Source organism: Phaseolus vulgaris, chromosome 5 (assembly GCF_000499845.2).
Source record: "Phaseolus vulgaris cultivar G19833 chromosome 5, P. vulgaris v2.0, whole genome shotgun sequence".
NCBI lineage: Eukaryota > Viridiplantae > Streptophyta > Magnoliopsida > Fabales > Fabaceae > Phaseolus > Phaseolus vulgaris.
Window position 1 is genome coordinate 34278681 of NC_023755.2, and position 143068 is coordinate 34421748.

A 143068-nucleotide genomic window follows, 5' to 3' on the forward strand; every position below is an offset into this window, starting at 1 on the left:
ATTAATTAAATTAGATATTATTTTAAATATTAAAAAATTATTGATATTTAAAGTTATTTATATTATTAATAAATTTATAAATTAATTTTTAAGTTGATATTTATTTAGTTATTAAAATTTTAACTATTAATTTTAAGATTTAAAATAATTAATGTCTAAAATAATATCTAATTTAATAAATATGAAAGTTTTTTTTATTTAAAGATTTTTTGTGACTAAAAAAACTTACTAAAATTTTATAATTCTTCTTAGAAAATATGCAATTAAAAAGCATTAAAACAATATTGCAACCTTGGAATAACTATATCTAGCTATTTAACTTTTGAAGTGTGAACAAATATATATGAGTAATGATATATTAATAACTTAACTTTTTATATCATCACTTACACTTTTTAATACTATTATTTTAATATTATTTTACATCATTAAATTATAAATTTATCTTTTATTATATATATATATATATATTTTTAAATCTATCGCATCAAAAAAATTATATACAACTCTAAAAATATAAACAATCATTTTTCAATTTACAATGACTGAAGAATGATGTAAAAAGGTTTAACAATCCTTAATGTTTTATTTTAATTTTTTTTCTGATAAAAAAAACTTAGTTATTTATATGCTATCGTACTGATGTATGTATAAAATATCTCATAAATGGCATCAAATTGCATTGTTGGTGTTGAACCTATAGACTTTTATGTTGTTTATCTTCCAAAAGCACTTCCCATTTTATTTGTTTTTCCATTTTCTTTTTCCAAGCTTAGATTGAATCCAATAATTCATTCATACAACTTCAATTAGCATATATGGATGTTTAAACTCTAGATTTAAAACTCCCTTACACCGTCTATTGCCTTCTGCAAACTCCTAGCATTTGTTATATAGTAAAAGATTTTTTATTTTTTTTATCGCCAATAACAATAAATAAATAGGAAGGGGTAGTAAAAGATTTTATATAAACTTTCTGTCAATTCATATAAATCAGTTCTTCATAATTGCATTCTCTGATTGCAATTTCCATCAAGTTACCAGCATTAGAGGGCAACACATCACAACAGTGCCGTCTTGAAGTCTGCAGTTTAATACAAAAGAACATTTTATAAGTAATATTATATATTACGATCAATTAATATTAAATCATGCTCCTAATTTTATTAAATACAAATTGTCCAATATAGATTACCTGTTTGTTGTCGTTTAACTTATTTGTCACCACTTTGATCACTTCCAATTTACTCATCGATGCCTTGTATGAACAATTTTGAAAATCTCTCTTGTAACTGCTTATGATACCATCTCTCCCAGAAGACACTTTATCTAGATAGAAGATGGTGCCTCTTTTACATGGATCAGGGTGAATTTCTCTTGTATTGAAATTATATATTCCTCTCAAAAAATTTCCTCGCAACCATTGTCTGAATGTTCTTCCCACTCTCAGAACCTCTGGCAAAAACATATTGTGCTGAAACACTTCAACAGCATAGCCCCATGACACTGAAATTGTCCATGACAACTGCTTTTCGTAACAAACTGTTTGTTGTAGGATCCTCTCGGAATCAGCATGAACAGCTTCAAATAAATGTTGCATCGATGTTATGCTTGACATGTTAGGAAAGATAGGATCAAAGATATCTGGGTGATGTAGGGACAATAAGGGAGTTAACGGATGAGCAGCCAATAGGCCAAAGATATTTCCCCGCAGATCAACCTATCAAATTCCATAATCACATAAATAGAGGAGTAATTAGAAGCACGATGAAGGAAAGAAAATCACCAACAATATTTATCATTTCAATCTAGATTTCAATATACCCTTTCAACCTAATTGTTACCTGATGAAAACCTGGTTCATGTGTTAATCCCACACCTAGTTCAGTTATGCAAGAGTACACCCTTGAATCACTTGCTAACAGATGCGGATACCTTTGTATGCATGAATCAAGAACCTTGGCTAGGACTTGTGCTAGGGAGGAACTGATGGCAAAACCACCTCCACCAAAAGCCATTCCAAAACCAAAAACCTTGTTGCCTTCATACATCTCTGTGTTGGACCCAACATAGTACCAAAGCCTATGATCATATTTGGAAAGAGTTTTGAGCAGATTGTGAGGGAAGAAAATGGTGTCATCATCCCCAAACACATACCATCTAACACCAGAATGGTTCAATGCCACAGTCTCTTTCACAACACGTGCCACACGGATTGCTGAGCGATGACCAGTCTTGTAAGTGTAGGGAAACTGTGAAGTGTCTTGAGAGACACAAAGAGGAGGAAGAGAATCATCATTGTTGACATTTTCTTCATGTGGGAGGGCATCTACGAAAACACATCCTCTCATTGTTATATTGGGTATGCTGTTCCACCAAAGCTTGGTGTATTGCTTCCTCCAAGGCCATAAAGTTCCGCTTGAGGCAATTCCAAATACAAGATGATCAACAGTGGTCTGATCAGACCGTGACACATCATGTTGTGGTGAATAAAGACTATTCAATGTTACCTTTGTTTTGGCTAGGAGTAGCACTGATACACAGAGAGAAATGACACAAAATAAAGACGAGACTAAAATGAATTTCATCAGAGTAGGTTTGGTTTTGATGGGACTGTGAAGTGTCGTTTTCATGATTAACAAGGGAGCTCGACGAAGTTTTGCAGATGCAGATTTCTCTACGTTATAGAAAAGTTGCACTATTGCATATATAAAAGTTTGAATTATTTCATATTGAACTACACAAAGCATCACCATAATCAGTGGAATATTATAAGAAAACTTGAAAAATGAAAATATAGTTTTGATACCTATTTCTCTCCATGTGCATTCCACCGGTTGGTGTGTGAGAAGGTCATTAGAATGAAGTCAACCATTGGGGATTGCACCATTTCAATCCTTGCTCCGTAATCCTTAATATTAAAGGGGCCAAAAGCTCCATTTGTTGGAGTAATTCTAGTATGTTAGAATTATTATAAGCATATATAGAAATAATATTGAACGAATTTGTAACTTTTTTTTTATATTGTAATATATGTAGCTGGTTATGTTATTGTCTTCTTCTGAACTTTCAGCACATTACTTGCACATTGGAAATGCCAGCTTTTCTGCAAATTGGAAAGATATGGTTGCTGATGTTGCAATCCTAAGCAACTATTTGACTACTGACTATTCATGTATTTTTTATAGGACTCCAGATATCTAAGTTGGTTATGAAATTTTAAATCCGTAAGTGCTAGAACAAAACTGATACAATTTGTGATGAGAAAAGACAAAGTTTGAATAACAACAAGAATAATAATAGTAAACTATAATACAATTTTTATTTTAAAAAATATTATAATAAAGATATACTAAATATTAATATCATTATTTGTTTTTCATCTATTAAATCCATACTCATAATCTTTACATCTTTGTTGTCAAGAGAATTTTATAGATTGTCAAATTTACTAAGGATTAGACTAAGAAAATTACTTTCTTTACCCAATATTTTTTATCTGCACCGACGGTTTCATATAAAATGACAAAAATATTTTTTTTTAGTTTTTTAATAAGAGGGGTTAAGGATTAAAATAAATTTTGGATTTGGTATTTTGTACTATGTTTTTGGATTTGATTTCTAGAACGAGTGATATTTTGACACCCCATTTGCGTTGCTCCAGAATACATCCGTCTGACGTGACACTTTTAATATTAAACAAATAGTGTGGGGGTCCCAGTTGCTGAGGTGGAAAAATTGAAAAGAAAATTGCATTTGAAGGGTGCTTCTGGAATGAAAAACGTTTGAAATGTGCGTTTGAAAGGTAGGACCCGGAAGGAAGAACATTTTGTTTGAGGGTCGTGGATTGGGAAGGGAGATCGTTTGTGTTTGAGGGTTGTTGGTTGCGAACGAAGATGTGCGATTTTGTGTGTGTCGTTTAGCGAAAGCAGTAGCGGGATTTGGAAGGATTAGGGTTTTTGATTGGGGCGTTTTCGATTGTGGCGGTTTTTGAAGGGAGAATGAAGCATATGAGAGGTGTGTTGCCATCTTGAGGTGTTTAGGGCTTTCGTTTAAGAGTGCGATTTCGATTGAGGTATGTATTTTGCTTCATTTTGCACGGGGTTATTTGTTTAATTGTTTTGCTTTTCGTTTTTTAGCGTCGAGTGTAGTGTAATTTCGTTTGTTTGTTTGGTGTGTGGTTTTTGAGTTTTGAAGTTTGAATGCATTTGGATTTCATTGTTTTGTGCTCTGCGAATTTGGGATTGGTTTTGAAGTTAATGTTTATCCACAAGGTTAGGGACAAAGTTACTAGTGATAGAATTCAATGTGAATGTTAATGTCCTGAATTAGTGACACTGACATGGGGAAGTGGGGACCCCTTCCTTTTTATGTGGGGACCTATGAAACAGTTTTTGCACTGTCTTGTTGTCTTACCGGTGTTATGTTTGCATGTCCTGTTTTGGTTTTTTCTTTTTTATTTTTCTAGTGAGATAGAGATGTTACTATGTTAGATGTATGAACATGTGGGATTGTATGGCATATGAATATTGAATTGGATTAAATTTGAACTTGAAACCATTATTGTTGCATTATGTATGTTTCTGCAGAGTATAAAATGGCATAGAGTTGTGAAGAACTTTGCAGTGAATTTGTTCAAGAAGTTTTTCACCAAATTGGTTGTGAAATTAGGAAGAAGAAACCAACAAAGGATGAATTAAACTGATGTGTAAATCTGAGGATTCGAAAGTATTAATCACGAGTATGGAGAAAGATGTCAAGGACATACTTCAGTTAACTGGAAGCAGAACTTTTGTTTCTGATGATACTCGGTCGGAAGTAGTTGAAGTTGAACCTCTTTCAGTGGATCGCACATACTTCAAAAAGTCAGAAGGTAACCATGAAGATATAGATGAAGAGAAAGACTTACATGGAGATGCAGATCAGCCAAATGAAGAAGTCAACATGTTTCCTAAAATGGAACGTGAACCCAGGAAACGTTTCAATACTGCTGTTTTGAAAACACCTTGGACAACATATTGAAGAAGGAAGGGAAAAAACCCAAAAATTGATGCTTAAGTAGTTGATTAATGGATATGTTTTTAGGTTTTTGTGGTTTTAAGTTAGTTGATGTATGGTTTATTGACATTGTTCAAACGAGTGTAATTTGTGATATTGTACAATTTATGTTGTTATGAAATTGTTGTAACAAATATTTTTGTTCATGATTAATTTATTGTGGAAATTGTCAATGTGTGAGTGGATTTATTTTGTTATTCATTAAGAATTGTTTATTAACTTGGTCAACTTTGCAACTATATTTGTGATTGTTGTGTATTTTTTAGATGTCTTTGTTAAAGTTTGTAGTGAATGTGGTCAATTGAGTTCAATCCAGGTTATGCAATTCAACAGTCTAGACCTGTGAAGTGGGAACCCATTTGATTTTAAGTGGGGACCTGTGTAGAACTTTATGCACTGTCATGTCATCCTCCAACTTAATGTTTCCATGTGGGTTTTTTGGTGTTGTGAGGGTTCAGATGAGACTCTAGTGAGCTCAATTGAGGTTAGAGAATTGGATAGTGCAAGACTAGCTTCAGTTCTTGTGTGTCAATGTATTTAGGAACCCCTTTGATTTTAAGTGGGGACCTACGTAAAACTTTATGCACTATCATGTCATCCTCCAACTTAATGTTTCAAAGTTGTTTTTTTTGGTGTATTGAGGGTTGACATGGGACTCTAGTGAGCTCAATTGAGGTTAGGGAATTGGATAAAGCAAGAGTAACTTGAATTCTGTTGTGTGAATGTATGTGTGGACCCATTTGATTTTAAGTGGGGATCTGTGTAGAACTTTATACACTGTCATGTCATCCTCTAACTTAATGTTTGGAAGTTTTTTTTTTTTTGGTGTTGTGAGGGTTCAGATGGGACTCTAGTGACCTCAATTGAGGTTAGAGAATTGGATAGTGCAAAACTAGCTTTAGTTCTGGTGTGTCAATGTATTTTGGGACCCCTTTGATTTTAAGTAGGGACATGTGTAGAACATATGCACTGTCATGTCATCCTCCAAGTTAATGTTTGTAAATTGTTTTTTTTTTTGTGTTGTGAGGGTTCAGATGAGACTCTAGTGAGCATATTGGAGGTTAGGCAATTGGATACTGCAAGACTAGCTTCAATTCTGGTGTGTTAATGTATGTGGGAACCCCAAAAAGCAAGTGTTGAATACCAAAAAACAAGATAAAAAAAAAAAGACCATGCAAAAACTTAGTCATGGGTCTCCACTTGTTAACACATAGGTCCCCACTTACAGTACAAGGGTTCTTATGACCATCACAACATGCCTTTACCCACCCAATTGACGTTCATACCTTACAACTACGTCCCTTGAAACACATCCTGCACTGCCAAGTTTTGAATCCCAAAAACCAACATGCAAAAACCTTGTGATGGGTCCCCACTTACAGTACAGTGGTTCCTATGACCACTATAACATGCCTCTACCCACCCAATTCACGTTCATACCTTTCAACTACGTCCATTGAAACACATCATGATGAGAATCAAATAAAGGAGGCTTTTATTAATGAAGGAAGAGGTCATTCACCTTCACATTTGAAGTTCTTCCTTCTAGTCATCTCAAAATTAAAAGAAGACATAAAATAAAGAGAGGATTAAAGCCTAAAGCCAAAGAAGTCTACAAGCTTTCAAGAATAGACTTCATTTAAATACCTCTCTTTATAGTTTCTTTTATAAATTTGTAAATAATATAGAATGTTTAAATACATAGTTTTTAAGAAAGGTGCTTAGAGGGAAACCTTAGATACCTCTTTTGTAAAAGCATCTTTAGGCATTAATTTAGAATTTTCTAGAAGAATACTCTTCATGCTTCATTTAGGCTCTATTAGTAAGTAACATATGAAGAGTCTTTTGGTTAGCTTATGTTGTAAGCTTCTTGACCAGCCCTTGCTCCTATATAAGGAGGGCTTAGGTCCTTCACAATAGAGATTGGAAATTAGCAATAGAGAAACTCTACTCAATTTGAGAGAGAATTTGTAAGAGCTTGTCTTCTCCTACACCTTGTCTTATTTTGAGTGCATTTGGTTCTCTCAAGTGGCGGCACTAGCTCACTCATCTTGGAGCCTTCATCCTCTAAGTGGCGTGATCATCAAACCAAAGCATCCATCTCCATAAGTTCTTCTTTCTTTCATCTCCATTTTATATGAAGCTTAAAACATGTCTTAGTTTCTTTTGTTCGATTCATCTTCCTTTCCTTGCACTTTTGTTCGGCTGTTTTCATTTGATTATGTTGTAATCCAGTTCAATAGCTTATTTTCATAATTCTGTTTGGTTCATTTGCTTTCTTAAGAGTTTTAATCGGTGCCTTTGCCTTTTTACACAATTTGTTCGGTTCAATTGACAATAGATGGCTCTTCCATATGAGTTTGGTGTTTGGTGCAAGTCTTGGTGAGTTCTTGAAACATAGAACCTTGATCCAATTCTATTATAAGTGCCTAAGCTATCTCAATTGATTGTGCCTAAACTTGATACACAGGCCACGTCAGTGCCTGTGTTCCCGCTAGTATATATAAAGATAATTGGATATAATATAAGGTATATCTAATTATGTTATATATATAATCAATTATATATTATAATACAATATATAATTATATATAATAAAAAAATATTTTTTAAAAATTAAATATTAAATAAATTTGTGTTATAAAAATAATTATTAATATTAACAAGACTAAATAATTACAATGATAAAATTATAATTGTAAACTAATAATAATAATAATAATAAATATTATTATTTATAATAAAATGATGATTTATATAATAATAGTATTAATTATAAAAAAATATAAAAATAGTAATATTAATTAAAATAGAAATATTGTTATTAAATTTTTGTAATTGTAAATATTAAATATTATTTATTTTTGTAAAAAATTACTTTTAATAAATATTTATAATTTGATAATTTATATTTTTTTTATCTGAAATATTTCAATAATAATATTTTAAAATAGATTTTATATATAAATAAATAATCTTTGAGCCTGAGAAGCAAGTGTACCGATTGAATCTGCATGACTAAGACCAATGGTTCGAACAACCGGACTACACCTTGAGACCTGGTCAAGTACGAACCTAGGTCATGATAGAGGTTATGTCTTAATAAAGATTAACGAAGATAATCAACAATCAACTCCTGAACGTGACTCACTCCCTAATCAATAAAGAAATGCTTATAATAATCATATAAATAGACACAAATTTAAAGAATCATAACATGTTAAAAGAGATAGTGTCGACACTATTCTCACTTGAGTTAAAAAGATTTTATATGTACTTCTTCTATCAGTTCATATAAATTAGTTCTTCAAAATTGCACTCTCTGATTGCAATTTCCATCAAGTTACCAGCATTAGAGGGCAACACATCACAACAGTGCCGTCTTGGAGTCTGCAGTTTAGTACAAAAGAACATTTTATAAGTAATATTATATATTACGAATTAATATAAAATCATGCTCCTATTTATTAAATACAAATTGTCCAATTTAGATTACCTGTTTGTTGTCGTTTAACTTATTTGTCACCACTTTGATCACTTCCAATTTACTCATCGATGCCTCGTATGAACAATTTTGAAAATCTCTCTTGTAACTGCTCATGATACCATCTTTCCCAGAAGACACTTTATCTAGATAGAAGATGGTGCCTCTTTTACACGGATCAGGGTGAACTTCTCTTGTATTGAAATTATATATTCCTCTCAAAACATTTCCTGGCAACCATTGTCTGAATGTTCTTCCCACTCTCAGAACCTCTGGCAAAAACATATTGTGCTGAAACACTTCAACAGCATAGCCCCATGACACTGAAATTGTCCATGACAACTGCTTTTCGTAACAAACTGTTTGTTGTAGGATCCTCTCGGGATCAACATGAACAGCTTCAAATAAATGTTGCAGCGATGTTATGCTTGACATGTTAGGAAAGATAGGATCAGTGTGATCTGGGTGATGTAGGGACAATAAGGAAGTTAACGGATGAGCAGCCAATAGGCCAAAGATATTTCCCCGCAAATCAACCTATCAAATTCCATAATCAAATAAATGGAGGACTAATTAGAAGCACACTGAAGGGAAGAAAATCATCAACAATATTTATCATTTCAATCCAGAGTTCAATATACCATTTCAACCTAATTGTTACCTGATGAAAACCTGGTTCATGTGTTAATCCCACGCCTAATTCAGTTATGCAAGAGTACACCCTTGAATCACTTCCATACAGATGCGGATACCTTTGTATGCATGAATCAAGAACCTTGGCTAGGACTTGCGCTAGGGAGAAACTGATGGCAAAACCACCTCCACCAAAAGCCATTCCAAAACCAAAAACCTGGGTGCCCTCATAAATCTCTGAGTTGGACCCCACATAGTACCAAAGCCTATGATCATATTTGGAAAGAGTTTTGAGCAGATTTTGAGGGAAGAAAATGGTGTCATCATCCCCAAACACATACCATCTAACACCAGAATGGTTCAGTGCCACAGTCTCTTTCACAACTCGTGCCACACGGATTGCTGAGGGTAGACCATGCTTGTAAGTGTAGAGAAACTGGGAAGTGTTTTGAGAGACACAAAGAGGAGGAAGAGAACCATCATTGCTGACATTTTCTTCATGTGGGAGGGCATCTACGAAAACACATCCTCTCATTGTTATATTTGGTATGCTGTTCCACCAAAGCTTGGTGTATTGCTTCCTCCAAGGCCATGAAGTTCCGGTTGAGGCAATTCCAAATACAAGATGATCAACAGTGGTAGGATCAGACTGTGACACATCATGTTGTGGTGAATAAAGACTATTCATGATTACCTTTGTTTTGGCTAGGAGTAGCACTGATACACAGAGAGAAATGACACAAAATAAAGACGAGACCAAAATGAATTTCATCAGAGTAGGTTTGGTTTTGATAAGACGGTGAAGTGTCGTTTTCATGATTAACTAGGGAGCTCGACGAAGTTTTCCAGATGCAGATTTCTTATAGAAAAGTTGCACTATTGCATATATAAAAGCTTGAACTATTTCATATTGAACGACACAAAGCATCACCATAATCAGTGGAATATTATAAGAAAACTTGAAAAATGGAAATATAGTGTTGATACCTATTTATCTCCATGTGCATTTCACGGGGTTGGTTTGTGAGAAGGTCATTAGATTCAAGTCAACCATTGGGGATTGCACCATTTCAATCCTTCCTCCGTAATCCTCCTCAAATTGGTCAATTAATGCATTTCAATGCACATAAATACCGTGATTGAACAAATTTGTAACTTTTTTTTGATACTGTAATATATGTAGCTGGTTATGTTATTGTCTTCTTCTGAACTTTCAGCACATTACTTGCAAATTGGGAATGCCAGCTTTTCTGCAAATGGGAAAGACGCAAATGTCACACATAAAAATATGGTTGCTGATCTTGCAATCCTAAGCAAGTGTTTGACTACGGAACTGCACATATCTAAGTTGTCTTATGAAATTTTAAATCCTTAAAAGCTAGAACAAAACTCATACAATTTGTGATAAGAAAAGAAAAAGTTTGAATAATGACAAGAATAATAATAGTAAACTATAATACAATATTTATTAAAAAATATTATAATAAAGGTACATTAAATGTTAATATCATTATTTGTTTTTTTTTTCTATTAAATCCATATTCATAATCTTTACATCTTTGTAGCAAGAGAATTTTATAGATAGTCAAATTTAGTATGGATTAGACTAAGGCAATTACTTTCTGCATCCGGTGCTTTATATAAAATGACAAAAATGTTTTTGTTTAGTTTTAAATAAGGGGTGTGTGGATGAAAATATATATTGAATTGGATATTTTATAATATATTTTTGGATTTTATTTCTAGAACACTTATCTGAATTTTAATTTTTTTTCTATAATTTCATTTTAGGATTTTTTTTAATAGATTTTGTTTTCTAAAATACATTTTTCTTTATTTTAATAAAATGAGATTTTGGTTTTTCAATTTTATTATGAAATTTCATTTTCAGAACGCAAAAATCTATTCCAATTTTTTTTCTGAAATATATATTTTAATTCTTGGATTTTCAATTTAAAATAAATGACAATTTTTGAAATTAAAAAGTCTATTGTGTGTAGATAAAAAAATCATCACATATAGGAAGCAATTGCCCTAGATTAATATTGTGAGACCTTGAGGGAGATCCATATTCCTCCACTTCTTTCTTTTTTTTTCTTCTTCGTTTTTCACAATACCTTGTCTTTTTTTTCTCCTTTCCATTGTCTTTAATCTTCACTCCATTTCTTATTTTATTCAGTAATTCAATAAAAAAAACTCTAGCTTTGGCCAAATTTATGAAAACCTAATTTTAAAAAAAATCAGAATTTTTTTAATTAAATAAATATATATGTTAATGTTGACTTAATCGATATTATTAGAGTCCACTTAACACTACAAGAAAAATTACATTTATCTACAAAAAACAAAAATGACGGCAGCACTATGGACACTAAATAGTGTCAACAAAGCTTTCACGATTAAAAAAATTCAAATACAGTGTAGGAAAGCATGGGTTATACTCACGTAAACTTTTTAAAAAATTAAAAAAATGGTTGCGTTGATCAAATATAAATAATAATAAAATTTAAAATTTTGAAGGTTAAGGTCACGTTATACTACTTAAAATTTCGAAGGTTAAGCCTACGTTATGCATTTTCAAATTAAATTTAAATAAATAATAAAATTGTGAACACTAGTCTACGCAAATAATTAATTTTGTTTTATTTGAAAACTGTGCGTGAAAACTGAGAGCTCTAGCATTTTCGACTGAGAGCTCCAACATTGTTTAGTGCGAGCTTGAGCATTTTCGAGTGCGAGCAGCGCATAAGCAGGTTATTCAGCAGTGCGATCGTGAGAACCTTCGTACTCAACAATGGAGTAGTCGTGCGATCGTGGAACATGACTGTGAAACCGTGAGTTTTGCATTTGCTTTTTTTATCAATCTTTGTGTGTTGAATACTCAATCATAGGTTCTCGATTTCTTTCTTTTTGTGTTATATTAGTTTAAGGTTTAATTTTATTTTTGAAGTTCTAGCCCTAACACGATGTTCTTGATTCCTAGTGGTTTCAGTTTGAAGGTCTAACTCTAACACCTTATTTCCTTCTAAGTGGTTGGTTATTATGTTCGAGGTGAAGGGGTACTTATTTCCTTGTTCATTTACTTCTCTTGTTTGTTCTTTTCATTCAAGTTAACTGTAATTGTGCTTTGAATGAAATTTTTGTGTGTTAATTTTGTTTAGCTATTGTTATGCTGCTGAAAAGTTCGAATTATGGTTCTACATGTAAAATTAAAATTAAGAAGTTGGTTGTGCTTTTATTTGGTGAAGAAAATAAACTCTTATCTTATTACTCTTTCGTTGTTTTGTTGGTTGAATTAGTATTCTGATCAATGCTTTTGGCTTGATGTTAAGTGTTGGGGATTGAGCATCGACTAGAGACAAGATTTTCTGGTTTTGTACCCCTGGTTGTCTGTGTTGTGTGTTGTCGGTGCATGCTATAATTTGTTTAGCAACAAAGTTTATCTTTGAAAGAGTGTATAGGTTATATTAGAGGGTGAGTGCAGAGGAAGTTTGTGTTGACATCAATTGTTTGACCACATGCGATAAGTATTTATAGCCTATGTTGTGGAGATAAAAGGTTGAATATGACAAGGGTGGGGGAGGTTTATGATGAAGCAACAAGGGCTGAACAGGGGCCTAGAAGCAGAATTACTCAAGTTGTTAGTGTGTTGTGTGCTTTGCTAAAGGCAGATACTGAATATGGTGCAAATCCTTATTTGGGGTCCTGGATCTATTATTGTAATAATAGTAAGGAGAAGTCCTCTGGTAGTTGTGTTGAATGCTAAGTGTTGATTTGGGATCATACACATTTTGTCAAGTAGAAAACAGTGTATGAGTGGTTTGTGTACAGCAGACACTACAAATAAAAGTGTATATTGTGGCGGTTATTTTCGTATAAACTGACGTTTATAACCGCCACAATATACGCTTGTGGCGGTTTTCCAAACAGCCATAGAACTGACCGCTACAAAATTTAATGTGGCGGTTTTACGTTACTCGCTGCAACACCCGCCACTTTAAACATAGTGTAAGTAGTGACAGTTTTTATATGTAATTAGTGGCGATTTTATATGTAAGTAGTGACGATTTTTATGTGTAAGTAGTGACAGTTTTTATATGTAAGTAGTGTCATTTATAACTATCGCAATTTAATTCATTGAAGAAGATTGTAGCGCCATAATGTAAGTAAGTAGTGGCATTTTTAACTGACGTAATTTTAATTATGAATAAATAAAATTTAATCACCATTTTTTTTATAATTTTTTTTATACAATTAACCTAAATATAATATGTTTTCATAATAAAATAAAATAATGTATAAAGTTATAATCATACATTCATTTCATTGAAAGTTAAAGCACACATAATATTGTTCAAAAGTTTATACATAATTGAAAATTAAAACACATAAAAAGTTCATACATCCCTAATCAAGTTTAAAATTACATCACATAATTGTTTAAAAGTGCATACTTCCCTAATCAAGTTTAAAATTAAAAAATACATCTATAATCAGTTTTTCTTCCAGCACTTATCCTATTACTTGATTAGGTGATGGAGCACCACTTCCAACATCTCATACCAGAAATAAATATTTTTAAGTTAATGATTTTTTAATGTTTATAATTATAAAATAAAAGATAACAATAAATATTTAAATATATTAAATATTGCAACTTCAAGACACTAAAACTTAAAAATATTATACCATTTTGAAAGTTCTTAACATCCAAAGTACAAACAAAAGTCTAAATTAAGTATTACATAGGCCGAAGTTTTAACAATACAAAATAATATTAAAAATGGTAAATTTTCATCTAGAAACACAAATATGACAAATACTTCACATTGATTATTCATTTCTTTAAGAGAAATCAAAATGATATCTAGCCTTTTTTATTAACCCATTATGAACTCTAGTTTTTTTGCCGATTTTTCTGTTCTTTGAACTATTTTTTAAGCCTTGCTTTGTAGTTTATTTTATTCGGACCAGACTAAAGTCCTGTCTTCAAATTAGTTTTCCAATCGGACCAGCTAGTCCCTATTTTTGAAATAGGGATTAATACAACTTAAATTAATAATGTGATTAGGATAGTGCTTATTTTATTTCACCAAAACATGAATCCCACCTATAGTGCATTTTATTGACTATCTTCTTATTCTATACTGTTTGATAAGCTCCTTTCTAAAAACAATAGAATACCTATAAATTTCAACCACAAGGAAAGAAAACACGAACCTGAATATATTGCATTGGACTTGAACCAAGTAGAACAAATTGTCCTCCTAACTCCAATGTTAGATATATTGCATGTCTAGTAAGATGACAATCTTTATCTAACACAACTCCAGATCCAAACATAAGATTAGTGCAGCACACAACAACAACTATATATGGCTAAAAACTTAAACTGTTGTTTTGATGAAAACATTAATGGATAAGCAGTTATGGAGAGAGTGTGGATCATATTCCCAAGTTGATCAGGCCTCAAGTCCCTCCCGGCTGCAAATTGGACCTCAAAGCATCGACGCATCGATGCAAATGATCCAACTTTCCTTGGATTATTCCTGCCACTACAAGAAAACAGCCAAATAGCTTCCAAATTTCTGTATGGGCCATTTTCGGACGCTACTATCGTCGGCCAAAATGGCGAGAAACCCACGCAAAAATGACAATGGACGCACTTATGGATATAATGTTTTTTTTTAAAACAGTCCAGTTTGCGTCGGCCCAGGCCCACGCATATGCGTCTTCTGCATGCGTCGGCTGCGTCCCACGCATATGCGTCGACCACAGCCCACGCATATGCGTCCGCCACAACCCACGCAAAGCCCACGCATGTTTATATTTTAGGATTTTAAAATTATTAATTTAAATTTATTTAATGTATAACAAATATTTTAATATTTAATTCTTTATTGTATTTATTTTAAAATTATTTCTTTAATATTATAATAAATTATTTAATTTATCAAATTTTAATATAAATTAGTTAAATTAAAATTATTAAATTAATTAAGTGTTTGATTTAAAATTAATTTAGTAAAAGAAAAGATCTATTTAAATTATTTAAATGTTATATAAAATATTTTATTATTTTAAAAATTATAAATTATAAATTTATTTTATTTATATATTGTCATAAATATTTTTTTTTAAATTATGATCTAAATTAGTTAAATTAAATTTATTAGATTGAGGAAGTTTTTAATTTTGAAATTATTTAAATGAATTATCTTAAAAAGTTTATAAAGATTTGAAAACATGTAGAAAAATAATAATTAATTAAAAAATAGTAAAAGAAAAGTAAAAAAAAAATGTGTATTTAAATTTTGTAAATATTATATAAAATGTACATAAATTTAAGAATACAAATTCAAGATGAAGTAATTAATTAGTGCAAATGGTAATGGATGTATTTAAAAATAGAGAATAAATTTTATCTAAAAATGTTTTATTTGGTTTAAGAAAAAAAAAGTTAGATAAAACTTTTAATTAGTAACTTAAATAAATTTAAATCTTATATGTGTGCAATGGCTAAATGAACTAGGATTTTTGTTTTGATATCCATTATAATTTTAAAGATCGTATTTCTCATAAATGAAGCATAAGATCATCTTAAAGAATTAGCGAAAATGTATATGATACAAACATATTAAGACTAAGTGCGTGAGTAAGTAACTTATTCTTAATTTTTAAATTAATACAATATGCGTGTTGCATCCTTTATGCGTGGGCTTGGCCCACGCAAGATGCGTGTCCACGCTAATTTGTATTTGCTTCCATGCTTTTTTCGTCGGATGCGGAACGGACGATACTCCAACGCATAAGCGTCCGTTTTTTCACTTTTGCGTCAGTTTTTGGCCCACGCAAAATGGTTGTTTTCTTGTAGTGTGCATACATGCATTCATTAATAAGAAAATCTTCAAGTTCACGAACATTTGCCACATCTAACTCCTGCATCAATTGGTCATAGGGCATCTAATAATAAAACTTCCTCGTCTATCATCTCAGTTTTCAAAGATTTTAATGCATTATATACTTCAAGCTCAATTGATTTAAATCCTAATTAGTTCATCTATTAACCAAATCCTAACATATATTATCTATACTAGAAGACAATCCAGCAATAGATTTTGAACCTGAACAAACGATGGCAGACAGAAATTTGAAATCCTTGCGAGGAGGCGGCAATGGCGAATAAAAGAAACGAATCGCAGACAGTGGAGGTTAGGTTTAGGTTTCGCAAAGGCAAGAGTGAAGACGTGTGAAGGCGAGGGTGAAGAACTAACTTAGGTTTCGCGAAGAAAGTGAAGGCGAGAGTGAAAAGAGGCTTTGTGAAGAGTATTTTACAAAGAGAGAGAGGGAAGAGAGGTAGGGTTTTGTGAGTGTTTAATGAGAAGTGTTTTGCGGGGTGAGAGGGAAAAGAGGTTTCGGTTTCCAAAGAGTTAAAGGAGGCTTTCAAAAATGGAAGGAGAATTCTGACAGTTCAAAATGACATATTTTAAAGGATAATTGTGACGGTTATTAAAATGTCGTATTATACGGATATTTGTGGCGGTTATTAATAACCGCCATATTAAAACCGCCACTTTATACATGATTTTTTGTAGTGAGGTTAGCATAAATGAGATTTAAGCAGTCAAAGGTTTTTTGGGGTAAGGGAGTTACCCCTTATCACATGTTTTGTGATTATCTTGCTGGACGGTAAGGCTTTATGATGGAAGAGAGTCTTTGGTGAGAGGCAGGAGCCAATAATACCTTTTTGGTCTTTATGGTCCTTCACCTTCCATTTGTGATCAGCCTTATATATGGTGTTGTGTCAGTGTGTTTGTTTGGGTAAAACAAGGGTTGTGGAGTTTTTCAAGGGTACAAGTTTCTCAATTTTTTGGTGGGTCACTTTGTTGAAACTGTTGAATTCCTTATTCTTGTCAGCAAGACACATGTGATTAGTGGAAACAAAACGGGAGCCGCAAACCTTGGAGGTATATTAATGCCGCGAACAGATTATGGTTTAGCAAGCAGCAAAGCATAGAGGTATAGAGTGACACTTTTGCTAGTCTTAATACCAAGGATTTTAAAAAATGATCCGTGCACAAGGTGACACCATTGGTTTATGTTTAAAATTGATGCAAATTTGCTGCATAACTACTGCTTAAGTGATGCAGATTTGTTGAATTCTAGCTGCATAATTTATGGTGCAGATTTGATGAATACTAGTTGCATATTTTATGGTACAAAGCTTAATTTTGGTCATTTTATATTTGTTGGTTAGGATTAGAAACTAATCTCAAGATAGATACTGTAAGAATGGGCATTTCTATAAAATAAACTAATGTAAATATATAAGACCATTTACATTTGTTTATAAGACAATAAATCACTTCATATTAATTGAGTTCATCTACATCTACACTGGATGAGAAACATATTACTTATAGTTAGTATTTGAAAGAAAAATAAGTTCTTACAAGAGTGATTGTTTTGGAGTTCTTGGTGTATAGGTCAGAGTTGATTTGATTTGAATGAAAAAGTTTATTGTTGGGATGTGCTAGTTGGTGTTTTCAAAGATGGATGATTTTAAGTAAGTTCTGCAACTCTTGATTCAGAAGTAGAGGATGGGGTGTTCGGCCAAGGAATTCAGAGCAGGTTTTGGCATGGCAGATTTTGGTGTTGTAACAGAGGTGCTGCATGTGGTAATATAATAATATATTATTATATTCTTATAAACTATACATTGTATTGTAAAAGTATAAAAAAACAATTTTTTTTGAGAGAACATAATTTTAATATGAAAATAAATAAATAACTATAAAATATATGATTATAAATTTATTAACTTGTTATTGTTGTATGGTTTTAATATAAATATAAATCTGTACTGTTCCACTATTTTTATATTTATTTTTATACAGAATATATATATTTACATGTTTTAAATATTTAAGTTCCCTTCTAATGCTATGTTATATTTGGTTAAGTCGTATTTTTTAAGGATAAAAACTTACTCTTGAGATTAAAATTAAAAAAATAAAGTAAAATATTAACTTAAAAAAGATTATACCGATTCTAAAAAATATTAACTTAGAAGTCATATAAATTACAATAATTTATATAACTTTAAACTCTTGACTTTCTTCCTCATAAATCTCACATTGAATTCTCAACCCCTACGGACAACTAACTCCTTATAAACAGATTCTTAGTATTTCCTTTCTTGCAAGGTAAGCCAACTATTTCTATCACATTAATCATATGTAACATAATTAATTATGAGTCTCTCAACCACTTTTATATGAGGTCTAAAAACTGTAATTGGGTCTAAAATATTAGCTAGATGGTGAATTTTTTTATTTTTTTTATCAGCAATAAAAAATAAATAAATGGGAACCACTTCAGGGGTGGTCTAACCCTTATACATAAAGAGCTAGTGTCTTACCAACCTCCAACCAAGGAACACTGATGGAAACCAAGTAGAGGATGCTCAAGCCCATGAAGCCCAAGCCCAACAAGGGGCCCAAGCCCAACGAATCACTAGGAGCATGGCAAAAGCTTTGGGACAAGAGTATAATAAGATGGCTCTTCTTATTTCTTTTATAGAATAGGGGTGCGGATGTAATAAATAGGTGTAAGTAGTAAGGGAGGCTAGGGGGAGTGTAGATAGGAGTTAGGAGGTGCCAAACTAGGAAGGAAAGTCACACTTCCTTCATGCACTAGTTGGTGCCGAATTTGAGTCTCATTTGAGGCACATTTGGCTTTGCATTTCAGCACCTTATAGGCTATAAATAAAGGTGTTGCCCTTGTACAAATCAGATTTGGAATTTAAAGTAGAGAGACTATACTCAAATTTAGAGAGAAATTGTGAGTCTTGAGTCTTCTTCTTCCTTTGCCTTATCTTGTGAGCAATGGTGAGCTTCAAGTGGCGGCACTCCTTCACTTATCTTGGAACAAGGCTCCAAGTGGCGTGAATTGCTTCTCCAAGTCTCAAAATCCAGCAAGCTCCTTTCTATAAGTGTTCTTCTTTCATTTCTTCAATTTTCATTTGGTAGTTTCTTAGTTTCTAATGTTTCCTTTCATGTGTACTGATTACAATTTGTGTTTCTAGCTTTGTTTCCATTTTTCTGTTCGGTGCAGTAGCTTTCCTTTTCATTTCTGTTCGGTTGTTTAATTTTGTTCTTCATTCTTTGTTGTTGATTCCATTTGACAATATATGGACTTCCATATGAGCTTTGGTTTGGTGCAAAGTCTTGGTGAGTTCTTGAACATTGATCCAATTCTAAGTAAAGTGTCATTTCATGACCAACTCAAGTTGCTCCTAAGAATGTCAAAAAATCATGTATTCTTGTTGTTGCATTCACATCAAACACCTTCCAACTTAAATAAGGAACAACCAAACCAAACTTGAGAAAGCATTAAACAACCAGCCTTATACAATCCACTGGGTTCAAAATCCAGTTGGGGTACGTAAAGGAATTACAACAGGACTTTGCAAAAATCCAAGACCAAACATTTGCCTGTACCAGTGCGAATACTTCGAGCACATCAACCACACCACTGTCGAAGGTCACCGAGTTCCTATGTCTCCAAATTCCACTCACAACACCAACCCAAATCGCCCCCCAAATGTCATTAACCACATCAGAAGCCGAACACAACCTGAATTGTTGGAAGTTTACCAAAGGACCCTTGTGAATAACAAACGACACTCCTAGCCAGTCAAAACAAAGAGACCACACCCGCCAGGTAAACTCGCAGACTGAAAACAGATGACTGGACGACTCTTCCACCTTTCCACACAAACCACACACTAGATTCTCTACCACCACCTTTCACCTTTCCAGATTTACCCTAGTAGCAATCTTATTCTCCATCACCCTCCAAGCAGTGACCAGAGCGGAAGGCAAAGCTTTGCACCTCCACAACTTACTGTAAACTGGAGAAACCTCCCCAACTCTATCCTTCCTAACCTGAAAATAGGCTGAGTTAACCGTAAAAGTATGAAACTCCCCAGCCTTCCAAATCCAGCAATTTGCCTTCCCCGATTCCAACTTCGCCCCTTGCAATAACTGAAAGAACTGCTCCACCAGAGGTTTCTCCCATTTAAAAAAGGGTCTACGCCATTCAAAGTGTCACACCCAAACACCATCAATCCAATTCCCTAGTTCAACCACCTTTGCACCTTTTGCCACACTAAGAGAGAAAATTCTCGGGAAAATACTCTTCAACGCTCCACAGCTCAACCAACTGTCCTCCCAAAAAATGATAGTCCTCCCCTCACCAACTTCTCACTCAAACCCATCTTCAAAACTTCTTCCCCAACCCTTTGAAGCTCACACCTCCTTCAAATCTTTCCACCAAAGAGAGCCCCTACCAACTTTACCTTCCTCTCTCAAGCTTTTCCACCCACCATACTTAGAAACGAGGATCTCTTTCCACAAACCACCATTATCCGTACCCAACCTCTAGATCCACTTACCTAATAGAGCCAAATTAAACAACCTTAGGTCAATAATACCTAGACCCCCATAGTCACGAGGCTCACAAACCTTTTTCCAAGAGGCCCAAGCGATCTTCCTACTATCTGAACCCCATCCCCAAAGGAAATTCCTTTGTATCCGAACTAACTTCTCTGCCACCACAGAAGGTAACTTAAACAGTGACATAAAAAATAACGGGATTGAGGAGAGAACTAATTTTAACAAGCAAATCCTCTCAGCTAACGATAGACACCTGCTCTCCACCTTGACAGTTTACCTTGAACTCTCTATCACCTGCTCCAAAACGCACCCCGCTTGTGACACCCTCCTATCGGCAACCTTAAATAAACAAAAGGAGTTACCATCACTTTACAATTTAGAATAGCCGCAAAACTCTGAAGCAGGCTCTAATCCAACCCTATCCCACCAGTAATACTCTTCACAAAATTGACCTTAAGCCCAAAAACAAGCTCAAAGCAGAGTAAAATCGCCTTCATATTGAAGACACTTTTTGTATTAGCTTTACAAAAGAATAAAGTGTCGCCAGCGTATTGTAACACATTTACCTTCACTTTATCCCTTCCAACCTCCAAAGTGTCTATCAAACTCTTCTCTTCTGCCATCCTGGAAACCCCAGCCAACCCTTCCGCAAATATCAAAAAAAGAAATGGTGATAACGGATCACCTTGACGAAGTCCCTTCCCAGGAGTAAATTCCCTAGTTGGACTACCGTTCACAAGCACCGAGACTGAAGCACATTCTAAACACCCCTTAATCCAATGAATCCATTGAGCGCAAAAGCCCAACCTCTCTAGCATATAATAGAGAAAATCCCAACTTACCGAGTCATATGCCTTCTCGTAGTCAACTTTAAAGAAAACACAACTCTTCCTTTTCCTTTTATATTCTTCCAAAACCTCATTCGCCACTAACACACAGTCTAACAAACCCCTACCTTCCAGGAAAGTCGACTGTCTAATATCAATGACTTTACTAATCACCTTTTTCAAGCGTAGAGACAACGCTTTAGAGATGATCTTATATAGGCACCTGACCAACGAAATAGGTCTAAATTCGCCAAGTTGCTGAGGGTTTTCTACTTTTGGAACAAGACATAGGAATGATGCGTTTGAACCTCTAGGCTAATGACTCTTAGATGTGAAATCCTTCACTACTGACACCACATCCGACTTAATGATTTCCCAGCAATGCTTTAAGAACCCAAAATTAAAACCATCAGGGTTAGGACTCTTAGAACTATCACAATTCCATACCGCATCCCTAATTTCTTTTTCAGAAAAATCGGCAATCAATAACTCATTATCTTCTTTCGAAATAGAGTTGAACCTAACGTTGTCCAACCTAACTTGACATCCTTCTTTTCTGGCAAACCTCTCTTCAAAGAAAACTTTGACCTTATCCTCACACCACCGGCCGTCAACAAACATCCCATGTAACTCATTCCTCGCCCTTCTCCACTTCATGGACGAGTGGAAGAACTTTGTATTAAGATCTCCATGTTTCAACCACTTCTGTCTTACTTTCTGGAACATAACCGCCTCCTGTTTAAACATAGCTCTATTAAGGTCAGCTAACAAAGTTCTCCTTTAACAAAGTTCTCCTTTCCTCCCTTTCAGACTCAACCAAGCCTCTACCATCATCTTGTGCATCTAACACATTAATCCTCTTTTGTAACTCCTCACTAGCAAGGTTAACATCCCCGAAGACCTCTTTGTTCCAAACTTTTAAATCCACTTTAAGCCTTTTCAGTTTCTCTTTGAAAATATAAATTCCACGTCCTTGTACATCATAGCTAACCCACTTCCTCCTCACAAAGTCTTTAAGTCTACTGTCTCTTTGCCAAACATCCAAGCACCTAAAAGGTCTCGGACCCCAGTCAACAGACACTTCTTTAAGAACAACTGCACAATGGTCCGAAATTGACCTATTTAGGACGAACTATTGACAATGGGGCCAAGCATCGAGCCATTCTTTTGACACAAGAACCCTACCAATTCTGCTCTTCACCATTCCATTCGGTTTATACCACGTAAACTTCCTGCCAACCAACGGGATATCTACTAATTCTGATTTTTCAATAAACTCATTAAAACCTTTTATTTCTCTAGAATAATCTGTCTCCGAGATCATACTCTTCCTCTCCTCTTGCCTTCTGATTGAGTTAAAATCTCCAACAACACACCAAGCCTTCGAAAGTTGATTTGACCTATACCCATTAATCTCTTCCCATACCTCTTTCCTCTCCCGTAAAGAACCAAAGCAATAAACATTTACTATTGTTACAAGTATCCCATTACCAACCTTCCAAGAACCCTCAATAATAGAGAAATTCCTTGCATTAACATAGTTAGACATCTGAAATAACTTATTATTCCAAATTGTCAAGATCCCACCAACACTATTGTTTGCTTTATTTACAACCCAATCAACTTCATTACTTCCCCAAAGAAGACAAACTTTCTCCCTACTGAACTCAGAACATTTTGTCTCATGTAAACACACCATATCCGTCTGCTCCTTACTTACCAGATTGCTTAAATATCTTCTTTTCAAAGTTCCTCCTAGCCCTCTAACATTCAGACTAATTATTTTCATTGACAAAACTTACTGAACTCCCCCCTTGGCTTCCTCCCCTCACTAACATTCCGAAAAGACAAGGCATGTAAACTATTGATGACTGCATCTTCTTGCCCGGAGTGAGAATACCCTACTTCTTTACCAACACTCCATACGCTAGACGCCACATTTTTGCCATTCTTTACCTAGTAAATTCTATTACAATTTTCAATAATCAAGAAAAAAAAACAGAGATTTATTCGTTTTGATGATTTTTTCAGTCATTTAAAAACAATAAGTTTGGTTCAAAAATCTTATTGAAAATGGATAACCTTTTCAATTAAAAAAAAAACCTTATTGGTCAAAGACTATTGTTTATCACATTAGTTAATGTAATTTTAAAATTAATTTATTTTAATAAAAAAATATTTTTTTAATTATAATCAAATAAAACTTGAAACTGGACCGCTAAGCCTACACTTTTTTGTGTGACAAACTTGTAGGTTAAGTCTACACTTCTTTAAGCAAATAATATAAAATATATTTTGAAGGCTTAGTCCACACTAGTTTGTGACAAACATAAATGTTCAACCCACGCTTATTTAAAAATTGTGTGGGTTAAGCTCACGTTTCTTTTAAAATATGTAGACATCTCGAAAGCTAAACACACGCTCTTTTAAATAAATATCATTTTGTGTGGGAAAAATGTAGAGTAAACCCACGCTAGCTTAAAAATTTGTCATCTCCTTGTAGACTTGACTTATGCAAAAAAAACATCATATTGTTGTTCGCACCCACAATATATTCCCTTTTGCGTCCATTTTTTATAGTTAGGGTCCATTTTTGGTCCATATATTTTTTTTAGTGTAATATTAAACACTAATAGAATTTTTTTAATGTTAAATATTAAAAAAATCCATTAAATCAACTCTAATGTCACACAAGGTTCACTACGTCTTGTTTAAAAAAAAATACAACTTTCTCATCCTTACATATATAACCGTGAATTAACAAAAAAAAATATCAAATAAATAAGAAAAAAAACTACATTAATATATTTTTTTTTCAAAAACAAACTACGTAAAAAAAATTAAAAAAAACTATAATCAATAATACGTTATACTATAACATATAATCAATTATACATATAACATAATAGATTATATTATTATAACGTATAATGGATTACATAATCTATGCGATGATGTATTATAATATTTTATTTTATATTATAATATAATATATAATTATATATAATAAAAATAAAATAAAATAATATTTTAAAAAATTCAAAATTTAAGTATTAAATAAATTTATATTATAAAAATATTTAATGATATTAATAAGAATAATTAATTACAATAATAAAATTATAATTGTAAAATAATAATAATAATAATAATAATATAATTATTTATAATAATTTTTTTATATAATAATAGTATTACTTATAACAAAATAAATATAAAAGTAATAATATAAAAATATTTTTTTTTATAACTATAAATATTTAAATGTTTTTAATTTTGTAAAAAAATACTTTTAATAATTTTTTATGATTAGACAATTTATATTTTTTAACTGGAATATTTTATTAAAAATATTTTAAAATATAAAAAAAATTATTTGACTGGATCGAAAGTAATTTATAAATTTTTAATTAATTAAAATCTACAAGAAATATTTTATATTTTATTATTCAAATATTTTTAGAAATTAAGATAAATTTGTAAACCTAAATTTTAAATTTTACAAAAAAATTAATATTCTCTTAAAAAACCCTCACAAATTTCAATAATTTACTTTACTTAAAAATTCTTAATTTATTGATAAGTTGACTAATTTAGAATTTATAAATCTTTTCATTGGTATAATAGGTTTTCATCTAATCTATTCTTAACATTTTTTATGAATAAGTACAATATATCGGTCTTATTAGTATATAAGTTTTGATTTAGTTCTCTCATATTTCATATTTTTTTTAAATAATACTTTTTTCATATAGTGACAAATAATTGTTATTTGAGCCTAGTAGTTGATGTCAGGTTACACCTAACATAAAAGTTTTTATATAAAAAAAAAATCTTAATTTAAACAATTTTACTTTCTTTACATTTTTTTTTTCAAATTACTCTAAATTTACTCTCTAAATTTCCCTTCCTAATCCAATGTATAATTATCCATCAACTTTTCTTTTATATGTAAATTTATTTTATCCATTAAAATATTACCTGGATAAAGGTCGGTTGGAAAACATAGAGGACTGGGTAATATTGAAAAAATCGTATGCAAAACTAAAATAATATTATAAAAAGTTTAAAAAGTATACTTTAATATTTTGTTTACAAATGATCTGCACATTGAGAAATCAATATAAAAACACTTTCAAAATCAGAAACTTTAAACCCAAATTAAAAATCCAAGTTGAAACCCTACTCCGTTCCAATCAGAAAGCATCATTTGTTGATACTGTGTACACCGTCACTGAAATGGATTAATAAACGTTGCTATTGCTTGCAGCGGCGTTGCTTCCTTTTGTTCACGGAGGCGAAAAATGAAATCTTGAGAAAGAAGGCCTTGTGAGTATCTCCAGCAACGCCAAAGAAGGAAGATGGAAAATCTCCAGCAACACCGCTCACTTACCCTTTCATACAAAGGGGTTGTATTGAAGGGCCATTGGAACTTCACTTTTTCTTCTAGAGTACACTTTTTCATATTTAAAAGAACAAAATGCTAAACGAATTCTTATTGTATATATAAACTATAAGGAACATATTACGTAGAGAAATTGGGGAGTTGCTAGTTCCCCACCTAAGCTCAACGATAAAAGGGGTGGTTTTACTTGGAGAATGCAATGTCTTAGTATTTATAGGGCTTATATGATTGCTGCAATAGGCAGCTTGAATTCATTGCTCTCATATGTAGTCATGTAAGATGAAAGTTTGCAAGGTCTTAGATTCCTTCTTTTTTGAGTTCATATTTGTAATTTGTGTTTTTTTTTTTAATTATAGTGTTGCTGTTTATTTGCAGGTCTTAGTGACAAGGTTCAGAAGCCTTCCACTCTTGTTTGCAGATACACCTAATGCAGTTCATGAGTTAACAATAGCAAGTAACGTTCTTCACTCCAATCAGTTATATTGTCACCCCCGCCTCTTCTGTGTTTATATTCCTACATGAACCTTCGACAAATGTGAGACGTATGAAACGTTTTTTTATCCAAACATTTGTTGTGGCTAAAAAAGCTTACTAAAATTATCTAATTCTTACAAGAAATTGTGCAGTTGACCAGCATTAAAACAATATGCATCCTTAGAGAAACTATAGCTAGCTATTTCACGTGCTGAGCTACTGATGTATCTATAAAATATCTCATAAATGGCATCAAATTGCATTGTTGGTGTTGAACCTATAGATGGTGGTTAAAAAAGTTGTTTATCTTCCAAAGGCACTTCCCATTTTATTTGTTTTTCAATTTTCTTTCCAAGCTTAGATTGAATCCAATAATCCATTCATACAACTTCAGTTAGCATATATGAATGTTCAAACTCTAGATTTAAAATTCCCTTACACTATCTATTGCCTTCTGCAAACTCTAGCATTTGTTATATAGTAAAAGATTTTATATGAACTTGTTTTGTCAGTTCATATAAATCAGTTCTTCATAATTGCACTCTCTGATTGCAATTTCCATCATGTTACCAGCATTAGAGGGCAACACATCACAACAGTGTCGTCTTGGAGTCTGCAGTTTAGTACAAAAGAACATTTTATAAGTAATATCATATATTTCGAATTAATATAAAATCATGCTCCTATTTATTAAATACAAATGGTCCAATATAGATTACCTGTTTGTTGTCAAGGTGTAACTTATTTGTCACCACTTTGATCACTTCCAATTTACTCATCGATGCCTCGTAGGAACAATTTTGAAAATCTCTCTTGTAACTGCTTATGATACCATCTTTCCCAGAAGACACTTTATCTAGATAGAAGATGGTGCCTCTTTTACATGGATCAGGGTGAACTTCTCTTGTATTGAAATTATATATTCCTCTCAAAACATTTCCTACCAACCATTGTCTGAATGTTCTTTCCACTCTCAGAACCTCTGGCAAAAGCATATTGTTCTGAAACACTTCAACAGCATAGCCCCATGACACTGAAATTGTCCATGACAACTGCTTTTCATAACAAACTGTTTGTTCTAGGATCCTCTCAGAATCAACATGAACAGCTTCAAATAAATGTTGCAGCGATGTTTTGGTTGACATGTTAGGAAAGATAGGATCAGTGTGATCTGGATGATGTAGGGACAATAAGGGAGTTAACGGATGAGCAGCCAATAGGCCAAAGATATTTCCCCGCAAATCAACCTATCAAATTCCATAATCACATAAATGGAGGACTAATTAGAAGCACACTGAAGGAAAGAAAATCATCAACAATATTTATCATTTCAATCTAGAGTTCAATATGCCATTTCAACCTAATTGTTACCTGATGAAAACCTGGTTCATGTGTTAATCCCACACCTAGTTCAGTTATGCAAGAGTATACCCTTGAATCACTTCCATACAGATGCGGATACCTTTGTATGCATGAATCAAGAACCTTGGCTAGGACTTGTGCTAGTGATGAACTGATGGCAAAACCACCTCCACCAAAAGCCATTCCAAAACCAAAAACCTGGGTGCCCTCATAAATCTCTGAGTAGGATCCAACATAGTACCAAAGCCTATGATCATATTTGGAAAGAGTTTTGACCAGATTGTGAGGGAAGAAAATGGTGTCATCATCCCCAAACACATACCATCTAACACCAGAATGGTTCAATGCCACAGTCTCTTTCACAACACGTGTCACACGGATTGCTGAGCGTAGACCACCCTTGTAGGTGTAGAGAAACTGGGAAGTGTCTTGAGAGACACAAAGAGGAGGAAGAGAACCATCATTGTTGACATTTTCTTCATGTGGGAGGGCATCTACGAAAACACATCCTCTCATTGTTATATTTGGTATGCTGTTCCACCACAGCTTGATGTATTGCTTCCTCGAAGGCCATGAAGTTCCGGTTGAGGCAATTCCAAATACAAGATGATCAGCAGTGGTAGGATCAGACTCTGACACATCATGTTGTGGTGAATATCTCAGTTCTACTATCTTTGTTTTGGCTAGGAGTAGCACTGATACACACAGAGAAATGGCAAAAAATGAAGAGCAGACTAAAATGAATTTCATCAGAATTTGGGTTTTGATTTGATTCTTAAAAGACTCCATGATTAATGAGATGTTAATTGTAGTTGTGCAAATGCAGATTATTATATGTGTTAGAACCAATTTTTTCTATTATAGTTAGGCCTTATTAGGCAATGATTTAATTGATTTTGCCTATTAATTGTGGAAAAAAAATGAACTCATTTATTTTACTATCTGACCTTTCTATAAAAATTAATTAACTCTTACCTCTGTATATGTTAAAACAAGTCAATAATTTAGTTATATGAATAATTATGTAAACTTTTTAACTCTTGTGCCAAACATTAAGTGTCAAATAAAAATAGAATGAAATTAAAGTTGACAAAGAAGTTTCGGTTCCAAAATAAGGCATTATTGGACTATTAAATTTTAGGCAAATCCAAAAATGTAGGCTAACAATTATCAGATTTATTTGGTTCAGTATCATTGATTAATCTTATTTTATGTTCTTGTAAATTTAAATAAATCTTAAAAATGTGGATTTTCACTTAAACAAATTTGCTGTTCATAAGAAATTTTGGGTACGTCAGTCTTATTTGCTTTTGGCAAATGCTCCCTGCACCCAACACATTTTAAGCTGCACCCAACACAATTTTAAAAATTCCAAAAATATCCTTTATTTCGGAAATAAAAATCCAGAATTGAAAATAATATATTCCGAAAAAATATATTCGGAAGTGGTTATTGAGTTTCGGAAATAAAAATCCGGAAACAAAATTTAAAATTCTATTCTGGACAAAAAAATCTGGAATTGATAAATAACTGGAAAAAAAAATCCGGAAAAGAGATTATTGTGTTTCGGAAATAAAAATCCGGAAACAAAAATGAAAAACTCATTCCGGATAAAAATATCCGAAAAAAAAATCCAGAACACATATTTCGGAAATTTTTTTTAAGGATAGTTTCGTCTTTTCCGCTGGAATTGGGTGCAGTGATATAGTGCAGGAAGCAATTGCCTTTGCTTTTCACAGCTTGACTCGTTGATTCAGTGAGGTGGATCAACAAATTTGCCATCTCTAGCGAGAATCAACATTACATTAATTTCCGTTAAATTGAGTTTGAATTTTTTTTTTAAATTGAATTTGAGTTTAGTATATATAAAAAATATTAGAATGAAAGGTTTCATTAAGATATTTTTGAAGATTAATCATTTGTAAATATTTTACCCCAAAAATATATGGCTTGTCTTTCATATTTATTAAATTATTTGACATTTATAATTCTTTCTTAATTTTCCCTCTCCACAATAATGTTTCATTAGTAATATAAAATGACAATGAAAACGGATTTTTTTTTCTAAAAGATAAAATAAAATGAGTCTGTATTAAATTACGTAATATTATTTAAAATATCAATTTATTTTTAATTTATTCATTAAATATCAAACAAAATGGGAAAAAAGGATATCAAACACTTTATTAATACACTTAAATGTATTTTTATCTCTCAACTAAGACCTGACTGTAGTACTTTATCATAAATTATGGATACATTTAGACAATTTTTTCGATAAACATTTCTGGGAAAGAAAAAGAAAACAGTTTTATATAAACTGAAATTATAATATATAACTTCTTTAAATTTTGATTTTATTTTGAATATACAAATTAATTTTAATTCATAAACGTTTCTTTTTTTTACCCTTACTCAAAACAAGCCTAATATTATTTAGTATACTACTTAAAACACGAATTAAAAAAGTAATTTGATTCATTCGTAATTAACTTGATTATAATTAAAAGAGTTAACACATTTTTATCAAAGTTATTTTCGTCCAAAAAAAAAGCGAAAACATGGAAATTTTTTAATAAAAATCAAAGAGTGTTGCCCTTTCAAAAAGGGCTACAAAAAGAAGTCAAGGATTTTATATTAAATAAAAATAACATACAAATTACAAGATATTTGTGTAGAGATAAGCCTATTAAATGCAAGTTAGTTTAAGCAAATCAATTAAATTAACTGTGAGCTTAAGAAGGAATTAAGTTAGTTCATGTACCCACCTCTACCTACATCACCTAATGCCTAGCCTTATTATATTCAAAATAGGTTTGATCATAAAAATTATTAAAAGAACTTACAGAAACTATTAATTTTTTTTATAAACTCAAATAAGTTTCATATAAATTCTTCTAAACTCCAATAACACCATATATATTACTCTTATTCGTCTCAAAAATTACTTTAGCTTTAAAAAAAATTATAATTTGACTAGTGCTTGCTTTTAGTTTTCATAAATATTAATTTTTTTTAATTTATATTAAATTTTTATTGAGAGATTGTTTATATATATAACAAATACAAACAATATATTTATTAAAAGAGTAAAAATATTTAGTAGAACATTTTTTGACAAATTATTAACTTTGTAATTTGTACCCTGGATTGTAGATTCTAACGTTAAAGTTGAAGTTAATAACTCTCAAACGCTATCTTTGAATAACTCTCAAACGTTAAAGTTAATAAAAGATCTAGAAAAATAAGATTAAGATTGAACAAAGATTTCATGTGATTGAGGTTTTAATATATAAGTATTTTGAGTGCTTAGGATATATTAATTATAATATAATAATAATTTGTTATAGAATTTGGTGTAATTGATATTATATTAAAGATAAATAAAAAGATAATCGAGTCATTTAGATTTATCTTGAACCATTAATAAAATTTATTTATAAGATATTTGAGTTAGTTAAAAGTATCTCATTATGAATAGGTATACAAGTTTCCATAAGCTTAGAATTTGAGTAGAATGTGTAATATTAAGTAGATTTTTTTTTTTAATTTGATTCTCCATTTTTATTTTTATGACGATAAGCAAACTTGATTATGAATTAAAAATTATTGATATAACTTGAACTTTAAAAAGCTTAGCACATTCCTAGATAGAACTTTAAAAAGCTTAGCACATTCCTAGATAAAATATATTGACTTTTATTCAAGCTTACCTATTACTCTAAGAAACTTGTTATAAAGGTTTCATCTTCTCCAACCTTGCCTTCTTTTACAATCATTCTCCATAACCTCTTCTCTATTTTGTATGGTAGAATATAAGAAGTTATTGTTACTTCCACTCTTTTGGTTAGAATAGTTGATGGAAGAAGGCCAAGCTCAGGTCCAAGTTTAGACCAAACAACTAGGTCAATGATAAGGAAGATCCAAGACTGGGACTCTGCTACCGATGGCATAGAAACTTTCCTATACATGTTCAAAAAAACCATAAACCTAGTGTATAGTAGAATTTATTTTTGTCAATAGGAATTTTATTGTAATTTTTCTTAAATGTAACTAGGGTTGAATTTAGGCATCTAAAAACCAACCAAGGTTAAATTAGGGTTTCGAGAAACTCCAAATTAAACATTGGCTGATCCTTTAGACCTAATTTGAGTCACATGATGCATACCATGTCACGCCTCCATCATGAGCTCAAATAGGCGCCTATTTTCATTTGAATTTTCGACCAAATTATTTGTACAATGGTTGGACCTTAAAGCTATATAAAGGGGTACTTGGCTCATGAATTGAGAAGATTAATGAATGAGTGAATTGCTGCCAAGATTGCTAGCCATCTCACTCCCTTGTCTTGCTTATCTAGGATAGACACTTTAATCTTCTTCTTCACATAGCTCAAGTGATATGGTCCAATCAATCACTCTCCCTACCTATCATGCACCTTCAAGGAATTCATAGCTCCATGAAAGCCATCCTTGCACATTTCCTCCTTTGAAGCTTCTGCAAATCCTCCAAAAATTCAATAAATCAATTCGGTCATGAAGGCACAATCCATCACTTGGTATCTAGAGCCAAGGTTCTTCAAGAGATAAGTGCTTTCTCTTCTTTTATTTTTTGTGTTGTTCTTAATTTCGTGTTGTTCACCATGTTCTTAATTGTCTTACTGTTTTTAATTTTGATTTTAGTACATGTTGCTGTTTTTAGAATTCTGTATGGTTTATTTGGTTCAATTTGTTCTTGAGCTTCCGATTTCAATTTGTTTTAAGATTCCATTGAGTATGTTGTTTTGTTTTTTATTATATTTGAGTCTTATTGAGGTTTTAATCGGTGCAATAGTCTTATTGATGTCAATGTCATGTGTATCCAAAATTGTCATCAATTATATGTAGTACTGGTTAATTTTGGTTGTTTGATTTTAATTTGAGTTCAATTTCTATTTTGAATTTGATCTTGAATGCATTTTAATTTTTCCAGATTTGAGTTCATACTTGCTTGTGTGTTAGTTCCATACAAGTTCATTTTCCACATAACATGATCAAAATATAAGAGTGAAAACACAAATATTATATTTTATAATTTATAACGAATGTCTTTTGGAGAATCATTCAATTTGCATATATTTGAATGATTTGTTCCTTTTTCAGCTTAAAATCCATTGAATAGGTACATATGCAATAAAACATAATCAAGTCATCCAAAACATTTAAATTTTAAGCATTTTTGTTTGAAACTTTTAAAGCTAGAAATTTTGCGACACATACGCAATCTTAGGATATGCATGACATTCATATCAAGAAAATAATAATTATCAAATTATACATAATTATTGTACGTTATTGTACGCAATTATATGCAATTAATTTAATAATGATAGAATTCCATGATTAGTGAATCCTATAATTAGCTTATAATTTGGGGAAAGAAAGTCTCTACACTTTATATATTTTTTTTATGTAAATACACACCAAGAGAATAAAAACATCTTCATTTTTTTTACCATTTTCTTATATAATTTTCTTATAATTCATCACCCTAAATTTGTTCCTTCTGAAGATTTGATTTTTTTTTTCTGTGACACAAAAATTAGTCAGGAAAAACCTAACTTTAAAGATTGAATCACATTTGTAGAACAAAGTCCTCGTCAAAATTTTTTATCATTACAGTGTTATTCTAATTCTTCTTTTGAGAGTTACACTTCATAGTAATTTGACTAGATCACCTTTAATAAATGTTATACGCTGAATTTTACCTATAAAACTATCTAAAAAATCTAGCAAATGATTATAAAAAATATTATTATATATGTTTATGTAATCCTTTGCAACTCCTAATTATGCTTAAGCTTTTGGTTTTACAGAAATAGGTAGATTTACCTTTATGGTAGCCATTTAATGAGTTTCCTTAGTTTATTTGTGATCTCTAAATGGTTGTGATTTGTGTCGAAGTGAAGGGTCAGAATTGATGGCAAACTATTTCTACGTCATCATAACCTAATCACCATTCATTTTTTTTCTTGTCCATCGAATTATATAGGGGTGGCAAAGGGGTCAGCCCGCCCCATTTAGGCTCGCCCCGCATGCGGGTTGATCCACGAGCTTACGGGCTGACCCATTTTTTTTTTGAAACGTATAGGAGGAGTAGAGGCAGTAGCGGTGTGCGACAGTTGCAAGTGAAGCCACGCGAAGTCGTAAGCAAACACAACCTCTCTTGCAAATCTGATGTCATCGACAATACATTCCTTTTATACGAATACAACGTAAAAAAACATCTTAGAAGATTAAAGAAGTATATAAATTATTGTTGAACTCGACTTTTAATCCATGTATATTGGATGTACCAGAACCATAACATGATCAAAATATAAGAGTGAACACACAAATATTTTATAATTATTAACGAATGTCTTTCGAAAAATAATTTGCATATATTTAAATGATTCGTTCCTTTTCAGCTTAAAATTCATTGAATAGATTTCTTCGTGACACACGCAACAGAACAAATTAGTCATTCAAAACATTTCAATTTTAAGCATTTTTGTTTGAAACTTTTGAATCCATAAATTTTTTTGGACACATATGCAACCAAGATGCATGACATTCATATTAAAGAAATAATAATTGTCAAATTATACGCAATTATTGTATGCAATTATTGTACGAAATTATATGTAATTAATTTAATAATAACATAATCTCATAATTAGTGGATCAATTTTTCTTACCATCTTCTTATATAATTTTCATATAATTCATCACCCTAAATTTGTCCCTTCTGAAGATTTTTTCAGTGACACAAAAATTAATCTGGGAAAACCTAACTTTAAAGATTGAGTCACATTTATAGAACAAAGTCCTAGTAAAAAATAATTATGAGTGCGATTCTAATTCTTCCTCTGGAAGTTACAAACCACAATAATTTTCTCTTCGAGGAGTCTGGAAACATGTTTCTTTTTCCTTTGGGTGTTCAAAACTACATAGCATAGGTAGGTTCAAATAAAAAGGGTCAAAGCAAATATCATTTCTTTTAATTGTAATACTATTTTAAGAACTTTTGCCTCCCTTATTTTGTAGTTTCTCAAATTCAGCTATATCATACACTTCAACCATCTTAAAGCAATAACAAAAATAACTTTAGTGTGTTAACCATGGATTCTCTCTTCAATAAATGACTTTGAGAAACATGTTTCTTTTTTCTTTGTGTGCTAGTCGGTTCAAATACAAGGGTCAAAGCATATATCTTTTTTTTAATTGTAATATTATTTTAAGAACTTTTGCCTCCCTTATTTTGTAGTTTCTCAAATTCAGCTATATCATACACTTCAACCATCTTAAAGCAATAACAAAAATAACTTTAGTGTGTTAACCATGGATTCTCTCTTCAATAAATGACTTTGAGAAACATGTTTCTTTTTTCTTTGTGTGCTAGTCGGTTCAAATACAAGGGTCAAAGCATATATCTTTTTTTTAATTGTAATATTATTTTAAGAACTTTTGTCTCCCTTATTTTGTAGTTTCTCAAATTCAGCTATATCATATACTTCAACAATCTTAAAGCAATAACAAAAATAACTTTGGTGTTCAAATACAAAAGGTCAAAGCAAATATCCTTTTTTTTAATTGTAATATTATTTTAAGAACTTTTGTCTCCCTTATCATACATTTCAACCATCTTAAAGCAATAACAAATATAACTTTGGTGTGTTAATGATGGATTCTCCCTTCAATAAATGAGTATGGGAAACATGTTTCTGTTTTCTTTGGGTGTTCAAAACTACATCAAGCATAGGTAGGTTCAAATACAAAAGGTCAAAGCAAATATCATTTTTTTTAATTGTAATATTATTTTAAGAACTTTTGTCTTCCTTGTTTTGTAGTTTCTCAAATTCAGCTATATCATACACTTCAACCATCTTAAAGCAATAACAAAAATAACTTTGGTGTGTTAATGATGGATTCTCTCTTCAATAAATGAGTCTGGGAAACATGTTTCTTTTTCCTTTGGGTGTTCAAAACTACATAAGCATAGGTAGGTTCAAATACAAAGGGTCAAAGCAAATATCATTTTTTTAATTGTAATACTATTTTAAGAACTTTTGCCTCCCTTGTTTTGTAGTTTCTCAAATTTAGCTATATCATACCCTTTAACCATTTTAAAGCAATAACAAAAATAACTTCGGTCATGAAGGCACAATCCATCACTTGGTATCTAGAGCCAAGGTTATTCAAGAGATAAGTGTTTTCTCTTCTTTTATTTTTTGTGTTGTTCTTAATTTCGTGTCGTTCACCATGTTCTTAATTGTCTTGTTGTTTTTAATTTTGATTTTAGTACATGTTGCTATTTTTAAAATTCTGTATGGTTTATTTGGTTCAATTTGTTCTTGAGCTTCCGATTTCAATTTGTTTTAGGATTCCTTTGAGTATGTTGTTTTGTTTTTTATTTTATTTGAGTCTTATTGATGTTTTAATCGGTGCAATAGTCTTATTGATGTCAACGTCATGTGTATCCAAAATTGTCATCAATTCTATGTAATACTTTTGTGGTTAATTTTGGTTGTTTGATTTTAATTTGAGTTCAATTTCTATTTTGAATTTGAGCTTGGATGCATTTTAATTTTTTCAGATTTGAGTTCATACTTGCTTGTGTGTTAGTTCCATACAAATTCATTTTCCACATAACATGATCAAAATATAAGAGTGAAAACACAAATATTTTATAATTTATAACGAATGTCTTTCGGGAAATCATTTGCATATATTTGAATGATTCGTTCCTTTTTCAGTTTAAAATCCATTGAATAGGTTTTCCCACGACATACCCAATAGAATATAATCAAGTCATCCAAAACATTTCAATTTTAAGCTTTTTTTTTTTGAAACTTTTAAAACTAGAAATTTTGCGACACATATGCAATGCATGTCAAAGCAAATATCATTTTTTTTAATTGTAATACTATTTTAAGAACTTTTGCCTCTCTTATTTTGTAGTTTCTCAAATTCACCTATATCATACACTTCAACCATCTTAAAGCAATAACAAAAATAACTTTGGTGTGTTAATGATGGTTTCTCTCTTCAATAAATGAGTCTGGAAACATGTTTCTTTTTCCTTTGGGTGTTCAAAACTACATCAAACTAGGTTCAAATACAAAGGGAAATATCATTTTTTTTAATTGTAATACTATGAACTTTTGCCTCCCTTATTTTGTAGTTTCTCAAATTCAACTATATTATACACTTCAACCATCTTATAGGAATAACAAAAATAACTTTATTTCACTAATGAGTTCAAGTGCTTAGATTGTATTATCACTTCCTCCCAAATTCAAGGAACCACTTCTACCACCACTGCCAATTCACAAGCTGATTCCAAGCTACCTCCATGGAACTAAAATGAAACGAGACAAATTTTGTATGCAAACAAACATGAAGTGTTGATGGAATTCCTATGAACCTGTTGAACATTCATTTTGAACAACTTGAACAACTTTGATCTTTTGAAATCTTCAATTTGCAGGATGAAATATCTGGAAATGGATCAGGAACTGTTGTTATTCGATCTCCAAAAGGGTCAAAGTCATCTGTATTCTCTGACCAGAGCCCTCAAGTATGTTTAAGCTATGTTACTTTAGAAAATGACAAGTTCTTCTAGCTGTTCTGTATAATCACAAACTGAGAATTTTAATTAAATGTAGTATAGTAGCAGCTATTCTTCTTTTGATGATACTTCTACAAGTGGGACTGTTGTTTTAGGTGGCCAGCATGATGAGCCTGGTTCTCCATAGCCACTAAGGTCTCGACTGGGACTGAATGGCAGAAATTCAAATTCCTCAATGGAAGACAGTGCGACAAATCTTGCTGAGGTTCTATTTCTGTGACATAAGTTGTAAATTTCACTTGCGTGTTTATGAATTTAGCTCAAGATGAGCCTCCCCCTTTCTTGTGTATAGGTTTCATTCCATTATGTAGTAGTTTTATTTCTGGTACAATATTTTATTATTTTCTGTTGCTATATAATTGACTGAGTTACCCACCCTTTTTGTTTTGTCGGAGGTATATTCTTAAACTATTTCCTGAACACCTGTCTCCAAATTTTGTTCATCTTGTTCAATTTTAATTTATTATGAGGCTTTGCTATATTTGTGTTGTTCAAATTGATATTTTTCTTATAAACAGTATTTTCCCACCTGTTTGTCTTCATAGGCAAAGGCTCAGGAGAGTGAGTTCTCGAGAAAGATTGGCCTGGGGAAAAAACAACAATGAAAGACAGGAAGACAAGAAAGATGGAAAGGCCAGGAACTCTGATTCTTCAAGGTACATCCATAGCAATAGAGCTAGTAATTTTTCTGTTGCTGAATTAAAAATTTGTTTATACATTCTTAGGGATTTCTTTTTCAGACTAAGTGTCGAACGTGATTCACACGGGCATGTCAAGATCAAATCATGCTAATGATGATTAAGGAAGTTCTAGAATAATGTCGTCCTCAGTGCCATTATCTGCTTTACTTATTCCTTCATTAAAAGAGGTAAATTAGTACATATATTCCATCTTTTCATTCTAAATGAGTTTTAACTCCAAATAGAGCATCCTGTTATAGTTTTAAGTGGGCTACACTTTTTATTGAAAATTGATTATTAATATTAATTTCCTACATGATGACTTTTTGTACTAAGACATGAGATTACGACAACAAAGTGAACTTGTATATGAAGAAACTTCTATGGTATTCTTTGGGCACTAGAAAAAATTATGGTTTTGAGTTTCTTATGCAGGTCATTGCTGATGATCCAGAAGGGTCAGTTATCAATTCTTTTATAAACATGGAGGGTTCAAAACCTAAATACTGTGATGCTCTTCTCAAACAGTTGCTTCAGCTCAAGTTCTTTAGGAAAACCAAAAAAGAAAAGTATATGTATCTCATTCTCTTGTGGTGCAGTTCGAAGGAAGATTCACTGAAGGACCTGCAGGGACTAGCAGGCCAACTATTCAGCAAGACCAACTAACAGGCGAAAGATATTATATAGTCAATTAGTTTTGTAGTACACAAATATTTATATTTACAGAGCATAAAATTTAAGAGTTATATATATATATATATTATCAATAAAAAAATTATCATCAGTATAATTTATAAATAATTATTATAAGAATTAAAAAAAAAATTGTTATATAAATAGATTTTTGTGTGATTGAAAACAGGTCAACATATATATAGTATATAAAGAATTATAATTGTTAATAAATTTTAATCAATACGTATGATAATTTATTAATATTTATCTAGTGACATCTTATAATTAAAACTATTTTAGTTTCTCGGTATAAAATAAAAATAAATATTAATCAGTTGCTTAATGGCATTTAAAAAAAACTAATTTTATTGAAATACATAAAAAAATACACTAATTTCTTATGTGCGGTGGTGTCTGTCTGCTAGACGAAAATAAAAAAATATATATATAAAATATAATTTTATGTAGACAAGGTGAAAGTCTAGCATAGTTAAAAATTTTGTGTAGCAAAAGGGCTAAGCCCACGCTTTTTCAAGTAGCCATATGTAGGTTATGCGCACGTAATATGATTTTGTGTAGCAATAGTGGAGGCTTAGCACACACAATATGATTTTGTGTGGTAATAGCGAAGGCTTATCTCACGGATATTTAAAAATGTGTGGTCCTTGCGTAGGCTAAGCTCACGCTTCTTTAAATAAACAATATAACTACACTTTTGTGTCATCAATGTGAAGGTTAAGCTCACACATATTTAAAAATTGTGTGGCCCTTGCGTAGGTTAAGCCCACGCTTCTTTAGAGAAGCCCACGCTTCCTTTAAAATTGTGTGACCCCTCCGTTAGCTTAGTTCATGCTTCTTTTAACAAAATATATATTTGTGAGGGCAGCAGGTAGGCTAGGCCTACACAAAAAACTTTTACCCATCCTAATAAATATATTTTTTGTAGTGTAATGAGTTTCCTTAGTTTATTTGTGGCTCTTGGATCCGGGTGAACACTGTTCATCTAGATTGAAAATCGAGGAAATTTTGTGTTTGTATCCAGGGACTTGCGGGTAGTAGAGGGAGGGGAAAGGCAGAGAAAGTGAAAAATGAGTCTTTGCTGAGTTGTGAAGATTTGGTGAGAAAGTTTTACATTTTACCTTATTATCTTTCACCACCACCACCATGTGCCATAACAGTTGCAATTGCATGTAGTTGCAGATATTATTATGCACAAACTTTAACAATGAATTTTGTTTTAATAAACTAAAATAGTGCATTAATATTTATTTCATAATTTTTTTTTACAAATTATAACTCCAACACATTATCATAAATAATTTGTTCCATTACCGAAAATAATCTTTTAATTGCATACAATTATAATTGAAAAATAAATAATTCACAATTATAACTTTGTTCTAAATAAATTTTATGACAATCATAAATTTGGTTTGAAATTTTATATAATTTATATTTTTTCGAAGTTAGCTCGAACATGGTTCAGAAATAATGTTTCAATTGCATAAAAAATATTTTAATTAAAAAACAATTATAATTCACAAATAATCAATCAAATTAATTTTTCTATAAGTTTTTAAATAGAAGGGTTAATGGGTAAAGTTACATTTTTATCAATTAAAAAAACTATAATTTCAATTATACATATCACATCACTCACAAATTTTTATAAACTTTCCACTTTATTTACCTTAATTCAAACACCCTAACTTTCTTTACTCTTTCTCTTCAAATCATCTCATTTTCACTCCTTCTTTCTCACTCCATTTTCATTCCCTCATCCAAACACAACATAAATGGTTGTGATTTGTATCCAAAGAATTAATGGCAAAGTTATTTCTACGTCATCATAACCCAATCGCGATTCATCTTTTTTCTTGTCCATCAACTTATATCTTTGTTTGGAATCACCAACTCACATTGGTCACTACTAATGAATAGTCCTTTTGATGCTAATTTGGTTTCAACCATACAAGTGGACTAATATGTCAACCTCAAGAACAATATGTGGACAGGGACGAACAATATGTGGACAGGGACGGGTTTTGTTCTGGTGAAAGCACACTTAGTTTTTTGGTCCAACCGTGAGAGACAAAAACATGTCAGAAAACCACACAACTTCTCAACCAATACCAGTGAGTCAATCAGTTTCCATTCAAGTGGCCTTAGGTGCAACCAAATGGGCTCTGGTGGGTCACAAATTTAAAGGTGCTAATTCTAGACCATACAATAAATCTTCATAACCACACACACCAATACAAATTATGGCTCATAACAATCCTTCAAGCATCTAATGAATCTTTAAGCTTAATCATTCATTACCCTTTTTTTTCTTATTTTTCTCCCTCCTTTTGTCAAAACTAGTTGAATCACCGTATTGACGTTTAGGCACAATTGGAAAAAAACACATGGCTTCAAAATATAGACACGTGTGGTTACGTGTAGAAGTGGCACCCCTGTCCTTTTCTAGTTGAACTCATCCATAGAACGATGACCCCTTGTTATAAGAAGGCTTGTATTCATCTGCATCAAGCTACACCATTTGTTCAAGAAACTACAAAGAAGCTTATCCCATAGAGCTTACAAAAATGTGCAAGGGTGCAGAAGGACAAAAGAAACATGATTTCTGCAGCAGCTTCCTACATGAAGAGAGAGATACAAGAAGTGGTAAATGTTGCGAGCTGTGTGGATTACAGGCTTCATTGTATTGTCAAGCTGATGATGCATACTTGTGTAGAAAATGTGATACAAGGGTTCATGGAGCTAACTTTTTGGCCCTTAGGCACATTAGGTGCTTTCTGTGCAACACATGTCACCACCTTACGCGAAGATATCTCATTGGAGAATCACTAGAGGTGGTTCTTCCACCCAACATAAACTGGGTCATAGGAAATCTTCCTAACAACAGAGGAACCTACGGAAAGTGTTCAAGAATGCATAACAACCCCTCCCTCTTGTTTTAACTTCTATCTTTCTTTCTTTTCTTTTCTTTTTTTCTCTTGGATGATCTGTTGTAATACAAAGATTAGTGATCCCCCTTCTCATTCATAAGGGGAAGAAGTGCTTAATGTTTTTAATATCATGATTTAAAGAAAAAGGAGAGTTGCTAATACAACTATATTCAATAGAAGGAAGGCTTAATACTGTTTTATTTCTTCCTTTAATCTCTGGTAGATATAGTTAATTGAATATGATTATTTTTATTTCAAGCAAAACACCAATCCTTAGCCAGATTCTTGCAATGATTATACCTTGTAAGAGTATATAAACTATGAAAGAACAGATACTTGCAGTAGGTTAGAGAAATTCAAGATTCTTTTGTATACTAAGGAAACTAAACGTGATTCAAAATATTTCCATGATTGAATCTTTAGCAGACACCAAAAACAGCAAAGGTTTTTCTCATCTCAAATTCTTTAGATTCTATTCCTTGTCAAAAGATGCTGCCAGCTTATAATGCTGTAGTAAATCAACCACAAACCTCCATTGTTTGAAGATCAAAGTGACATCTCACAGGTGTTCACTGTAAACATGCTGAATTGACACTACAAACTCGTCATATGGACCAAAACTTCAGCCTATGGTTTAGTTACATTCTCAGAGAACTCACAACAGTAACGGCAACAGTTTCTTTCTGATGACCAACATTCTTCTGACTCTATTTATGTAATATATAAAAACTGAACTGCTTGCTGTAACTTTGATCAGGAGTTACAAGTAAAACTTTAAGTGCATTTATATATGGATTTTTTTTTTAAAAATTTTGTTTCAACTGAAGTGTCTTTTGTTAATTATTTCCTTATTTTCTAACCTAATTTTTAATCACATATATGCATTTATTAATTGTGATACAGGAATAAAAATAGTAAAATGGAAAAACTTACTACGCCAAAATAAACAAAACTGCATAAAAAAATGGAAAATCCAATAACTATTTTATTAGGATAGGAAAATTTATTGCATCTCCATACTTATACTTATGCACAATAACATGAAAAGACAGATAGAAAGTAACAGAAAATAACGGAGGAGTAGCTGAGACAAACTTCCCTTGAAGAGAGGAAAGTTTGTTCTTTGTACAATTATTAAAGAAAGAAGTATCATCCTCAGAAATAGAGTCATAGAAGCAATGAAATAGCTGAGGCAATACCAAAGATACAAATAGATGCTGCATGTCAAGAACAACGGTATCTCAATCCGTACATAGGTGATAGTTCTCCCTAATCTGATGAAAATGGGATAAACGAAGAGGTTCCAAATTATGGTGTTGTTGTCCTTGAACAATGGCTTAGGATGACAGAATAATTTCGTGTGAAGGATCCCTTGGAGGAAGGACCAAACTCAAAGCAGACAATGTGAGGTTGGCTATAGTTGCTTGCCAAACACCAGTTTCCCTTTTATTCTTTAAACCGGACGGTTAGTCTAGACACTCACACCATATCATCTTCCAAATTCAGGATGGATAACTATGTACATCTCTCAAAGCAAGGAAGAATATGCAGGCCTGCAAATAGTTGAATGATAAAATCCAAACATCAACAAAGAACACAAAAGATGATTTAACTCTATGTAATGCAATAAAAAGTCTAATCTTATTTGTCAGAAAAAGCAATGGTAAATAAATTAGGAACTATATAGGCATATTGCAGGACTTTAGAACACATAACTTTTTATAAGCACTTGGATATTAATCTTAACTAGAAAAAAGGGTATTCAGTTCTATCCTTTTACAACTCTAAGAAAAAAAGATTGTTAGATGTATGAAGTTGTGCTTATCTTACCCTGTGGGTTTATCTGAATTGGTAGTGACCGTGATGCCGTTTGAAGTCTGTTCAAACGTTGTGCTCTCCTTTGTCCCACACCTGTTTTCTCTTACACTTCCTATGTATAATTAAATGCAATGTCTTGGGATACATCCAATCCCTTCCTGTGCAATTCCCAATTGCAACACCTTCATATCTTTGTTTTCTTTTAAATACTAACCTGTTAAAATCTCTAATAGATCTGTATCAATCACCTAAGCAGTCAAGTTTTGAATCATTATCTAGCTGCATTAAAACTCTCCCACTTTCGCGTGATAAACAAAATATCCGTTGGAAACAATGCAATGTAGTTACAATGTCCAATGACAGACTAACCAGTCAGAAAAAGCATATCTTTCATGCAGATAATATTCTTAGACGTCCCTTGTCACAAGAGGGTCATAATCATATGCTTCACCTGCTTTAACAAATCTACCTTTCACACGTTTTCTTGTATCAGCCCTCGCTTTGCGAGATGCATATCTTATTTGTTTACCAAACCTGCAGATAAGAAATTAGCAAAGACTGTTGAGAGTCTCCACTCACCCTCGCCACAAAAGAAAGGCTCTCTAAAATGATACGACAAGGGTGAAATTCATGAGGTCTGAACATCTGATAACATGATCTTTCAAATATTAGACCATAATGAAGCATGGATATTCCGGTAGAGGTACAATTACGATACATAAAGTGCATGTAAATAGTTATTTAGATGCCAAATTATTATGTGTTGTTTTGTTAGCTCACAAAATCAAATGAGTGACTAGCAGTGCGTGACTTAAACAACTAACAGTTAAACCTCTGTCAGTGCATGCACATAAACTTGAATGAGCATATTTGTCATGAAAGTAAAACAAAATTGAATAAGAGTCTCCATTTCATTTTACCATAAAATATGTAGAGAATTAAAGGTGCGTACGTTCGAGTTTTCTTTTTTTCATTGTATCTCATTTTAGCTTTATCCCTTGCCTGTGGGCAAGTACCCTCCAAATTTGATTCCCAGGGGAATTCACCCGGCAGAAACATTGGCGATATACCCCCGTCTTGATATTCAGTAGAACTATTTTCACCCACAATGTTGCCTAATTGAAGAGGTATGCTTGAATGAACTTGACCCTGAGGAAATCCCAGACTGATGTTTCTAGTGCTGCTAGGATTCATAAGTGCACAATTTGTATTACTGTTCATGACCTGCATCACACTAACTGATCCACCAGCCCCGGATGACTGAAAAGCCACACAATCTTGTTGAATTGATGATGATGCCTTAAACAATCACGTGGCTGACAATTAGTTTTGTACACAACCAGTAAACCTTATACCATAAGGAAATTTAGAGACAAGAATCATAAAATGAGTTTTTAGAAATAACCTCTAAGGCACTCTCAATAAGTGAACTAGATTCGGTGACTGATATGTTTTTATCCATCAATAGACAGTCCATTCCTCCATCTTCAAGGGGGTATCTTGTGGCAGCTTGTGAACAGCCAAATATTTCATCAGCACTTTCAAAATTTATTGGAGCACTGTCCACATTCAGACCTTCACAGATTCCATTCCCATCACGAGTTCCTAGATCGGTACACTCCTGCGGCTAATTTGATAAGAAGTAATATTAAAAAAAAATTCTATCAGCTTTGGTTAAGAAGGGAAATAGAGAATTGCTAGGAACATGAAAAGAGCTTACTAATTCTCATATTGCATGTTCTAACCACTTTTGTCAATATTATAGTTCTTCTTTCCCTGTGAAATATTACATTTCAAAATATTTGTTGTTTTAGTGAAGTGTCACTTTAAGAAACTAAGAAGACATAATTTTTCCCCCTTATAAATTTTTCTTTGTTTTCTAAGTATCTTCCGTTCTTTACTAAATGGAATTTTAGAGATTAGCGGAGTGATAATATTTCAAATACTTTAACAGTGGATAATTTAGTCAAGTGCAATTATACTTATAATTGAGGCAATTTAAAGAGTTTTCTTAATCCTTGTGCAATGTATGGCTTTATTTGACATATATTTATAAATGGAGGGAGCAAAGAAACGCACTGATAATATACTAAACCCTGGTGTGTTGTATTTACAAGTTAAAAACAATGCATATATATTGCTAACAATGAACCAAAACACAAAATCAGTAGAAGGCTTACCTTTGGCTGGTTTGAGTCTCGAGGAAGGAAAAAAGCTTCTTCCTTGCAGAAGGGTGTGTAATTTGGATTTGAGGGAATGATGTGACATTGCCCCATCCAAGGTTCATATCTGAAACAAGATTCAATTTCATCCAACTTCTCACTCATCAAACCAAAGGAACCACCATTGTGATCAGGTTGCTCCAAACACTGGCTAGTGCAGCTCTCACTTTTTGGCAAAGTACCAACAAATTCCCAACCACCATGGGAGGAATTAACATCAAACACGAAGGACCAGATCCTAGAAAACTCAGCCAAAGAAGGAGAACCAGTGTAAGAATTCAACGTGAGGCGCCTATGTCCCAATGCAGAACAATCATTCGGGTTCCAGTCGCAACCTTGACACGAAGACAACTTATGATCCATGCAACGTATCATTGCTGGCTGGGAATTGCACTTATCGCAAAGGAGGGAACGCGAATGCCTCCGAGACAAAGAATTTGCAGTGTGTACACAGCCATCGCAATGCAAGCAGAGACGAGCAGAATCTGCCTTGCAGTAAACCACAGCTCTCACAGCCCAACAAAACTCACACAGAGGTTCCATGCCCCTACAATGTCACTCATTATTCACCATAACTCAACTAAACTCCAACATAGCTGATAGAGACAGCTCAACTTTATTTGTTTATAATCCAATTCCGTTACACCATACTAGTCTCTTATGCTAAATTCAACCCACTTGTTTATTCTAATCCTCCAATCTGAATCATTGCTCCTAACCCTTAGCCATTTCCGATCAAACCAATCAAAACATCATTTGTTATGAAATGAACCCTTTTGAGATTAAATGCAAACAAAAAATAAAGCCACATGTAGAACAAATTAGGTGAACATTTTTTAACCCATATTATCTTATCCATTATCCATCATAATTGTTGTTCACGTCATGCGCAAAATAAAATAAAATAAAATGAGTCTTACTTACCAGACCAAAGTTGCTGAAGCTTCCCTCCAGACCCAGCTGGTACAAAAAATTATTCAAGATCTGGAAACCCAGAACCCATGAATGTGACTGAAAGAAACAAAGGGTGGTGTAGATTCCGAAGGGTAAGTAATGTATGCGTTCAGATACTAGCAACTAGCAAGGTTACCAGTAACATTAACACAATCATGATTTTATTTATTAGGTTTGCTTTGCTAGGAGTGCCAACAGCAAAAGTCTGAAAATAGATTCTTTGCTGATGTGGACTGATTTGTGGAAGAAAATTTCAGCCATTGTTCTGACTGCAAATAATTAAGCAGATTTATCCGGACAGTGCTTCAAGTGTAAATTAATGCAAATGAAATATCACAAATAATATTTTGATTCCCTATGTTTTGATAAATATATGTGGAAATAATGAAGAAAAAGATTTTGATTTTGGTTTTGTGTGTTATTAGATGCACACAAAGAAAGTGCCAGATAGATTCGGATTTTTAACAACCTTTTATTTTATGCCATGTGTCATTGCCCCAGTAAAAAGGTTATATTATTTTGTTATATAAATAATATTCCTTAAACTATTTTAGCATATGTATTGAGTGTAATGATGAACTGAACATGCAGTGTCCAATGGCTACGCATACGAACCCTTTGTTGCTTCAGAAGGCCGCATTTATAATTTATTTAATATACTTTTTAGTATCTTAAAATTATAACATTTATTTTTTAAGTAAAACATATGAAAAATAAAATATAGATAATGGTAAATCTTCAATTGCATATAATCTATCAATATTAAATTTATCTAAAAACTAATTAATAAATATAATAATTTATTTTTTTTATACATTTTTAGTCCAAAAGTTTATACTATCAAATAATTAAAATAATTATAGATATATTTTAATGTAACCATTGTTGAAGTGATAACCAATTATTTACACGACTATGTTTAAATTAAATACCAAGATTAAATACTTAATTGAAGAAAATATATAAAAATAAATAAAAAGGATAATTTTTAAAGTATATATAATAAAAATAAACATTTAAAAATATATTAAGACAAAAATTCCGATAAAAATTATTCCACATTACAAGTGATTTGTAGAGTAATTACCAAAGTTCAAAATACCGGTCTTCTTCCGTGACTGTTCAAATATTACGCGTTTGGTTTGTTCTTCGCAATCTAAACCCTCTTTCCGCCATGTGAAATAGCGAGCTACACAACCACGCAAGTAATCACGCGGACACTTCAATTCATCCTCCAACTAACGCCTCCTTTCGATTCGATTCGGTTCGGCTTTCCACTTCTTTGGATCGACATTCTCACGCTCAATTCATTCTTCGATTAGCTGAAAAATTGTTTTCGTTTCCGATTTCTGAAATTTAACAATGTAGCTCGTGCATGAATCGTGGTAGATGAACCTATGTTAATTTAGGCTATGCTTTGTGTCACTAGCAGTGTTGATTTGTTTAATTAGTTCAGTTTGGATTTGGTAAAGTGCACAAATTAATTAGTTACTTAGTTTATTAATTAATTAATTTTCAAATTTCGCATGTTGACAGATTATTAGGGGAATTGGAGGAGGGGTGCAGGTACAAGAGCGTAGTTGTTTGTGTTTTCTTTTCATCTATGTTTGGAGGTGTTGCAGTTCCTGCTAATAGTACACACTTACGCAAGTCTGGGAGTAGACCAGTTGTTTATGATCTCGGTAACTTCAATTATAAGTCCCTTAACAGCAGCTGTTGTTGTTTTAAGTTTTTCCTTGTGTTGGTTTGGTGTTCTATGAATACCATATAACTTCTAGTCGGTGCTGTCCTCAGATGAACACGAGGGGGAGAATGGCAGCGAGGAAGGTTTATTGCATCCCGTGGAGGCAGATGATTCAAAGGGTAGCGTGACAGCTGTGGGTGCTGCTTCAATGATGCCATCACCGGCCTTGTTGTGGAGATTCAAGGTTCTTACATTGCTTTGCCTTTCAGAAAGTGTTCGGAACTTTGTGTTAGTTTTTAATTAATAATTTAGAATGTGTTTAATGTTGTCATTTTAATAAACGCAAAATTTGTTTTGACTTGATGATGGAATGCAATTATGTTTGATTCCTTCCGGGAGAAAAATATGTGGTAGTTGACATTATTTATTTGAATACAGAATGACATAATAAGCTGCAATGTGACTTTTGACCTAGCCGTGTGTCCTCCTACTGTGTTACTTCTTTACATTTATTTTTCCTTTTACTTTCTTTCTTCAATAATGCAATTGAGATGTCTGTAGGTGCTATTGTTCCTCATTTGGGGCTTCATCTGTGGCAAGGTCAGTGGTATTTGTCTCTGCAATGTTTCTACTCAACTCCTGTGTGTTGTGGTTTGAGATTGAGATTGTGTGCCCTGTCCTCAAGTATTTCATCATATTTCCACAATCTTATTTGCCATGTTGGAAATTGCAGATTGGATGGGATTCTGTCATGATAATGAGTGCAGACAAGCGGGATTTGTTCCTTTATGAAGCATTTTTGTATTTTAACCCTCTTCTTCTAGCGGTTAGTTCCCCCCCGCCCCCCCCCCCCCCCCCCCCCCAACCCAACACACTGTCTCTGTGTGATTGCATGGAGTCACCCATTTGCATATACATTTGTTGTATCATGTGTCTTATCTATTTGTTATGTTTCAGACTTTGATGGTTTGGCTGTGGGGAATCAACTTATGGTTTTTTGCTCAAGGTGGAGTCAATTATCCAAAAATATTTGATCTTGATCAAAATCATCTGACCCATAGAGAAATATGGAAGGTATCAACTCACCACTTTGACCTGTCTTGTTTGGCACATAAAATCAGCATTTTGTCTGATTCAAGGAGAATAAAATTGGTAGTGTCATGACTTGCTGGGAACAATAGTATAGCACTATCTCTATTCGAATATTTGGTTTGCTCAAGAATGTTCTTGTATGTCATTCTTGTTCATTCTGTTTTCAAGTTTAGTACTTGAAATAAGCATTGAGTAGAATCGTAACTATAATTTTATAACTAGTAAAGTTAAATAAGGAAAGGACAAAAACTGAACTCTTCCGGTTTGCAAAGAATGACAATTTTGACCGGAGGGAATAGGGTTCCCTGTGGGATAAAATTGTATATTTTATTAGTTGTTCCATATTTTTTCCAAACTAAGGAGCGCTCATTTCTGTGGAATAAATATAGGATTGGAATGATTGATCTGTGTACTAATTATACTTCAAAAAAAATTGTTTTTATTACTCTATAATTTTTACTTTAGTCTGCTTGGTTTTGCCTTCAATTATTGTTATTATATTTCTAAATTGGGACATATCCACGTTGTCATCCATTTCACTAATATTTCATTTTTCTCTCTTTACACTAACTCTTCATTTCCTTATTGTCAATAATTACTCTTGAATGATTGACTGAAATCATGTTTTTCCTATTGATTATTGCAGTGTGCTACATGGATGACAATTATTGTTCCAACCAGTATGACAGCATATATATATCTTTATTCTCAAGGAGAAGTCTCATATGCTGCATCACAACCAGTGTAATAGATGCATCCACTCGTCAGTTATTATGCTTGTTTGCTTGGATATCACTTTTTTTGGAATTTGGTTCATGTTAGGTAACACTTAGGTTTGGGTAAATAATTTTTCAAAAGCTTCCTTGGAAATCTTGCAAAATAAGCAAATATATGCAATTATTTCTTTAAAGTTAGCTGAACCGAACACTTTATATTGTAATTCATATTGTAAGTGTTTTATTCGCTTGCATTTTCTTTTTGCCTTTTGTTGAACAAAAAGTTTATGATGAACCAATCTAATAAAGTTGTACATTGCCTGCAAAATATCTTTTGCAAATGATTACTGATCATGTTACTGGGAGACAATTTTAATCATTTATTTATAAGTTAATATTATTAGAGTGGACTAGGACCCTAGTTTAGTGAAGAGAGTGAGAAACAAAAAGTTATTATGTAGGAATGGTGTTGTGCGATCTATGTACCCAATCTTGCGTAGTGGGATAAAGTTTTATTGTTCTTGTATACATTAGGTTTGGACATAAAAAGATCTACTTATTGTTAATCATGGTATTAAAAGCTCTATTATATCTGTTTCTTTTTCTTGTGGTGGGAGCAAGGAAGGGAGAAATATTGGGTAATATTTTTAGCATCATATTGGATGTTTTTATTTAAATACCTTCAAAATGGTTACTTAGCATATTTCTTTGTTTAAATTCAATATTGATTTAGTTTGTGCTTGTTTGAAATCACCTGAGCTGTTCAGTCTGAAAAAGTAAACTCAGTTTCAATCATTTGTTAATAAAAAGCATACTCAATATCAGTAACTCAGTAAGCTCAGGTCAATCATCATACAGAAAATAACTTATAAATACATATTTTTATTTGTTGCAATATAAATGACTGATGGACATTTAATTCTATTTTGTGCTTCCTTTTTTTATCTTGCTGGAAGTTATTTTTTTAAATTTCCTTTTACTATTCTGCAGGTGCTCTTATATGCTGCCGCTATAATGGTTTTGATATTCCCCTTTGATATCTTTTATTTTTCATCTAGATATTTCTTCTTAAGGACACTTGGGAGAATAGTTTTTCCATTTCAGGCAAGTTCACTCTTATTTGGATATATTGTGTTAGTAAGTTCTTACGGTATTACTCTCCAAATAGTAGAAATTTCTAGCATCTGGCTTATATTTATGATATGCATGAGGGGGCAGGATATATAAACCTCTAACATAGATCGCTAGAGTCATATATTCACTTGCTTCTCTACATTCAGTTTTCATGAAAGTTACATAAGTACTCATATAACTTCCCTCTTGTTTGGTACCTGTAAAAAACATGTTGGAGCCATAGAATAGATGCTGACATGCTGTTCCAAGTCTAATAAACACAATTGATAACCTTCTTATCGCAGCCTTTGTCTCGATAGGTGCATCCATCAACATACTATGTGCATGTGCACAAGTAAAACCCTCAAAGAGGCTTCATGTTGAACATTCCTTTAAGATATGTGAACTGTTACACTGTTTAACTTTGATGCATAGAAGAAAATTATTCTTGTTCTTTATTTACTGAGAGTCTTAAGACTTGATATTTGAGCCTAAACCTTGCTCTTGCTTTACTCTGTACCTTATGAATTGATGCTTTTAACATACTGTTGGAACTTGGAACTATGCTTGAATATGATCTAACTGTTTTGTCTTTTCATTAAAACAGGCGATATCATTTGCAGATTTTTTCTTGGCCGATATCTTAACTTCCATGGCAAAGGTTTGCTTCCTTTTCAATATTATATTTCTAGTAGAAAGGCCTTTGTCCTCCTCTTCCTTGTTAATCTTTATCATTAGGTTTTGAGCCTAGTCTATTTCATTTAGAGATTTGAAGCTATATGCTTTCGCCTGCATTTACTTATTTTTATTTTTATGGATACAGAGGTTCAACACTGACACAACCTGAGAGTTTAGAATTGACATAATCTGTTGATCTAAATTTTAGTTTCTAGTAATGCATAACTATTTTATTTTGATTATGGTTGTAATTTTATGCAGGTGTTTTCTGATTTGGAGCGTTCAGTATGTAGAATGGTCCATCAACAGGTTTGATTCTGAACATTTGCTTTTAAGGTCTTCTATTCTTGGTTTAAGAGTTTATTTTTTTTATGTTATTTTAGCAACTTCAGTATCCCATTCTGACTATTACAGAACTTGATAAAGTTCACGTGTATGATGAATTCATTTTTATTTATGATAAGTTTCCTTGATTTCATTCAAAACAAATTATATTTGATTTTTGTAATATTGAGATTTGGAACTTGGTTACAATTTTGATGGTACTCACTGTTCTCTGTTCCACTGGAGCTTATTTTTTAACAAATAGTTTTTTCGACTTGTATATTTAGTTTTTTCTTTCTGTCGATGCTTCATTTGTCAACATAGGATGGCATTATTTTATTTTTTTTGTAGGTTGCCACGATTGCTTGGTTGGAAGCTGATTCTGTTTGTGGCAGCCACTCTGTTGCAATCCCTTTGGTTCTTGTTTTGCCTTATCTTTTCCGCTTAAACCAATGCCTCCGTCAGTACAAAGATACTGGAGAGAAAACTAGTCTTCTGAATGGTAAGAATTCTGTGTTTTTAGAACTTATTATTTCCGTGATCCTCTAAATTTTGAAAGTTTCTGTAATATAGAACATTTTTTTCCTGTTTGGTATTTTATCACAAACGTATGATTGTGTCAATTGTCAAAATTGTATCAGACATAGTTTAAGATACAGGGAATGTTTCCATTGATTTATTTTATGCTTTGGTTCCAAGTGTTTAGGACTCCATTTCTTATTACCAATATTATTATTAGAAAGTGAGTTTAAGTTTAACTTATCCTCACAAAACCGACTTGTAAAATGAGGATTGTCTCCACTTATATACCGTAAATTGGTCTTATCTCTGGTCAATGTGGGATCTCTAACACAACCCCTCGTATGTTGATACATGACATCTCATGTGTGGAATTAGATATTTGTGGGTGGTCCAACAGTAACCCTATCGCGGGTGACACGTTAAGGCCAACAAGCCTTGTTTGGATAATCTCTGATATCATATTAGAAAGTGAGTTTAAGTCTAATCCATTCTCACAAAACCAACTTTTAAGGTGAGGATTGCCCACATTTATATAATGTAAATTGGTCTTATCTCTAGTTGATGTGAGAGTTCTAACAATTATTTAGTGACTTAAATGCAATGTCACTATGTCAACTTTCATGAGCATATTGTTTGAAATTTTCTTAATATACTGTTTTAATAATTTCTAATATCTCATTTTGTGTCATTGAAATGTGATGTTATATATGTTTTAAGCTAATAAAAACTTGCTTGGTGAACTTAGGACATTTTTGTTATATTGAAATCATCTTTTGCACATGAAATAGTCTTTCAACTGTACTTTAAACTATGAGGCTCGAACACGCCTCTTAAATGGTGTGTTCGTGTCGGACATACGTATCGGACACCGACACTCGTACAACATTTGTATGACACGTATCGGTGAATTGTCTAATTCAAAAACTAACACGGTTCTAACACAATTTTAAAAAAGAGAAATACATTAATTTTCTAAAAAATCAAACTTATTGTATAAAATTTTATTACGATTATAAAAATAAGGAACAAATCCTTTTGAATTAGCCATGAGAAACATCTTTCTACTATAAAAAAAACTGAAACATATTTGTACACATAAATTTTTATTGTCAATTTATATAATTCATAATTATATAATATATAGATTCGTGTCCCCGTATCCTACATTTTAGAAATTATATGTATCTCTGTGTCCGTGTTAGTGTCTATGCTACATAGCTTTAAAGTCTTCAAGCTTGCTTTTTTTTAACCCAATATGATGCATTGATTCTCATAATTTGATTATAGGTTGTTGCGTGTAACATAATATAGAATGGGACATTTTTGCTGAGTTTTCTTGATGTGACATATAGATTTTGTTATGATTTTTCAAAATTGTTCTATTCTTATCAAAAGAAGAAACAGAAGGAAGCATAAAATATTCATGTCAAGGACTAATGACTCTCTGTATTTTGCTTTTTTGTGCTGTTTGTAAGATGAAATTTTAAGACTTCTCGTCCTTACATGGTCATATTTTATAATTCAATTTTCATGATTTTATATTATATTGAGAATGTGATTATGTAAAAAATTTGAAAAGTCCTGTTAATTTATTTTTTCTGATTTTGTTTATAATCATTCTGCAGTTTGTATGTTTTTAGCTGGTTTTATATCTTTTTACATTGAAGATGAAATTCTTTAATTATGAATGAACAACTTATCATGTTTTTCAAATAGATGGTTTTATTGTCTTGCACTGATATTTATTTCTTTCGGTTATGGTTTCAGCTCTCAAATATTCGACTGCAGTGCCAGTGATTTTTCTCTCAGCCCTTAAATATCACGTCTTCCCTGAGAGGTGGACAAACTTTTATAGGCCTCTCTGGCTTCTCTCAGGTGTTTTGAACTCGTCATACTCCTTCTACTGGGATGTAAATCGAGATTGGGACCTAAGGTATGCCAGTGTTTGTCCTACTATATGCACTTTTAATAGTATCTTTTGAGTTAAGCTTCTAACTGTAGAGATGTAGATTCTACTGTCAGTAATGTTTTTATATCTTAGCCAAAACACCTTAAGGAATAGAAGAAATTATTATTTTTCCGGAAGTGAGTTTGTCTGGATCTGATGATTGTCGTTTGACTTTCTATGATCTAATTTTTGCTTTCTCTTTTGACAGTGGCTTCACTCGAATATTCAAGTTTAACAAGCCACATCTGTTCTCACATATGTTACACGGAAGGAGATGGGTAAGTCTTGTTGTATGAGAATAGCTTGAGTTCAGCAGTACTTTTTCCCTTGGAATTTGTCGTTATATTGCTTTTTCAAGGTAAACAGTGGGACCGGAGTTACACAAAAATGAATTTAAAGAGATCAAAATATTAACATTCATGGGACTCGGGGCTGTCAAGAAAAAAATGTTGTGTATGAAGAGATCAAGTATGTATTACAGAGCACGAAAATAAGAAGATAAAAATGATTTTGCAGTTATAAAGTTTTAAATAGGCCATGGAATCCTCATTTCACAATAAGCCATCCGTTCTTGTAGGAAATATCTATTCAACCACTAATGATAATTCTTCATATGCGTATAATCTTATCAATGTGATTCTAGCCAGTTTACTGAATTTATGTAAGAGTAAGAGTGGAGAACCGAAACAAAGAACAGATTGTTTTCTCAATGTGCTGAAGTTGTTTACATATACATACAGGTTTACTTTTGGGTGATTGGAAGCAATTTGATTTTGCGTTGCACGTGGACATATAAGCTGTCTGCCCATCTTCGTCATAATTACCTCACCGTGTTCATAATTGCTGCTTTGGAGATTTTCCGCCGCTTCCAGTGGATCTTCTTCCGTGTTGAAAATGAGTGGAACAAGATGAATTCCAAATCACACCCGTATCTCTCACCCAAAGAAATCCCAAACGATGAAGAGAAATTACTTCATTCCATTAACTACAGTGTATAGACTAGATAGAATATGATGCCTAATACTTTGGCAGTATCATACAAGGTATATTTCAAATATTTTGATGATAGGGGGATCTCCATTCCTTATGATTCCACTGGCTTGGCTACCCCTCGGTATTAAATGTCATTCTTTGTTCACAAAAAAGAAAAAAAAAAGTTTATTCTTACTGTGCTCCAGCAATATCTTATTCCATACTACAACTGTTTTATCACGTATAGCAAGACTTCTGGTTAATAGCATCGTTTATTTATGGGCCAGTATATGTCGGGTGTTCGTAAGGGTGCAAAAGAAAATCTGATATCGTAAAACGGCAAAGCAACAATCCTTAAATACATAGTAGTATTATTAGTGGTCTCTCTGGATTAAAAGTCGGCTGCATCATGGATCCTTAACCGACTCTACAATCCAACACTAGCAAAACATGATTTTGCCCGTGCCTTTTGGCCGGTAGCTATCATGTAACTATTATGAAGTAGCTGAATTAACATTATTCGGTCACTGCTTCGACATTTATGCTTCTAAAAGTTCCTTCACAGGGGCCTAGTATTTGTGGCGTACGAAGATCTACCTCCAGTTTTGTTTTCACGCGAACCAAGCGAGTAAAGTTTGCGTTGCCAGACTGTATTCTCGTGCATGCCTTGTTTTTATCCTGTGACAACTCAAGGGTGGGGTGGGGACCCCCGATTAAGAATATTAGTGGCTCGAGATTTACAAGGTAAAGGATGCTAAACTTTCAATCGCAATCCTAATATTTCGTTTGTGGTAGAGCCACACACGTCAGGCATACAGTCTGAGTGGTTCCCCAAACTAGATAACGAGCAGGTTACAACTAACGCCCCCTTTAGTCTTTAACCACTCAAATAGTAGCCATGGGCATCTCCAAGTATAACAACCTTTGGTGAAACCACCAAGAATGGCCTAAATGTTAACAGCAGGTGGATACAACAGCAACCATGGTCGGCAGCTGCTGCCGGAAACCAGCTTGTCCGAGCTGAACTTGCCCAGAGTGCTCTTTCTCCTGTCTTCCATGTTAGAGAAGCTGTTAGCTCGCAATGAAAAGCTTGTGGATGTTCTGAACCAGCAGCTAGATGGACTGAACTGTAGCTCAGTAAGACTTGGTAACAGCTTGAATACTTTTCATGGCGTAAGAGCACCAAACATAAGCATACCTAAGTACTTGGAGAGGATATACAAGTACACTAACTGTAGCCCCTCCTGTTTCGTGGTTGGCTATGTCTATATAGACAGGTTAGCACATAGACATCCTGATTCCCTTGTCACATCCTTGAATGTGCACAGGCTGCTAGTTACCAGTGTCATGGTCGCTTCCAAGATGCTGGATGATGAGTGAGTCCCTGCTCCATTTCTTCCTCCTCACATTTTCTTATGATTATGGCCTAATCTTCTTGAACAATTCCAAATACCATTTATTTTATGCCACGCTTTAAATTGCATTCAAGTTGCGTTTCTTCATATTGTGAGAAATTACAGATAAACACTGCCGAAATCAGACAGTCTTTAAATTAAAACCTTGATCTTATGCATTTTTCATAAGATGTGGTGTTGAGCAACACAGCTGAATAAAGTGAAGATGAGTTTTAATAGCTTACACTTTCATGAACCCTACAATTAGACAATTGCTTTATTGTCTTTATTCCGGTTGTCTATTATTGTGCCTTATTCTTTGCTTTTGTGAGTTGTAGACATTATAACAACGCCGTTTATGCTCGAGTGGGAGGAGTGAGCAATGCTGAATTGAACAAGCTTGAGTTAGAGTTACTCTTTCTGTTGGATTTTAGAGTTGTTGTGAGCTCTGGAGTTTTTGAGAGCTACTGCTTTCACTTAGAAAAAGAGATGGCTGTGAATGGCACCGGCATGAAGATTGAAAAGTCATTGACACCAAAGGCTATGGAAGACCTCGAGGCTGAAATATCCGTTGAAGATAAACAAAGCACTTCCCCACCTCAAATTCTACACTGACATCATCGCTGGTTGTTTCTTAGTCCTTCCCTTCCTCTTCACAACCTCCCAGTAATTTGATCATTCATGCCCCAATTTCGTTTCTTCTATCTCATGTCCATGTCATAGCTTCTCATACCTTCTGCCTCCTGCAAAAGAAAAAAAAACACTACGTGATATCATTCTTACCAACTCTATCAATTTGGCTTGGCTTTCACAACAAAAAATTTTCTCTCTTTTTCATTTCTAGAGAAAGCTTGTTATTCTTGAAAGTGAAATGTTATCAAAAGATTCTTAATTCAAATTTACGGAATCCTTAAAGGAAACAATCCTTGTATAGGGTTTACTTACTTTTGAGTCCAGTTAGATTAATTTGGAACAAAACTTTAAGAAACTAGTAGATCATGATCATGCGCAACAAAACTGAAAATTATTGAAAAATACAAATTTCAGTGATTCTCACTTCCTAAATCTTAACACAAAAAATTGTGTTGAAAAAGGTATACTAACATTCTCCTGATTGAAATAATTGAAAGTTCAGTACATTTTGACACAGAGTTCAAACCTAATATCATTTGTGATCAAATTAGTAATTTCTTGTATGTTGTTCCAGTGTTTTTACTATCGGATTTCTTAATCAGTTTAAAAAGATGCTGAATGGTCGGAAAAATATATCTTGAAATTGAATTTGAGTTGAATCAGAATTTCAAATATCAAATTAATTTATGACATGAATGAGTATTAAACTAAAATTATTTGCTCATACACTATAAATTAGAATAGATAATTTGAAGAGTGCAGCTATTGCTCTATCAATTAGACATAGAAAGGCAATTTGAGTATAGTTAAATAGGTCAGTTTGAATATAATGAATGTAATTTAGGTTGAGAATAAAAAGTGAAAGTTATTTTTATATTTCATTATATATTATTCATTATAAATTTAAAATATGATTTATATTTGAACATATATAAATATTTACTTATTAAAAAATAAAAATGTTTTTATGTAATGTACAAAGTAAAATACTATTTACTGTAACAGTATAATAATATAAAGAATTATATTATTTATACATTGACTAAGTATGAGAATAAGTATTTTCATCCCTAATAATTTAGTTTTGCGCCAAATAAATAAAAGGAAAAGAAAGGTATCTACTTTTAAAGGTATAATTACCTCTTTGGTCTCTATATTTGGATCAATATTCAATTTAATATAGTGGTTTTAAAAAAAAATCAATTTGGTCATAAGGTTTCTTAAATATGTTTAATTTGGTCTCTTCCGTTTAGTTTTCACTAATGGTGTTAACTATTGATGACATTGGTTTGCACATGGACTAAACAAAATTTTAAGATTTGAGCTGAGCGAAATTGGAGAAAGAAGATTGAGGGAAAGGAAGGTGGAGGTGAACGTGGAGGCAGAGGTGGAACTTAACAAAATAATGGAAGAAAAATATATGTTGGTTTCTATGTCTAAATCTCATCATCAACCAATTCACTAGCAAATGATGATGTAAATTGTTTAAAATGCTATTTTGTTTTGTTAGTCATTTTCACTCTTCAAATAACAATCACTCCACCCCACTAAAAAAAGAGAGGGAGGGACGGTGGACACTAACGGTGAAGGCAACTACTCCGACGGCAGTGAGTGCGACGATGACGAGCGAAACGGTTGCAGGTGGTGATTGCGATCACAAATGGAGAGAGTGAAACACGAGCGAAACCACCATAGTTGTCTTCACCTCCCTTGGTTCCACCACCATAGACGTCACCGCCTCCCTCTCTCTCAATCTTCTTTCTCAAATTTCAAAATCCTAAAATTTTGTTCAGTTCATGTATGCAAACCAATAACATTGTGCGCGCCACGTCATCAACAGTTAAGTTGTTGGTGGAAATTTAACAAAGGATCATATTGAACCTTTTTAAAAAAACACTGAGACCAAATTAATTTTTTTTTAAATCACTATATTAAATTAAATATTAACCTGAAATGTAGCCACTAAAAAATTAATTATATCACTTTTAAAAAATAAAATAATTTTTTATTATATTATAAGTTTTCATGTGTCTCGAACCCATTGAAAGAAAAAAGTATTATGTGAAATGGGAAGCTTTTATATTTGTCTTCTTTCGCCTTATTAACTAATTATTGTCAAAAGTTTTTCTTTTTTGTATGTTCGACTTTGAAAATAAATCTGCTGTAGTTTGAAAACAAATTTAAACAGTTTCTGCTGGTGTTTCACTCACACACTCTTGTGTCTTATGTTTTTTTTTTCAATTATAAACTATTATATATATAATATTAAATTTATAGCGGCAAATAGTTCATACAATTTATGAACAGATAGTGTTTTACCACTACAAAAATATACAATTATATTTTTTTAAAGTATTTTAATAATTCAACTTTTTCATTGAGTCAAATTTGATTCTTTTAAAACTTATTATTATTTTTATTTTAAGATACAATTTTTTATTGACTTATTTAAGACTGGAAATAATTGTTATACTTACATAAAAACCGTATAATTCGATAGATGTTTAAAAAACAGTTATAAATGTAATGAAAATTAATGAGCTTCACGAGTTATCCAATAATTAAAAAAATTAGTTTATACACACAGCTTTCAAATAATTTTGAAATCAATCTTATAAAAATCCACAAATGATCATATAAAATGTAGTTACTTGCATTGAATAGAAATTAAAACTGTGGTGCAATAAATAAAAACTGTGCCGCAAGAAAAAAAAAACTGGAAGACTTTAATTAAATTGATTTTTTAATGCATTTGATTTGCAATAAATAAATGAGAAATGTGAGCATGAAATTTGGTAATTTTCCCGAAAGAACGTAACGTTAAATTGAGAAATTTGGAGCAAATCGGTAAGCTCTGACGGCAGCTTATAGCGGTCGTTGACGCAAACAAATAATCTGTTTGGGTTTGGCTTTCGAACGTTCATTCCTTTTTTTCTCTGCAAAATCCTCACACTGATCGCCACTCAGCAATTGAACTTTCCCTCCGATTTCAGCATTCCGGCGACGGCGAGCCATGGCTACCGGCGGCAACGGTGACTCCTCCAAACAGGAGCTCATCCACCTCATCAAACGCTTCGGAGCTTATGTCACTTTCAAGATCTCCAATTTTTTCCCTGTCTCTCTCCACAACCTCGTATTTCTATTCTCCCTTTCTCTCTCTATACTCGCTTCCTTGCTTTAACCTCAATTTTACTCTTTTTTAAATTCATTAATCGGCCCGTCTTTCGATTGGATCTGATTTGATATTAAAATCTTATCTTTTTGCTAATTGTCGCTTGCCTAATTCGTAATTATTCGTTCCTGTTTTTTCTTTCATTCACTCTGTTTGAAGTTTCGATTTGGGTGCTCTCTTTGACCCTTTATCGCTGAATGAATGATTGTGATCCGGGTTTGTGTAATTCTCATTTCTAGCTCTCAAAGTTTATTTATTGGTGATAAAACTCAACTAGGTTTTTTTTACCTAGTTAATTTATTGTTGGGTGTGGGTAGAAAGGGATGGTTTTTATGTTTTTGTCAAAATTGAAAAAGAAAAGAAAAGAAGTTTCTTCTGATGCATCATAATAGGTTTGTTAAAATCGGTGCTTCGGGTGCTTAAAAATAGAGTAGGGAAGATGAAAATGATGATTATTCTCTGGTGCTACTTATCTGTTTCAGTGAAGGTGTATGCTATAGATGATCAAAGTGTTGTTTTGGCATTTGTTTTGAACATGTCTGTTCCAATGATTTTGGCAATACTATGCTGGGTATTAGGATATACGCTCTTTTGGGGCAGTTGCTGGTCTTGCTGTTGCAATTGTTTTCACATGGAGGCTGTTGAGAGCTCCCTCCGGGTCTCAACGGAGGCAACAAAAACGGCAAGGTGCTTCTTCTAGCAATCCTGGAGTCACTACACATTCGAATTTGTCGGTGGTTCCTTCAGATGCTTGTTCACCCTCAGATGATTCAAGGACACAAAATGTTGTTGATGAGTTCTTCCAGCCAGACAAGGTAGATTTTTTGGCTTTCCATTTTGGATGAGTTTGGTAGCTTCAAGGGTGATTGGCAATTCTGAGCTTGCTTTTTCTTCAACTTTTTCAGCCAACCTTGGGGCAGATTGTTAGGCAGAAGTTGAGTGAAGGAAGAAAGGTAATGGAAGATGTTTTTTCTGTTATTATTGTGGACTAATGAGGCCATACACAGTTTGTTGTTGTTATGGACTTATAGAAAACAATGTTTCTTGTGATCATAAGAAACCTCTATCTTGGACAACCACTTAGATCTTAATATAATGAAAACTGTCATAACTTTACAGATTCGATTTGCATGACATTTGCACGGGTTGGGCAATCACTTTTTTAAGTTCTTTTTAGTCTGAAATAAAACGGTTTTGGAAGATTGTTGTAAATTGTTCTTGTTTTCATTGCTATTCATTCTTACATAAACTTAACAGAAACTGAATGAGAGGATGACGTCAAGTGCTTTAGCCATTGTTATTAAATGTGTGCCCCGTGACTTTCTAATTTCCCTTTGATTGATAATCAAATGGCTGTAGATTTGCATAAGGGGTTCTCAATTGCAGTTTATCTTGAGGTAGAGGTGGGCTAGTGATGACATCAAATTGCTCCTAAAAAAAGATCTCTTGTTGATAGAATGAGAATTGTTAGTTATCAACAGTCTTTCAATTTTAATTTTGAAGTTCAATGATTGATGATAATCTCCTTACTGAGTGCAACACAAAATATATATATACTCATTAATTTAATCTAAAATTGAAGGTTGTTAATAAAACTATTTAGAAATAGAAGCTATTTCTTATGCTTACTTTGATGTGGAAATTTTATTTCTATGTTCTTTATTTTGTCTATGTTGGAGATCTCACATCAACTAGAGATTTTGGTCAAATTATAACATATAAGTCCAAATTTTAAAAGTTTATATTATAGGTGGTGCTAATAGTCATATACTATTATTATTCATATGATAAACCTGAATAAGAGATGTTGCGTAAATTCTTTGTGCCACATTTTTTTGTTATAATTTGATTGACTTGTGATGAAATGAGGAACATTTGTTACACGCCAGTGTTGTTAGTTATTAGATGTTGGCATGTGACTAATGCTTCCTAACTGTTAGGCCAATGTGTGTATGTACTATGTAGGTAACTTGCCGTCTTCTTGGAGTGATCCTCGAGGAAAGTATTCCAGAGGAACTGCAGGTGATGAATTTGCCCCTTTTGTTTACACTTTTGTTTTATGACATCAATGCAGAGAAAGATACCGATGTTATTCATTCTGTTTCTTGCCAGAAACAAGCCACTGTGAGATCCTCTGTGCTAGAAGTATTATTGGAAATAACAAAATTTTGCGATTTATATCTCATGGAACGAGTTCTGGACGACGAAAGTGAGGTGCGTCATTTGTCAGCTTATACCAGTACCGCAATGTGTCTTATCTGATGAATATAATGGAATTACTTAACACTTCACATTACATGCTGAAAACCTTCTTACTTTCTCAAAATGTTCTTCACAACCAAACAATTTTGTAAAAGTGAGCAACCATATTATATAGTTTGCTTGGGGCAACATGATTCATTTTAGTCCTTAATGTCAAATGAAGATTATTTTACCTATAAATTGAAATGTAATTTTCTGCTATTAGTCCTTATATATTTTTTTTAGAAGACCATTTAAAATGTCCACACAGTGGTTATTAATATAATTTATTATTTCTACAATAATGCAATTTACACTACTTTTTGCGAAGGATTTTTTTAAAAAAAATTAACTTGAGGTTTTAAAGTCAGAAGGTAAAGTGACTGACTTACATTTGCAGAAACTAAAGTGGGGGTTAACTCTTATTTACATCATGGCATCATGCTAATGTTAAGTTGTTGAGATGGTACATATCTTACTGATGTTAGTATTAGGTGCAAACTAAATTTTCTCAGTTCTAATTGCTCTCCTGCCACCTTGTAGTATGTCTTATTGTTAAAATGTTTAAACACTTTATATATGGACTATTTTTTCAGAAAAGAGTTCTTGTAGCATTGGAAGAAGCAGGGGTATTCACTTCAGGTGGTTTGGTCAAGGACAAGGTATGAGAACGAGCATGAAGCAGTTACACTATTTTTTTCATTGTAAAACTTAATGACTTTCTTGCTGTGATATTTCTGGGCTCTGTCTCAACCGTTTTTTATACAAACAAATATTTCTCACTATGTGAACATCCTTTTGTATACAATACACATGTTGATGGACCATATGGGAGTATCTATTTCATTTTTATTCAAAATGTATTAAAATTATCAGACAGAGATCTCCTCTATGATTAAAAAATTTGTATTGCAGAAGACATCTTGATCAGATATGTTCTAAGAAACATCTTGATCAGATATGTTCTAAGGGACATCTATGCTAATCTAAAGAGTACACTTAGAGAGAGAACATTTAGTTTTTTATCTTTTCACTGAAGAATTTTGATTAATGTCGAGAATACCAAAGATAGATGGTAAAATATGTTTCGGGGTCATATGTTGCTATTAGTTTTCTTAAGAGGTCCGTGAAGCCCTAATTTCTGAAACCATTGGCTGGGACTGTTTCTTCTCCCTCCCTTCAAAAATTATGTATGCTTGATCAACAATCAAGAAAAAGGGGGAGACAAATGTTGCATAAATTAATAGCAACAAATAGACATTGACAAATCCAGATTTGTAGAACACAATTGTCTTCTGTATATATCTTATGAATACTTTCAGTTTCCATGAATTGAACTCAATGCTTACTGTCTACCTTGCTCTTGCGTTTCTTAATAACTTTTATGTACTCTATTTTGATCTCTGCCACCTTCATGCAGGTTTTGTTCTGCAGCACAGAGAATGGACGGTCATCATTTGTTAGGCAATTGGAACCTGACTGGCATATTGATTCAAATCCTGAAATTGTCTCTCAATTAGCTGTATGTTGCTATATACATCTCAACTTTATCCCTCAAGTCAAATTCAGACTGACATATGTTACTATCATTATTGTTGTTGAAGCTACAGTATCACAATGCTTAATTTTATCCTCTAACTATTAACAACGAATTATGTTGCAGAGGTTTATCAAGTATCAACTTCATGTATCTCCTTATAAAGCCGAAAGAACTGCTGCAAATGTGTTCAGTGCTCCATCTCTGGAACAGTTCTTTGGATCCATATGACTCTAAAACCACTAAAGATCAAATGTTATTCATAAATGTTTCCTAGTTTGTTCCTACGTGCATCTTGGTTTTCACATTCACCACAAGTTTTTTTTTCAGTTTTTCTAGACGTATGAGAACAAAGTTAGTTTTTTGTTGAATATTTAAGGTTCTCACTCTAGTTAGGTGGAATACCTTGAGTTATGAAGATGCTTTGAAGAAGTTTTTTTTTTTTTTTCTTTGGTTTGAAATTTGTGCCTTACATTGTATCCCATCCAGACATTTTAAACTGGCAAGGCGGCAAGTTTTACTGGATGTTTGTATTTTATCTTGTTTCATTACGAGATACCATCATGAATCATATCCCTAATTGTCCTCCAACTATCAAAGTGGCTGTGAAAGATGTTTGTTCATTCTTGATTGTGTAAACTTTGGTCTATATTCATAGTTGGTAACAAGAACAAACCTCATGACCAATAAAAATCAATAGCGTGGCTCAAATAACACTATACTTTATTTGGTATCATTAAAATGAACTACACTGGCCAATGAAAATACATAGTTTATGAAGTGAATCTTTAAACTGTTTATCTCAATATTAATGTTAGTCAAAAGAAATCTTAAGTTTAAGTATAAAGTGGTCTTGATTGGGTCCAATTTGCTAAGACATGTGGAATCTTACAAACGAGTTTATTTGTATAATTTCATTATTACTTTTACGATGAAAATAGAGGGAATCCTACTATAATAAAATTAAAATTACGTGGAGATTGATATTTCACCAGTTTAAAATGATCTATTCAAATCAATTTGTAGTATGTTGTATCAATCTAGAATATATATATATATATATATATATATATATTTTTTATTTTTTTTATTTATTTTTTTTTATTTCTACAATTTAGAATGCACATATAATTTTCTTTATTTCAAATTCTACAACTTAATGCACAAAATCATAATGTTAACTTTCAGATTCTATAATATGAAAAGTCACTGATTCCAAGTTCCAAAATTATAAAATAAAATTCCAGTAAAAAGGAGTAGTTTTGATGTTTTCTAAAGTATATATGTGGGAAGAAAACGTGGTATTGAGGAAGAATTTGCGTGTGATTTGTCCTTTGTGTGACTAATGTGATATAGTTTTTATACTCTTTGATATTGTATTGACTTGTTTGTAATATGGTGTTGGTTGGTTACTTAAAATTAATAGTATGAGTTTTTTTTTTCTCAAACAAGTCTATTGATGGGCACTTTCTTCTAGTAGGATAGGTAGATATGATGGAAACTAGTTTTACGATGAAAATTGGGTTATTAGTAATACTTTAATTATAAAAGTCAAATGGAGATCAACATTATTAGAATTAGCGGAAACAAACGTATGTGCATCATTTTTTTTTTATTATTATTATATTGTATATTATTATTAGTATTCATATCTTTTAAATATTAAATATCATTAAGTAAAAATAAGATAGAAACTTTTTTCTCATCATTTATGAAATTTAACCTACTATTTTAATATTTAAGTTACAGTACAAAATATATTAAACAATTTTAAATTTATAACACAATAAACATAACTAATTTTGATTTGTTGTTACTAACATAAAACTAAAAAAGAGAAATATAATAATGAAAACAAAAAAAAAAGAATAACATGATAAACTCCGTAATAAACCTTAAAAAATATTTATTTTTTAATTCTTTTCCTCCCATCCGCAAGAATGTCGTATTCAAAACACATTCATCCGTAGATGCCCACATCAACAATAATGTCAAGATAACTATGTACCTTAAAGTAATTACGTCATCATGGTGAATTTATTGTTACTAACATAAAACTAAAATAGAGAAATATAATAATGAAAAAAAAAGAATAATAAGATGAGAAACTTTGTAACAAACCTTAAGAAAATATTTATTTTCTAATCCCTTTTCCTCCTTCTCTGTAAGAATGTTCGGAACGCATTTATCCTCCCGTCGATGCCCACATCAACAATGATGTCAAGTTAACTCTATAGCTTAAGGAAATTAAGGTCATCATTCTTGTGAATCACTAATTTTGATTTGTTGTTACTAACATAAAACTAAAAAAGAGAAATATAATAATGAAAAAAAAAGAATAAGATGAGAAATTCCATAACAAACCTTAAGAAAATATTTATTTTCTAATTCTTTTTCTCTCTCCGCAAGAATGTCATATTCAGAACGCATTCATGCCGACATCAACAATGGTGTCAAGATAACTGTTATATCCTAAAGTTTTGGGATTTTATTAATATTATTGTTGGGTTGTTAAGATTTAATTACTAGATATTGAGATTTAATTAGTTGGGATTTAATTAGTAGTTTCTATCATTTATCATTTATCTTTAGTGGGAATTTAATTAGCATAACTTATCTCTATCATTTGTAATCTTTAGTACTCTATAAATAGAGTATTGAACTATTATTTGAGATATGAATAAATATATGCCCTTGTTTCCTTTTCTCGATTCTCTATCATTATTCTTGTTATTGGTATAATCGGAAGCCACCTAGGGGTTCCCTTTGTCCAAAACCTAATCGTTCTTCGAAATCTCTTACGAGAGGACCTAGACGCTTCTACACACGATCATTCATATCAATTGGTATCAGCTAGGACCTTCCAGTACTTTCAATGGCAGATTCAACACACTTCGCTCAAGCGATTAAGGAGATGGAAGATCGAATCTCCCAAAGGATGGATAATAGGTTTCTGGAACTCGCGAAAAGGAAACCTTGACTCTTTCTATGAAAGACACCATGCAGGAATTACTTACTCAATCTCGAGGAGAAGGGCCCCATGGCCTCTCCAATGACAACATGGGGTTTGGTGCAATTGGTGATGATCCCATGGTTGAGTTGTTGCGTCTACGACAAAAGACTTCAGTTGATGCCTATCATGAAGAGTTCAATTCAATCATTACAAGATTGAAGTTATCAGATGATCATATTCTAAGGTGCTTCCTTGGTGGATTAAAGAAAGAAATTCAGATGATGGTAAGAATGTTCCGACCTAAGTCTCTACAACATGCCTTTACCTTGGCCAAGGCGTATGAAGGAACTAATTCAAGCAATTCGATGGCCAAATTCCATAGGGGAGTCTTGGGTCCAGCACTTCAATCAATGCGGCCCCTAAACCCAAACCAACACACCACTAATTACCACCGGAGTTCATAGTAGAACGTAGAGACCTTCGTTATTTTTGTGTTGAACCCTACTCAATGGAGAATAGTAGGGTACACAAGAAATTACAACTTCACATCATGGAGATGGAGGAAGATGACTCACATGATAGTCCTCCCAGTGATGTGTTTCTATCATTTCTCATTTATCTATAGTGGGAATTTAATTAGCATAACTTATCTCTATCATTTGTAATCTTTAGTACTCTATAAATAGAGTATTGAACTATTATTTGATATATGAATAAATATATGCCCTTGTTTCCTTTTCTCAATTCTCTATCATATTCTCTATCATTATTCTTGTTATTGGTATAATCGGAAGCCACCTAGGGATTCCCTTTGTCCAAAGCCTAATCGTTCAAGAAAAGAAGACTCACTTATAGAGACTAACGTGGGATGCGTGCTCTTCTTCTTACTCTTATCTTGAATAATGAATCTTTTTATCTAAACTAAAGAGATAAAGTGAGAAAGAGGGAGGAGAGAAAAATGATAATAAAAATTCCAAATATAAATTCAAATTGAAAAGTAACTGTGAGTGAAAACTAAAGAAATAAAGATATATTTCAAAAAACTAAATTCAAAACTGTTTTACTTTAAAAAAAACTTAACTGTTTTAATATTTACAAAATAACTAAAATAAAATAATTTTTTTATATATAAAAAATAGTTATGGAGGAATCTTCATTTTATATATATATAGGTATAGATGCTCCCAAACATTTAGATTTTTCTATTTTTAAAATGCTTGTGACTCTTTCGTAACAAAATTAAAAAAAAAAAGATATCAAAACTTAACAAAATATACTTTGCACTCTTTCAAATTATATTAGTTAGTTTATAATTAGTCCTTAAACTTGTTGAGCGTGATATATAAGAGTGTGAATTAACCATATTGGTAGCGTTAGTATACACAATAACAATAAATAAGTACTTTCACACTACTAAACACGTGTTTACACTGTTTTTGACTAGCTTCAAATATGTATATCTTTTATTATTTATGCCTTAAAAGTGCATTGCAATGAAGCTACATAGTGGACAAGAAAAGCATTTGCTAAATCTTATCTTTGATTTCATGAAATTAATCACCTTTTCTATATATAAAAAAAACCTCAACCATTACATCATATTTACAATTTAAATATATAATTTGGATATCTCTGATAATTTGCCCGGAAACATGAAAAAAAAAACCTTTTATTAAATAAGTAAAAATACTCATTTATATTTGTTCTGTTACGGTCAATATAGTCTCACATATTAATAACAATTTAAATATATATTTCTCCCTTAACTCACTAAAGATTTTTAAAGACAAAATTATAATAAAACACCGATTTTCAAAACAAACAATATATCAAAAGTAATGATTGATTTAATAGACATAATTGTGACCAATAAATAGAAAAATAGATATAATTGTGTTACAATTATTACGATGAAATAAATACTTTAGAAGAAAAAATACAATAATATGGACTACTTTATAGAAGAAGTCTCACTGAGATTGAGTTGAAAATATTTTTCTCAATATTTTTTTACTATCATATACTCAGTTCTTTCATTCGCCCTTTTTACTTTCAATTTAGTTCTTTACTTATATCAATTTTTTTTTAAGACTTCGATATGGTCGCATGACATTGTCAAAGAATTTACGTAAAATATACGAATCAAATTAAAAACAAATGTAAAGTATGAAAAACTAAAAAAATCAGTATATTAAAGAATATAAAAATCATAGTGTTTCTTGTTCCTGCACATAATATTTATTTGCAACATAATTTTGGCATTGAAAACAAACACAGCAATAATTATATTAAAACCTTCTGATGTTATTGTTATTGGTGGTACCATGTTGTTTTTGAGCGCCGTCATGTGTTTGTGACCCTTTTGTGCTGCTGACATCAAACTCATTCTCACTCTCACTCTCTTCCAACCTTCAATGGAACCCATTTGCCCTATTGGGTTGCCGTGTGCCTCTGAAATCTCTGCTCTCCTCTCTCCTACCTCACCACGTCAAATACAGGTAATCTCTTCATTCATTTGTGAGATCCCTTTCTCAACTCTCTTCATTTTGTTCTGCTCTTGATTCAGGAATATTATCACAACCTTTTGTCTTCAAGAGGGTGCACTGGTATCTCAGTCAAACAGGATGGCCACTTTGGAAAAGGTTTTTTCTTTCCAATGATTTGAGGAGCGTGCATTTCTATTATGTTTGCATTAAAAGCTGTTAAATTTATATATACTTCTTTCAATTTGTCTTATGAGTTGATGTTGTATGCAAGTTTTACGCTATGAAGTATAACCCATTCAGAAATAATTGTTCATGTGACTTTTAAGGTATTTATTGGAAAAAAAATCAACAAAAACGATTTGTGATTCAATGACCATGTAAATTTTTATTCTTGTTTTAATATGTTTTATATTGAGTGCTTGTTCTGCAATTGGAGGACTGCAGGTGTTTATGCAGACATGGACTTCAAAGAGGGAGAACTTGTTCTGAAGGATCCCATGTTCGTAGGGGTTCAACATTCCCTCAACAAGGTTTGTTTTATTTTCACTATTTCTGCTCTTGTTTAGCCATATATTATAGATGTTTGTTTCTATCTCTTATTTTCTACCATGCTTTGCAGATTGATTGTTTGGTCTGTAGTTTCTGCTTTCGTTTTATTGGCTCCATTGAACTTCAAATAGGAAGGAGGCTTTACATGAAGCAACTAAGGGCCAATGAGAGTCATGGATGTGATGCCGGAAACTCTTCACAACACTTTCATGGAATGGATTCGTCTGATGAAGAAGAGAACACTCAGCAATGTACTTCTGGGATTTCCAAAACTAAGGTTCCTCTCCCTGAAGGTGTTGTGGAATCATTAATGAATGGTAAATTGGTGTTGCCTTGCTCAGAGAAGTTCTCCTTGTTGCCAGCTGTGCCATGCCCTCGTGGATGTGAAGAAGCTTACTATTGCAGGTAAGACTATGGTTGCTTGAAGAAGAAAAAATAGAGTATATACAATGATTTTATTTTGTCAAAGCTTACTGCCAAGCCAAGCAGCAGGATAAATGATTAATGTGAAAACATGTTAAAATTTCTTCTCATGTAATTATTTAAGAGTAAAATTGATTGAAGATTTGATAGTTTGACACTTTGCTACTGTACAGAGACCACTTACCAGTAAACCTCCTGTATATATATACTCTAAAGCAAGAATATAATAAGAAAGCTACTTAGAGCATTGATTTTGATACATCTTTTGTGTGGGATTGTATTAACTCAAGAGTAAGCACGCTGAATTATGTATTTATTATTGAAACAATTTGTCATTAGGCCACATTTACCATTCAAGACACAGTACAGGGTTTCCCCCTAACAAGGAATCTCCTCCTTCTGCATTCAGCAATTAGTAAAACTGCCCAACAAATAACCTCCCCAAGCTCCATACACTTAAAGCATCACACTATCTGTCATACCATTCTATAACTGTCTAAATAACTGCATAAATTCAGAAATAGTTCACACACAAAATTTACTTATGCATATCTGCCTAAATAATTGTCTACATAACTACATAAAGACAAGTACTACACTAACACTAACGATTCTGGCCTACTGAGTCTCAGACAACTATTTTTATCCATTCTCACAAACTTTTAAAGGTCCATTAGATTGAAAAATGAAAAAGACTTGGACTCCTTAAAGATTTGCACAATGTTTTATGTGCCCAATTTTACAAACAGCACCATGTCGCTCTATTCATTTAGACTTTAAAATATTTCCCACGCGATGGCTTTTCTTAACTTTAACTTCCTGTGGTTACTGTGATATCTGTTGTGCACATCAGTCTTTTCGCGTTTTGAAGTATGATATAATCTCTTCTGATGGCGTAGTCAATACCTGTAGCATGTCATGTGCAGAGGCTGATTGGGAATCCTCCCATTTGCTACTCTGTACTGGTGAGAGTTCTGATCCAGCTCGTAGAGAGGCACTCCTTAAATTCATCAAACATGCTAATGGTAAGACTCCTATTGGGGTGAATAATTTTAAACATTCTAAATTTGTTCTGATCCTTTTTTCTTTTCTTGCTTATTTATATCTTTCCTTTTTCTACCAGAAACAAATGACATATTCATCCTTGCTGCCAAGGTGAGGTTTAATTTTTCTCAGAATTTCTTGTATTGAATGCTGCTTGAAAAATGCACACGCACTTTTATGATATTTATGCACACATATTTGACAACAATACCAGGTATTATTGTCATTAGAGTTCAACAAGGATTAGTACGTACTATATAGTAAATGCCAACACATCTATCAAATCAAACAGAAAAACATTCTTGTGAAAAGTTTACTTTCAGGAGACAGTGCTTCTTCCTCAAAATCTTGTGCTCCCTTTATCTAATATTTTACATATATCTTTTTGTTCTCTGTAATCTAGTCTTTAATTTGACATTATACAGACTTGTGTATTTTAGATGCTCAACTTATGAAATAAGCTATTTTCATCAGTCTTGCATAAGTTTTCTATATTTATCTGACGCCTTGTTGGATTTTGTGACTAGGCTATTTCTTCAACCATATTAAGGTATCGCAAGTTAAAAGCAGTCAGTCTTGAAAAACAAGTGAAACATGATACATCCTGTGCTTCAAACGACCGAAGTTTATCTTTTCTTTTGGAAGCTTGGAGGCCTATATCGATGGGACACAAGAAAAGGTAACTTACTAACTTTACATTTCTTTCTACATGAGGCCTTAATACAGAAGCTAATGCTTTCCTGATGCATCATTAAAATTTGAGGAAAGTATTTGACATATATGCATGATACCTGGCATACACTGCACCATGGTTTCAAGTAATAAATTTTTTTAAAATATTTGTAATATATATTTTACATCGCATATTCATGTGTTGTAGGATTGTTGAAATTGTGTATACATCACATCTTCATTGAGTTGAGCCGGAGAAAATCATAGATATTTTATTTTCTGTTTTTAGTTAAATTAGAGAGTGAAATATGTCCTTTGTAAAACTTTGATTTGCTATCACTGTTTCATGCAAGTATAGTTCTCATTCCAACAAACCACCTTGTAAAACTGATCTAATAATATATCAACCTCATTGTTCAAAAGAATAATTTAATCTTCCTGTTCCATTTGATGTTGATAATTGTTGTAGGATTTTATTTGAACTCTGGATGACAAGTCACTTCGAAGTATTTGTAGGTGGTGGGACTGTATTGCTTTGCCAGATGATGTGGATTCTTCTGACGAACCTTCATTCAGGCTGCAAATCAAAGAGTTGGCATTTGAGGTGAGATTCTTCAGAGTGCATGGTAGGAAATGATATATTCCTTGATTTTATGCTTATTGTATAATTAATTTTATGCATTTTAATTTGATGTTTCAGTCTCTGCAACTTCTTAAGGCAGCCATATTTGACAAGGAATGTGAGCCATGTATCCTTACACATACTGATTTTGTGATGTATTCTTTATGTGTATGCCCAGTCAGTGACACAGTTTCATTTTTTTCTGAAACTTTAGCTCTAAACGGCTAAATCCTTGACGCTTTCCAGTATTCTCCCTTGAAATCTATGGGCATATCATCGGCATGTTTGAGCTGAATAATCTGTAAGAGCTTACCATATGGAGCTTTGTTTTAGTTCCATTCTTCCTACCCATATTTTATGTCTTGTTTGGTTCCATTAAAACAATGCTTAAATATTGCATTATAGGTATAGCCGTCATTGAAGTAAACTGAGCACTGGAATTGTAATTTAAATTTTAGATCATACTGATATAATCATGAGTTTATATTGCCAGTGATTTGGTTGTGGCTTCTCCGGTGGAGGATTACTTTTTATACATTGATGATCTGACACATCCTAACAAGGTTTGGCTTTATTTCACCGTGCTTTACTACATCATCTAAAAAAGTATTAGTTCTTTTACTCTTTTTCTGACATTAATGGCAGGAAGAGGCTGAGAAAATTACACAACCGATTCTGGATGCACTTGGTGAAGACTATTCTATTTGTTGCGAAGGTACTAATTTTATCATAATACTTCCAATGAACAGGATCTATGAGAGAAGGAATAGGTTTGAAGCAAGGAAAGAATAGGCATTATTCAATACAACAGAACATTAACTGTTGCTTAGGTAACTAACCAAAGGGTAGGATGTTATAAAAAGGAAGGGAATCCAAGAGAGGAGAGTAGCTTGTCTTTTCGGGGTCTCTCAAGTACCCTGAGAATGTAGCTATTTAAAAATATAGAGCAATTTCAATTCTGTGTATCATTTTCCTTCTCTGTGGTGTATATCCTCATTCATTTTGATCTTTAATTTCAAATGTTGAGTGATAAATCTAAATAGTTGTTAACTTTTATTTTAGGGACTGCATTTTTTCCTTTGCAAAGCTGCATGAACCATTCCTGTTGTCCTAATGCCAAAGCTTTCAAAAGAGATGAGGTACGTGGGGGCAAAACGATCTTTATTTTATTTACTGTTTGATTTGGTTTAAGTTGATTGCATTGCATTCTTCTTGACTTCATTTGATGTCAGAAATTATGATAAGAGTAATTTTTTGGACCTTATATATCTATTATCATGATTCTGTTTTAGTTTTAACATGCAAAAGAAAATGAGAATTCCCTTTATACATGTGCCTGCCATGTCTGTTTACAAAATCCCCTAGCATTTTGATGGGTTGAAGTTCTCCTTTCATGCTTGTTGCGTTAGTTAAGCATGTTGGTTTTTCATACTATTGAAAATTGCGTGCACAATATTGTTTAGATATCTCACATAATCCAAGAATATGACTAAATTACTCATCAAACTAGGATAATTCTCCTTCATGGAGTTGACTTTTATGAGATAGTTAGTTAGTCATGGTCAGTTTCTAATATTAATCTTATTATAACAATTAATTAACAACTTAGTTTCTGGCTTCAGAGCAAACTATCAGCTACTTGTTTGTTGTTTGTGCCATTATTAAATTCACCTTTATTTCTCTTTATTGGATTCAACATGTTTTCTTGTACTTCTCATTTCATTAGCCCGTGGTGATTTTGTTCTTACCTCGAAAAAATACAGGGCATTTTTTCTTACCTATGCTGTATTTTTGTTTGTGACTTTAAACATAATAAAGATTTATCTTTAAAACCTTACATATTGTGCATGCAGGATAAAGATGGCCAAGCAACAATAATTGCACAGAGGTCCATTTGTAAAGGAGAAGAGGTTGCTGTATACTTAATGCCAATATCTAACAGTTTAATAACTTTTAACAAAATATTTCAATTCAAATTTGTTTTATTTTACTACCCAAATGACAAGGATGTTTATGATACCTAGCTAGAAAAAGTGACAGCATATATGGAATTTTACCACATTAAATTTATAATTTTTTGTATATATTGCCATGTTCAACTAATTAACACATGGAAGGGACTTGCAGATAACCATATCATATGTTGATGAGGACCTTCCATTTGAAGAGAGGCAGGCATCCCTTGCAGATTATGGTTTCAGATGCAGGTGTCCAAAGTGCATTGAAGAAGAGTCATAATTTTTGAACTATACTTACTCAGAATCCTTAACTGTGATTAAGTTTATATGCTTAAGAAAAGAGGAGGAATGTTATTGAAAGGGGACAATTGTTAGGGGATTTTTCTCATTGTCTTGAAATTTGAGTCCTTTCAAATATTATGTCCACAGAGTTGCCTGCATCTATAGAAACAATTGGAACTTGTTGGCAGAAAGATAGATACTTTTTAAAAATTTATACAGAACATGTCTCTATCACTAGATTAAACAATGATTTCTTCACTGGCTTCTGCCTTTACATGCTAGCAGGGTCTAAGGGTTCTGCAGTTAGAAAAATTCTATGAATAATTTTGAAATATACTTTTGTTAAAACTTGTGGCTACTATTTGCTATGTTCTAAAAAATATGAAGGATTGTTAACAGGAATATGATTTACACGCTGATTATATGAATATTATTTTAATTAATTGTGACTGAAAATAATTCAGATATTGCTTTTGAAAAGTTCTAAGTTCTTGATTATTAAGTGAGAATTTTTTAAAATATAAACGAGCGTTAAACAATATAATAATGTATTATAAAAATATATTAAAATATCTTCACGTTTTAAAATTGAAACTTTAATTTATAATATAAGAATTAATTATACTAATATCATAGTAATGTTCACATCTCCCTTTTCTTTTTATCTTACCTTTAAGAATTATTGCTTAACAAAGTTTGTTTTTCTTTTGCTTAAAAACATTTTAGTTCATTCACCAAATGAAAAATGTTATTAATCAATAATCAATTAATCGATAGCCAAGCAAAATTTCTGAACCAGAATAAATAATTTTCATAAAATACATCTTCACAAGTATATTGGATTGGGTTGCTTTTGCTTTGGATTATTCTTTCACATTCCTTGTTTGCATACTTTGGAATAAATAAATAAGCAATCATCTTCAATAAAAAGAAAAATTGCATTTAATTGACAATTACAGTGAAAAAAGTACATCAGTAAAAAAAGACTACACAAAAATACATTAACCCTGCTCTGTGCAGGAGAAGAAATCCCCTCTAAATTCTCCTGCTTATTAGAAGAGCATGATTTACCAGCAAAGTTGGAGATAAGAATGACAATGAACCCACTTATTCCAACACACATAAAAGTACAACAATCATGTCATAAGGGGTCTTTTATCTGTAGACACCACATGGCATAGCACAAATAACCAAACCCAAAAATAAATTAACAAGATTTACCAGGATTGATCCATGAACAAGACAAGATTCCTAGCTATTTACAAATGCACAATGCTTTCTGATCTCTCCTTCTGTCCCTGTCTTCACCTTAATTCTTCCCATTTTCTCAATGGAGTCGGCAAACTCAGCAAAGAAATTTTCAATTGACCCTTGAAGCAATTCGATGATTTGAGATTTAGTAACTTCATTATTCAGCAATGCAGCATCTGACTCGAATAGTCCCCTTCTCTTAATCACTTGTCTGTAGTAGTCAAGGTCAAATGTCTTGCGGCTTCCAGGGTCCATCTCAATCTTTGTGGTGTTCAACTTATTGATGTCATTGCACTTGAAGGTTTTCAGATTTTCAGCATATTCACTGTCCAGTGAGGGGTCTTGATCACCCTTGCCAGTAAAGTTGAACAGGCGGTTCGATAATGATGAGCAATGAGCTACACCAATTGTGTGAGCACCTGAAACAAATTGAACTCTTGGTGATTAAGTACAAGCACAATGCACAAGTCATTCCAATTTGTTGGTTTTTATAGGGGCACAAAATTCAGATACTAACAGCATTCTAGGCTTAAAAACAAACTACTAATATCTTTAAGTCTAAATGATAAGAACAAGACCCTTATCTGTCTTTATCCAAGCAACGTTCTGAAGATTTGAAACATAATTAACAAATTCCTAAAAACTAAACCATCCATTCACATATTTTGGTATATTTCAACAATAATGCTGAGGAAATTGTTTAATAAATAGTACCAGAGAGCAGGACCAAGTCCTTCAAATCAAGTCCTTGGTTGTCAAAGAGTGTTTGCAGGGTGGTGATATTGTCAAATGGAGCAGGAATGTTATTTCTGGCTTCCTCCAAGATAGAGACGACCCCATCCCTTCGACCTGTTGGAACTTTCCAGAAGGGTCCACCCTGAAAGCCCATGTCAGTAATGGCACAAACCAATGAATGAGTCATTTTTGTTATCAAAATGATAGTGTCAAGAAAAAGATGAAGCAGAAGTCTTTGGTGCTTATACTTCAGCTTTTCTTGATAGAAATTGAGCACTTACTGTGGCTACAATAGTATCTCTGGCCGTCAAAGTTAGAATATCAGCACAAGAGACCACGCCAGGGCATTCAGCCTCAACAAGGCTCTTTATTCTGTCAATGAAGTCAAATCCTCTGACTGTGAGATTTGGAGGAGCATCCTTTTCAGCCTGATTGGTTGTTGAGTTCAGAAGCACTGATCCATCACATCCCTGAAATGCTTCATGTTAGTTAGCTACTTCACCCAACATAGTACATTCTAAAGTAAAAATGAAAGGAGCTTAAAGCATAACTGAACCACATACCCTAACGAAACAATCATGGAAGTGCATTCTGATCAATGCAGCTGCTAGGGAAGGAGCATTGTGGATATGCTCATGAACAAACTTCAAGATGATTTTCTCAGCTTTTGGGCAGCTCTTAGCATAAAATCCTAACTGAAGTTGAGCATGAGTTGATGCAACTAGTGCTAAGAGGCAAAGACTCAAAAACCTGAAGTGACTTCCCATTTTCAGGTAGTTAGCAGAAATCCAAGAAGCTTAGTGACTAAATATGATATGAACAATATAACACTCAGATGCTTCTTGAAAGAGGAAATTGCATTTCTCTCTGCTGCTGTTTCCACAACAGTGGCCAGTGATTTATAGTCCTTAAGGTTAGGTTACAAGAAATGTGACAAATCATTGACATGGTCCATGAAGCTAACTAACATGTGCCATAAGGTGATGCTACATGCACTTTACCATCCATTTGCATGTAATAATTGTATCTTGTCTAATAAAATAATGATTAGTTGGATGCACCCTTATAGGACAAACATAGCGAGTTCTCATAGTTGAAAATCTGATTACTTCAGCACACGTCAATTTGATTTTAGTTGGTAATTTAAAAGACAATGATTCTTCATACGTTCTTCAAGCTTAGGATGCCATACCAATTCTTCCTCTTTCAACAGTAATTTGTTGCTTTAATCTGCTTGTAAGGCAAGATTAATTTGTATAAAATGTTCTTACATAACAGAAAATTACCTTGTTCGTAATAAAATAGTCAAATCTTAGTGTAAAAACAATGTATATAGATTAAATAGACTGAACAGTATGTGATGGTTTAACATATATTATCAAGTATCTGTCGAATATCTCAGTGAGGAAATTTGAGAATAAACAAAAAAAACTTACCTGCTCCTATATACTATTAGTTCATTACTTTAGTTGTTTTGAGCCAGCCATTGTTCAATTAAATTAACGATGGCTACCTGCTGCCACCTATGTGCCATGACGTGCATGTGAATTATATAGTGATTTGTAGAAAAAAAAATTGATGATCAAAATCTCATTATGGTCATAAACATACGTTAAATACGTAATAATACAAAGATAGAGACAAACATTTTCGGTAAACCCTTTTGTATTTAGAGAGATCAGAGTGGTTCCCACGTGCTACTTTCGGGTAGTGTAACAATAAACCAGTGAAGAACTGTTTAATGAACAGGTTTTCAGTTCTTCTTTTGTGTAGTAAAGTAGAAACATTCGTTTAATTTACATTTCCCAGTTAATAATACCAAGAACTTAAGATTGCTGTTACCTCACGGCAAGTGTAGGAGAAGTTCGATATCAGCATTATTATTGTGGTGACCCCAAATCAAAATTACCATATGGAACACAATCATGATGACTAACAAATTAAAGTTGCATAGAATTTGACTTCGGTCAAATTTCAAATGGGTATAAAGAATGAAGATATGAAGGCATTTAAGTTGAAGTAAATTTGAGGTTTTTTCACCAAAGTGTTTTTTTTAAAAAAAATTATGATTTGGGTAAAAAAAAATTACAAAAATGAGTAAGTTGTATTTATAAAATACGACTTTATAGTGAAAGTCGTATCCCATGAGTACGACTTTAGGATGACTTATACTCTAAAATTATATTCATTAAATACAATTTTTACTTAAAATTGTATTTTTAATATACGACTTACTCATTGTAACAAAATAAATTATCCAAATTCATAATTTTAGAAAAAAAAATACACTATAAAAATAGGAATGTGAAAGAAATAAATTTCAAAATTATTTAGAACTTGTATTATTAGAATATTTTTTAAAAGATATTTGAAAGTAAATTTGATTATATTGATGAAGTTGATTTTATGATATTTTTAATCCAGCGAGTCAATTCTCTCTAAAGCAAAAATAACCCTAAATTCCAATTCATAATTTTAGGAAAAAAATACATTATAAAAATTTGATTTTGACTTGGGTCAAATTTCAAAAATATGTAAAAATTGAAGAGATAAATGAAGTTTTTTCACTAAAATAGTATTTTTTTTTTCAATAATTATGATTTTTGGTAAAAAAAATTTAAAAGATAGATAAATCGTACCTTTTGAATACATATTATAGTGGAAATTGTACTTCATATATACAATTTTGGAACGACTTTCAATCTAAAATCACATCTTTGAAATACAATTTATCGGTTCTTGTGAAAAAGAATTATCCAAAATCATAATTTTAAAAAAAAATTAGACTACTTTATTTCAAAAATTTGAATTTGTTTGAAATAAGTGCACTTAACCTTAGTGCAGTGGGGTCGTTTCATGTCATACATAGTCCCACTTTGCATAAAGCAAGTATGTTAGTTAATTTAAAGCAGATTCCAGATCATGTGCACATCGAACCATGCTTTGCTGAAAAGTAAAACCTAGAAACCCCTAAATCATGCTAACTTTTTTTATCAACCACGTTTTCGGTATTTCCTCTATAAATTAATGACAGCTCTTCTGTCCATAAGAAAAAATAAAGTTGTAGAAAAACAAAGATTAATTCGTTAAGCCAGGGTTTTCAATGAGTTGTTGCTCGATAATAGCTTCTAATCTGATTTCTATTAAAACTAGTACAATATTCAGGATTTTAATTTAAGGCCTTTTATAGCTTCAAGTAGTGCATAGAATAGACTCAAATTTTGACTAAAATATATTACAAAATAAAATTTAATGTTATATTATAATTTTATTTTTAATTATATGAGATTTCTAAGGCATTTTCTAATTATATCAAACCTGACAATCAAAAGGACGAATAATAATTCATACAATTGGTCCAAATCTTGATTAAAATATGGTTTTAATAACTCTTATATCTTAGAGTTTATAAGATAATTGAGTAAGCAAAATGGAATCAAATCATCTTGTTCCCAATAAAATATCAAAGATAACCCAAAATCATAATGCACCAACAAAGTTGACAATTCACTTTTAAAAACAAGCAATAACTGTAATAAGATTTATAATCATTAGTTTTAGTATTTCTTCTCTTATTTTTAGAAGTATTTAATCATTAACTAATAGTAGAAGAATAATTGTTTTTTTATTGACTGAGCATGAAAAGGTGTCGGCAGGAGGTGAAGACACCAATGTCGTTGTGGTGTTGTGCAATGTCTCTCTGTTCTCAAATATTATATTATCTGCTAAGATATCCTTTCAAGTTCTGTAAATATTTAGAACTATTATAGATTCAGATTCAGACAATTTACATATATTCCTAAATAAAAGAACTATCAATTTGTGGATCATCAAATTGTCACCATTGGGGGCAAATTTTTCCTAACACTTAATGTATATGTATATTTTCAAGGGAGCCAAGTAAGTGTTTGTATTTTTTTAGCAGAAAAATGTTTGTATAATACATCAAATAACTCACTAACTTCTATAATTTGTTTAATTACACTTTTATTCTGTTATTTAAATTATATGACTTTATTTATCTACAACTAATTTTTATTATTAATAAAAAAATTTAATTAATTTTTAAAATAATATATAATTAGTCAATACATTACAATAAAATTATTAAATAAAAACTAAATTTAGTAAAAAATATATATTTAGTCATTGTATTGACTAAATTATATATTATTTGAGTTGAGAGACTGGATAAATTATTTGTATATAAAATAGTTTCTATTATTCTTGGAACCAGGAGTTCTTTATGGTTGGGATAAATTCATTTGATCTTCGTCTATTCCGCCTTCCAAAACTCTAGTATTATGAAAAAAATTTCATTAACGACTTCCTACATATCAACATATTCAAAATAAAGGTTAGGTTTGCATATATGTTTTGTGTGTACGCTTTGTGAAAAGCATGAGAAATCTATTTAACATTTATTTTTTGAATGTTCTAATTCTTGGAACCAAGAGTTCTCTGTGGTTGGGATAAATCCATTTGGTCTTTATCTATTCCGTCTTCCAAAACTCTAGTACTCTGGAAAGTTTTTCATGGGCGGCTTCCTACGTATCAACATATTCAGAATAAAAGTTTGCATATATGTTTTATGTGTATGCTTTGTGAAAAGCATGATGAATCTATTCAGGATTTATTTTTTGAATGTTCTAATACTTTGCATATTTGGAGTTGTGTTCGACAGATTTTTCTTACTTCTCATCTTTTTAATAAAGATGATCTTCTTTCTTTTATTAAGAGTGATGGTAGTCCTTTGGTTAAATTAATTAAGCTTGTTGTGATAACTTTTTCTATTTGGATGACATGATGAACGAGGAATTATGCTAGATTTCATTATAAAATTGAGGTTTCTAAGGCTATTTCGATAATTAAAGATTTAACTTGTCTAGTGGTAAATTCGTCTAAAGCTTCAATGAAGAATGATATGTTGGATTTCAATGTGATTAAGTTTTTTGGTATTAATACTCGTAGTGGTAAAGTTCTTCGTCCTCTTCCTGTTAAATGGGAGTTTCCTTCACCCGACTGGGTTAAAATTAACATCGATGGGGCTGCTAGGGGTATCATGGTCTTGCTACTTATGGAGGTATTTTCCCTAGGAGTATGAGTGAGTTTATTGGTGTTTTCTCTACATTTCTTGAAGTTCAGACTGCTATGGTTGTTGAGTTTTATGGAGTTACATGTTATGGAAGAAGCTCAAAAGATGGGGTTTACTAATGTCTGGCTTGAAAGTGATTTTTCCTTGGTTTCTACTGCGTTTTGTTGCTAGGACTAATGTTCTGTGAATGCTTCGTAATCGATGAAATACTTTTCTTAATTATTGTGGGAAAATTAGGTTTAGGGTTACTCAAATTTTTCATGAAGGAAATACGTGTGTTGATAAGTTGACTTATTTAGGATTTATTCATAGAGAATCATTTCATTGGTATAAGAGGCTTCCATCTAGTGTATTCTTATAATTCTTTATGAATAGGTATAGTCTACTTATGTATCATTTTTGTTAACATATGAGTTTTGACCTAGTATTCCATATTTTTGTATTTTTTATAATAATACTTTTTTCATGTGATGACATATGATTATTGTTACTTGAGGTGTTAGCCTAGCTGAGATGTCAAGTTGCATTGATGTCTAACATAAAAACTTTATAAAAAAGAATAGTTTATACTATTATTAAATATATAAATTGGTATATAATTAACTTTGATAGTTAAAGCTTTGATAACTAATTAATGCCAATGTTGAAGCTACCAATTGTTTAGATTATAAAGTTGATAGTTAAAACTTTGATAACTAATTAGTTATCAATTAGTAACCTTTTGTTTTTAAAATTGATTTTTATTTAATAATTTTTTTATAGTGATATAGTAACTAATTATTTTTTATCTTTAAAGTTTTATTTAATAATTTTTTTTAAATGTATAAAAAAAAATTTAACTTTAAAATAATTTTATTTTTCATTTTCTTTTTCCGGAACTTATTGACAATTTTATTTAAATTTGTTGATTAAATTTATTTATTAACATGTAAATTTAAATTACTTTGGTTAGTTTATGGTATTGACTATTTTCGTTTCTATCCTTAATATTGCAATACATTTCTTCTGTTATATTCTTTTAATTATTTTATATTACCCTTTCTAAATATTTTAACACACTTTTTTATTATTTTAATTTTTAGTAAAACATTTTATATTTATAAAATTTTATTGTAATTTGAAATTAATAAAATACCGAAAAACGTTTTCTGTCTAAAAAATTTAAATTGAATTTATACAATGAATTATATTATAATTTTCACTACAAGAAAAATTTAATTTATCTACGGAAGAATTTCGTAGGTAACAGTCAAAATTCGTAGGTAAATCAGTATTATCTATGGAAAAATAATTTATATGTAATCTGGGAGTAGGTAATTTACCTACGAACAGAGGTGTCTGTGGATAACGCACACAGTAATTACCCACTAATTTCAGTCCGTAGATAATACTCATCCACTACAGTCCGTAGATAATTCAATATACTTTATATTATAGGACAAAACATCATTAACATTTTATTTTATGATTTTTTGAATTTCTTTTAAGTAACATGTTGACTAGGATGTATCATTTGGAATTTATCTAACTTTTTTATTTTAAAAAAAGCAGTTAAATAATTAAAATTAAAAGTAATAATTTTCAACACTTAAAAGATAAATACAAAATAAATAAATAAAAATAAAAAAAATAAAATAATATATATATATATATATATATATATATATATATATATATATATATTAGGTGAAGTGATAAGAGAGTCTCTCAAATAATCCAATTAGAAAGTGCAAAGAATTATTGGCATGATTCTTTTCCAATGGGTAGAATCCTAATTTCAATAGGCAAAAGCAGTTGTTAGTCCCAATGAATGGATTCATAATAGCAAATAGGAGTGAGAATGTTATTTTTTAAATTATTAATTAATTATAGTGGGGCTAATTTCTTTAATTGAGTTAACTTTATCCTAGTCAGGATTAATTTAATGTCATTGGTCTGTTAAAAATAATAATTAAAAAATAGGAAATATAGATGAAAAAATATAAAAGATGGTTTTATTGATCACTTATTGTGTGGTAATTGTTTTCGTAGTAAAATTTTACTATTAAAATGATAAAATTAGGGAAATTCGATAAATAACTTCAAAAGTTAAAAATATAAATTATGCAACATAAAATTGGATAAAAGATAGTTTTTTTTTGGTTTGGTTTCTCATGTCTAAATATAACATCTGAACCAATTTAACCGTGTTTATATTTTTTAAAATTTGATTACCTAAATTAAAATTATAAAAATTATAACCTTGCAGTATTATACAGCATAAAAATATTTTTAAATAATATATATGGAAATGAATGTGAATTTCGTGTGTTAAATTCGAATAAATGTCATAAATTTATAATTTTAAAATTGAAACTAAGAATTTTTTTTTTCAATGCAGGTATTTATATTTATGACATATCTTCTGCTAAATTCATAAAGATGAGACTCAACCAATCATTCAAACTGAGAATAAGGATTCTATCCATTTTAAGATTTAGAGACTTGACACCACTTTCATGGCTGTCTGCAGAGGACTGCACTTTAACACTCCAGTTGTACTAAAATAATTTTATCTCAAGTGTCTTATTTTTAAAATACCACTTTAAAGAAAATAAAATATTTAATAGAGTATTTCACTATTTTATATTATTTTTAAAATATTTTTACAATTTTAAATTAAGATTATATAAATTTTCTTAATATTTTATTTAATTGTAATGAAAATATATTTTTTACGTAAATTTTTTATTTATTTTTTATGACATGTTAGCCATTGTAAAGGGAATGTCTTGTTTTAATCGCAAAACTCTATTTATTTATAAATAAATAATTTTTTTCTTTTTCGACAAGTTAATGTTTTGACGTTTTCATTACTATGAGTGAATATTAAAATATTTTGATAAAAAAAGAAGCTAAAACAATAAAAAAATACCATAAGAAATAATACTTGTTTATAATATTTTACAAAGAAATAAAATAAAACTTATTCTTTAGTGTACAAACACTTTAAGTAGAAGTTAGCTTAAAGAATAGAATAAATCATGGTTTAGTTCACTCTTTATCTCTTTATTCCATTTCATTTTAAATTCATGAATTATAAAATAAAATCTATATATTTTGCTCCATCTTTTTGTCCCATAAGTCTAATATTTTGTGCTTACTTGCATACTTTTCTGAAACAGATTATGACTGTAAAGTGTAGAAGGGTTACCTTTGCCAGCAAAAATGCATAGGATGTAACCATTGGAACATAATGGAATCTCCTCCAACAAAGACAGATAAAAGTACAACTTCCAAAAATCTAACTTTTCACTTTGCATTTTGTATGAAACATCATCTTAACTAAGAACAACTTCCATACTAGGAAACTTGGACACCACTCCATAAATTGTAACTATATTTATTCGTATAAACCCTCAGTGTTCTTTAAGAAACCTTTTTTTTCCTATTAATAATATCTACAATCTTCTGATATATAAAAATGACCTACATCATAAGCTGTTTTGTAAAATTGGTTTAAGCATCTTTGCTATGTGACTCAGTGAGTGAGGATAAACTTACATGCTAAAATTTCAGTATTCAAATTTTCATTTTGAAGATTAGTTCCACAGAAAGCCACAAACAAGAGGAATAAACTTTGATCGAAAGTAAAATATGATGAGTTAATACAAATATTAACATTACTGTTATTTAATAATAAATGTTTTAAAAATCCGAGATAAAATCAATTTAAAGAGTAATCTTAATCTTAAAAATATTTTTTTTAAAGATAAGTTAAGTTAAAATTCATTTTTAATATGTATCCTAATAATAGTTGTTATTGTTAGTATATTATGTGTCTATTGTTCTTGTATACAAGGTTAAGGATTATTGTTCTTGTATACAAGGTTAAGGATAATTTTGTTGAACAATTGATTTTTCCTCTTCGATTGTCCTTCATTTTTTTTTCCTTTTCTCGTTTTTAAGTCTCAAGTTTTGGCTTTCAGTCGAGGTATGGTAAACGATACTCTGAAGTTTAAGTAAGTGTCATGGTATTTGTTGTGTAATAAATGTTGGATTGATTACTTTGTTTTTGTTTGATGCACTTATTTATACAGTTGTTATGTGCTATATTATTGATGAACCATATTTAATGTGTATATATAATCAAAAAAATGAAAATACCTAATTTGTTGCATATTTATTTTACCTTAAGATTTTTATTTTTAGTTGGTTGGACAACCTTCATTACCGTTAGATCTACTCTTGGACTATCCCTAAATATTTAATTTCAAACTCAAGATTAGATATTTCAATGTATGAAAATCATTTAGGGATGTTAAATTAATTAAAGATAAAATCAATTTTCAATATATAAATAGAAACAATTTTACCTATTTTTTTAATTTATGATAATAAATTAAGTTTAATTCATAATAAAGAGTAAAAAGTAAGCAATATCGTATAAATTTAGATTTTTTTTTCTAAAATGGAGGTGTAATTAGTACGTTGTGAAGTGTTAAATAAGTTGTATCATATGAGTGAATGAAACCAAAAATGGTTCGCTCCAGAAATTTCCTGAAGTAACATTACATGACTCAAAAAGCATGTTTGGACAATGAACAGCCATTTCTTGTTTGGTTCCATCAATTCGTAACAGTGAAACATGTTAAAACTACAAAAAAGAATGCAATATTATAATACATTTAGGTTAAAATGTAAATGTGAAATATTAGAATAACACTGGACAAAAACAATATACGTAAACAAAAGGATGAACTTTGACGCTCTCACAGCAAGTACAATGCTTAAAAATGTAAATCCTTAACCGTAACGTAAAACTTTCATCATAACCCATTTTACGTGTACTGAATGTGTGGCTCTCAAATTTGAAGTGGAATGTTACATTATTATTATTATAATTATTATAATTATTATTATTATTATTATTATTATTATTAGGAGAAAAAGATAAAAAGAAATTAAGTAAGATAGTTGGAAAAGGAGAAACAAGTGGCATCTCTTTGAGTGGCAGTAAGGTGTAAGGTCATTCGCATCATTCTGAAACCTTTTTCAGATAAGCTGTCCCTTTAGTACATAATAAATTGGAATAAATTGCATTTATTTTTTTCTTTTAATTTTCTGTGCTATTATTTCTACATTTTACATACTTTAAACAATATTTCTTATAATTCATATTAACATTTGTTCCAACTTTATGATTTCATTAATGGGTTTGGATTGATGTAGAGATGTGAAAAAGAAAAAAAAAAGTGGATAAGTGAGGAGGTGTAAGATTGTTTGGATTGAAGGATGATAGAGTAAATTTGTGAAGATGATTTATTGAAATTTGAATTTATTTATTTTAAAAATTATTTTAAAGGTATAAAATGTAAGTTTACAAATTTACTCTTGTTATTAAAAAATATTTTAATAATGAGTTATGATATATTTTGTTGTGTAGGTTTGAGTTTTTTTTAATATATATTATTCATAATTACTCTTATTTTATAATAAAAAATAATTTTGTTTTAAATTGAAATAAATTTATTAAATATATTAAGATTTATGAAAATAATATTTATTATTATATATATTTGTTAATTTATATAAATATATATGTTTTGTTTACATTATAACTTTATTTTATTATTTTTATTATTTATAATTATATGTTGTTATTAATAGTATAATTAAATATTTTTTGAATTATTAAATAAATGTATCTAATATTTAATTTTGTATATTGTATATATATATAATTATATTCTTTCAAATAACAACAATATATACCACATGAATTTATACAATCAAGGGTATTCAACAAGTTGTATTAAGTATATCCTACTAAAGACTCACATATGATTAAATACATAAAACTTAGATTTACAAATAAACCTAATAGAATGGATTAGGGTTAGCTCATTACAACTCAAATCGTGTATGTTATGGTGTGCAATAACTCATAGGGTAAGTTCAATACAACTCAAATTGTGCATCCAAAAAATCTCAAATAAGTTCAATACAACCTAAGTCGTACATCAACATATGTCATAGTGTGCAAGAACTCCCCCCCTTAACTTTTCACCACATGATATATTAGTTTATATGACTTAGATCATCAGTGAAGTAAAATGTTATTTGTTACGACATAAGTGTCAATACTTAAAACACAAATCAAATAATAGTTACACATATAATCCCAAATATATGACCACAAATTCATACAAATTTTATTAATCTCAATAAGTATCATCATCCAATATAACTCATTTAAACAAAAATACAAAAATCAATTATATTTACAACTTAATATTCATTTTCCTTTTAAAATAAACATTCATATACAATTCAATCCATTGAAGAGTTAAGAAGAAAAAAAGAAAGAATATATATATATATATATATATATATATATATATATATATATATATTAAGCAAAAATTTGGCAGGGTATGTTGATTTTCAATGTTGTTTTCTCTTTAGTGACAATTTATTCACTTGAGCAAAAACAGAGCTAAAAGCAAGGTTGAATTTAACGTTATTTATGCTTTAGACTCCGTTTGTTTCTGAGAGTGGAAAAACGCCTATTTACTATACATTTAAAAAACAAGAAAATCGAGAATTCTTTTGCATTTAAAACTTTATTCGCAAATGTGCGAAGAAAGTTATATATATATATATATTTAATTAATTAATATTAATTTACTGTTTTACCCATTTATTTTAAATTAAAATTATTATTATTTTTATTTAAAAAGAATTATAATTTAAATATAAAAAATATAATTAAAATTATATAATAAAATAATTTATGATAAATCATATTATATATAATAAATTATAAATATAAATAATAATAAAAAATATTTTGTAATAATAAAAAAATAAATTTATATAATAATTATATTAATTACGAAAGAGTAAAGATAAAAATAATAATGTTATTTAATATAAAAATAAATTTTTATCAAATATTTATAATTATAAATATTTAAATAATATTTTAGTTAAAAATAATTATAATTTATAAATAAATCAATCAAATTATTTTTTTTAATAATTTTAAAATATAAGGATAAATTTGTAAACTTATATTTTTATCAATTAAAAAAAATATAATTTTAATCACCCCCATCACATCACTCACAAACTTTCATAAACTTTTCCTACACTTTCCACTCTATTTATCTTAATCCAAGCATTATAACTTTCTTTACATTTTCCTTTCAAACCATCTCAAATTCACTCTCTAATCCAAACAAAGCATTAGTGAGAATTGACTCGCTTGAATGAAAATATCAGAAAATCAACTTCATCAACATAATCAAATCTACTTTCATATTTTTTAAAAAAATTATTCTAATAATACAATTTCTAAACAATTCAAAATCATGATTTGTTAAAACATCATCCTTCATTCCTTTCAATTCAATCTTAATCATTCAAACTCATAAACTCATCAAAACAATAAAAAACTCAATTTAGTAAAAACTTTATACTTTATCATGTATAATCAAGTTACTAGATTAATTTCTCATCCAAATCATCTATCCTAAGGTTCTATTAAAAATATAAATAATTTCCCTATCTAAAATTTCTTATTCTAAGAAAATTTTGTATCAAGGAAGAAAATTCCTCAAAATCTAGATACCTAGAACAAGGTATCTAAACATCACCAAATTTCAGTATTAACTCAACGAAATTGAGATGATCACTTTTAACAACTAACCCATCCTGAAGGCAACATCATAAGAAAAATAAGAGAAACAAAATCTTTAATAAATAAGAACTTATTATGTTTAAAGACCTTAACAGGTAGAAATGACCTCTGACTCTTAGCTAATATAGAGTATTATCAAATTATGAAAGAAATGAGATTTGAAAAAAAAAAATCAGAAAAAACATAAAAAAAAAATAAAAATTGTTGAGGTGGAAAGTGAGAGAAAAGAAAGTGAGAATTAGCGAAGAAAACTCAAATATTAAATAATGCTTTTATTATTTATTTTAAGTATTTTTTTATCACTAACTCGTATGAATCATTTAATAAACTTATGCGCCCAATAATTTATTTCACCAACAAAGGTCGATGATAAATCTTAATGTATATTAATTACCTATACATTTCCTAAAATAACACATAATTGGAAACATACTATATTAAATTCATTTATAACATATAAAAATATTTACATAGTTTTAAAATTACGAAATATGAATTATATTATAATTGCTTTGAACCATAATTTTTAATAATAACATTTTTTGCACAAAGTGTCTACCAGTTTTGTCTGGGAATAATTTCTATCGAGTAACCTGACCATTTCTAGCTATTTCATCTATCTCAATCACATTTTTTTATTTACAATACTCAATTTACTAAAACATGTTTTATGAGTATTAATAATTAAACGATATTTTTAAATACATGGTTAAAATTAAAGATAATTTTTTTTTAAAAAATAATACTTAAGATATTGTGTGTAAGGGAGGTGTGTGATAAATACATAGAGATTATATATATATATATATATATATATATATTCATATCTCATTTAATAAGTTCAATATATATATTAAAGTTAACGAATATAATATTAATTGAATATATTTTATAAATGACATCATAATTTTATGATTTAATAACTTTCTCTCATAATCTATATATGTGAATGAATTAGTACATAATTCTTTAAATTTTGGTGGTTTAAAGTTGAAATTATGGGTAGACTTAGACAAATTGAGTAGACTCGAACAAAAACACTCAATTAGATAGACACGTTTATTTGTAATAGTTATTTTATTTAATAACAGTACATTATTTTGTGTATGTTCAAATAAAAACTACATGTTTAATAAATTTGTATTCTATTTATTAATTTAACAAATATAATATACTTACCAAATACAATATTTAATAATATTATTGAATTAATTATATTTAATAAGTACATTAATTATATTTAATAATTACATTAATAAATATTTGCATTATATAAATGGCAAATAAAGTTATTTTTGTAAATAATACCTAAAAGGATTAAATACTTAATTTATGAGTAAAAATTATTACACTTTCTAAGAGATAGGTGTAATGTTTTAAATATAATTTGAAAAGGTTTAAGTAGTGTCAATGTAATATGTTCTTTATTATATATTTAAATTGCTTTGTAGTCTTAAAACTCTTACAAGTAGCTGCAGGGTAAAGTTGTTGTTGCTGCTATTGGATTTACTCCGCCATCAATCACTGCACTTGCACGTATGTAACGCACTTTTTTGTACTTATTTTCTATTATTATACTTATCTATGTTACATGAAAACTCCTTAATCATTCTTTTAGAGGTGATTGACCCAAACTTAATGTTCTTAGTTTATAGTTAGTTAAACTAATTGTATTATGTTGTCTGCTGTATGTTGTATAAATATTCAATTTGCACCTTATTTTTGTTCTCTTCTCAATATATGTTCTTACATATAAATTAACTAATCTAATATGAGAGATTATGTTGAAAATTCTACATTAAATAAAAATAAAAACATTTATAATATATAAGCATATAGAACATGATCGTATAAACTAATTTTATGAGATTAAATTAAATTAATGTTTAAATCTTAATCATTTCATGAGATTAAATTAAATTTAATGTTTAAATTTTAATCATAGAATTTTTGGTTGCAAGAACAAGTCTTATACATTAATAATTTTTTCTTATGTCTTGTTGAAGGCATGTCCTAAAGGAATATGTTTGAACCTTAAAAACCGGTTCCAACAAATCAGTGGACATTTCACATATCAATTCAGAGAAATTGGTTCATGCACCCCACCCCATGATTGCTTTTTGACACCTTTCCATTAAAGTAATAAAATAATAAAATAATAAAAATAACTTATCAATGTTGTTACATTTTACAAAAAGTGTTATTCAGTCTAACAAAAAAAATTCTGAATTGTAATATCTAGAATTAGTATTTAACTATTTCAAATTATTTATTTTGGAACACTTCATATAAACCCATCATTATATAATAGTATTTCTAGAAATAATGTTTCATAAATGTAAATACTAATTGTACATAAAAATAAAATGACACAAAAATAAAGAGGAAGAAAAGGGAAGGGAAGATAGTGGATTGGTGACAAAAAGAAATATGTGAGATTTGTGAAAATATATGATATAATATATATATATATATATATATATATATATATATATATATATATTCTGGAAAAGCATTTTTTGAAAATGTGATTATGTAATGATAAATTTACGGAATATTTTGGAACGAATAATATGAAGTAATTATTTTGGATTATGTATTTTAAAGTTTATTCTAGATTCTTCATTTAGAAATCAATTTTTTTCTGAAATATTTCTGGAAGCCTTTTATTGTAATTTAGATAATATTTTTGAAAAATGTGAAGATTTTAAAAGGTTAGTTTTATTATTTTAGTATAACAGGAGGTGTATGAAGTAGTTTTAGAGTGTAAGGAAGAATGGTCTGATAGAAAGAAATTGATTTGTTATTCACAAGTTTTATTACATGTTACTCAACTCGTTTACCAATTTGAAATTTATGTGTAGTCGTGTTTATGGAGGAATTCAACATTTTTCTAAAAATGTTCAATAAGATAATATATGTTGTTTTCTTCTCTTATGAACTTAATGATAGATTCTCTAAAGTTATAGGTTAAATATTTAAAGTTTTTTCTTTAGCTTTACAAGATGAAAAAACATTATGAGTTGAGTGTTTCATAATCTTTTTTCATATAATTCCAAGTTGTTTATGGTCTTAAATTTACGCCAATAAAACATTATTGGGCATGTTATTAACAAGTCTACAATATTTATGATTTTTTCCGTCGTGAGATATAATAAATTCAAAACCAGTTATACATTTCCCATCAAATCAAATTCAAGTCAAATCAAATAAGATTAACAACTTACTAACAAAACTAGTCACAACTCCTATCTTTCATTATCTTTAATTCAAGTTGAGCATTAGAGACATATAAGTTGTATTGAGAGAGTATTAACTCATTGTACTTAGTTTATAGTTAGTTAGAACTAATTTTGTTATATTTTAGTTAGCTTAAAGTTAATTACAACTAATTCAATTATATTGGATAGTTTGTTAGCCAACATAGTTAGTCTTATATGTTGGATAAATACTTAGTTTGTACTTTATTTAGTATTTCTAATCAATAAAACCAAAGTGATTTTCTTCTATGTTTCAATATCCTGCACACAAATTTCAAATATGAACAATGTGTTTTTCTAACAGAGAGAGACCGTAAGAAAATTGACTTGAAGTTCCCTAATCATTTAATTGAACTGTGTAAGCATAAGTAGGAGAAGAATGTACAGAATTTAAGATTTGTTACTTGCTTGGAAGTTCTAAGTTGTAAAATATGCTACAAGAACACCACCTAAATTATAGCAGAATGATTGCTGATTAATATACTAATTTGTGCAAAAATCTCAATATATGCTACAATTCTACAGCCATGTATTTATCCCAAAATGGCAAACTGATTCTAAAATTGAAAACTTGTGATAAAACTCAATTCTAGCTTTTCTTGCTTCATTCTGATGTTTTCTTTGTGCCTTATAACTACAGAGTGACTAGTCAATTTGGGAGAATGCAGTTTCAAAGACAGCTGAGAATATAGAGAGGTGTTTTGCGTGAATTGAGATTAAGCCCCACATTCTGTAAAGTTGTGGAATGCTCATATCTTTAACATGTTTTTAACAAATTACATCCTTTTGCATGCAGAATCTCATGAGGCTAACCAATCATTTTAATTGTCCTCATAGTTTGTTACTGACACATTGGACGTACTATTTGTGTAAATTAAAGCTGCTCTAACTTTCTGCTCTCGTTTCCCTTTTTCCTGCCCAAAAGCATCAGGCTCCACAATGAGAGTTGCTATTGTCACAAGAGCAAACCAATTTTTCATTGAAGTTGGTGCCCAAGAAACAGTTCTAGCAATCAAGAGGAAAATAGAGCAACTTCATGGGGTTCCAGTGGCTTCACAAGTCCTTTCAGTTACTGGGTGGGAACTAGTTGATGGATTAGACATGGATGATTATCCAATAGTCACTGAAGGTACAAAAATTGACCTCACCATCAAACCAGTAGAGCCACACCCTAACAAAATGCAAATCACAGTGAAATTTTCAGCTAAAAAGCTCAACATTGAGGTGGACAGAACTGACACTGTTCGCAGCTTGAAGGAAAAAATTCACATTCTTGATAGCACCCCCATCAAAAGAATGACACTCTACTTTTCAGGGACTGAACTGGATGAAGATTTTAGAACCTTAAGTGAATATAGCATTCGGGAATTTTCTGAAATTGTTGTGTTCCTCAAGACCATGAATCGATCAAGAGATGAACCTCCCACAAGGAAGTTAAGCTTGGTGGTACAAACTTCCTCTAGCTTGCTTAATGCAGCCACCATTCCATTGGAGATGAGGGATGCAAACACAGTGAATGACTTGAAGCAGTTACTGATAAGCAGAAAGATTCTGCCTGCTGATGACTATTTGTTTATACACAGGCAGAGGATCATGCGTGATAGTTGTAGCCTCAGGTGGCATGGAGTTGAAAATGGAGACTGTCTCTATGTGTTTAAGGGGACAGTTAGCAGTAGTGGATATGCATGAACATAATCCTAGGTATACTAACTATAAAGTGTTGAAACTTTTTTTACATTATCAGTTTCATGCATCAGAGTTAAAAGACTAAACAACATTATTTTACTTAGTGTGCTTGTTATGTCTTTTGAAAGAATCTGTCATTTCTTGATACCGTTTGCTACTTTCACCAATTTACATAAATCACATTCACTTGGTTAACTAACAGCAACAGCAACAGATAGCATAAGTAGCATCAGTGATCATATTGAAAGAAAAAACATCAGAGAAAAGTCATTATTTAATAAATGTTTAATCAGATTTTTACAACTTTAGAATTCAAATTTTCTTTTAAAATTGATTAAATGAATGATAATAGCTAACACAGACAACCTCAGAATAGTAGAGCTTGAAGTGCAATATTGGTTGGCTTTGCTTGTTTATTATTTGTTAAGGAGAATCACTGAATTTTGTGGGAATCTCTGCCATTAAATTGAGTACAAAATGACGAAATAAACGAATAATGAGCGGCCAATCTGAAGTGGCTGCTACCATTTTTAACAATTTAGGCTTCTCTTCTACGAAAAATATCTTTGAGGACAAAATAAAGAAAATCAGAATGAAGACAAAATAAAAAAATTTCTCGTATGTTCAGATGCAACCACTATAATTAAGAAGAATAAATATCAAGATAAAATAGTTAAATTTAACACATAATATTTCGTCGAGATGAAATGAAACAAACATTAGTATTATTTTATTTTTTATTATCAGAATTCTCATACACGTTTTGGCGATCTCTTGAGTTCATATTTGTATATCATTATTCTTCCAAAATAACATGCATTAATCATTCGTCAAATTCTTCCTACACCCAATTTTTCTGAATATGCACTTTATACACTTTTAAGTTTCCAAAATGTCTTTTATTTTAAAAATGAAAATCCAGAACTAAAAATTTTTATTATGAAAAAATAATTCAAAATAAATTATCGTGTTCTGGAAATAAAATTATGAAATAAAATTTGAAAATTAAAATCTCATTTTTCTAATAATGTCATTTTCCAAGAAACAAAATCTAAAAACGTATTCTAGAAAAAGAATTCTAAAATTTAGGAAAGTGTTCCAAAAATCAAAATCTAGAAAAGTATTGTGAAAAGAAAATTCTAGAATGTATTTTTATCCACATTATCTTTTATTTAAAGATATTTTTGTCATTTCACATAAAAATGGGTAGATAGAAGTCCAATTACAAAGTTTCTTTTCTTTTACCTTCATTAAACTTATTACCAAACCAATCTTAGAATTGCAAACATCAGTGTACAATAAAAACTGGCAAATGGCAACTGATTAATAGGAACTGAATGATGGGATAAATCTAGGCTAAATGAGATGTGTAATCTAAACTATAAAAACAAATTATTTTTGAAAAGCAAAACAAATACTCCTTTGATCCTTAGTACAAGACAAATGTTAGAAGAAATCAATGGTAAATTTATTTTGCATTTTATAATTTTTATGAAATATTAGATTTATCATAAGTTTTTTTCTTAATGGATAACAAGATAATTTTAAAAGTAATTACTAATGAGAAGAAATTTGATACATTAATAACATTTTTTTAACAAATTTAACTGAATTAATTAATTTTATTGATATGTTAAAAATTACTTTATAATAAAAATAAATAAAGTACAATATAGAATAAAATGGAAAAAAGCATTAACAACATTTTTTTCCATTCACTTACCGTGATTGTGTTAGACTGGGCCCATACACAAGCACAAGACCAAAAAGACAACCCAATTGGATGAAAAACTTTATAATAGGATAAACTCATGTGTCTTTAGGAAATGTCTGTCATTTTATTATTATTATGTTTTTTATTATTGAAAGGTTTTGTAAGGCTCATGACCCTTTTTTACCCTTATAGGGGACTAAGTAATATGAAAGAAGGCAGAGAAGTTTTTGGTAAACCCTAGTTTTAGAATAGCAGTAGCAAAAGCCTAACAATTTGGTACTTTCATTGTTCCTACCATGGCCCCCCAACCTCCATCAAAAGATCTGAACGAGGCATTAGCCAACATCCAAACAAATCTCACCGACATCCAAAGCCAACTGGCAGAAAACACTAGCATACAATCTACCTTAGAGGCTCAGAATGACCACCTTCACTCTACCTTCACGTCCATCCTGGATCAGGTTGCTCTCTTGACTCAAACGGAGACTAAAATTCCACACATGAACCAGCAAAGTAGCCCTCATTCCAATCACTCAAACCAGCAACCATCCACCACCCCTTCCATACGACCACCAACACTCAACCTATCCTTCTTTGATGGTACAAATCCACTGGATTGACTTTTTCAAGCAGACCAATATTTCTCCTTCTATCAAATCCCCCTGGACCAACGCATTCCTATGGTGGAATTTCATATGCAGGGAGACACTCTCTCATGGTTTAAATGGCTACACAATAACCACCTACTCACAGATTGACAATCCTTCACAAGGGCTTTGAAGCTTCCTTTTAGATGACCCATAACTCCTAGCTGAACCCAAGGAGGAGATTTCCCCCACACATGACCACACCAACACTATTCACTTCCACCTTTCACCTCAAGTCCTATCTGGTACTATTTCCCCAAAAACCCTTAAATTCACAGGTTTAATTCATCACCTCCCTGTTACCGTCCTTATTGACTCGGGAAGCTCCCAGAACATTCTTCAACCATGTATTGCCCACCATTTAAACTTAGCCATATCCCCTAACCCACCCCTCTCGGTAATGGTTGGAAATGCGTTCATTAAGTGTCAGGGTATTTGTCCATTGGTGGGCATATCTCTCCAGAACTTTACCTTCACTATTCCCTTTCACCTTCTTCCCATTGAAGGTGCGGATGTTGTTTTGGGCGTGGAATGGTTGAGCACGCTAGGGTCCATCCAAGCAGATTTCTCAATCCCCAGCGTAGAGTTTACCCATAACAACCAACATATTACGTTGCAAGCCACCCACTCACCCAACCCATCAGCTACCACTTATCACCAATTTTGCCACTATCTATCCAATAACTCTATTTCCTCTTTACACCTTCTATCGGTGGACACCCAACACCGCTCCCATACAACCTTAGCCACTACCATTGATAATCCTGCATCCCCTTTATCCCACCTACCCTCACCCATCAAATCCCTTCTTCAGGAATACCAATGTATCTTTCAAAAACCTAGAGGGTTACCTCCACAGAGACCACATGAGCACCATATTCCCCTGTTATCTAATACCCCACCAATCAAAGTGAAACCATACCGCTACCCACATCACCACAAGTAAGTTATTACAACATTGATCTCAGAAATGTTGCAAGAGGGCATTATTCAACCCAGTACAAGCCCATTCTCTTCATCGGTGCTCTTAATAAAAAAAAGATGGAACATGGCGTTTCTGTGTGGATTACAGAGCCTTAAATGCAGCCACCATTCGTGACCACTTTCCCATTCCCACAATTGATGAACTGCTCGATGAGTTAGGCTCAACTACTGTTTTTACTAAAATAGACCTACACTCAGGGTACCACCAAATACTGCTTCTCCCAGAAGACACTCACAAAACAGCGTTCCGCACTATAGATGGCCACTATGAATTCTTAGTCATGCCATTTGGTTTAACTAACGCTCCTTCTACTTTTTAGGCAGCAATGAATGATCTTCTCAGACCATACCTCCGCCGGTTTGTCTTAGTTTTTTTTATGATATTTTGATTTATAGTCCAAGTTTGCAGGACCATATTGCTCACCTACAAACTATATTGGAAGTGCTACACACTCAACAATTTTTTGCCAAGCTTTCCAAATGCAGTTTCGCAACCGCGGAAGTTAGTTACTTGGGTCACATTATTTCTGCTCAGGGAGTCCAACCAGACCCAGAGAAGGTCAAAGCCATACACGATTGGCCTCAACCACGATCACTCACGGAATTACGGGGTTTCCTCGGCCTCATTGGATTTTACAGGAAATTCATAAATCACTACGCCACTCTCGCCGCTCCTCTCACCGACTTATTACAACACCACAAATTTACATGGACTGAGCTCGCGCAACAAGCATTCAAAAAATTAAAATTACAGATGAAGACAATGCCTACACTACACCTTCCAGATTTTAAGCTGCCTTTGTGCTCGAAACAGATGCCTCAGCAGTTGTCATAGGAGCCGTCCTTAGCCAATCAGGACAACCACTGGCTTTTTTCAGCAAAAAGATGAATCCCAAGCTCCAAGCTTCCTCCGTATATGTTCAGGAGATGTATGCCATAACAGAATCAGTAAAAAAATGGCGTCAATACCTCATAGGACAACATTTCAGAATCATAACAGATCAAAAGAGCCTAAACACACTCCTCTCCCAAACCATTCAAACCCCAGAACAACAGAAATGGACTGATAAATTGCAGGGATATGATTTTCAAATTATTTACCAACCTGGGAAGGAAAATGTCGTGGTTGATGCTCTTTCAAGGCAAGGTCAGGATTCCACTCTCATACTGCTTGCAGTGTCGTCCCCAATCCCGCAACTTATTCAAGAACTCCAAACTTTTTTGCCACCACAAAAGGCCAGGAAGTGGTCCACGCTTGCACAAGCAGTCAACAACAGCCAGACCTGTTCTCCACTAGCCACAGTTTACTCTTTTTTCGCCATCAAATATTCGTGCCAGCATCAACTGATTTCCGTCAGCGCATTATGACAGAGTTTCATGCTTCCCCTTATGGCGGCCATTCCAGCATCAAACCAACCCTCAAACGCATAGCCGCTTCATTCTACTGGCCGAAATGGACTAAAGACGTCCATCGTTTTGTCCAACAATGCTCCATATGCCAAAAAAATAAATATAAGCCAAAAAAATAAATATATGCCAACCAAAACTCAGGGTTTACTGCAACCATTACCAATTCCAAAACAATTATGGGAGGATATATCAATGGATTTTATTACTCACCTTCCAGTCTCAGCCGGACACTCGGTCATTTGGGTCATGTGCGACAGACTCACAAAATATGCGCACTTCATCGCTTTGCCCACACACTTCACGGCCCAACAACTAGCCAAGCGTTTCTCAGTAGAAATTTGTCGCCTCCATGGACTACCAAAAACCATCGTTTCAGATCGCGACCCCTTGTTTGTTAGCACATTCTGGAAGCACCTGTTCAAAGCACAAGGAACAACGTTAAAATTTAGTTCATCATACCATCCCCAAACGGACGGTCAAACAAAGGTACTGAACCGCGGCTTAGAGGCCTACCTGAGATGTTTTGTGGGAAACCAACCAAACAAGTGGTACAAATATCTTCACTTGGCAGAACTTTGGCATAATACAACGTACCATTCGGCTATAAGAACCTCCCCGTTCCATGCGTTGTACGGTCGAAAACCACCCACAGTAGTTGACTTCTTAAGCATCCCAAACGCTGGAACCTCCATCCACGAGACACTATCAGAGCACACCATCATCCTCCACGACCTCGGGGAGCACTTGCGTCGCACACGCCAGCGCATGTGTGACCAAGCTAATCGTCATCGCACAAACCGTAGTTTTGAACCAGGAGACTGGGTGTGGGTATGCCTACAACCCTACCGACAACACTCATTGGAACGACGAACACACCAAAAGCTTGGCCCGCGTTTTTCAGGCCCATACCAGGTCTTATGCCGCATCGGCTCCGTCGCATATGAGCTTCAACTGCCATCGTCGGCGCGAGTCCACCCAGTTTTTCACGTTTCGCTGCTCAGACCTTTCAAAGGACCTGCGGAAGAACACTCGGGTCTTTCTACCAAATCCAAGAACTTGGCACTTCCAACACCACTTAACTCATCTCCCAACCCAAATCAGAACGCTCTGAACTCACCGTACCAGGAAACCAATGAAAACACGCCATGTGTTACACTCACAAATCACACGGACTTAGCTAGCATTGAGCCTCACGCTCACGCGCCCCACCAGCAGGCCATCTCCATGCCTCATAATCACATCAACACGCGTTCTGATAGAATCAACAGCAGTGCGCCACGTGTCCCACTCACAAGCGGTGCAGTTTCCCCACGCCTCGAGCCCCACGTGCACCAGCAAACCCTTCCCACGCCTCTTAATTGCCTGAACACGCTTCCTGACGGAGCCAACAGTAGTGTGCCACGTGTCCCACTCACAGATGGTGCAGCTTCCCCACGCCTCGAGCCCAATGCTAGCACTCCACGCAATACAAACCCTAATCCTGAAGCAACTCAAACGGTGCCCCTTTCTCAAAACCCTAACGCACCAGCAGTAGCAAAAGCCTAACAGATTGTTATTGGTCTTTCTAGTGTTAATATTTCACCACTAAGTCTATTGACATTACTAGGATTATCATATTCGAGATATTAGCTGTTTTGATTTTGGTTGCTTAATCATAAAAAAAGTATATAATAAGAGGGAAAACTAGATGAGTTACAATTGACCTTCGATGTTTAAACATATTTGAACCTATAAACAAACCTTCAATAATAGAAGATAAAGGGACAAGTGTCACCCACTCTCTCTTTCTAAAGTTAATGTTTCAGCTTCAAGTTCATTAACATTGTTAAAATAAGAAGTGGACTTTAAATTTACCTGATATCTTACAACACTGACTCTCATAAAGTAATGTTTACACCAACTTATATATTATCAAATGTTTTTATTTCTAGTTAATACAAAATCTCCAACTATCACATCCATTATGGAAAGATGTCATCCGCAAAAAAAAATGTACAGTTATATCTATCGATGAAAAAATCATCCAAAAAGATTTCAATATTGTTTGTTAGACATGTATATGTATTTTATTACAATCTTATTCCTCGATTTCGACCAGAAGTCATAAACAATAACTAAACTAGTAGATAGTTGATAGTAAACAGGAAATAAACGCTTTTGTTAGGAAAGTATCTCGAGAAATGAGAAATTTCAGTTTTACACAGCCCTTTCAAATTTTTACAGCAATGTACTTGTTACAAACATTTACACAATGCAATATTTCCCGGATGAATTATTATGGACTTGTGATTACTCAAAGGACAAAATTAGTCAAACGAGATAAATAACTGGGATCTTTGATGGAGAAGTAGGACACGAAAATATCTTTTGCTTCCACCTGAGGAGCCGGTCCAATAAGTCCTGCCACATCATATATGTAGAGATTTTGATTTTCTCTGCAGAAATATTTTGGGTGATACGAGATATAGGAACCAAATTTCTAGCTTGCTACATGCAGCAGAAGATTACAGCAAGATAAGAAGAGGCACATGGATTCATAATCAGATATGCTAGACAACCTTGAACTTATGGAAAAAAATTGCAGCTGGAAGTAATGACATGTCAGATTTCGCCCTAAACTGTCACTGACCCAGGCCCTGAGTCCGACCTGACCTACAATTCAACTTACTGTTGCTTTCAAAAGTTTGGTTCTCTAGTGATCCCAAAAAAAATATTATTGGCAGGACCAGACAAACCTTGCAACTTCATCATACAATTATACTTTTTAGGCACAACGGCACCAGCTCTTGAGCACAGATCCAATACAGCTGGAACACGCCCATAAAAGTCTTTCCTTTCATTCACAAGTACAGGAGGATCTTGAGGCCTTCGTCTCCATACCATCTTTGGGGGCACTAAGTTATCCACATTAGCTTTCATCCAAAAGTGAGCTCCTTTCCAACCCTCATACTTGAAAACCCCACAGAGCCTAGCTTTATGGCCAGATGGCCCAACATGAACCTCAGAACAATATTTACAAACTTTTACTGGATAAACCAACAACAACTTCTCCACCCCAGACCTAAGAGTCTCCCAAGCAGTTAATGTTTTATTAGCTGTAGAGGCAAGATCGTCTGGTAACAAATGTTGGGATTCAGGCACACTTTCACTGGCAGCCTCCAAGTTCCAGCTACTTGAATTAAGGTTTTCCTCCTGGAGATCAGCCCCTGCTTGCCAGCACAGCTCAACAACAGCCGGAATGCGATCAAAGTCAAACCTTTCATTGTGCCTAATAACACTTTGGAACATGTAGTTCAGGTGAAATGTTTCAACAGGGACAAGTATATCATTCAAACCACCTTTGATCCACTCATGAACCCGGTTTTTGGCACGATGCTTGTAACCCCAGCAAGTCTGAATTAAATGTCCCTGCTCACCAATATATATCTCTGGACAGAATCTACAAATAAATTATATAAGAGATAAGAATACGACTGCACAAAAGACTTACAATAACAACTTTATCATTTTAAGTAGAAACAACCAAGACGTCGTTACTGACAGCATTTATCATTTATAACCACCAGAAAAAATACAATTGTTTGTTCACATATATTATAGCGAGCTAATGTTATGAATCTTCAGTTCTTTTACCAAGAAAACCTCAGCGTTTTATTCCATCATTTTACTATTTCAATGGATATTTAAACCAACAAAAAAAAGGATAAAAACAAGTCCTGTGTTAATCAATGATTGTATGAACAAGATTACAAATTTATTTGATGACATATCAGTGCAGAAGAAGCTGCCTAATGCAAAAGCACCCACATCAAATTTAGAGTAACAGTCCCGAATACTAGAACTAAAATAAAATCGAGTTGCATGGTCCTTGTTGTTAACATCCATTTTCAATATCAAATTTATACGACAAAAGCTTTCAACTTGATCCCTATAAATATTCAATAGTTTTGAAATTCACTCACCTCGTTTTTGTCATTATAAGAAAGTAAAGTCATGGAGTTACAATAAAGCACGAGTGCCAAATTAAAAAATAACCATAATCACATTTAAGAACCAAAGAAACTGCTTAATGTTCTTCTTTTTTTGTCTGATTTGTAACACTCAAATTCAAATTAAGCTCTAATATAAAACCAACAAATTGGAAATATTCTACTAGTATCAGATCAGATCAGCACTAAATAAGAAAAAGGAATTTATTTAAAATACACTAATAGTGTAAAGACTTTTTAAAATGTCATCAAATGTTGACAGGAGGTCCCGTGTCTCGTAAAAATACTTTAAAAGTCATTTAAGATCATTTTTTTTGCTACAGACATAGGTACTCCTTAGGAGAGGTAACATGCTCAAGTCGACTACTATCTTTACATATCAAAATTATACTCAATAAAAATGTGCATCACTAGTGTAAATCAAAATGCATTCACAACCCACTCCAAAAAAAAAAAAAAGAATAATTGACTCACTTGCAAGCCGTGAGAGGAAGGAAGTCAAGGAGGGTAGAAATGCCATGGATGAGAACATTCCTGGCTTGGAGAACCTCGTTGGCAACCGGAACCATTGCGCGAACCGGGTAACCCTGTGCCCGTTTATCGATTCTCTTCAGAATCATCGGCCGCAGCTTTCTCAGGTCCACTTTCGTGCCGTACAACCGCCGAAGTTTACCGGAGAACACGAAACCGCACCGCGCCATCTTTCTCAGACCCTCCATTCAACCTGCAATGGAAAAACACAAATTCTTTTCAGACGGGCATTTCATCGAACACTTGGACGTCATCAACAAAATCCAGTGGAAGTTAACACCTACCTCGTACGACGTAGACGAGCTACGAAGAATCAAAGTCCCAGTTCAATTACGTATTCTGGATCGTTTCTTCTTTTTCTGCGATTGATGTATGCGGATTGAAGAAGATGGAGTAGCCGTGTTGCGGATCAGTGGTAAGATTTGAACGTAGCAAATGTTTTGTAGGCGACACAACATTTGAGAATAAAACTAAAAAACATCTCTATTTTGATCTTGGCAAAAAATACTTTTTAAACACGAATATGTTAAAAATAGTAATAAAAAGTAAAACACAAATTAATTTTATATTATGTAATTTATACTATCGTATAAAAGATATTTTTTATAATTTTTTTATGTTATCTTTTAACTATAAAAATTTACTTTTTACTAAATAAAAATAATTTCTTTCTTTAAATAATTGAAAATCTTTTCTCTACTTTAAATTAATTAAATAATTTTCTATTTGAAAATAACAAGCACTTAAATATTATTTCAATATTTTTAATAACAGTTTTATAAATTATATATTTTTAAAAAAATTACAATTATTTTAATATAATACAAATTAGAATACACATATACTTTGACGCATGTTTTTGTTAATATCTTATTATTATTAGATAATGTAAATTAATTTACTCTTAACTTAGTATAATATGAGACATAAATTATTTTTTTTAAATTAAAGAAATTTGTTAAAGAAAAATATAGACTTAATATAATTAAGGAAAGTGTTATTTTTTTTATGTCAAAGTTAACATTAACCCAATAATAGTAACTTTATTTTCGTAACTAAAACCATTAATGATTGTCGAAATAAATATTGATTTTAATTAAAAAAATAAATTAGTTAATAGGCCTGAAATATCTTTTTTTAATTAGATCTTAAACTAAAAACATATATAATTAAGTTATTGATCTTGTATAAATATTAAATTAAATCCAGGTTAGACTAGAACCGTTTAAAATTGTTGGAAAATCATAGTTACCATTTCAAAAGTTACATATAATATAACTTTCAATTAGTTAATAATTCTAACCATCTATAAAATATTTTTTAAAATTAGTCATGTATTATGATGATGATTTTCTAGAAATTTTTCTTTAAAACTTCTTCAAAAATTAAGGCTTTCTTTGGTTTGGGTTGGAAGTAAAAAGGATTTTCAATTAGTTAATAATTCTAATCACCTATAAAATATTTTTTTAAATTAATCATGTATTATGATGATGATTTTCTAGAAAAAATTTCTTTAAATATCCTTCAAGAATTAAGGCTTTGTTTGGTTTGGGGCACGAGTAAAAAAGGAAAGAAAATTAGTAGAAAATGAGTGGAAAGTTTAGTTGTTTGAATGTATGGAAATTGTACCGGTCGGCACTGGATAAACCATGTCATTCAATCTCGGTAATCGACCAACGACATTAATATACATTAAAGACGCTCAATAAATGACAACAATTATGGAAACTTCCTACTAATCATATAATCATGTATATCCCTGAGAAACCAGCTAACACTGATTTAGTGGAAGATATTGATTTATTAAAGATATTCTTCAAATATACTAATATACCAATATATCAATATTCCAACATACCAATATACCAAAATACCAATATATCTCCCTATAAACCAGGAATCATGCTATAAATCAGTGATATGTGATATATTCGGTCCATTACAACAAAACAAAGACTCATGACTAAACACTATAAATAAATAAACTCTCTACAAAGGTGCAATGTACGTTTCAATCAACTTTCACTATACACTTTTATTACAGAGTACTTACTTGATTGTCAGGGTACCTTTTTTAGGTCAACCCTGACCGATCACCAACAATTAAAGGAGGAGACTTGAAGTGAGGAGTGAGGAGGCAATCGACACATCAACAATTGTACAACCAGTTTCAAGTACAATCTAGGTCCACTTTGTCCATACAGATACATAAAATAAGTTCAAAGTAGTGAATTTGAAATAAAAATTGTAGAAGATTTGATTAATGTGACTGAAATATAAAAAAGATTTAAAATCATTTATCGAAAGGGCCTACCTAAAATTGGGTATGTTTTTGTTTTAAAATAAATATAAAAGTTTATATGAAAAGATTTTTAGTATTTATATATTTGTGAAGTAAATTTTTAATTAAAGAAAATATTGGACAAATTAATTTTTACATCCAAATATTATTATGTAATTAAAAAAATATTCGTAATTATAATTAATAGCGTGCTTATAAAAAAAATAGTTTATAATAATCATGCATGAAACATGAAATCAACTACATAAACAAGTCTAAACAGTAGCTGATAACAATAAAAATAAATGAATCTCAAAATAAAAATATAAAATAAACAAACCACAAAATTTAAAATGAAATTGCAATAACAATTGTTCATCAAGGTGAACACTACAGTATAGAATCTGTAAGTTCATGAATGCTGTCTTCAACCTTCTCAATCTTGATGTGGACATGCTCGAGACACTGAAATTAAAGTATCTAATTAGGATTTATTGTTTAGGGGTTATGCATAAAGTATTTAATCAAAATTAACACATAATTCATTATAAACAAATTATAAACAAACCGTAAATTATTATAACAATTCATGTATATATTAAGAAAGCAACATGTCTAATTGATTAAGTTTAACATTCATAATTGATTATGAAGAAAAGATTAATCGATTTGTTATGAGAAATTTAATGGATTAAGTTTGTTATGTTAATCAAATATGCTACTTTTAAGTCAATAAAATATTTTAAATTTAAATATCCAAGATCCTTAATTTGGATGTCTGATTTAATGTTTGTTTAGTTCGAGCAATATCTTCTTTATCATTTTCTGTTAATATTATATCATTCACATATATCAATAATGTTATAAAATATTCTTCAAAAGAATTAATAAACAAGTAATGATAATTCATTCCTAGATTGAGTATACCCCGCAGGATGACAATTTGGAAAACCACTCTTTGTTAGTTTGCTTAAGGTCATATAAAGCCTTTTTTAATTTACAAACTTTTCCTGGTTGAATAGAAGTCAATCCAAGAGGAGCAACCATTGTATACATCTTCTTTCAACACTCTCCAGGTAAAAAGGCGTTGTTTATATCTAATTGTTTCAATTCCTAATTATGGATAGAAGATAGAGAAAGAAGCAACCACTACAAGAAAATCATGAAATAGAAACCAATTTTTAGAGACCAAAATAATTAGTTGCAATAGTAACTAAATTAGAGACCATTTTAGAAACTAAACAAAAAATTGATTTCTAAATTAATTTCTATTATTATTAAGTAGTTTCTAAATTTGGTCTTTAAACCCTTGGTTGTTAATTAGATATCAATTAGAAACTATTTAACAATAATAGAAACTAATTTAGAAACCAATTTTTTCTTAGTTTCTAAATTGGTCTCTAATTTAGTTATTATTACAACTAATTATTTTGGTCTCTAAAAATTGGTTTCTATTTCATGATTTTCTTGTAGTGAACCTTATGGTGGTCATCTTTGCTACTGGAGAGAAAATATCAAGGTAGTTAATGCCTTTTGTTTGTGTGTATCCCTTTGCCACTAGTCTTGCTTTATACCTTTCAATTGTCTCATCAACCTTATATTTTATTTTGAATACCCATTTGCAACCTACGACAAATTTGTCCTTAGGCAGAAGAGCAGTCTCCCAAGTTTGATTTGACTCTAAAGCATATATCTCACATTGTATAGCTTTTCTCCAACAGTCATGTTTCACAACTTCAGAATAAATGTTTGGCTCAACACTGAAGAAAGAGACCTAACAAAGATGTGTAAGAAGGTCATAAATTATTATAAGACAAAACAAAATTTCAAGGATATTTAACTCTTGAAGATAAACTGATTTGATTCAAAATTTTGTTTTATGTCATGATCTTCATTGAAGTTTTGGTCTATACGGAAACAAGCTTCTTCTGGAATCTTAATGTTTAATTCCCAATTATTATTACTATTATTTTCAACATTATCATAGGGTGCAAGAATAACTTGTGATGGCTGACTCAAAACAAGTTGATCTTCAGTAAAAAAAAATTGATCATGAATGTTAGGACTGTTAGTTTCATTGCTAGTATCTTGAACCCTCTAATAGGAAAAACATATTCATAGAAGACAAAATCCCTAGACACAAAAATGTCTCTTGATTGAATATTCAACAAAATATATCATTTTGTCCCCCTTTTAAAACCAATAAAAAACACATTTTGCCCTTGGATCAAATTTTCTTCTATTTGTTGACAAAGTGCTAGCATAAAATAAAGAACCAAACACCTATAATCCATTAAATTTTGCTTCAGTATTTTCCAAAATCTTGACAACTTCAGATTTTTGTTTTAAAAGAAAATCCACGTGTACCTCGAATAGTCATCAACTATGGTCAAGAAATATTTATGACCATGAATTGATGGTATTGAGTATGGTCCCCAAATATCCACATGAATCAAATCAAAACATTTTTTTGATTTAGATGCAATAATAGGAAATGAAAGTCTTTTTTGCTTTGCAAAATGACAAACATCACAAACAAAATATTTGTTATATTTAACAAAAGGAAAGTTATTATGTTAATTATTTGAAATATGACCTAATCGAAAATGCCAAAGGGTTTCTAGATCACTGACATTAACCATATTGATGGTGTGTGTAGATTTGATGGGTTTGATTTGAAGTTTCTGATCAGATGGGATCCTGAATATATAAAGTTTATCTTGCCTCTTAGTAGAGTCAATCATCTTCAGAGAGTTCTTGTCCTGAATGTGACAACCATTAGATTTAAATGTAAGAACACAAGATAGTTTATCAATCAATTTTGCTACTGAAAGAAGATTAAAAAAAAAGTAAGGAATATACAAAACATTGTCTATGACATGATTTTGATTGAGAAAAACACTTCCAAAATAATTGGAAATTACTTGATTTCCATTTGGTAATTTGACATAAATAGGATTAATTTGATGGTATAAAGTGAAATAAGTCAAGGATGAACAAATGTGATTAGTAGCACCACTATCGATAATCCAAAAACTGAAGGAAGAAATAAAGTTATTACCAGTTTGCGTTGTCATGCTGGAAGGAATAACAAAGACTTGATTAGAAACATTGTCACTGGATGTGGCCTGTTGTAAAAGAGTTAACAATGTTTGATATTGCTTAGGAGTAAAATCAATTTGTTGAGACTCCACTCCTGACTTTGAACCTTCATGATTCTGCTCATTATTATTAAAATCTGTATTCTGAAAAAATTGCATTAGTATGACTCTAATCATGGTTATGATTTTTAAACTTGAAATGAGGTGGAAAACCATGTTTTCTATAGCATGTATAAATGGTATGCCATGTCTTTCCACAATGACTACAAATTTTGGAAGTATATCCTCTTCCATAACTTCCTTTTCCGTAGCCAACACCTCTGTCATAGGTTGTAACATTGTTTTTATAACCTCCTTTGCTAGTTGAAATCATTGCCTTGGATTGATCACCAAAAATTTGCCTTTCTTGTTGTGTAACGAGAGAGAAAACTCTATTAATAAGACTTGAGTTCTCACATTCAAATAATTATTATTTAGCTCTTTTAGAAATTTAATAATATGGTCTTTTGCTTTAAATTTAGAAATATTCATAAGAGCATTGCAAGCACATAGTAGGTAGTGGGTGGAAAAGATCAAGTTCATCCCAAAGAATTTTTAGCTAAGTGAAATAGTTTGTAACAGTAAACTCACCTTGTTTAAAAGAAGAAATCATCTTCTAAATATCAAAAATACGAATCATGTCTCCTTATGAGAACCTTTTGTTTAAATCATTTCGTATGTCAAAGGCATTGTCTATACAGATGATTCTGTGTGATGGATTGAGAAACAACCTTGAGAATCCAAGAAATAACCAACATATTGGCTCTCTGCCATGTTGGAAACAATGAGATAGTATGATTGAGAGCTTTTATGGTTTCATCAATGAAACCTATTTTGTTATTTGAAATTAGGCTCATTTGAACGAGACCAATGATGATAGTTTGGTCCCTCAAGAATAATAGGGACAATGAGAAAGAAATGATTATATGATGAACTAACATGATAAGGTGAACAAAGATCTTGTGAGGGATCAACAACTTCACCCATGGATAAATGTAGCAATCAGAGCTCTGATACCATATTATAAAATAGAGTAGAGATGAACAAAAGAGAAAAAGGAAGACAAAGGATTTGAGAATGAATATCTCTTATATTATTTCTATTGAAATCAAAACAAATAGTTTGAATATATACAAGCAATACACTCATTTTAGGTCTAGCTAAAGAGAGAGAATGAAAAACAAAGAGTCAATCAATAAATACTAGAATTAAAACAGACAAAGACAGATAAAGATAAAGGTTATTCACATTTTCGGTTGCTACATTTATTTATGTTTGGAGTTGTTGATCCCTCACAAGATCTTAATTCACCTTATCATGTTAATTTATTTGATAATATTTTCTTTCTCATCGTCTCTAATAGTCTTGAAAGACCAAATTATCATCATTGGTCAAATTCATTTCAAATTATCCTTATTTCAAAGAACAAGATAGGTTTCATAATGGAACAATAAAAGTTCCCACCATACCAACTCATTGTTTCTAGCATGGCAGAAAGCCAATATACTAGGTCTTTCTTAGATATTCAAGGTTGTTTCTCCATCCATGTCACATAGCATCATCTGTATGGACAATTCCTTTGACATATGGAATGATTTAAAGGAAAGGTTCTCACAAGGAGACATAATTTTTATTTCTAGTCTTCGAGAGATGATTTCTTCTATTTGTTGACAAAGTGCTATCATAACATAAAGATCCAAACAATGTGCTCGTGATTTGCTTCAATGTATTTGCTTTAAATCAAATCAAAAGTGGGAGGTTGCTCTTCTGCCTAAGGACAAAACTGCCATAAGTTGGAAATGGGTATTCAAAAAGTATAAGGCTAATGGAACTATTGAAAGGTAGAAATGCTAGTGGCAAAGGGATACACACAAACAAAAGTCATTGACTACCTTAATATTTTCTCTCTAGTAGTAAAGATGACCATTATAAGGTTATTTCTTTCTCTAACTTCTATCTATAGTTGGGAATTGAAACAATTAGACATAAACAATGTCTTTTAACATAGAGAGTTGAAAGAAGATGTATACATGGTTGCTCATCCTAGATTGACTTCTATTCAACCAAGACTAGTTTGTAAATTAAAAAAAAAAACTTTATATGGCCTTAAGCAAGCTAGCAGAGAGTGATTTTCCAAATTGCCATCCTTTTTACATTCTACGGGATATACTCCATCTATGAGTGATCATTCCTTGTTCATTAATTATTGTGAATGATCTTTTACAACATTATTGATGCATGTAGGTGATATAATATTGAGAGGAAATTATAAAGAAGAGATTGATCGAATCAAACAAGTCTTGAATAAGACATTCAAGATCCATGAATATAGGGATTTAAGATATTTTCTTGGTGTTGAAGTAGCAAGAAGAAAGAAAGGGATATTAGTGCATCAAAGAAAATATGCACTGGAATTGTTAATAGATGCAAGTCTTTTAGTCTACAAACCTATAATCACTCCTATTAATAATCTTTCTTAATTGTCTTTTACTAGAAGTGTGTCTTTCACATATGTTCAAACCTACAGAAGATTGATTAGAAAGCCTGTGTATCTCACTAATACCCAACCTGACATAACCTGTGTAGCAACTTTCTTAGCTTCTTGCTAAACCTTCAATTGTTCATTATACTGCTACAATTAGAATTCTCATATATATTAAAGGAGTTCAAAGTCTTGGTTTATTTTTCTCTTCTAGCACTTCTGCTAATCTAAATAGTAATTGGGAAACCTACAATGATTCAAGACAATCAGTGACTAATTTTAGTGCATATATTAGGAATTCTCTCATATCTTGAAAATCAAAGAGGAAGGAACAATATCAAAGAGTTCCTGGGAAACTGAATATAGAGCAATAACCACAGTTACATTTGAAATTTAATGGCTAACTTATCTTCTTCAATATTTCAAAGTCCCTTATGAGTAGTCATTTCTTTTGTACTATGACAATGAATGAACAACATACATTGTAACAAATCTAGTGTTTCACGAGCGCCCAAAACACGTAAAAATAGACTGTTACATTGTTAGTAAAAAATTGAAAAATAATCTTATCCATTTGCTTCTCATTTTCACCATAGAACAACTAGTTGACATTTATACCAAAATCTAAAGTCATAAATCTTTTAAAAATATTTGTTCCGAGTTTGGGTCTTATCAATAAGGCTTATCTTAGTAACCTTGTAATACAGTAGCCTCTATGCTCGAGTAGAGTACGAAGAGTCTTAAAAAAAAATTCATTTCTTTACCAAGAACTCCAAGAACTCTGGTGGAAGAGTATATTGGTCCCTGGACTTGAGTAGATTGATATATGCTAAAAGCCTAGAATGCTTAAACTGCCTTGGGATCCGCATTTGTTAGAGATTTGAAGGGTCACTTGATCTTGGTTGGTGAAAAACAATCTAACGGTTGGGAGTCATGACAATTCATTTTCTCGCTGCTTCACTCCTATAAATCTCGTTGAGGGTATTACGAGGTTATCGAAAGTTCGACTTAACTATCCATCGAGATACTCTCGACTAATACCATGAATGATTTTGTAGGTTGTTACAGTCTTGTAGAACATTTTCCAATTATATTTTTTGCTACATTTCAATTCTTATTTGTGGGAGAAACTATGGAAAAAGGTCTAAAACTTTCCTTTATGCAAAATACCTATACATGTGACTTAATAAAATATTATAAGTAAAACTATTATGCTTTGTCTAACTGAGGAATAAAAACATTACGAGGTGCTTCATAGAAAATCAAATAAAAGAGTATCAATTTTTCTTTTTGAATCTTTGTGCGCATAATCATCACGATTTTTTTTATTGAGCTGAGAATTGTCAAGCAACGAAAAAAATTAAGTGAAAGACTCGTAAACTAGGAAGAATTATATTTCACAAGAACAAATATTAAGGAGTGAAAATAAGACACGAGTATCTTTTAAGTTTTTTGTGGATGACATTTCAATTATGTGTCTAAAAGTGTCGAATTAAACTTATATTAATGCATAATTAATTAATAGAAACAAGAGTGTGCAAAAGAAATATGAACCATCAATTGTAAAATAAATATAATAGAAATAAGTCCCCAAACTTTTTAAGAATATGTGAAAATAAAAATTGAAATATACTGCAAAATTTAACAACACAAATTAAAACAAAAAAAATAAGCTACACTATAGTCTTACACAAATGTAAATAAGTTATTAATTAACAAAACAACAAAAAATAATACGAAAAAAATAAGAAATTGAGAAAAAGTCTTAAAAATAGACTTATAAGGCAAAAGTTCCTTATATTTTTTCAGATTTCTAGATTTTTTATTCTCGAAGTTTTCCAAATCTTGACCTAAGTTATTTACAAATATATTTCACGTTTAAATTAATATCGATCATAATTAAGAATATATGTCTAAAATTAGAGTTTCATTTGAGAAAGTTGACTCTTATATAGTGATTGTTTTAAGTTTGAATGATTAAGATTGATAAGAAGACACAAATACTTATCATCATATTATATTATATAAGTATTTAGTTTCTATTACTTATTAATTTAATTAATTATTAAAATATGACTAATATATGCAAGTTAACTTTATTATTGTCATAGATGTCGAGAAAGTATCGACATCCGTAACATAATCAAACCAAATGATTTAGAATTGTTATGCGAGTCTAATATCTCTTATTGATCCTTCAACATACAAACTAAATAAAAAACATTTTTTTTACCTAGTATTAAAAATCAACTTATTCAATAATGAATAAATACGCAATAAAATTTTAAAGGTGACAACGTTCTATTTGTGAAAAAAATCACTTTTATTTTTAAAAATGATTACTATATTTCTTTTATCTTATAACCCTATAGGAATCTATCCACTTAAGAAAATGGAACGTCTAAGTGGACTTTTTAAATTGGAGCTTTGCACGTAAGAGGAAACAATATTTAGCACAAAAAAAAAAATATCGTTTTATTAAATTTATTTAATCTCCAAACAATATTGATTAATTGCCCCATTCACTAATTGTTATGAACACTTTGGGAACTCTTGTTCAAATAAATTATATATATATATATATATATATATATATATATATTTTATTTATTTATTTTATAAAGACTACTTGGGTGCAATGTTGGAGACATAAGTAATGCTAGGAAACTAGTTGAAAATTTGGTTCAATGGTGAATCATTAAATTGATAGTAAAAAAGTATTAAAAAATTAAATAAATATTTTTAAATTTCAGACGAATTCATTCTAGATTTTAATGAGTCATATAATCCTCTTGAAAAAAAAAATAGAAGAAGAAATTAACTTATTCTTTGAATGAGTGGGAAGAGGAAGCTTAAGACCCTTTGCATCTAGAGTTGGTCTTCCAATTTAAAGGCATTTCAGGTTTTTAAGGTCAAATTATTATAAATTTAGTTTCATAATCCTCTAAGTCATTTTGGTATAAATTATCATCCCAAAATACACAATTTCCTTTTTATTATTTTTATTCAAACTCACAACTTGACAAAAAAAATTAAAATTTAATTATTTTAAATCAAATTATTTTTATTCTTAAAAACACATTAGACTACAAGAAAAATAAATTTGCAATAGAGTTTAAGTTTTATATGATAAAGACTTCTAACATAAAATTACTTTAATTCATATACTTGCCTCTAATTTTTAGCTAAAAGTAATTTTACAAATTTAAAATTGTGTAAATTTTTTCTTACAAATTCTCATCTAATTATAATACACAATACTACCACCACAATCTACAAACTCATTGCTCTCCCATCATAATATTGTATATAGACTAATAGACTATAAAATATCAATTAACGTCTTTAAATTATTGGTTAAATTTAAAACGTAACTTTTTTTTAAATGTTATTAATATATTTTTTGTCATAGATTTTAATAGATTTCAAATGCAGCTTTGTTCTTGAAAGCAGTGATTAGTTTTTAAATGTATACATTTTAGTATTTAAATGTATAAATTTTATATTAAAAAATCATTGGTTTGAGAAGTGTTGAATTCCACTTCTTGTGTGGTATAAAAAAATGTATACAATTTATTAAATATGTGGTCTACATAATATAATTACTTTTTTAGGAATATATTTTGTAGCGGCAAACACGTTTTCATAATTAAATACGAGGACAGAGTTCATTTACTTCATGTCCAAAATAATTGAATACTTTTATTTATCTCATAAAAGTTATACAATAAAGTTTATAATAATGGGATAGAAAGAGGGAGAAAAAAAAAGAGAAAAATCGGATAGTTTATTTATTTTAGGTTTTTTTGCTTTACAGCAGATAAGCAAGAAAAACTTAAGAAAATATTTATATTTTAACAATCAAGAAAATATCAAATATATTTAATTCATTTAAAAATATTCGTTAACAAAGTCTCTTTTTTAATGTTTTTTTTCATTAAATTAATCTTTCGGTGGTATAAAGTAGTTATTAAATTTATATCTTTATATCTGTTTTAATATTTAATAAAAATGAACTTGGTTTATGTTTTAAATTTCCGAATGTAACCAAAAAGTGAGTAGATTTTTTTTCTTTGACATGATGCAAGTATAGATTTGTTAAATAAAAAATGAGACCCATAAACTTTGATATCATTTTTACATAAAAACAAAAATGTTGACAAGATACTTTCTAATAATACTTTTTGATAAGATATTTTAACTATTAGTCCAAATTTACTAAAAATATAAAATTATTAATAAATATCATTGAATAAAAAACGATATATAACTTTTATTAAGTTTCAGAATAAACTATATTTTGATTTTTTATCTTATTTTTAAGTTTCGTTTTAATATTTTATCTTTCTAAAAAATGTTGGTTTCTTCTTTTAAATTTGGGCTAATTTGCTTCTTCCAAAATTCGACCAACTTTGATTTTAGAATATTTTTTGTTCATTCAAAACGTAAAACTTGTTCCATTAAATTCACCTATATAAAATTTCCTCCAAAACTCGACTTATCTTCAATCAGAAAAGGACAATTCTTACAAAAAAAAAACAAAAAATATAATAAATATGATGAAATTAGATGCAAAATGAATTTCAAAGGCAATTGAAAGAAAACCTAATACTATATTTTTTTTTTCAACTTTTCGATAATAATCCTAATTTGAACAATTGTTATCATCATGAGATCTAATTCACCCCCTCTTAAATCTCAACATTGTTTATTAGACTCACTTTTAAAAATATTTTTTCATTATGTTTATAGTACTTATATATATATATTTCTGTTTTAAATCTGTCAAAAAATTTCAAAACTGTGATAAAATTGGAAACATCATTATTTTATAATAACTAAATTGATTTAAATTTTTAAAAAAAGATGAATCTTAAAAAAAAAAAAAAGAAAAAAAAGTCCTAGTAAGAATATTACAGTTAACTGATATACTAAGTACAGAAGTAGTAGTTTTCAACTAACAATAAATTGTCCAACTACCTAACAAAGTTAAACTTAAATGGTCAACCTCCACCCCAACTTCAACTACCGTTCTTCTCTGTTCCTTTCCACTCTCCCTCCCAAATCTTCAACAGCAACCATTGTTCTTCTCCTTCTATTAATACCTCTCAACAAAACTCCTTCTCTTCAACACACACTTCATCCTCCACCACACTCAAACTACCACCTCCTTCCAATGGCTGACTCCAATACCTCTTCCACTCAAACTTCTTCACATTCTTCTGGTATGTATGCATCATTCTACACTCTATTCCTTCTTTTCATCCACCAACTTTTTGAGATGTACTTACCATGCAAAGAAAATGGATTTTTTTTACTTCATTTTTATGATATTAAATGCATTTAATACTTTCTTTGATAGAATGATACTAGGAGGGTTGTTGGCTAATCTGCAAATTTGAGGGGACACACACCCATTAATCTTTGCAGTTTTATCCACTCCAGTGCTTCTTGTGGGTCACTCTTTTAGTCTTTTTCTCATGGAACACCAACTACTTTTGGAATCTAATTTCACACTCTTCTTGGATTGCTAACTTGCTTTTGCTATAAGTTTTCTTTTCTAAGTTGCATGTTAGAGTTAACATTACACTTCTGAAGTTGAAAATTGGAAAACAAGATAGCTGTTGCTAGAAAAGGTACTTAAACACACTCTAGAGTTTATGAGAAACACCACTTATTAATTGACATGCATATGGTTGTGGAAAAGTGGAAACTACTACACTCATCATATATGAAAATATAAAAAAAAATGGTGTTTACACGTATCAAATAGAAATAATGTGAGTCTCTTAGATTTGACACAGTAACTAAAAATTTGGTGAGTAGATACTTTTCTGCATGGTTTTTTAGTGAAAGATGACAGAATCTGTTTAGATTCAGGGAAGCGTGGAACTTCCAAGGTTGAGTTTTCTGAAGACGAGGAAACTCTTATTACCAGGATGTATAAACTGGTTGGGAAAAGGTGAGAAATTTTTCATGTTAACATGCTTTGGTTCTTACCCTTTTTAAACATGCAGATGGAGGTTGTAAAACAATGTGTTCCTTTTTAGGTGGTCTTTAATTGCTGGAAGAATTCCTGGAAGAACAGCAGAGGAAATAGAGAAGTATTGGACTTCGAAACTCTCGAGTTCTAGTAAATGAAGTGGCAGAGTACTACTTATTGGTGTTCAGTGTAGGATGAGCAACAAGATTTTGGGTGCAACATTAGTGTTAAGTTGTGGGAGTGAGTGATTTTGTGGGACATAAACTGAATTAAAGTTGGTCTTATTTATTTATAGGTATTTGTATTTGTATTGGCTCTAAAAGAAAGGAAGAACAACTATAAAAACTGGTTTGTGTAATAGTTGTCCATTTTGAAATGTTACTCGGTGGTTGGTCTTATCTGAATCGCATTAGTGGTGTTCACTTTCTTCGTTTCTCTTTCTTATTCATTTACCATTTTGGCTCTCTATCATCTGCATCTTTGTGTTAATCGAACAAGTCCAACTCTTGATACCAGAAATGCATAGGGATTCAGCTGGGTCATTCTTGATCTATCTAAGTCTAACTCTAACCAATAAGCCCCATTTGTTTTTTTAAGCGTTAGATGAATTGAATGATCCTTTTCAATTCATATCTACAAAAGATTAAGATATATACAAAATGGGTGGTAGCGGTAGGTCCCATATCGTTCGGTATCGAGTTGAATGGAACACACCTAAAAGATAAGGTGTTAATAATTTCACCTAAAAGTTTCCTTATAAATATAAACAAGTTAAAATTTATTAAAAATGTAAAATTAGAAAAATCATAAATATATAAATTGATGTTATCTTTGACCCAACCAGTAGTAATGTATTAAAATAGCTTTGATGGTGAGAGGATTCAATTTGAATAATAAAGTGTTACTACAAACAACAAAATTTAAAATTAACTATCACTTTCTCTCTCTTTCTTTATCGATTTCTGTCACAAACAGGGCGATCTGGGTGGATGAGGTGAGAACTTGGGAATTGATTATCAAGCATCTGCAACAAAAACCTAATTTCTAACCAAACATGACAATCCACGTTTTTCAAGGTTTTCGTATCGCTTTCTAACCTTTCCAACTAACCTTTTTTCTTTCTTTCTATATTTAGTGTTTCTGTATTCAATGTTTGTCTTGTCATGGATCTGCAATTTTCACTTTACCTATGTTTTACTAACCCTGAAATCGAACTAGATCTAATTCATATGCTGTTGAGTTGCTCAGGAAATTCGGGATCTCGCCAATTACTCTATCGATTTATGGCTTTTGGATAATTTTCATGAGAGTTAACTTCAACATAGCTCCTTTTATCCATGAGAGAGAGGGGGAGAAAGTTGTTAAAACTGGAAAGGTCTATATAAAACCCTAAACCGTTGAATATGGGCTAGCTTTTGCAAATTTGGTGTTGGATAATTTTCACTTTGCAGAAATGGGTTTTTGTTAGATGTTGATTGGTAAGTACAGAAGGTTTGTTTGAAAACTTGTTTCTTAAAAGCAAGTTTGTTATGAAACTTAGTATGAAATTTTCAACCCTGTACAGAGTTTTTTTTGTTAGTTTAATAGATGAGTTTTATATTATCAACTGATTCTAAATTATTATTGGTTATAACTTTTGAGTTATTATTATGAAAATTAATAAACTTATTATACATGACATTTAAATTTATCTATGCATATTACTTTTTTTAACTTAAAAGTTCAATGTTTGTTTTGTCAAAATCACCTTTCTCTTTTGCAAACTGGAATTTTTCGGCCGTGCTACATAAATCCCAACATGTTAGATGTCTGAGTTTGTTCATGCTAGGTATTTTCTGCTTCTTCAGATGACGAACATTGAGTTTCTACTGCCCCCTAGTTTTTTTATTTATAGATGGATCTTTATGATTTCAATGAGTGAATTCAAATATTGGATATTGGCTGGTTGATGTTTGACATATGATTGTTTGTTGTTGCGTGCTATCTTCCCGTCCCTTAACAATCAATATGAGTATCTGCTTAACATGGCTGTATGGTATTGATTGTTAGATGATACTCATACTGCTGTCATTAAATAGCGTTATTCATGTCGCTTCATGTGCTGGGTCGCCTACTAAATGTCATGGTAGCAAATAAACTGTATAGCGTATGTATACTGTGGAAAATCCAACTTAGAAAGTCATGATGACCCAAGATAATATGAAGTAAAAAAAGTTAGGATTTCCTTTATCTTGAAATCCAGATTGATTTGAGTGATAAAAGTTGTTTTAAATGCCTATCCAGAACATGATTTTCTGCTTCCGTGTCTCACCGTATTATCTAGGAAAGATATGAAGTTCTGAAAAGTTGAATATATATGCTCCTAGACAACATGCCTAGTTGAAAACAAATGTAGTTCTTTCTGTTGATTTAAGAAATTTTAATTGATGGGTGAAACTTAATAAGAAAAAAATGCAAGTGAAATATGTTGCCATATAGCTGGAGGCAACATTTGGGTAAGAATAGACAGTTGAGTTTGGGACCATTTGGTGAGTGGTGGGTAATAGCAGCTCAGAGTTTTAAAGTTTTCCCGTATATGCTTTTACTGTATTCTTTAGTTATATGAAAATATCAAACTCAAGGGTAGTCCACTACTTAGTGTCTAGCCGAATGGATGCTGAAGTTCTATTCTCTAACCCTATGGGCTACAAACATGCAATAGCTACATGGCCTTTTAAATCACTCTGAGAATGATTTAGATAACTCTGATTGTTGAAATTCTCTACCTCTTATTCTTTGTGATTTGAGAATTTTCTTGGCAATTATTTTCCTTGAGGTCTAGATGCTCTCTGCTGACAAAAGCTCTCACTCTCACTATATTAGTTATAATAGTGCCGAATATTTTGGGGGTAATGATGAGCTCTGGATGGATAAGTATATATAAGGAAATTAACTAACAGTTGGAAGAAGGCAGGTTCAATTTCAAGACATTGAACAATTCTCGGCTTTAGAAGTCATAATAAGAACCTTCTAGTTTTGGTTACTCTTCTTCTACTTTTAAAGTGCATCATGAACTTTATGTACTTTAATTTAAGGGTCTGTACGCCCCTATTTTGTTTACTTTAGAGACAAACTTTAGAGGGGGGTTCTGCTGTAAAGAAGCTACGGCGATTCCAAAGATGGAAAACCTTTCTTTATCTTTCGATGACAGAAACATGGAATCCATGGATGAAGTTCTTTAGTTAGTCTTAGTAAATATAAAAAAGGAACAGCCAGTATGAAAGTAGGGGTTTCCTGGCTTTACTTGTCTCTAAGCTAGCTTATGCTGCCCATGAGACTATTTTGTCTCTGGCATCAATTATACCTCAATTGACAATTAGATTGTGTATACTATGACTTGTTAATATCAACATGGAAGAGATGACAAGTTAGGAGCCATGATGGTATAACAGCTTCCCCCCTCTACCCTAAAGAAGCTCCACCACTAAGCCAGTGTTTCTAAACAGTAATTGCGACCACAAGATTAATTATTCTCAACCATTGCTGTTTATACAATCAATGGCTAATTTAACAGAGTCAACAATTCAAGCTTACCTCATATGTTTGCATACTCAAATTTTGAATGCATTACCTCAAATGCTAATTCTCCTGAAAGCAAATCAATCATTTGTTTACACGAGAAGAAGAATAGTACTAGTAGTCATTTACACCTATCACACATCACCTCAAATACTTATAATATAGCAACTAACGTACCTATTTAACCAATAATTACACAACCAGCTAACTTTAGCATTGGTAGTTAAATATGGGTAGATTAACTAAGTTTGATAGCTGGCAAATCAGAGTGATGTATTGGGAAATGTTTGAGTAGTTTTATTTACGAAAAAGTAATGGATAAAAGCTCTTGTTAATCATTCAGAGTTAAAGAAACAGTGGACAGCCTATTATGTATTAGCCGTGCAAGCGTACACTAAAAGTTAGTTTGACAATGTAGAAGTACTACAGTTGAAGTAACAATGGAAGGTTTTCATGCACTTCAAAGAAAATTAAATGTGCAACATCTATATTTCTGTTCTCCTTTTTATCTAAGCAATAAAATTACTTTCCTCTCTTCTGGTCACTTCTTCCATGGTTTCAAAACAGCGAGTACGATGATGAGGGCGATGGCCAGGAGCAATATAACGGAAATCATCATGCATTTTCTTGACTTCTTTTGCAGACTTTTTGCAGTTTGGAGAGCGTCGTTACCCAGTCTCACATGATCAGTTGCGTTTGTCACCTGTCCATTACAAAATGGCATTTTAAAAAGTAAATAGTATCTTTTCCTAGTAGTCAAATTCTTTTGCAACTGAAGCAATAATTACATTATTTTCTCCAAGCAATAAACATAAAAATGCTACTGGTGCAAATTATTTCCTCCAGTAAAAATAGTTAACATGATTATATCTAGGTTTGATAGGTTGTCAGAGTCAGTTGTATCTTTTCTGGGAGTAATTTTACTAAATTTGCTTCAATAAATCTTTTAAAAATGATTTAAATCAGTGTTAGTAACAGTGACACTCTATGCATAACTGGTAGATAGTAATGGGAGGAATAATTCTCTGCACAAGTAAAAGAAAGTTGGTAAGTATTCAAGACTCAAAACAAGAGGATGGTACTCGCCTTTAATGTACACAATAGTCATAACTCTTTTTGACCAATGGAATCAACTTTAAATTTTTCTACCGTTTAAAGCATTCATACTTTAACATATAAGATGGGCTAATTCTCCCTCCATAGACGAATTACCAACACAAGAAAATATCTGTTTTACCTTTATTTTTCTGGATATTTATATCTGTAACACAAATAATAAGACAGTTATGGATATATAAATTCAGAACTGAGATGTATCTTTCGGATATGATAATCTGAAACAGAGTAATGTTTTTCATATGCTAAAATCCAGAAGTATTTTTTCATTCTGTTTGGATGTGAAAATCCAAAAAAAAATGAGAAGTGCAATTTGGAGTTTAAAAATGTAACCACTATCATACTTCGTACATCAATTTTAGTGCTTTGTTGCTCTTTTGATTTTTACTAAATATTTTTAGGATGCTCATATGCAAAGAAGATAGGAATCGAAAAAGAGGCACGTTTGTACTATTAAATTCAAATATTTAAAATTTCATGGTTATAAGATGAAACAGTGGAAGACAATAGTATAAGCGCAAAAGTATAAAACAAGTATAATCAATTACAAGATTATGACTAGGTTTTGTACATCCATGGTAGAAATTTGAGGCTACAATGTAATGTATTGGATGTTTTAGCAGAGATTAAAAAGCAACAAGAGTGAAGAATTGTATAATTCAAGTTTTTTGTTTCTTAGTATATTATGGTTTTTAATTTTCTATTGCTTACATGCCACAATCTAAATATCAAAAACTCTAAAATGAAAAATAGCCCAAATATAAAGTGATAACAAGTGTTGTTTGAATAAAAAATAAGCCAAAAAGTGAGTCCTTTTTTCCTTATTTGGATAGGTAGAATAAAAAGAAGGAAAAAAAAGAACTCATATTGTAGGTGCTTAGATACTGTTTTCCAATTATATTTAAAAGTCTTGTTTTTTTGTATATTAACAAGATAAAACTATAAATATGGTTGAACAACAATGTCTACAATATCATGTAAGTTTTGTCTTAAAAAGAATGAAAAGAAACAAGTATAAAGTGTAAGAGTTTTTATAATAATAAATATTTGATGAAAAAATAAATTTTTTATTATGATATTTTTTCACAATTGAAAGCAATTTAAAATTTATATTATAGAAAGTATAATTCAAGCATCATAAAAGAAAAAATAAATTATCCCTAATCCTATGTCAATCCCACCTTGTGGGTGAAAATTTCAAGCAAGATACTGAAGTGTTTCTTTTATTTTTCACTCCTATTTCTATTTTTACCATATTTTTCACTTCTCTTCACCTAAATATCTTTAATGTTTACCCTTTTTTTGACATATTTCCACTCACCTTTTTTTCCCATCTACTCTATTTCTCTAATCCGCACCAAAAATATTAGTAAAATAGTCTTATTATCACTTTCGCAAATTATTTACTCTTAGTAATTGAAAATAACTCAGTAGATGATCAAGCAAGAGTCCAAGAGCTAAACTTTACAGATGCATTTTCTTTTGAAATTCAAATAAAAAAAATATTTTGACATTTGCATTGCAATAGGTTGAATCCAACATATAACTTTTCTTATTATAGTAATTATTTAAGATAAAGATGAACATATTATTTAATTAAAGTAAATCAAATCAATAGAAATTACTAAATCTGTTTACAGGAAAATATTAAATATATCTAAATATAGTGATTGTTAATAAATAAAAGTAATTCAAGTTCAATAATGACTACTTTTTAATTAGTTTCGAGGCACAATCAATGTGGTCAAGATCATGAAATAAATTAAAACTAAGTTAGCTAAGAAATTAAATAAAAATAAAAAGTTAAAATAGTGATAAATCAATTAAAATTAAAATTAGGATACAAATGAAAAAGGACAAAGATGATTTATTTTTAGGAAATTATAATAAAAAAACAGTTTGATATAAGAGAGACAAATTATATCAAATAAAAAATATGAAGTAATCAAGGGAATATGAAGAAATCATGAAGAGGTGAAGAAATTTAAATAAGGATAAAATAAGAAGAAAAATCCTAGGAGATTTTTTTCTAAGAACAACACAAATATTTGTTCAGAGGAAGAATGTAATTCATAATTACCTGAGAGAGTAAAATTTAAATGAAATTGAATGTGAAAAAGTTAACAAAGTAGCTAGATAACTTTCTAATTTATAGATATAGAGGATAATGTATATGCACATAAGTGCCTATAATAATAATAGTAATAAAAATTATGGTTATAAAATTATTATTATTATTATTATTATATGAAGAAAAAGAAGATGATGATGAAATACATGACATCCTACAAAGAATTGAGGTAAGATAGATGTTGAAGGTTAACAAGTGGAAAGTGAAACTTGTGAAAGAAGAAAAAGAAGTTGGTGAATTGAAGTAAAGATATCAATAAGTGAGGCTTTATTTTTGAAATACCTATAGAAGCTATACTCACATTATGTGTAGCATAAGCAGAAATATTTCCACAGGGATTTACCAATTTTAGTGCACCTTCACTCATTCCTAGCCAACGAAAATGGAACTCTTCATTACTCTCACGTTTATACAAAGGTTATTACGTACGCTAATAAAATTGTTAGGACAACCTTGTATTTTGGTAAACTACCGAGGAGCACACTATCTTAAACCAGCTGACAAAAATGAGAACTAGGAAGTAATAATGAATGTTCTCTGAGAATGTGCTTTCTTTCCAAGAAGAATATCAATGCAAGAATGCAACTGGACAATGACACAAAAAACAGCTTTATAGAATAATACAAGGAAACAAAAGATCCTGATAAACCTTTGAGGGCTACAAAGAATATGAATTTATATTGTGAGACACCACAATGAATGTACTCAGAAATCAGTCACACCACACAACACAAGCATCTCAATCATACAAAATAAGAAGGCTTGAAAATCCTGCTCTAAGATGTCCTTTTGACACACATGCATATGTTATGGACAAAAGGTACAGGGCCACACACTCAAGTGCCCTAGCTACTCTTCCAAGGTTTGAGAACACCCACAACTATGATAGCTACTATTATCAACAGTATAATGATGGCAATGCACATCCATTTTCGTGAGTTCTTCTGGAGTTTCTTAGCATTTTGAAGTGCAGTTGTCCCTCTCTGGACATGATCGACTGCGTTGTTGACCTGAACAAGCCTCTCATTAACGCAAAACCAAACTAAATATGCCCTGTATTCCACATACACATGCATACAACAAACACAAGATCAAGGGTGTAAGAGGTTGAGAGTGAACAAACCTGACTTTCAATGTTATCTAAAATTTCTCCTTGAGCATCAACTAAGACTGCCATGTCAAGGTAAATCTGAGAAATAGTAAAATAGAATTAGACATGGCATCCTTACAACTAGATTAAGTATTTAAGAAGACTAAGATTTTCGTTTAGGCAAACCTGGTGTAAATCAAGAAGTTTTTTCTCAATCTCTTTCACAGCATCATGTCTCTCCTGAATTTCTTCTACTGTGTTTACTACCTGCAAAATCCAGGTTTTCTTAAGTTTTAATTCTCCACACAAGTGATGCAAAATCATAACTACAATAATTTCAGATGTGTTTCCAAAATAAAACAATTGAAATGTTTGACTACTCCTCCCCAACCCACTGAAAAAAAATTATCATCTTTGGCCATGATATAAAAATGTGAAAACTCACTTTACTATATAAAGTTAATGTAAATAGAAAGATAACAAAACACAATTTTTCCAAGAAAAGAGGAAGACAGAAAACATAACATAATATGTTGATTTTTTCAAAAGGGACTCAATAAATTCCAGTAAAAATTCACAAACCAAGTACCTGTCCTCGGCCTGCTTCTAGAATTGCTCTCTGGAAGATTTGCTCACTGTTTCCAGTTTCTATGAGGTGATCAATTGTCTAGCACAGTCAATGATGGCCAATTACAAAAAAAATTTATATGCAGAGAATATCTCATCTCAAATCACAAACTCATGAGTTAAGCTCACCTCATCATCTGGCCTAGTCCCAGTAACTGTAAATCAAATCAAGTAATCACAAAGTGAACTTGATTAAACACTTTCTAATATATAAGTTTAAAATAAAATAAAAAAGAAGAAGCAATGGTACTGCCATAGTGTACCACAGGGCTGAAATGTTCAAACCTGTTATAACTCTTCTCTCCACAACCTCACGATATTCATCTTGTATTCTTTGTCTAAGAGTCTAAAACATAACACATTGATGAGAAGACAGACATGAAGTTGGAAAAACAGCTTCTGGTGTTAGGTGTTAAAAACTAAACATACCTGGAACTCTGTCATGAGATCCTTGAATTTTTTAGTCAAGGCACTGTGGTTTCAAGGAAAAGTAAATAATTCAGTTTAGTGGGTCCTTTTATCAAGTACAAGAATAAAGATATGTACAACCAACTTACTTTGTCATATTCATTCTTGCTCTGTCTATACCTGTTCCCTTTTCACAGCCAGGCTTTTGTCTATTGGATAGGTTCTGCACAAAACAATTCCTGATCAAATAATTTTCATACTTGTCTGAAATTTTGCAATAAATTGACCTCTAATAAAAACAATATTCAGCCAATAGCTCAATACATCTCTGTTTATAGCCTCTATCTTTGCTTTGACACCATGAGCAATCTTTCCAACTTCATCAATATCTTTCTCCATCCTCTTCTTGATACCTGAAAGTAATGTTATAGGTTTATTAGTCTTATAAACACTGTTAAGTTTTGTTCGCATACATTGTAAGAACCAAAAGAAGTATATCAAAAACGTAAAATTTGAAGCATAAATATTTATTTAACTTGCCATTGTTGCTAGAAAGACAATTTGCCATGTGTCTGTCTGGCTATAGCAGCCTGACAAACCCAAGTTAATACAATTTCAGCTCCAATACCAGAAAATCTTACAACGAAATTCAAAATGGATGGTTCAACTAGAGTATAACATTACATCGTAACACACACTTAACGGCACATGCTTTAGTAACAGATTTTATTCCTTGTTCTAAAGAGTATCAAATTTCACTCACATTTAATGTTAGTAACAAATGCAGTATATTAAAAAAATTGTCATGTGTCTGGTTATAAGTCCCTTACACACCCAAATTAATACATCGTCAGCACCTATACCAGAAAATCACACAACTGAATTCAAAACGGATTATTTCAATTAAAAAACAAAACATTGCACTTGATGTAACCAAAAAAATAACATTGCATCTGTAACACACCTTTCATGGCAGATGCTTTTGTAACAGCTTTCGATTCCTCATTAGCTTCCTGGAAAAAGTACTCTTAGCTTATAAATGAGAACTTGCTGCTGGAAAGTAACAAACGATGAAGATAATGGATACCTTTAACTTTTGAAGTAGCACAGCCAGCTTATCGATCTGTTTATCAGCCTCATGGATCTAATATCGAAACAAAGAATATCAGTACATGTAGTATCAACTGCATTATTGAACAAACTACATGAAGAAAAAGTTGACTATGGAAACAGCAAAAACTTATCAGTTCTATTATCCCCTTGGATAACAGTATCTTTCGACTTCCAGCCTATTCTAAAATAATATCCGCACAATAAAAAGCGTGCACATTGTGTACCTGCTTATTAAAAGCTTCCATTCCCATATCAGAGTTGCTTCTCGGAACCTGTCCCATTTCAATGTCACTTTCTCTAGAAGGATGGCCATTACTAGCCTCACCAACAAATGAATCCTGCAAGAACGAATGTCAAATAGTAATGACAAGAATAAAAAGAAAAACAAAACTATCCTTAGACTTTGATCTTATAAAGCAACAACATTGTACTAAACATAACTCATGTCCAATTAATTAACAGTTACAAAACAAAAGAAAAACACCAAAATCACTATCAGAATAAATCCAAAAACCAAAAATTATGCCACAAACAAAATAACCACCTGAAATCTAATTGGGGATAAGTATGATCTGAGTTAAAGCAAGACACCGCCTTTAGGAAATTTTACACTACCCATATAGCGATTCAGCGACGAACTGAATTTTACGGCTTAGAATATCAGAACACGATGATTCCTATTCGTATAACACTAGAATCCAAGGAAAAAATTTGGGCACCTCTAAATGTCGTTTTTTTAAAGAAGATAAAATAAAACAAAACAGAGTATGAATCTGACACTGAGATGGCAGAAAATTAGAACAGAAAAAACAATAAGTTTAGCAATAGAACTACAAGACCCAGTGATCAAAATCGAATTTTGGAATCGAAAAAGGGAATTACAGACATCAACTTACAGTGAGAAGGTCATTCATCGTGAATTATCAAATCAAACTCAGAGAGAAGAAAGAGATGTCCAAAGTAGACAGTGAAACGGCAATAATTGTGTCTTTGGCCGGCGAAACGACAGCGAAGCAAGGCAGGGAAACCCACGAACTCTCTCACAATGTTTCTTGTTTTTGTTCTTTGTCTTCTTTTATGTTTCAAACAATGTCTTTAAAAATAATAAATGCCTCCATTTCCTTCAGATTGTCTGTTATTTACTTTTTTTATTTATTATCAAATTATTAAATTATAAAACTGATCCAATAAGGCACTTTGTTTTTACAATTTTATCCTTTTTTATTATATAATTAAAATTTACTAATCATATAATTATCTTTCAAACAAGTATTTCAATTTCAAAATTTGTAAATAGAAAGTTATTTTTCCTTCCACAAATTTCAGTTATTAATAAATTTAATTCTAAAATATTCAGTATCAAACCAAGTTAATTGATATAAGAACTTTGTCAATGAATATGTAAATATCTCTTTAAATATCTAGTTTCGAGACTTATCTATAGACTCAATTTACTCAAACTTCTAACTACTAAAGTAAATATACTTTTTACAATATCATTTAATTATATATTGTCGTATTTGAACTTTTTTGACTTTATAATAATTATTCTAAAAGTATACCTAAAATAATTTCTACCTAATAAAAATTATAAAAAACTATTAATACCTCGCGAAACTCGTTTTTTGTTAGCATTAAATTTGTACATAGTTAACCATTTTATACTGGAAATTAAAATAAATACTTTCGCATAAAATTAAAAATTAACAAATATTCGTAAAATTGTAGATATTAAAAATATCCCGTCCTTGTAATTTTGAAGAACAATGAAAGTATTGATTCAAGTCATTTTTTATGCAAAATGTTTTCTTGCTTTTGTTCATTGATAAGGTATTTTTGAAGAAATGAACTTACTTAGGCAATTGATCTTATTTAAAGAAGAATATATATATATATATATATATATATATATATATATATATATATATATTTTAAGTTAAAGGAAAGAGGTATTCCAAAGTGTTGGAGGAAGAAACAGAGGGACCAATAGATATATGAAATTGACTTATTCAGTATGGCATGGCTTTTGGACAACCTGAAACCTCTGCGATGAATGTGGAATGAACATCACTTTTTCTATTTGTTCAGACTGTATCCAGCTAGAATCAACAAAATGCTTAAAACAAAAAATGAACTTGCCTCCATTGTTTGCTTCAGATTCCATGTTTTCTTTCTCATCTTTTGGAAATTTAGCACTCAGTGATTTCTATCACAAGTATAATATGGTTTTGACTTTTGACTTGTGAGGACCTTTTTTCAAAGCTTTGGCACATGATTCTGTTATTAGAGAAATATATTTTTGTCAAGTGCATTCTTTTTTTTTTTTCCTAAAGAAGATACAATTAAATATTTAATTATTCATTTATGATCTAGGAGTTTGATAAATAATAGGGTCAATAGTTAATTTGGTTTAGTGATTTTTAAAAAAAATCAATTTTGTCTAAAAGTTTGTTAAAAGATACATAATTTGGTTTCTTATGTCAAATTTGCATAAACAACTTTAACTAGTAATGATATGACACACAAAGTAACTTATATCTCCACGTGTATTTTCGTCCCTCATCTTCATCCTCAACCCAATTTCTAAAAAACATATTCCCTAATTTTTTTTCTTCTATTTAGACTCTCAACCCATTATTTTCCTCTTGTAACAAATTATTGTTAATAACACAAAGTTCATCCAGTAGGTTTATACAACATAAAAGAGAATCTCATCAAAAAGACAAAAAACATTAATAATACAACAATTATCAAAAGTGCATAGAACTATCAAATATTCATTCTAATATGCTGGAGCTTTTATGCCCAAAATATCTCAACAAATTAAGAGGAGAGGTGGAGGCTCGAGAAGGCAAGGATTTTCAAATGAAAAAAATTATCACTCATGTAGTTTTTGAACGGAAAATCCAACTCATCCAATATCATGCTATCCAACGAGGGAGATTTAACTTCATCTTCAAAGCAAGGTCCCTCCTCATACTCATGGATCTCCCACCACGCGAAGCACCGTGATGTTGAGGGGACACATAATAGTGTTGTTGGCGACCAGAGAAGAAAGCAGAAGAATAAATGAAAAATTAAAAAAAAGGAGAAATAAAAGGGAATTGTCGTGGTGGCTCTCGTGCTGATTCCGAGAACAACGATGGTCGTGGTGATGACGAGAAGTTTGTGGTTACCGTTGAAAGAGGGCATGTAGTAACGATGACAAAAGTGAAGATTGTGTTGGGTCTCGTGGAGGTGGGATAAGGGTGTTTTTGCCAACGCAAAGTTTTTAGAAGTTGGGTTGAGGGAAGAACAAGAAGTATGTTGGAAAACACATTGGATTACACGTGGAGACATGTGTAGCAGGGTCATTCTACGTGTCAAATCATTGCCAATTAAAGTCATTAATACGAATTTATCATAATGGACCAAATTGTATGTTTTTTTAACAAACTTTAGAACAAAATTGATTTTTTTAAAATCACTAGACCAAATTGACTTTTGGCCCTTAAAGTAGAAACAAAAAAGGTAATTATACCTTGATAATAATGTTTATTGATTAATTAATATTATCTTTTTATGTAAAATATTTATCATATTTACTGATGATTAGTTTTTGTTAAAAAGTCCTATTCATCCATCATTTTTAAAGATTTTATCTTTTAATTACATTTTTATTTACAAAATTTAAACTAACATTATTTAGAAGATTTAAACTCAAATCTTCTATGATAAAAAAATGAAATATGTAACACCCAAGAAAATACATCTAACTATTACAATACAAGTTCTACCGATTTCTATACAAACTTGAAGTTTTTCAAAATATTTCTATTACAAGATTATGACTTATAGAAATACAAATATTAACAATATAAGAATTGCTTGTTTCAAGTTAGAAAAATAGGGATTATGTTTTATCTCTTTCATTCTTATGTATTTTGATTAGCATGTTAACATTATGTTCTTTGATTGAAATTGGTGCCCGTATAAAAGTCATTTACATTGATTTCTCGCATATAAAATTATTAAGAATGTTCCCTAAATATCGATCCCTCGCATAATTATAAAAGCAACTTAGAATCAAGTTCAGACCTTAATAGCAATTAACATTTCAAGTCTATTTCTAGCACTCAAATATTTTAAGTATTTTTGTTTAGGTCAAAACCCTAAAAATACTTTCCAGTTAGATTTAAGATTCTCAAACATGTCACAACTCTTTAGAAGCAAAACAACATTACCAATAATCAATCAAGAACAAAGTATCATATTTAAATATCACCTCAATATATAAGAGTTTGAACATATTACTCCCAATCCCAAAGGGGAGACTTAGCCACGCATACTTCTAGCACTTTCCATTCTCCCAATTGGTTACAATTCACTCAATGGTGTTTTCCTCTCAATCTGACACACTAGGGTTGAGTCTCCAACCCTCTATTTAACCTAATTTGCTAGGGTTAGGTGGCTTCCTGCGTCACGTTGATGGACTTAATGATAAAAACATAAAATGGTTCAATCTGTCTGACGCATTCTCGCTCAAGCGAGAATATCTTGTTGAAGATAGGTTTTGATATCTCCAAATCTATGAAGATTGGTTGAAGGCTTTGCTGCTGCTTGTGTGTGTGGGTTATGGGTAGTTTGAATTTGTAATCCACTTTTAGTTAGGATCCAAAGTTGGTTTAAATCAAATCCTTTTGAAAAAGAGTGTTTTCCAAAGAAGTGAAAAAACTTGTTTTATCGTTTCAATCGGTTGTTTTACACTTAGTGTTTTTTAAACATATTTTGACAAACCTTGAAATTAGTTGGCCTTGCTGTCAAACCAATTCAATCGGTTCTTTCGACATTTCAACCGATTTTTTTTTTAAATCTTTAACAAAAAATTTTAAGTTTGGTAAATCTGTTTTAATTGATTCAAAATTGATTTGACTTTTACATTAAATGTTTTTAACAGCCATTTGGAGTTTAAATAATCTGTTTTACACTCTAGTAGTTATGATATAAGATTAAATCTTTCAAATCATTTTTCTCCAAGATTTACTTCAAGCTTTGGATTTATCAAAAGAGTGGAATAAGATTGCTTTGTATATTTGAGAATTCAATCTGTATCAGGTGGTGATCATTTCTTTTCTCTCTTGAATACTGTAATATTGTGTAAACGTGTTATGTGCAGATCCAAAGGGTGTTATGTGATCTGTTGTATGTTGTTTGCCAAAGGAGGTGTGTGTTCTTGAATCACATCTTTGGTGTGTGGGTTGTAATCAAGGTTATTATGGAGGATGCTTGTGAAGAAGGGGAAGAGGTCATTTTTTATGTGATGAGCACTCAAGACATTGTCAATATATATAAATGGGTATGGAGGAAGCTATTGAATTTGTTTATAAATATATCAAAATACATGACCATCAGTCATGCGACAATAACCTTATTGTGATGCCATGTCACACTTTTCATGCACTAGGAACCACATAATCACATAAAATAAAAACTTTATTGTGGAACCATGTCACATTTTCCTCCATCACCGCCTGGGAGTAGGTGGCCCGAGAGTGGGCGGGAAGGGGAGGAAGGAGAGAAAAGGAACACCTAGTAGGAGAAACTATTTCCACTATGAGAGCACCCTGAGTAGGTCTAGGTGTGTAAATATATAAAGGTGGGAAGACAAGGAGGAACTAGGTGTATTCATATATAGAGGTGGGAAGACAAGGAGGGTCTAGGTGTGTAAAGATATAGAGGTGGGAAGACAAGGAGACAAAAAAATTTGTTAGATAGGGAGAGGCAAAAAAATCTGTTGCACAGGGAGATACAAGAATTTTGTTGTGACAATCGATTATAACTAGAGTCATGAATGTTTTAAATTGACAGACAAGAAATTTGTTATCATAATTATCACGGTTTTTATTTATTTATAAATGGTCATGATATAGAAAAATAAATGGTCACAATACAAAATAAAATATGATCCTTCTCCCGCAATAAAAGTGATCATCGTACAAAATAAAATATGATCTTACTTCCACACTACACTTCTCTATTCATTATATTATATTTCAAAAATTTAAAATATTCATAATTTTACATGTACCGTATCCACCTTCATCCATTAGACAAATTCAACTGAGTCAAATTTAAGTGGTTTTTATACATCAAGTCAATGTTGTTAAACATGATAATGGCCAGTGTTGTCGTCAATAAAAATATTATTAACTAATATTTTGGAATTAATATTTTGTTTTTATTTAGAATTTTTAGAATTCTGAATCTTGGACTCTAATTTTTTTTTATTGTCTCAATGATTTTGTTACACCCCAATAATGTTTGGGTGGAAAACAAAAGTAGACAAATGTATCTTATAGGTAATTATTGGTGGAAAACTCCACACACTCCTTGGTGTTCGCAAATGATAACTTCAACCGACACCAGAAAACATCAGACTTATCAGCATTAATTTTTTGAATAAAACAATAAATTAACAAATCACAAAAACAGAGAAGTAGAGTCAATTACCAGTGTGGTCATCAATAAAAATATTATTAACTAATATTTTGTTTTTATTTAGAATTTAGAATATTGGTCTCCTCTAATTTTATTTTGTTTTTATTGTCTCGGTGATCTTGTTACCCCACAATAAAATGATCCTCGTACAAAATAAAATATGATGTTTTCCCATAATAATGTTAGGTGGAAAGCAAAAGTAGAAAAATCTATGTTATAGGTAATTATTGGTGGAAAACTTTTCTGACCGAAATGACAACTTCAAACGGACACCAAAAAAATCAGATTTATCAGCATTAATTTTCATTTTCTGAATAAAACAATAAATTAACAAATAACATAAACAGAGGAGTAGAGCTAATTATCAGTTTTGTCGTCAATAAAAATATTATTAACTAATATTTTGGAATTCAGTACTCTTTGCCTCTCAACAAAGTCCCAAACACTCTTTGCCTCTCAACAAAGTCCCAAACACTCTCCATGGTATCAATTCTGTGTTTTCATAGTCTTCTTTCGTGAAATTGTCAATTGTGCATTGTGTAGTTAAATTAATCCTTTCAGATTTTTCTGTCCAATTATTATGATTGAAGTTAAAAAAGAAAGTTTTTTTTGCCATCCGGTGTAGATCATGAAGTATTTGTGTTGACATATATGCATTTGATTAGGGTCTTATTGTAATGGTTATGAAACTATGAACAATTATTTTAACACATCAATCTGTGAGTATTTCCTCCAGGCGAAGCATGTATGGTTCTGTCAAGCAAAACATTACTTGTTATTTTCAAGGATGATGGACTATCAAATGATAATGGATAGATGTTATTGTGTGTTGTTTTCACTAATAATATGATTCTGAAAAGGACTTTTATTTTGAAATAGCACAATCTAAACAAAGAAACTTTACAGTGATATAAATTTATTTTGTTTTTATTGTCTCATCGATCTTGTTACACCCACAATAAAATGATTTTCGTACAAATTATAAATATATGATGTTACACCTACAATAGTGTTTGGGTGAAAAGCAAAAGTAGAAAAATTTATCTTATAGGTAATTATTTGTGAAAAACTCCACACATGAGACCAAAATTACAACTTCAAGACACATCAGAAAACATCAGATTTATCAACACTATTTTTTCGAATAAAACCTTAAATTAACAAATCCCTAAAATGGAGGAGTAGAGTTAATTAACAGTGTGGTCGTCAATAAAAATATTATTAACTAATATTAAAAATAAAATATGATGTTACCCACAATAATGTTAGGATGGAAAACAGAAGTAAAAAAATTGGAAGAAAACTCCACACACTCCTTGATGACCGAAATAACAACTTAAACGGACACCAAAAAAACATCATACTTATCAGCATTAATTTTTCGAATAAAACAATAAATTAACAAATCACATAAATAGAGGAGTAGAGCTAATTACCAATGTTGTTAGAATAAAAATATTATTAACTAATATTTTGGAACTATTTTTATTTAGAATATATAGATTTTAGAATCTTGGCCTCCTCTGATTTTATTTTGTTTTTATTATCTCATAAATATGGTTACATCCACAATAAATAATCCTTGTACAAAATCAAATATGATATTACAACCAACCAGTTTAGGTGAAAAACAAAAGTAGAAAAATGTATCTTATAGGTAATTATTGGTAGAAAACTCCACACACTCCTTGGTGTGACAGAAATTATTACTTCAATAAACACCGAAAAACATCAGATTTATCAACATTAATTTTTTGAATAAAACAATAAATTAACAAATCACAAAAACAGAGAAGTAAAGCTAATTACCACTGTTGTCATCAATAAAAATATTATTAAATAATATTTTGGCTTTATTTAGAATATTAAGAATTTAGAATATTGGTCTCCTCTAATTTTTATTGTTTTTATTGTCTAAGCAGTCTTGTTACATCTACAATAAAAATATCCTCATACAAAATTAAATATAATGTTACACCCACAATAATATTTGGGTGGGGAGTAGAAGTAGAAAAATGAATCTTACAAGTAATTATTGATGAAAAACTCCACACACTCCGTAGTGCCCGCAAATGATAACGTCAATGTAGAAGTAGAAAAATGAATCTTACAGATAATTATTGATGGAAAACTCCACACATTTCTTAGTGCCCGCAAATGATAACGTCAACGACACCAAAAAAACATCATATTTATCAGCATTAATTTTTCGAAGAAATCAATAAATTAACAAATCACAGAAACAGAAGAGTAGAGCTAATTACCAGTGTGATAGTCAATAAAAAATATTATTAACGAATATTTTAGAACTAATATTTTGTTTTTATTTAGAATATTTAGAATTTAGAATATTTACCTCCTCTAGTTTTATTTTTTTTACTATCTCAACGATCTTGTTACACCCACAATAAAATCATACTCATACAAAATATAAAATATGATGTTACACCCACAATAATTTTTGGTAGAAAACAGAAGTAGAAAAATATATTTATAGGTAATTATTAGTGGAAAACTCCACCTACTCCTTGGTGACGGAAATTATTACTTCAACAAACACTAGAAAACATCAAATTTATTAACATTAATTTTTTGAATAAACAATAAATTAACAAATCACAAAAACAGTGGAGTAGAGTTAATTACCAATTTGTCGTAATAAAAATATTATTAACTAATATTTTGTTTTTATTTAGAATTTAGAATCTTGGACTCTTCTAATTTTATTTTGTTTTTATTGTCTCAAAGATCTTGTTACACCCACAATAAAATGATCCTTGAAGAAAATCAAATATGATGTTACACCACACAATATTGTTTGGTAGAAAGCAAAAGTAAAAATAAAATAAAATGTATCTTATAGGTAATTATTGGTGGAAAACTCCACAAACTCCTTGGTGACGGAAACTATTACTTCAACAAACACCACAAAACATCAGATTTATCATTATTAATTTTTTTAATAAAATAATAAATTAACAAATCACAAAAAACAGAGTAGTAGAGCTAATATTTTGTTTTTCTTTAGAATATTTAGAATTTAGAATATTGGTTTCCTTTAATTTTTATTTTATTTTATTGTCTTAATAGTCTTATTGCACCCAAATAAAAATATCATCGTACAAAATAAAATATGATGTTACACCCACAATAATATTTGAGTGGGAAGTAGAAGTAGAAAAATGAATCTTACAAGTAATTATTGATTGAAAACTCCACACACTCCATGATGCCGGCAAATGATAACTTCAACCAACACCAAAAAACATAATATTTATCAGCATTAATTTTCTGAATAAAACAATAAATCAAATAACAGAAACAGAGGAGTAGAACTAATTACCAGTGTGGTTGATAGAGAAGAACCTAATGTCCCAAGAAAGACACAATAGACAAACCAAACAGCCTTTGTGGATGAGAGACTTCATAATGAATTAGGATAATGCTAATAGTAAATGTTAATGGCCCAAATTTTGTAACCTAAACATCACTATACAAGTGATGTTGTTTTTGGAAATAAAGTAGAGAACCTTTTACCCTAGTATTAATTCCCTGAGTATTAGTTAGTAAGGTAACTATTGTGGTAGTGTTATAATTGTGACGAGAAATTTCTACCAGGTCACAAATGCTCCACCTCACGATTTCTCCTAGTTTTAGATGTCACAGAACCAGTCCTTGAAATTCTAGACGTTCCTCCTGATCTCGACCAGACAGAAGACATGGTCCATTTCCACTTATCTCCCCATGCTCTCATAGGAAATTTCTCCCTCCAAACTCTAAAGTTCCAAGACCTCATCCACAATTTACCAATTATCATTCTCATAGACTCTGGCAGTTCCCACAACATCCTTCAACCTCGTATTGTCAAACACTTACACCTACCCATTCAGTCTAGTCCACCTTTTTGAGTCATGGTGGGAAACAGTGCCTTCATAACATGTCAAGGCATTTGTCCTGTGGTACAGATATCTCTCCAAACCTCAGTTTTCACTATTCCCTTCTATCTCCTACCTAAGAGGGTGCTGATGTAGTTCTAGGAATTGAATGGTTGCACACGTTGGGCCCCATTCAAGCAGATTTTGCAATCCCCAGCATTGCATTCACCCACCTCAATAAACATATCACCCTCACAGCTACAACCCCATCAACCCCAACACAAGATACTTACCATCAGATTTGCCACAACATCTCCACTCACACCATTGCTTCACTTCATTTATTATAAGTTGACACACATTCCCTGATCCCCATTTCCCTAGAAACTAGCTTGCAAACACCATCATCCCCACTTTACCATTTACCCCAATCCATTCAAACTATCTTATGCAAACAACAGTCAATCTTCAAACCACCCCACGTTTACCCCACCAATACCCCATGACCACCACATTCCCCTCTTACCCAACACAAGTCCAATTAATGTACGCTCGTATCGATACCCCCTAAAAGACATACAATCACCCACTTAATTGCATAGATGCTGCAGAAAGGATTCACCAAACCTAGTACCAGCCTCTTTTCGTCCCCAATACAGCTCATAAAAAAGAAAGACGGGACATGGTGCTTTTGTGTTGATTACAAAGCACTCAATGCAGTCACCATCCATGACCATTTTCCCATACCCATTATTGATAAATTGCTAGATGAATTGGGGTCCACTACAATTTTTACCAAGATTGACCTATACTCAGGGTACCACCAAATTAGGCTCAACCCAAATGACACTCACAAGACAGCCTTCAGGACCATGGATGGACACTATGAATTCCTAGTTATGCCTTTTGGTTTGACTAATGCTCCCTCCACATTTCAGGCAGTCATGAATGATCTATTACGACCTTTTCTTAACGGTTTGTTTTAGTTTTTTTTTTATTACATTCTTATTTACAGCCCCGCACTATAGGACCATTTGGTCCATTTAGAGCTTATTATGAAATTGTTACAAACACGGTTTTTTTTTTGCTAAGCTTTCTAAATGCAATTTTGCTACTTCAAAAGTCAGTTACTTAGGCCGCATCATTTCCCAAGCTGGAGTGGCCCCTGACTTTAAGAGCATTCCTCGGTCTCATCGAATTTTACATCTTCCGGATTTCACCCAACCTTTTGCTATAGACACAGATGCCTCTGTGGTTGCTGTAGGAGTAGTCCTCAACCAAGCCAGTCACCTAATCGTCTTCTTCAGTAAAAAAGATGTGTCCCCGTCTCCAAGCAGCATTAATGTATGTGAGAGAGATGTATGCAATCACAAAAGCAATCAAAAAATAGCGTCAATACTTGTTAGGAAACCATTTAAAAATCTACACAGATCAAAAGAGCCTCAATACACTGCTATCACAAACAATTCAGACACCAGAACAACAAAAATGGACAACAAAACTTCAAGGGTATGACTTTCAAATAAAATACAAACATGGAAAAAACAATGTTGTGGCTGATGCACTATCCCGCCAACTCTCTTGGTATTTTTAGTCGTCTCCTCCCCAATCCCCACCATATTCAAAGAGTTGTGGTAATACTTCACCACCACAGAGGGCAAAAATTTAATACTTTCACTCACCCGCAACCAACCATTACCCATCAATTCTCCACCAGCCAAGGTCTACTCTTCTTCCACAACCGGATTTTCCTTCCCCAAACTCAAGATTTTCGCAAGTGTATCATCAGTGAGCTTCATGACTCACCCATAGGGGACACTCTGGTTTGAAACCCACAATGTCAAAGGTAGTTGCATCCTTCTACTGGCCAGGCTTGACACGAGACACCAAGGAGTTCATACAACACTCCTCGATGTGCCAACAAAATAAGTACCTGCCACAAAAACCACAAGGATTAATCCAACCCCTTCCTATACCACATCAAGTATGGGCAAACATCTCTATGGACTTTATTACGCACTTACCGGCATCTGCTGACCGCACTGTAATTTGGGTGATCTATGACCGTCTGTCCTAGTGCGTCCACTTCTTGGCCTTACCCACTCATCACACGGCCCAAAGCCTCGCCCAGAGGTTCTCCACCGAGATCTTCTATTTACATGGACTTTCCACGAGCATAGTGTCAGATCGTGACCCTATCTTCACTAGCACCTTTTGGCACAACTTGTTCAAAGCCCAAGGAACAACACTTCGTTTCAATCCTTCATACCATTCTCAAAACGATGGTCAAACAGATGTATTGAATAGGGGGTTAGAAGCTTACCTTGCTTTTTCGCCAGTCACCACCCCCATTCATGGTACAGATTTATTCACCTCGTCTAATACGTCTTACCATTCCTCCATTGACACCTCTCCCTTCCACGCATTATATGGACGACCGTCGCCCATTGCCATTGACATGCTTCACACACCCTAAACGGACACCACGATTTCGAAACTCCTACACGAGCACACCATCGTCATCCACCAGTTGAAGATAAATCTCCATCACAACCGCCAACGGATGCGGGCCCAAGCAGATAACCACCGCACCGAACGCTCCTTCACTGTCGGCAAATGGGTGTGGCTTTGTCTGCAACCGCACTGTCAACACTCTGTCGAACGACGCTACTCACCCAAGCTCGCTCCTCGTTTTTCAGGCCCCTATAAGATTGCGCGTCACATAGGAAAGGTGGCTTACGAGCTCCACCTTCCCTTGTCATCACGCATCCATCCAGTGTTTCACGTATCTCTTCTCCTTCAGTTTAAAGAGGTACCGCCAGAGAGTGCATCTAACTCAAGTACGACCCCACACCACTTCTAGACTTACTGATATGAATCCAAATAGACATGACAATAAAATTGGGAATTTAGGGTTACGGAACGGAATAAATTCAAAACAGTAACAATAAAAACCTGGATAAAGGAAGGCGCCACAAACAAAGTTTGATAAGCCTAAGGATGATCGCCACAAGAATTACTGGATTCTTGATAAGATCGCAAGATACAGGGAAAAACCCTAGCAGAGAAACACTCTCTAAAATTATCAAAATATTCGTCCCCCTAATCTGAGTTCCAATAGTGTATAAATTACAAAGGTCTTTTCTTGTTTGTAAGAAAATAAGACAATACTACAATCCTTATATTTCAAGAATGATCATTGTCCCAGTGGTTAGGTTGATACTCTGTACTTGGTCTTGAGTTCAAATCCTAACTCCAAATAAAATAATAATATTATTTTATTTTAATATTCCAATCTTGTTGTGAGTGGCCCTTGGGCTTGGATGTCCGCATCATTCCCTCCCTCTTGAGAAAGACCTTGTGGAGTAGAGCTAATTAATATTAACTAATATTTTTTATTTATTTAGAATTTAGAATATTGATCTCCTTAAATTTTATTTTGTTTTTAATGTCTCAACGATCTTGTTACATCCATAATAAAATGATCCTCGTACAAAATCAAATATGATGTTACATCCACAATAATGTTTGGCTCACAATCATCATAGTTCTCAAAATTTGGTTCACAATTGCTGATAACTGGGGTGATGACAAATATGTTGATTTTTTTTTTTTACTTGACTAACTTCCTCTTGGTGCATATCAATGAATGTTTCGTCGATGTCTTTTTCCTCCATCTTAAATAGAAGATCTAGGTCAACTCCCTAACTTTCGAGTATTTTGCAATATTTCTGCTAAAAGGTTCTTGTCAAATTGCTTGAGAGATTTTCATGTGACCTAGCTCAACGATCCACGACTTTGTTGTATTCTAACATGAACAGAGACATCTCACACCAACCTCTTCGTAAACATATCTCTAATAACACTCATGTTATCCAATCCAAGCTTATACTAATATAGGCAACACCAAATTCCAAAGAAATGGAATCCATAGAACCTTGGATAGGTAATAACTAAATCAAAACGGATTATTCCCATATTTATTGGGAGAACTTCTTTTACTTTATAATGGTCATATGTAGGTGTCAACATCACTAGCTCATCTTGTTCTTCAATTTCGAGCAATAATATTCTCATAATCAGAAGGATGTGCAGCATTAATTATTGGTGATTCTACTTAGAACTAAGAGTAA

At 31.5% G+C, this 143068-nt stretch overlaps 13 protein-coding genes and 3 long non-coding RNA genes across 30 annotated transcripts; 8 read left to right on the forward strand and 8 right to left on the reverse strand.

Moving 5' to 3' along the window:
* Window positions 1-867: 867 nt before the first annotated feature.
* Window positions 868-2935, reverse strand: LOC137834510 (uncharacterized). 2 transcript variants are annotated; one of them, XM_068642541.1, is made up of 4 exons: window positions 2810-2935; window positions 1845-2533; window positions 1196-1720; window positions 868-1084 (listed from the first exon to the last, which is right to left on the reverse strand). In XM_068642541.1, exons 2-4 carry the CDS (start codon window positions 2349-2351, stop codon window positions 980-982), a joined length of 1137 nt encoding a protein of 378 aa, XP_068498642.1. In that variant the 5' UTR covers window positions 2352-2533; window positions 2810-2935; the 3' UTR covers window positions 868-979. The 2 variants fall into 2 exon arrangements, with proteins under 2 accessions (XP_068498642.1, XP_068498641.1); XM_068642540.1 differs by lacking the exon at window positions 2810-2935 and having other exon boundaries at window positions 1845-2747.
* Window positions 2936-8056: 5121 nt separating this feature from the next.
* Window positions 8057-10351, reverse strand: LOC137835528 (uncharacterized). 2 transcript variants are annotated; one of them, XM_068644070.1, is made up of 4 exons: window positions 10163-10351; window positions 9204-9892; window positions 8555-9079; window positions 8057-8448 (listed from the first exon to the last, which is right to left on the reverse strand). In XM_068644070.1, the coding sequence occupies exons 2-4, from the start codon at window positions 9861-9863 to the stop codon at window positions 8344-8346; spliced, it is 1290 nt and encodes a 429-aa protein (XP_068500171.1). In that variant the 5' UTR covers window positions 9864-9892; window positions 10163-10351; the 3' UTR covers window positions 8057-8343. The 2 variants fall into 2 exon arrangements, with proteins under 2 accessions (XP_068500171.1, XP_068500170.1); XM_068644069.1 differs by lacking the exon at window positions 10163-10351 and having other exon boundaries at window positions 9204-10136.
* A 15221-nt stretch (window positions 10352-25572) lies between these two features.
* On the forward strand, window positions 25573-28592 carry LOC137835530 (uncharacterized). 2 transcript variants are annotated; one of them, XR_011085097.1, is made up of 2 exons: window positions 25573-25912; window positions 26242-28592. It is a non-coding gene; the product is annotated as an uncharacterized lncRNA (long non-coding RNA). The 2 variants fall into 2 exon arrangements; XR_011085096.1 differs by having other exon boundaries at window positions 25573-25883.
* Window positions 26698-28608, reverse strand: LOC137835529 (uncharacterized). Its single transcript, XM_068644071.1, has 3 exons — window positions 27712-28608; window positions 27060-27587; window positions 26698-26953 (listed from the first exon to the last, which is right to left on the reverse strand). The coding sequence occupies exons 1-3, from the start codon at window positions 28489-28491 to the stop codon at window positions 26849-26851; spliced, it is 1413 nt and encodes a 470-aa protein (XP_068500172.1). The 5' UTR covers window positions 28492-28608; the 3' UTR covers window positions 26698-26848.
* Window positions 28609-42612: 14004 nt separating this feature from the next.
* On the reverse strand, window positions 42613-47102 carry LOC137835531 (zinc finger protein CONSTANS-LIKE 12-like). 6 transcript variants are annotated; one of them, XM_068644074.1, is made up of 6 exons: window positions 46624-47102; window positions 45658-46246; window positions 44883-45104; window positions 44430-44776; window positions 43847-44011; window positions 42613-43212 (listed from the first exon to the last, which is right to left on the reverse strand). In XM_068644074.1, the coding sequence occupies exons 2-5, from the start codon at window positions 46240-46242 to the stop codon at window positions 43885-43887; spliced, it is 1281 nt and encodes a 426-aa protein (XP_068500175.1). In that variant the 5' UTR covers window positions 46243-46246; window positions 46624-47102; the 3' UTR covers window positions 42613-43212; window positions 43847-43884. The 6 variants fall into 6 exon arrangements, with proteins under 6 accessions (XP_068500175.1, XP_068500174.1, XP_068500176.1 ...); XM_068644073.1 differs by having other exon boundaries at window positions 43490-44011; window positions 45658-46419; window positions 46624-46917; XM_068644075.1 differs by having other exon boundaries at window positions 43490-44011; window positions 44883-45098; window positions 46624-46810.
* Window positions 47103-47706: 604 nt separating this feature from the next.
* On the forward strand, window positions 47707-55899 carry LOC137835535 (uncharacterized). 2 transcript variants are annotated; one of them, XM_068644080.1, is made up of 14 exons: window positions 47707-47917; window positions 48190-48335; window positions 48448-48581; window positions 48899-48937; window positions 49071-49163; window positions 49295-49411; window positions 50076-50171; window positions 51136-51249; window positions 51866-51919; window positions 52198-52245; window positions 52612-52762; window positions 54550-54715; window positions 54939-55008; window positions 55471-55899. In XM_068644080.1, exons 2-14 carry the CDS (start codon window positions 48257-48259, stop codon window positions 55726-55728), a joined length of 1419 nt encoding a protein of 472 aa, XP_068500181.1. In that variant the 5' UTR covers window positions 47707-47917; window positions 48190-48256; the 3' UTR covers window positions 55729-55899. The 2 variants fall into 2 exon arrangements, with proteins under 2 accessions (XP_068500181.1, XP_068500182.1); XM_068644081.1 differs by having other exon boundaries at window positions 47742-48038.
* A 553-nt stretch (window positions 55900-56452) lies between these two features.
* LOC137835536 (cyclin-U1-1) lies at window positions 56453-58040 on the forward strand. Its single transcript, XM_068644082.1, has 2 exons — window positions 56453-57078; window positions 57435-58040. Exons 1-2 carry the CDS (start codon window positions 56654-56656, stop codon window positions 57709-57711), a joined length of 702 nt encoding a protein of 233 aa, XP_068500183.1. The 5' UTR covers window positions 56453-56653; the 3' UTR covers window positions 57712-58040.
* A 2428-nt stretch (window positions 58041-60468) lies between these two features.
* On the forward strand, window positions 60469-65302 carry LOC137835537 (peroxisome biogenesis protein 22). Of its 4 annotated transcripts, none has more exons than XM_068644084.1 (9): window positions 60469-60576; window positions 60723-60862; window positions 61480-61716; window positions 61807-61854; window positions 62867-62923; window positions 63014-63115; window positions 63739-63804; window positions 64563-64664; window positions 64806-65302. In XM_068644084.1, the coding sequence occupies exons 2-9, from the start codon at window positions 60743-60745 to the stop codon at window positions 64908-64910; spliced, it is 837 nt and encodes a 278-aa protein (XP_068500185.1). In that variant the 5' UTR covers window positions 60469-60576; window positions 60723-60742; the 3' UTR covers window positions 64911-65302. The 4 variants fall into 4 exon arrangements, with proteins under 4 accessions (XP_068500185.1, XP_068500186.1, XP_068500184.1 ...); XM_068644085.1 differs by having other exon boundaries at window positions 60516-60632; XM_068644083.1 differs by lacking the exon at window positions 60469-60576 and having other exon boundaries at window positions 60579-60862.
* Window positions 65303-69897: 4595 nt separating this feature from the next.
* Window positions 69898-75859, forward strand: LOC137835532 (histone-lysine N-methyltransferase ATXR2). The gene is made up of 15 exons (XM_068644078.1): window positions 69898-70130; window positions 70199-70274; window positions 70563-70648; window positions 70738-71072; window positions 72003-72115; window positions 72214-72245; window positions 72662-72813; window positions 73323-73410; window positions 73507-73555; window positions 73675-73729; window positions 73922-73991; window positions 74074-74143; window positions 74491-74567; window positions 75282-75338; window positions 75556-75859. Exons 1-15 carry the CDS (start codon window positions 70047-70049, stop codon window positions 75664-75666), a joined length of 1455 nt encoding a protein of 484 aa, XP_068500179.1. The 5' UTR covers window positions 69898-70046; the 3' UTR covers window positions 75667-75859.
* A 728-nt stretch (window positions 75860-76587) lies between these two features.
* Window positions 76588-78644, reverse strand: LOC137835533 (peroxidase 39-like). The gene is made up of 4 exons (XM_068644079.1): window positions 78218-78644; window positions 77936-78124; window positions 77634-77796; window positions 76588-77338 (listed from the first exon to the last, which is right to left on the reverse strand). The coding sequence occupies exons 1-4, from the start codon at window positions 78419-78421 to the stop codon at window positions 76920-76922; spliced, it is 975 nt and encodes a 324-aa protein (XP_068500180.1). The 5' UTR covers window positions 78422-78644; the 3' UTR covers window positions 76588-76919.
* A 15988-nt stretch (window positions 78645-94632) lies between these two features.
* LOC137834364 (polyubiquitin 11) lies at window positions 94633-95382 on the forward strand. Its single transcript, XM_068642420.1, has one exon. The coding sequence runs from the start codon at window positions 94633-94635 to the stop codon at window positions 95380-95382; it is 750 nt and encodes a 249-aa protein (XP_068498521.1).
* Window positions 95383-99417: 4035 nt separating this feature from the next.
* On the reverse strand, window positions 99418-101255 carry LOC137835534 (uncharacterized). 2 transcript variants are annotated; one of them, XR_011085099.1, is made up of 3 exons: window positions 100648-101255; window positions 99830-100548; window positions 99418-99632 (listed from the first exon to the last, which is right to left on the reverse strand). It is a non-coding gene; the product is annotated as an uncharacterized lncRNA (long non-coding RNA). The 2 variants fall into 2 exon arrangements; XR_011085098.1 differs by having other exon boundaries at window positions 99418-99628; window positions 100648-101254.
* A 1016-nt stretch (window positions 101256-102271) lies between these two features.
* Window positions 102272-105139, reverse strand: LOC137835538 (APO protein 4, mitochondrial). Its single transcript, XM_068644087.1, has 3 exons — window positions 104939-105139; window positions 104598-104847; window positions 102272-103573 (listed from the first exon to the last, which is right to left on the reverse strand). The coding sequence occupies exons 2-3, from the start codon at window positions 104840-104842 to the stop codon at window positions 102811-102813; spliced, it is 1008 nt and encodes a 335-aa protein (XP_068500188.1). The 5' UTR covers window positions 104843-104847; window positions 104939-105139; the 3' UTR covers window positions 102272-102810.
* A 12464-nt stretch (window positions 105140-117603) lies between these two features.
* LOC137835539 (MYB-like transcription factor ETC1) lies at window positions 117604-118944 on the forward strand. 2 transcript variants are annotated; one of them, XM_068644088.1, is made up of 3 exons: window positions 117604-117782; window positions 118408-118519; window positions 118608-118944. In XM_068644088.1, the coding sequence occupies exons 1-3, from the start codon at window positions 117734-117736 to the stop codon at window positions 118696-118698; spliced, it is 252 nt and encodes an 83-aa protein (XP_068500189.1). In that variant the 5' UTR covers window positions 117604-117733; the 3' UTR covers window positions 118699-118944. The 2 variants fall into 2 exon arrangements, with proteins under 2 accessions (XP_068500189.1, XP_068500190.1); XM_068644089.1 differs by having other exon boundaries at window positions 117613-117782; window positions 118432-118519.
* Window positions 118945-119428: 484 nt separating this feature from the next.
* On the forward strand, window positions 119429-120230 carry LOC137835541 (uncharacterized). Its single transcript, XR_011085100.1, has 2 exons — window positions 119429-119616; window positions 119789-120230. It is a non-coding gene; the product is annotated as an uncharacterized lncRNA (long non-coding RNA).
* Window positions 120231-125938: 5708 nt separating this feature from the next.
* LOC137835540 (syntaxin-132-like) lies at window positions 125939-129700 on the reverse strand. The gene is made up of 13 exons (XM_068644090.1): window positions 129480-129700; window positions 128808-128921; window positions 128558-128614; window positions 128435-128483; window positions 127795-127883; window positions 127620-127693; window positions 127492-127534; window positions 127348-127408; window positions 127192-127217; window positions 127025-127102; window positions 126622-126702; window positions 126469-126534; window positions 125939-126355 (listed from the first exon to the last, which is right to left on the reverse strand). The coding sequence occupies exons 1-13, from the start codon at window positions 129495-129497 to the stop codon at window positions 126191-126193; spliced, it is 921 nt and encodes a 306-aa protein (XP_068500191.1). The 5' UTR covers window positions 129498-129700; the 3' UTR covers window positions 125939-126190.
* Window positions 129701-143068: the final 13368 nt, after the last annotated feature.

What these genes read in the sequence shown, in the direction of transcription:
- LOC137834364 (XM_068642420.1), top strand. Translation starts at nt 94,633, where the DNA reads ATGAGAGTTGCTATTGTCACAAGAGCAAACCAATTTTTCATTGAAGTT.
- LOC137835536 (XM_068644082.1), top strand. Translation starts at nt 56,654, where the DNA reads ATGTTAACAGCAGGTGGATACAACAGCAACCATGGTCGGCAGCTGCTG. An exon ending in TCCAAGATGCTGGATGATGA is followed by an intron (nt 57,079 to 57,434) that starts GTGAGTCCCTGC and finishes TGTGAGTTGTAG; the next exon opens with ACATTATAACAACGCCGTTT.
- LOC137835531 (XM_068644074.1), bottom strand. Translation starts at nt 46,242, where the DNA reads ATGGAACCTCTGTGTGAGTTTTGTTGGGCTGTGAGAGCTGTGGTTTAC. An exon ending in TTATTGAGAGTGCCTTAGAG is followed by an intron (nt 44,777 to 44,882) that starts GTTATTTCTAAA and finishes TGATTGTTTAAG; the next exon opens with GCATCATCATCAATTCAACA. An exon ending in GAAAAAAAGAAAACTCGAAC is followed by an intron (nt 44,012 to 44,429) that starts GTACGCACCTTT and finishes TCTTATCTGCAG; the next exon opens with GTTTGGTAAACAAATAAGAT.
- LOC137834510 (XM_068642540.1), bottom strand. Translation starts at nt 2,633, where the DNA reads ATGAAAACGACACTTCACAGTCCCATCAAAACCAAACCTACTCTGATG. An exon ending in ATGAACCAGGTTTTCATCAG is followed by an intron (nt 1,721 to 1,844) that starts GTAACAATTAGG and finishes GGAATTTGATAG; the next exon opens with GTTGATCTGCGGGGAAATAT. An exon ending in AGTTAAACGACAACAAACAG is followed by an intron (nt 1,085 to 1,195) that starts GTAATCTATATT and finishes ATTAAACTGCAG; the next exon opens with ACTTCAAGACGGCACTGTTG.
- LOC137835540 (XM_068644090.1), bottom strand. An exon ending in TGCTACTTCAAAAGTTAAAG is followed by an intron (nt 128,484 to 128,557) that starts GTATCCATTATC and finishes TACTTTTTCCAG; the next exon opens with GAAGCTAATGAGGAATCGAA. An exon ending in TAGAGGCTATAAACAGAGAT is followed by an intron (nt 127,694 to 127,794) that starts GTATTGAGCTAT and finishes TGTTTTGTGCAG; the next exon opens with AACCTATCCAATAGACAAAA.
- LOC137835538 (XM_068644087.1), bottom strand. Translation starts at nt 104,842, where the DNA reads ATGGAGGGTCTGAGAAAGATGGCGCGGTGCGGTTTCGTGTTCTCCGGT. An exon ending in CTTCCTCTCACGGCTTGCAA is followed by an intron (nt 103,574 to 104,597) that starts GTGAGTCAATTA and finishes ATTTATTTGTAG; the next exon opens with ATTCTGTCCAGAGATATATA.
- LOC137835539 (XM_068644088.1), top strand. Translation starts at nt 117,734, where the DNA reads ATGGCTGACTCCAATACCTCTTCCACTCAAACTTCTTCACATTCTTCT. An exon ending in AACTTCTTCACATTCTTCTG is followed by an intron (nt 117,783 to 118,407) that starts GTATGTATGCAT and finishes ATGGTTTTTTAG; the next exon opens with TGAAAGATGACAGAATCTGT. An exon ending in TATAAACTGGTTGGGAAAAG is followed by an intron (nt 118,520 to 118,607) that starts GTGAGAAATTTT and finishes GTTCCTTTTTAG; the next exon opens with GTGGTCTTTAATTGCTGGAA.
- LOC137835532 (XM_068644078.1), top strand. Translation starts at nt 70,047, where the DNA reads ATGGAACCCATTTGCCCTATTGGGTTGCCGTGTGCCTCTGAAATCTCT. An exon ending in ATTCATCAAACATGCTAATG is followed by an intron (nt 72,116 to 72,213) that starts GTAAGACTCCTA and finishes TTTTTCTACCAG; the next exon opens with AAACAAATGACATATTCATC. An exon ending in AAGCTTTCAAAAGAGATGAG is followed by an intron (nt 74,568 to 75,281) that starts GTACGTGGGGGC and finishes TTGTGCATGCAG; the next exon opens with GATAAAGATGGCCAAGCAAC.
- LOC137835533 (XM_068644079.1), bottom strand. Translation starts at nt 78,421, where the DNA reads ATGGGAAGTCACTTCAGGTTTTTGAGTCTTTGCCTCTTAGCACTAGTT. An exon ending in GAGATACTATTGTAGCCACA is followed by an intron (nt 77,797 to 77,935) that starts GTAAGTGCTCAA and finishes ATGGGCTTTCAG; the next exon opens with GGTGGACCCTTCTGGAAAGT. An exon ending in GGACTTGGTCCTGCTCTCTG is followed by an intron (nt 77,339 to 77,633) that starts GTACTATTTATT and finishes AATTTGTTTCAG; the next exon opens with GTGCTCACACAATTGGTGTA.
- LOC137835529 (XM_068644071.1), bottom strand. Translation starts at nt 28,491, where the DNA reads ATGGAGTCTTTTAAGAATCAAATCAAAACCCAAATTCTGATGAAATTC. An exon ending in ATGAACCAGGTTTTCATCAG is followed by an intron (nt 27,588 to 27,711) that starts GTAACAATTAGG and finishes GGAATTTGATAG; the next exon opens with GTTGATTTGCGGGGAAATAT. An exon ending in TACACCTTGACAACAAACAG is followed by an intron (nt 26,954 to 27,059) that starts GTAATCTATATT and finishes ACTAAACTGCAG; the next exon opens with ACTCCAAGACGACACTGTTG.
- LOC137835537 (XM_068644084.1), top strand. Translation starts at nt 60,743, where the DNA reads ATGGCTACCGGCGGCAACGGTGACTCCTCCAAACAGGAGCTCATCCAC. An exon ending in AGTTCTTCCAGCCAGACAAG is followed by an intron (nt 61,717 to 61,806) that starts GTAGATTTTTTG and finishes CAACTTTTTCAG; the next exon opens with CCAACCTTGGGGCAGATTGT. An exon ending in AAATTGTCTCTCAATTAGCT is followed by an intron (nt 64,665 to 64,805) that starts GTATGTTGCTAT and finishes ATTATGTTGCAG; the next exon opens with AGGTTTATCAAGTATCAACT.
- LOC137835535 (XM_068644080.1), top strand. Translation starts at nt 48,257, where the DNA reads ATGTTTGGAGGTGTTGCAGTTCCTGCTAATAGTACACACTTACGCAAG. An exon ending in CATATGCTGCATCACAACCA is followed by an intron (nt 50,172 to 51,135) that starts GTGTAATAGATG and finishes ACTATTCTGCAG; the next exon opens with GTGCTCTTATATGCTGCCGC. An exon ending in GAATAGTTTTTCCATTTCAG is followed by an intron (nt 51,250 to 51,865) that starts GCAAGTTCACTC and finishes TCATTAAAACAG; the next exon opens with GCGATATCATTTGCAGATTT.
- LOC137835528 (XM_068644069.1), bottom strand. Translation starts at nt 9,992, where the DNA reads ATGAAAACGACACTTCACCGTCTTATCAAAACCAAACCTACTCTGATG. An exon ending in ATGAACCAGGTTTTCATCAG is followed by an intron (nt 9,080 to 9,203) that starts GTAACAATTAGG and finishes GGAATTTGATAG; the next exon opens with GTTGATTTGCGGGGAAATAT. An exon ending in AGTTAAACGACAACAAACAG is followed by an intron (nt 8,449 to 8,554) that starts GTAATCTAAATT and finishes ACTAAACTGCAG; the next exon opens with ACTCCAAGACGGCACTGTTG.